Raw genomic sequence first — 121,896 nt, forward strand, 5'->3', positions numbered from 1 at the left:
GAAGAGGATTTATGCACCCTATCCTCTCATTGGAGTGTTAAGGAGAAAATAAAAATTGCAGTGCAAAGCCTTCCTTGACGATATAGTTGCTGAGTGTTCTAGTGAAACCATCCAACTAAGATATTTATATTACAGTTCAAAAGCTCTCTAACATCTTCTCTGTTATGGTCCAACTCTCCCTTACATAGTCATTAAACCCTGCAAATCTGTGGTCCTTAATTGTGCAGCTGTGTGTTGCCAATAAAACCACCTACATTTAAAAAAAAAAAAAAAAAAGCATGTGTGGTGATGGTTTAAGATAAAATGAATTTAATCTCCGAACAAATAACATGGGAGACATTCACTGATTAAATAAATAGGAAAATGAAAAATGTAATCAGTTTCTACTTTACTGTACATTAAATTGTCCCAGTTTCTCCAGTCTGACACAGCATGCAGTGGAATTTAGGTCTAATGATCTGCAGAACAGACTTGAGTGTGATTTCGATATCTTAACAAAATACTGAAGCTTTGTATTAATAATGATGATTTTCAAAAGCTAACACTAGAAGAGACAAGAAAATTTCAGGCACAGCAAATATAGTGAGCCAATTAAGGTGCTCTAGATCAAATACTCTTTTATAGTTTTAATTCTGACAAGTCATGGTTCCTTCCTGAAGTTAGTTATCAGCCTGTACCCTTATTTAGCAGAGATTTAATTGGTAAGGCCAGCCTTGTTCCCAATATAGGTTCTCACTCATAGCCACTTATTAACCTTATTTTTAAAAGTAATATATTAAAATCCCTTTTCGTTTTTATTTGATAAAAAAATTACTGTAGCTGATCACAATTTCAGTGACTCTTGGTGGTACTTTGACAGCCCCCCAGGTATTTTTCCCAAGATCAGACATTCTTTTCTGATGGTTTTCTATCAACCTCCCAGCTGCCAACTTTGCCTTCTAATGGACACCATTTACTCATCATTTCTTTTCAGGTGCTGACCTTTTGTATCAGAGACAGGAAACATTTGTGGTACTAATATTGTTAGCTAATGTACCTCTTTCTGTATTTTAACTAGCTTAAGCTTCTATTATCTTTATTCCTATGTTGATTTTCTATTTTTTTACTATACCTGTCTCTAGCAGCTACTGACTTTAACTCTTAAAGTTTATAACTTCCACTGAAATGAATTTATGTAAATCTATTTGACCTTTAAATGTCTGCGTGGCTCCAGTGATCATTGCCAGTAGACATTAATGCTGAACTGGGGCTGTATACTGTAATTAATCCTACTATACTATTCTTTCATTAGTATTTTTATCCTGTCCTCATTCTTAATAAAAATATATGCAGAGCTAATGCTTGCCTAACTTTTACAAATGACTTTAATTTCTGTGGGTTTAATTTTTAACCTGTCCTAGTCATTTTCTTTTTCTTTTTTTTTTCTTTTTTTTTTTTCTTTTTCCCAAAAACCATGGTTTAAACAGGCCTTGTGAAAGGAATCACATGAGGATAAAATGTAGTAGGTATATATAAAAACAATGTTTACAGTAAGTATGGATAAAGCTTAATTTACTACAAATGGTCAAAACAGGAAGATAAGGCAAAGTGCAACAGACAATGATTAGCACAGTAAGAGGCAAAAAATAAAAATGAGATAAATAGGAAGTAGGGAATAGGCAAGGCATCCAGAATTTTGAGGGCAATCAGACAAATGAGTGTATTGCAAGGATGAAGGCGTTTCTAATCAAGGGATTCAAAGAACATGTAACAGAGCTGATTGAAAGGCTAGCTGGGTGCAGCCATGTCTCTGCGGCACTTAGCTCTTAGGTCAGGGTACAGTCTTGGCTGCATCCCACTCCATACTGGAATGAGTTTTACACTACATCTAGCCAGTGAGGGGGATGTGGTTTCTGGGCAGTGTATATTCATTCATGAATTGGAGCATGCACAGGTGAGTGAGAAAATGGGAAAGATGGAAAAGGAATAGTGTATGTTAAAATGTTATAAAGAAGGATCCCGGGAATCTTTGAATTAATGGAAGGGAAAAATAGCTATAGCCTTCATTAGGTATGTCTGGCAATGAAGAGAGAGCTGAATTGTACAGCATTGCATGGCATGGCATGGTATCCAAAATAGTTGTTTTCAGCAGAAAAGATGCTTGCTCTCTAGTCATTCACATGGCTTCTCTAAAGCCAGCTCTGGTATTTTTGTATTTCCTTGCCAGATTTTAAATCTGATTAAAGGTCCACTCAGAAAAGCATCATGTCCCTAACAGCAGGCAGCTGCTGATGGTTGGGAAAAGCTGCATAGTACAGAGTGTTCTTATGTATTTCTTCCTAGTTCTCAACATGTATCAGGATTTTGTGTATAAATGAAAATAGTTAAAGAATGAAGTCAAACTTAATTTGCTTTAGGTATTGATTTGTTAAAGTGGTTTCTGAGCATCACAAATTGTGTATGTTTCTTAGTGATTTAACAAAGGTTCATGCATAAGAGTAAACCGTTTTAATAAGCAACAGAATATGAGACTGAAGTACTTAGTGACCCTTAGTCACATACGCAAGATAAAAGAACATAGAAAATCATCTCAATGTAAAGGACTGGAGAGCATCCAAAATTACGTTATCAAACCATCAGTTTTCAAACTTCAGGTAATGGAAATTCTGGTTATAAATTTTAAAGGAATACTTCTAATAGTGAAACATTACAGTAATACTTCAGATCTTCAGCAAATATTGCTTTGTTTAAACTTAGGATGACAAGCATTAAGCTTTGAAAAGCACAGTACTGCTTATTTGTGTAATGATTTTGGTATGATTTAGCTATCCCCTTTTGCCAATAAAACTGAGCTTCAGTTCTTTTTCTGCTGAGTGATTTTAATTCTTTTTATAAAGAAGGTGGACCATGTCTATCAAAATTATGTGCTGGAGAAAACTGTATTATTTGGAGTCCCCGCTAATGATCTTTTTATGATCTGCATAACCATAAAAATCCATATGTATGCAGAAGGCAGTGCTTTTTAAAGACACTTAGCAACACAGAATGTGACAATTATGAACTGTTACCAATTGGCCAACTGGTAAGATTGCATGCCAGAATATTTTAAATAGTGTATTTTAATATGATGGTATTATATGGAAATAAAAGATGGTTTAGGGAAAGGAGAGTGTCTTATAATCCAGGAATTTTTGATATTTTTCTTTCAAATAGCAGAAATTTATCTTTTTTTTTTTTTTTTTTTAATATTAAAAGCCATAGGAATGTTGCTGAACAACTTGCTATACTGTCAAATCTTTTTTTTTTTTTTTTTTTCCTAAACTTTGCCTGAATACAGCAATGTCATGTGATCTGTGAAGTCCTGGGAAGCACTTCACTGGTAACCACTAAACTTCTGTAATGGGTAATTGGTAATGTGCCCTTACCCATGGTTATCTTATGTAGCACAAATTCCCTGTTAAAACTACAGATTTTAGCGTACCTTAATTTGATATGGAAATAAAAACTTGGCTTATTAAAGGACCTTTCTAAAATAAAGGCATGAGAATATCTGACTAATTCATGTAAGTGTTTCTTTGGGTTGGACCAGTTATCTTAGAGCTCATTTTTGCAGAAAATTCAATGGCAAATAAAAAGTAAAACAAAAGCTTTCTATCATGGGCATCATCAACAAAGAACAGTATTTTTATTATTTCTTAATTATTCACTTATTTAAGAGATTAATCTATGAACACTTACTTCATGATGATCCCTCCTACCCACTTGCCTTATTTACATTTCTTGCATTTTTGTTTCTTTTCTTTCTTAATGCACACACCACATAAAGAGTCTGAAACCACACAGGACGTGAAGAAGATGCATCTTGCAGATGATTTGGTGCCAGTCAGATTTCCCTGTAAGATACTTAGGCTTTGCCTTTAGAGGCATGCAATTCCATCTGCAGGTTCATGATCACTGAATATGATGACTTTCCAGCCACGGAGATATAAGTGTATTTGAGACCACACACACACACACAAAAAGCTAATCTTTAGAGAAAAAAAAAAAAAAAGACTCACAAAAAGGTAAGCAGAGTTTTGTTCTTGAGAACACAGACCTGGCAGGATTACAGCCAGAGTTATTGTAGTTATGTGATTAATTGGTACTGATCTAATAAAACACTAAGGCTGTGAGACTTTTTTAGTGCTTTTCTAATATGCTTCATAGGTGTGTTTTTTTTGTTGTTTGTTTGTTTTCGGGGGGGGGGGGGGGGGGAAGAAACCCCTGTAGCTATAATATAGCTAATAATATATCAATGGATTAATTTTCAGAGGTGTTAGATGTGCAGAAAAAAACTTCATTGTGTCTGAAATACGTTGCAAACTTGGACTTTATACTTCTTTCCACTATCTTGTATGTAGGAGATAGCACTTGCATGGAAACAACAGCAAAAAGATAGTTAGAAAAGAGAGAAAAAGATGAAGTTCTTCTTTCTCAACCTCTGTTCTCCTAACACAGGGTCACAGAGCTACAATGCAGTGCTGGGAATGGTAGAAAGAGTTTACGCCAACTATACTTGTACTTAGACCACCAGAGATCCCATGGCAAATTACTGTGACCAAAACCACTCCTTCAATAAACACACACTCCTAAGAAACATCAAAAGTCTCTCATTTTCTAGCTGAACTTTAAAAGTACTTTAAGGAAAAAGACTGGACTTGATTTGATGCTAATGTGTTTTTTGAGTAGAACTCTATTCTCATATAAAGGGCAACTCCCCATCCTCATCTTCCCATCCTGTCCTTCCTCACAGGGCTACTGGTTACCCTCTCCCTACCCTGTCATTTTTAGTATAAAGCCCTCTTTAGGAGGTCAGCCATCCTGTTGGAAAAAAATAGTTTTGCCCTGCTCACTGAGGTGGATCCAGTCTCTCACAGGCAGATGCTGACCAGCAAACAAGGTCCCACAGTCACAGAAACCAAAATCCTTTTGCCAACACCAGTTTTGCAGCTAGTTATTGACCTGTCCTGTTAGTGCCCTTCTCCTCACACCCTTTCCCCTCACCACCAGTACTGAGAACAGCACATGAGCCCCCATGCCCTTCAGTACTGTCCCTAGAGCTCTGCAGTCACTGCTGCTGTTGTCCAGGATTCCCCTGGCAGTATCATTTGTGCCCAGGTGGAGTAAGAGCAGGCAGTAGTAGTTGGGTGCTGGACTAGCTCCTATAGTCCCACAGAGTTTAAAATTTCCTTCCTTTCCCGTATGCATACAATTCATACAATGACCTACACTAAATCAATACACTGCACTCCTGAGTGTTTAGCTGTATGAGTCCACACTAACCTCCATCATTCTTGCACCGTAAGATCTAGAAAGCCATCCTCATCCTTGCCCTACTAAGCAAGCTCAGGAAATCCCAGACCCCCAGTCCTCCTCTATGTTCCCATATTTCCTAGGTTTCTCCACTCTTAGCTCTCAGAAAAGCCCTTCCATTCTTTCATCTTGTGTTAGCAATCTTAAGTTCCTGTACTCCCCAGCTGCAAGGACACCCTCCAGAAGAGCTGCTTTTCCTCTGGATCAGTGCCTTGCTCAGGCTGGCATTCCCAAACCTTCCCTGTGAAGAAGCTTTCTTCTGTCCAAGGTTTCAGTGTAGGTATCTCTACACGTCCTGTGACTCCCTTTGGCTTGAGGAGAGTAAGAAAGCAACTGTTGTGCTACCAGCAATTCAGTAAGCCACTGCTTAGACACAGCTAACAGCTTTCATTGCCTGTCTCATTGATAAAGTAAACTTACTTCATATTCTGAAAAGAAGTGAGAGGTTTTAAGGAGAGAGTGGGAAGACAGAGAAAGGAAGAAACTAAAAGAAAAAGAGGAAAGGTTTATGGGATTTCCTTAGGGATTTCATTCTGATTGGACACATTCTTTTGTGTCCACGGGTGTCTCCCCCTATGGGCAAAAACTTCTGAGACTGAAGTTAAGTAAAAGGAGTCAAGTGAAAAGTAGTCCAGACTGATAGCTGTAGTTTTGTGCACTCCTCAACACCAATTTTTCAATTTATCTTCTGTTATAGTCATTGCCTTACACTTTCAGAGATGAAAAGCTTCATGATATTTTTGAGAGACATGAAATGTGCAGGAACATTATGCCCAATCTTTGCCCAAGAACCAAGGAGTAATGTCTCACTGAGACATTAACTCAGTTATCCCAAAGGGGCCCTTTATTGCATCCAGCCTGAATTTCTTTCACCTGGGATTTCTTTCAAGTTACACTGATCAGATCAAGTTAAATAAATAAATAAATAAATAAAAATCAAACAATACCACCACTGATGTTGAGAAAAATTAGTTTTAGTGCTGTTAAAGCACCCCAAAAAGACATGTGCTGCCTTTATAACTTAAAATTAAATGTAAATTTAGATTTTTCTAGGGCTGGCTGTGGGCTAGTTTTAAATAGTTCTTGTCTAAATCTTTCTTCCACTTCTCTGCAGAAGTTGAATTGTGAAGGTGACATGTCACCACAACACAACAGCAGTTACAAGGCTTCTGAGTAAGAAACTCAACCAATACAAAACAGTACCATTAACAGGCATTACAGAAACTAGGCAAGTCTGTACTCTCAGTGCTCTTTCTTAGCCTTTTGCACAATTCCGTCTCTCAGCAATGACTTGGCTGCACATATCCAGGATGTGAGGCACCTGTGATGAGGACACACAGGAGGTGGCTCTTGTCTCTGGAGGTCCCAGCTTTACCAGAGACACCTGTACCACCACCCACATTTCCCTCTTCATCTCCTCTCACCGCCCAGGAGCAGGTTGCCCATCTACTGCCCCCAGTCAGAGGCAGGCATAAGGAACCTGCTTCCAGCCCTCTGAGGCAACCAGAGGAGGGAAATGACAGAGCAGATGAATGAAGCAGGCATCACGCACACCAAGTTGAGGAACAGAGAGTGAACAATGTGTGAGTAGGAGGAAGGAGCAAGAAGGAGGACTACGAACATAAGCATTAGCATTATTTACTTGGCTTACCTGCTGGCAAAAGAGGCAGCAGCACTGAGGATTTGCCTCTCATACTAACCCCAAAAAGACTGTTCAAGTCTATATGCTAGGAAGTATTGACTGTCCATTACATTGGCTTCTAGTAAGTTCCTGCTTACTGCAATAAGAACAAAATTAATTTTTAGGATATTATTTTTCCCCTTTTTTTCATAGTAAGTTTTCAGTATGAAAGGCAAGCTTTTAACTATGCTTTTAAATTATGTATATTTTGAAATTTTTATTATATTATGAATAATGATGCACTTATAGTCCCAAGTTTCTCACAGAGGCATTCATCTGACAAAATGAGGATGTAAAATGGAAATTCTGATTGAATGTAACGTATAGTCTGAAAAATAGTTCTGCTACAGGCATCATTTAAAGTCAATATATTTTTGCATTGCTTCCAGTTGCAGAGGAAACTTACATCTCTCTCTCACTTGCTTCCTAAATCTCTTCTTAGATATAGTATGATGTGTTACAGAGAAAAAATAAGCATTACAGTGTTCAGTTAAATGTGGCAGATAATTGTTAGAAGGTTGCAAGTTTCATTTTCCATCATAAAGTACTAGATTCAAATATACAAACCAGTATTTTCCCCTGACATTAAAAGACTAAGAAGACATACAATTTTAAAGGTATTTTCCACCTTTCTCTGAGGCACTTTTTGGAATAAGATTGCAAAATTGCACATAAGAGACTATTTTTTTTGTAAGTACTCTGCTATGCTAATCTACTTTAGGTGGAAAAGATGGGTGTTATGACTCTAAGAACCTAATTTAGCAATGTCATCTGTCATCAGCTAAATTCGTCTGCAAGGAACTTGTACATAAAAGAAGGTAAAAAAAAAAAAATCCCCAAAACCACTTTTGAAACTTTCATATTGGAAAAGCTGTTAATGATAAAAAGGACTGACATGTAAAAGAAAACTCTCTATAACAAATTACTTCCTATAACAAATCAGGATAGTATTACAGCATTTAATCACATAATTTAAGACTGAATTTTATGTAGGTATTAGTTATGGCAATTAAAGCTTCTCTTCTCTGCTCTAATACCATCTAGTGAAAGAACCCAATGCAAATGTGAAAGACATTCTCACTGGTTTATTGCCATAAAAACCCTGATTTAAAGTACATCTGAGTCTTGCTGTAATGTCTAGACAGGCACTATTATGAAATTTTCTGCCCTCTTTAGGGCTCTATTTTCTGTCTGCATCTTGCTTGGATATGATACATTTCATACTTTCTTTTGCTAAACTTATATTACCCAAAAAAACAGATTGCTGAATAAAAATTCCTTTTCTGTCTCTAATATATTCAATTCTTTACAGGTAACACTTCCAAATATTTAACGACAATAAAAAATAGCAAGTGTTATGAACAAAGTGTTCTCCATATTTTCTTTAAATAGTATTCAACTATTACCCCAATATGGTCTGGTCTTCGTTTCCCTCTCTTCCATTTCACTGTGTCTTTGAAGACAAAAAATAAGGAAAGATAAAAATATTTCTTAAAATACAGTTATAAAACTCTTCTTTTTGACACCCTGATTCATGGATATAGGCTGTATTTGAAAACATTTCTAACTCATTTTTATGTTGAAAACCAGTTAGATTTTAAACTGACTATTCTTTTAATGTCACCATCTGCTTTAGGATTACAGTAAAATTTAATAATGTACTTTACTTTGTATGTCTTCAAAGTACAGTTGTATCTAGTCTTACAAGTTTAAATGTAAATTAGGTGTGTGCATAACACTGAGAATCTAAGCCTTTGAAATTTAATTCACACTTTGCAAACAGTCCAGGCAGTTCTAAGCAGGAAACTCTGCTGTAATTGTAGTTTCACAGAGGAAAAAAAATGGATTTTTGTAACTATTTTATTTAACCACTGTACTTTTATTATTTCTAAAACAAAGTCTCTTTCAGAAATGTTTACAATACTTTGGGCATTTTATTTTTGTTCTGATTTTTTTTTTTGATTGTTCACAGAAATAATCTTTCAGGAAAGCAGTAAAATCCTATGTGGTATATTTCTCTACTGAAAAAAAAAAAAACACATTTTGTTCTTGACACTTTTGAAAAGAAGAGTGCAAGCAGACAAAAAAAATGGAAGTTTCAGAAACAGAAACAAGCCCACGTAAAACTTTAAAATGTAAATAATAATGCAAGCCAAGATACTCTTGCATGTAAAAGCTGTTGAACTTCTGGCATCCAATGAGACAGTCATATAGATAAATCTCCAGAACTGATAGATCAGATTTAAATAAATAAAAAAATAAATAAAGTGACAAGCAGTACTCTTTATTTTTAAGCCCTGATATTCAACCCAAATTCTATTCCCTAAAACTATAAATTTAGGTCATTGTTTTCTAGACTGAATGTGTGTATCAGAGGCCACAATGATTTGAGGTATCACAGGACAGAATTAAATGTGTTCTTCTACAACTAGACCGAGTCAAAGACAAAAGTCTAAAGGCTGAGTGAAATGTCCATTATACCTCAGCCATTTGCTATTAGAGAAAAAGGGAGAGGGAAAACAAACAAACAAATAACATCAAAACAGCAAAGAGCTTCCCACTCTACCCTATCACATTTGACAGGACAGCAGGGCCAGCTTTTTGTGTCTGTATTTCAGATTTTCTTCCCACATTTTCTACGTAAACACCTTTGTGAAGAGTGTGAATAACTGGGTGGAGAAGGGTGAGGATCAGGGGGAGGTATCCAACTCTTTTTGACAGCAGACATTCTGCATGTTTTCACCATCAGGGTACAACCACATACCATTCATCCTTTTAGAGAATATTCAGTGCTTCTAGGGAGGAACACGGCTACCTGCATGAAGTAGGGATACCCTGCAGTGTGCCAAAAGTAGCATACCTGTGCGGTTAAATTTCACTGGAGTTGCCTAGAAAAGACGTGACTGCTGTCATCAGGACAAATAATATACAGCATTCAGTGCAGCTGTTTCTACTGGGACCTCTCTTTCCTTATGCTTATCAGGACATATATGTGATTTATGGGAGAGAGAACAGATTTCCAGGGAGCACAGCCATGGCTTTTTTACTGATAGTAAAAAACTGTTGCTACCAAAAACTTCAATGGAAATGCAGTCTGCTTCTAGGAAACTTATAGTTTCTGTGTAGCAGAGGAAGAGGTGACAATGGCCCATAGGCCTAAAACATTTAAAAAACACAGATCTAGACCAATTCAGTTAAGAAAAAATAAACAAACAGCAGGTAATAATAGAAGATCACATATAACCATGCTTGACCCCTTCAACTTATATCTACGTAAATAGGCTAAATTCTGCTGGAATATGTTGGAGATACAGATACGTGTAAGACTAATGAAAGAAAATACTGCTGTAATACTAGAGGAGACTGATGTAGGTGAAAACCTTCCAGAGAAACATTTTTTCAGACCAGTAATAAGAACTCATTTTAAAATCCTTAAGCCAATTTATTGCCATTATAAACTACTGATTTTTTTATGGAGGTATATAAAATAATTTCTTCTTTGCAACAAATTGAACTAGCTTGTCTACCTTCCACAATATGCAATTATGCTAAAAACAGAGTTTATCTGGCAACCCAAATTTACAAAAGCACTATAAAAGAGCAACACAGATTGTTAAGTCTTATTATACTCATGTTTAAGATAAAATTAAAAAAAAAAAATGCAGAGAATACAAAAAGCTGTGATATTATTAGGAAATATCATATTACACATATAATAAACACACTATTACAGAAAGAATTTAAACTTATATGATGCATTCCTATGTGCATGATTTATAATAAGAAGCATTTGAGAGATTTTGTTGTAGCATTCTTTTTGCCCTTCAAATTACTGCACTTTCTGGAGCACAACAAACTGACAGGAAATCAACAGAGACTGTTGACACTACCAGGATAAAAGGTAATAAACAAACTTTAAAATACAGAAGTATAAAATATTATTTTCTTTATGATAAACATTTTGCACAGGACTATCATGAAAATGACATCATAGAATTATTTTACTTCAGAGTTACAAGATAAAGTAGTCTCTGGCTCTCTAATTGTGTGGGAAAAGCTATTCCCCATCTCTGCTAGTGTTTGTCTCTGTGCACCGCCAAAATACCACTCAAAGACTCTTTTCAGATAGTCCTTTCTCAAACTCCAGAAAGGTTCCTTACCTTCAAACACTAGATGCCATTTTTACATCCAGAAAATCAAAATCACAAAGGCATTTTTGTTGTTATTGTTGTTGTTTTAAGATAATAGTTTGACTGGTTGATTTGAAATGTCTTCTATCTACTGCACTTTGTTACATTTTAAAAAGCATTACATTCTAAAAGGGACCAATCTCCATCTGATTGTGCATAAACATAAAATGCTTCACTTTCTATATTCCTTTCTTTAGAGAAGTTTTATATGTGTCTTTTTTGAAATTGTAGCATCTGTGGTTTCTTTCCAGAGTACATTCACCTGCAATCCTTTGCCACAAGCCACAGTTACTAAATTTGCATATCAGTGGGGGAAGAATCACTAAAAGGGACATATTAATCTCTTTTTTGTTTGGCTTGTTTGAAAAGTTTCTTGACCTATGCAAGGGCAAGCACAGATAGGTATACCTCTGCAATGATGTCCTCAGATAGTATAAATAGCAGTGACTACAATGGAGTTTGGAGACCCATAGAATTTGATAGTGCTATTCAGGGTATATGAGCTTCATATCTCTTTTAGGGGGCAGAGGGCAGTAGCCTTCTAGCCTCCTATCAGAGCAGAGAAGCCTGTAGTGTAGAGTGTCATCTCTGGTTTTGTACCTTCTCAAGACCACGTGAAAGTATTCCTCAAGGACTTCATCAGGGAGTGCAGCTACAGACTGAGAGGGCAGAGGGAAAAGGAAATAGATGTGTTCTGTACTGTGCTTTTGTCTCTATAAGTATCAGGACACATGCACTGCAGTTTTAGTTGGCCTAGCAAAAAGAGAAGAAAAAAAAAAAAAGAATATACAGAGCTGCTAAGTGCCTTGCTCTAAGTTATCATCTCTTTCTGTGATGAAAAGGCCCCTTCCCAGACATCTTTGACACTCACATAATCTTGCAAAGTAATTTCTCTGTTCTTTCAATTCATCTACAAGGCCTATTTTAAGGAATTCAAAAAATTGCCCAATTTTGTTTTTGTCAAAGGTGGAAGTCATGTAAGCTCCATTAATTTTAATGGACAATTTAGCAGTCTCAGAGTCTTTCAATGGCACCTTCTGACGTTCTGTCACCTTTTGGATACAAGATATAAATCTGAAAGTTTTTTATTTCTTTTGCAAGCAAGAAAAGAAATGGGGAATATAACCACATGAAATGGGGAATATAACCCACTTCTTTCGACAGCTGCCTGAATGATCACAGAATGTCACAATTTGTGTTTAATTCTTTCTTTCACTGAAAACAATAAATTAGACAATGATTACTAACAAGCTGGTACACTTAGAAAACTTTTAAATGGCTGTCAAATCAATCCTTATGCAGGTTCAAAGTCATGACAAATTTAAGCAATACATTTCATCAAAGAATTATCTTACATCTTTCTCAATGCAAATTGTTTACAAACTTGGAATCTATTTATGCCTCACTTGAATACTTAACAAAATTAAGCATTTCAATGACTTAGAATATAAAAAGAAATCTGCAAATATTTAATTAAAATAATTGTTATTATTTCAGAACAATGAACACAAACTACTGTAGCTTTGGCTTCTGTTCTGAAAATTCAAAGACTATATTACCTTACTGAAGTAAGTGAATTATCTTCTAATTTTGGAAAAAACTTCAAAAAATACATTTTCCTGGACATACAACACTGGCACCCTTGCTTTTAAAGAGTAGCTTTGCAAATACATACTATGAAAGAAGAGAGTATTTAAGAAGTCATTCCATAGTCTCTACTGATCACGACAATCACCCTTGTTTCTTCTCACACATTGACTGCAGATATGCAGTTTGCCATGAAATATACCACCACATTCCCCTGAGTAAATGTCCCAGCGCTGTACAGCTTACACGGTCCACACATCATTGCCATATCCTTAGAACAGTTTAACGTTAATGACTGATGTTCCCACTGGGCTGGAATGCAGCTGCTTGGACTCAGCACGAAGAAGTACATCTCAAGGGGATTCACAGGGAAGAGAAATTATAATAGATATTGGGGTTGGAGGGGACCCCTTATGGTCTCAATCAGGCAAACTTTATCCAAGTTATAAACCACAGACAAGCTTATGAAGAAAGTTTAGTCACATATTCCCTTCAGCACCCTTAGGATAAACTTGTTCCAAAGCATCTGAAAAGAACATTCACACAAAAAGTACCAGGAATTTTCAAGGGAATGACAAATATATGGTGCACATGCTATGTAAACTAGTTTCACCCTTTCAATGCCAAATTCTCTTTGTGGGTTAAAGCTTGAAAATGTTTTCCCAGTTAACTATCAGTAACAGCCAAACTTGTTAATAGATTATTAGCAAATCATTATTGAAATGATCTGTATTATACATGATCTTATATGACACAGTATAACTGCTTACTGGAAAACCTGAAGTTTTCTGGGATATAAAAAACAAAAAAACAAACAAACAAACAAAAAAAAAAGCCATATACAAAATCTGGTTGTTACCCATGTTAACTATACTTCAGCTGCAGAAATGTAAAAGGCTTCTTTTCTATCCCCACATTTTACCCATTTCTTCTACTTTCTTCTACAGTATGACAAGCTGAAAAGAATCACAGAATCACAGAATCAATCACAGAATCACAGAATCACAGAATCACAGAATCACAGAATCACAGAATGGGTGGGGTCAGAAGGGACCTCTGAAGACCATCTAGTCCAACCCCCTGCCAAGCAGGGTCACCTAGACCACATTGCGCAGGATGGCAGCCAAGCGGGTTTTGAATATCTTCAGAGAAGGAGACTCCAAAAACTCTCTGGGCAACCTGTGCCAGTGCTCCATGGAACTCTCTGAACTCCTTGCTGTAGTTTACTATTCACACACACACACAAACAAAAAAAAACAAGCAAAAAAAAAAAAAAGGAGCCAAAGAAAACAACCCCCTAATTAAAGAATAATTACAGGATTATCCTACTGGATGACATTTACTGAAGGAACTGCACTCTAGACACGCACATTACACAAGCAGCATAAATATCACAGTGGATTCACTCTGTACAAAAGCTGAACATAATTTGGGGTCTCACCTCTCCAGTTTATGAACTTCCACTAGCTTTTTAAGGTACTGATGGCTCTGTGGCCTTGGTTTGTCACCAATGGAGACACACTAGTTTCCTGATCCACAATTTACCTGAATGGAAACAGGATCTAAACTCTTCAGACACTACTACTTCCAAACTCTCCTTTTGCTTCTCCCTTTTTAAACACTTTGCACAAAAGGTTAATATAGGAAAAGCCAAGGAGACAACAATTCTGATTCATAATCATCAAACATTGCGGTGTGACTGTCATTACCAAATAGATGGGTACCCTCTGCTACTCTGACCTACAGAAGTTACCTCTGAGTTGGGAAAGCCAAAACAAGCAAGGCTGCATTGGGCTTACACGTCTTTCAGTGGCAAAATTTTGGTAGCAGGGAGGCTGCTGGGGTGGTCTCTGTGAACAGAGCCCAGCAGCTGTGCCATGTCAGAGCAGAGCCAGCTCCAGCTGGCTCCAAAAGGGGACCTGCTGCTGGTCTGAGCCGAACCAGTAAGTGATGCTGGCTGGGCCTCTGTGACAGCAGACTGAAGAAAGGGAAAAAAAATCTGCTGCGCAACAGCAGCTGGGAGAGGAGTGAGAAGCAGCCCTGCAGCCCCCAGGTGAGTGCAGCAGGAGGGCAGGAGGTGCTCCAGGCAGGCAGCAGCAGTTCCCCTGCGGCCTGTGCAGGGAGAGGCCCCTGGTGCAGCAGGCTGTCCCCCTGCAGCCCATGGGTCCCACATGGAGCAGATCTCCACGCTGCAGCCCCCCCGTGGAGGAGCCCCCGGTGGAGCAGGTGGATGCGGCCTGGAGGAGGCTGCGGCCCATGGAGAGCCCCCGCAGGAGCAGGCCCCGGGCCGGAGCTGCAGCCCGTGGAGAGGAGCCCTCGCAGGACTCGAAGCGTCCAGGACTGACCACAGCCCCCATTCCCCATTCCCCTGCACCGCCTGGGTAGAGAAGGTGGAAGAGGGTGGTTGGGTGAAGTGTTTTTAGTTTGCTTTTAGTCGTCACTACTCTCGTCTGTTATTGATAGGCAATAAATTACATTAATCTCCCCGTGTTGAGTGTGTTTTTCCTATGGCCGTAATCGGCCAGCAGTCTCCCTCTCGGTATCTCACCCTACACGTTTCACTCCCACTATATTTCCACCCCTCTCTGTTCTTTTGACTGGGGGGGCGCGAGCGAGCCATCCCCGTGCCTGGCAGCCCAATCCCCGCCAGGGTCCCCCCCCTGCCGCCGCACCGCCCCGCAGTCACGCCCCCCCCCTCCGCCTCCATGGCAGCGGCAGCCGCCGGGCGCCGACTGCTTCCGCTTCCGTGGGCCGGGCGGCGGCGGGGCCCGGCCGCGCTTGGGCCGCGGGGCCGGAGCAGGAGGAGGAGGAGGAGGAAGAGGAGGAAGGCGGGGGGCAGCAGCATGTGGCCGCCGCCGCCCGCCTGGCTCCTGGCGGGGCTGGTGCTGGCAGCGCGCTGCGGGGAAGCTCTCGGCGGCGCTGCCGGGGCCTCCGCCACCTCCGCCTCCCCGCGGCCCACGGAGGCGGCCGGCGGCGGCGGCGCCACGCGGGGCGGCAGCGGGCGGCTGGCCGAGGTGTCGGCGCCGCCCGAGCAGGGCCAGCCCATGACCCAGCGCGCCCTGTCCGTGCTGGTGCTGGCCAGCGCCGCCCTCATCGTCTACTTCGTCATCCGGACCGTGCGGTAAGGGCGGACGGTGACGGGCTCCGCGGTGGGGACGGGGGCTCTGCGCGCCTTCGTTGTTGATGGTGGGGAGGTAGCGGGGAAATGTTGTGCTCTGCGGGACCCTTGCGGGAGCCCTCCGAGCGGACATGGGTGGCCTGAGTGCTCCGCAGTCTCTGTAGGTCGTGCTTTAGCAGCCTTAACCCTCGTTGTCTTCAGAGCACGGGTTTTGATGGTAATACCTTCTAAAGGAGTCTGCATGGTCTCTAGAACAAGTGAAGATGGACTGGGGTTGGAGTTTTGAGTATGGGAAGGCCAAGGAAGGAAAATAAGTAAAAGCTTGTCAATGCTTAAGGTGCAGGAAGAACATCTCACCTGCTGTCATTATTTTCTGGATAGCTGGCAGTTGTCTGGTATTCTGTATTTGGAATAGGAAAGTTACTATTGTGCATTCGAAACTGGAGCGCTGCCTTCTAGGCACTAATGCGAACAGAAGGGTTAAACCTGGTGTTGTGTTTCTAGAATTCTTCAGCACCTTATGTGAGGTCTAGAACCATTAATACGATGTGTTCTGCTCCACTGGGATTCTGCAGAGAAAACCATCTTCATCTTGATGCTGTGAAGTGTTTATGAACGGGAAGAAGAGGCACTGAGCTTAGTTATTTCACTGATCCTGTGAGGCAGATGAATATTTGTGCTCAAAGTTAAAGCAGTGCTTCATTGTGCTGTGACTAACAAGTTCCCTGTCCTTGGAGGGAACACAAAGTTAGATTCAAGGTGGTGCAAAATAGTTTAAAAAAAAAAAAAAAGGAAAAAACTGGCACTTAACCAGAATAGTGTCTTAATGTGAGAAGTGCTGAGTAAATTTTTGCTTTTTGAGAGCAAAGGAAAAATAATTCCTTCACATTGGTTTTACTAAGCAGAATTCTAACATAAATACGACATATTTTACCATGACACAAGTAATCCCGTTTTACGGCAAAAATAAGGTGGTTTAAATTCAAAGCTTGTACAATATAAGAACTTGGTATTGTTGAAGTGTAAGCCAACCTGGCTCTGCAGGTGCTATAAGTGGGTTTCGTAGGTACGTTGGTGATAAAAGGAAGATGAGGGAAACTGTGGGCCCTCTCTGGAAGGAAATGGGAGATCATGTTTCTGGGATATGAAGAAGGCTGAGATACTCAGTGACATCTTGGCCTCAGCCTTCGCTGACAAAAGCTCCAGCAACATGGCCCAGCCCCCAGAATGCAAAGGCAGGGTCTTGGAGAATGATGAACCGGCTTTTGTAGGAGAAGATCAGGTCTGAGACCATTTAAGGAACCTGAAGGTGCACAAGATCATGGGACAGGATACATCCACAGCTCTTGAGGGAACAGGCGGATGTAGTTGCTGCGCTCCTCTCCATCTGATTTGAGAAGTCGTGGTAGTCTAATGAAGTTCCCACTAACTGGAAAAGGGGAAATAATCATTTTTAAAAAGGGAAAAAAGGAGGATCCCAGGAACTAAGGCCAGTCAGTCTTACCTCTGTGCCTGGCAAGATCACAGAGCAGATCCTCCTGGAAACAATGCGAAGGTACATGGAAAATAAGGAGGTGATTGGTGACAGCCAACATAGCTTCGCTACATGCCTGACAAATCTGGTGGCCTTCTATGATGAGGTTACAGCTTTGGTGGATGCGGAAGTGCAACTGACATCATCTGTGTGAACTTGTGCAAAGCATTTGACCCTGTCCCCCATTATATCCTTGTCTCTAATTTGGAGAGTAATGGGTCTCAGGGATGGACCACTGGGTGGGTAAGGCATTGGCTGGATGGTCACACTCAAGCAGTTGTGGTCAACGGCTCAGTGTCCAGGTGGAGCTCAGTGACAAGTGGTTGTTCCTCAGGGGTCAGTACTGGGAATGGTGCTGTTTAACTCCTTTGTTGGTGACATGGGCAGAGAGATTGAGCAAGTTTGCTGATGACTCCAAGCTGTGTGGTGCAGCTGACACGCTGGAGGGAAGGGATGATATCCAGAGGGACCTGAACAGGCTTGAGAGGTGGGCCTGTGTGAGCATTGGGGTTCAACAAGGCCAAGTACAAGGTCCTGCATCTGGACCGGGGCAATCCAAAGCACTAATACAGGCTGGGCAGAAAATGGGTTGAGAGCAGCCCTGAGGAGGAGGATCTGGGGGTGTTGGTTGATGAGAAGCTCAGTGTGAGCTGGGGTGGTGTGTACTTGCAGCCCAGAAAGCCAACTGTATCCTAGGCTGCATCAAAAGAAGCATTACCAGCAGCTTGAGGAAGGTGGTTCTCCTCCTCTACTCTGCTCTTGTGAGACCCCACCTGGAGTGTTGCATCCAGGTCTGGGGCCCCCAGCAGAAGGAGGATGTGCAGCTGCTAGAGGGAGTCCAGAGGGCCAAAAAGTTGATCAGAGTGCTGGAGCACCTCTCCTGCGAAGACAGGCTCAGGGAGTTGGGGTTGTTCAGCCTGGAGAAGAGAAGGCTGCGTGGAAACCTTATAGGAGACTTCCAGTACCTAAAGGGGGCCTACAGGAAAGCTGGGGAGGGACTGACTCTTTGTCAGGGGGTGCGGTGACAGGACAAGGAGCAATAGTTTAAACTAAAAGAGGGTAGGTTCAGATTAGATATAAGGAAGAAACTCTTTATACTTCCAGTAAGGCACTGGAACAGGTTGCCCAGAGAAGCTGTGGATGCCCCATCCTTGGAGGTGTTCAAGGCCAGGCTGGATGGGGCTTTGGGCAGCCTGGTGCAGTGGGAGGTGTCCCAGCCCATGGGACAGGGTTGGAACCAGGTGATCTTTAAGGTCCCTTCCAACCCAAACGGTTCTATGATATTATGAAATTACACCTTAAGTTCAAATTTGATTTTATTTTTGAGTGAGATTCTTATTCAGACGCTAGATGCACCTCCTTGACTCAGCAGTTGAAATTTTTTTTTTTTACTGTTTCTGGTATTCTTCCATAGAAAGTATGGAAGTGAAGATGGAAACAGGTATACAAACATTGTCACTTTGCATGATAAAGGTTAGCATTATGAAGAAATTATAGAGTGTATTGGTTTGACGTGGCAAGGCTTGGTAGCAGGGGGACTGCAGGGGTGGCCCCTGTGAGGAGAGCCCAGCAGCTGCCCCATGTCAGAGCAGAGCCAGCTCCAGACGGTTCCAAAGGGACCTGCTGCTGGCCAGAGCTGGGCCAGGGAGCGACGCTGGGTGGACCTCTGGTAGAGCAGATTGAAGGAAGGGGGGAAAAAAAACGTGCTGTGCAACAGCAGCTGAGAGGGGAGTGAAAAACTGCCTTGCAGACACACAGATCAGTGCAGGAGGGCACGAGGTGCTCCAGACACCAAAGCAGAAGTTCCCCTGCTTGTGATCAGGACCCCTGTTGGAGCAGTTTGTGAAGGGCTGCATCCCCTGGGATGGACTCCACGCTGGAGCAGGGGAACAGTATGGGGAAGAAGGAACAGCGCAGATAAAAGCTCTGTGATCTGACCACAGCCCCCATTCCCCACCCTGCTGAGGTGCTCAGGGGCAGGGAGAAGGTGGAAGCGTGGGAGTGAAGTTGAGCCTGGGAAGTTGGGGGGAGATGAGGGAGGAAGGTGTTCATAACTTTCAGGTCTCACTGTGCTACTCTGGTATGGATTGGCACTGAATTAATCTTCCCCAAGTTGAGTCTGTTTTGCCCGCAGCAGTAGTTGGTGAGTGATCTCCCAGTCCTTATCTCAACCCAGGAACTTTTTTCATCTAGTTTTCTCGCCCTGCCCTGCTGTGTGGGGCTGAGATAGCAGCGTGGTGTGCGCCGGGCAGCCAGCTGAGGTTGACCCACCACACAGCACTGTGAATGCTTCCACTTTTTGGTGTTACCAAATCAGCCTGCTATCAGGCTGTTTCTTTCAACAGATGTAATTCTCTTTCAAGTTTCTATAGATTTGCTTACAAATTTCACAACTTCATTAGCAGATAATTTTAATTCGTTGTTTAAAGAACCACGTCCACTAGAGTTTCAGTAGAGCTTTTTACAACATCTAGAAAATAAATATGCAGTTGACTTTTTTCTTTTTTTCCTTTTTTTTTTTTTGGTTTTGGGAAACCTTGTTAAACAAACCTCTTCCTGAACGAACACAACGTTGCCCAGCATTGGGGAAATGTGACAGTCTTGCTTAAATTAGCACAGCGCGAGTGCTCACTCAGAACAAAACACCAATTTCTCTGTACTTGTCTTGTTAGGATTAGGGGCAACTAAATAAGTGGTTACCACTTTAGAGGATTAGATCTTAAAAGCCTTTTTTTTTTTTTTTCAATACACTCTTTTGTTTAGTTTAAGTGCAAGCCTAGTTGATTTTGTTTCTAGTGCACAAAAACATTTACCCGCTTGCACCAGTCCATTTTGGGTTTGATAAGCTCCTGACAGCTGCACTTTTAAGGTGCTCCTGGTTGGAAGTGCTTGTCTGAAACATTCAATCTATGCCTGTAGTAAGCAGTTCAGATTAACTTGGAGATAGACTTGTAGCAGCAACCTTAAATCCAAGTGAGAAAAATGCTTGTTTGCTAGTGTTGGTCTGAGAGAAAATGTCTGCAAGTTCTATTTGTGCTCTCAACAATTTTGAGGTTTTACAGACATTTTTATCTTTCTGCTAGCGGAGTAGTTTTGTTACACTCAATTATTTGTCAGAAATTTAGGTATTATAAAAGATAGCTCAGGTATAGAAACTGAATGGTGATGAAGATTCTTTATAAAATAATTCAGTCTGTAGCCACTATGCATTCTTTACCACATCAGAAACCTTTCTTAATGGATGTTGATAATTAATAAATTTTGTACATTCTGATAAAGATACGACTTTTCTGTTTTCAGAGCCATTTGACTTTGTTTCAAGGTGGTTCCCTGAAAATCCATTTTCAAGAAAATCTTGAGAGCTGTTACAACTTTGCTGTTGTGGCTATAACTATTTTTTTTCGGAGTAATATTGTGTAAACTGTATCAAGCTCCCATGGACCTTCTCCGTGACATTGCTGATGATGCAGTTTCTCTGCCAGGAAAACAATGTATCTTGATTTTGTTTCTAGTTTTATGTGTGGGACTTGTTTCAGCCTCCCTGTTATAAAGGTTGAGCTGCCTGCACCTTCCTTTTATAACAGAAGATTTTCAAGGAACGATGTATGTAGCAGCAAGACCATACAGCACATCCATCAAAGCTAGGAGTAAGAAAGCTCGGACAGTATGATGCCTTGTTTAGTCTACCAGCTTTAGTTTTATTGCCTTTTTTGCCTCTTAAATTTGATACGTTACAAAAAATGCCTTCTGTTTGCACTTCACCATGCACAGAAGTGCCAGTGTTGCAATTCATGCATCCTTTGTTTTTCCCCCTTCCTCTTGTTAGTACAGCTCTGTTGTTTTTACATGAAGCCTATTGCAGTCAAAGGTTGTCTTCCTTGTTTATGTAGGAAGAAGTACATGCCATTAGTTCTTCAGTCTTTCTGAGATGATGAGAAAGCAAGTGTAGCAGATGAGATGAAAGGCTTTTTTTCTTTTAGACAACTGTTAGTGTGCTACACAATGCGGCATGTTAAGACAGAATTCCAAAACGTGGTTCAGCATGAATTGTGTTCCATAATTTCAATTTAAAACAATTTTCCAGGAACTTATTTGTAAGCCTTTGGATTTGATCCTTTCATGGATATAAATGTGTATATATATGTGTAATATAAATGTGTAGCTCATGCATGCCCTTCGCAGGAAAAAAAAAAAAAAAGAAAAAAAGCTCAGTTAGGTTCAAGTGATAACTTTATTTTTATTGAGAATACATTTTGTAACTGACCCAGTTCATGGTTCAGGAAGAATCCATTTAGTTTGAAATATTCATTAATGGAGAATGCGAATGGGCTGTATCTTGTCGTTTTCTCATACCATGCGCTATACTTTAGGGTGCGACTTTCCCAACACTGGGTCAACTCTGGGACAGATAGAATTTAGTTCTGTCACAAAGACCATTACCGAACTCCTCAATGATACATATATATATTTCCTGAGCTGTGTTTACCTCAACTTATCCACATTTTTGAAAGTAGTCATTCTTTGGAACTGTTGATCAAAAAATGATGATTTTCACTTTTAAGGAGATATATACTGGCCTGTAAGTAACAGTTGAGGCTTGAGGTGATTGGAGAGCTACAATTCCCTTGTCATGTACTTCACAGAATCCTCTAAAGTATTGTGAAGCTGAAGAGTAGGGAATAGGGGAGATTGGTTTATTGGAGAGCTTACTATCAGTAAAAATCTTCTAGTAGAAAGGCATTTTACATAGAAAGGTTAATTAGCAATTCATACTGTATTGAACTGATCTTGTTTTCAGTGTTTGTGGCTTGTAGGAAGGGTAGTCCCTTGTACCTGCGCAAATTAGGGTAGTGTAAAAAAGAGATTCTTACCCTCCTATGTCCTTTCTCCTTTTTCATGTTTCTTAGATGTGCTTTGAACTTGACCTGTTTTCCTTCTGCGCTCATTTTCTTGTATTTTCTGCCCTTTTTTTTTGACCACCAATATTTCTTATTTATCTCCTCTCTTAACAGTCTATTATTTATACCATCTCTGATGTTATTGTCATACTATTTGCTTGTATTTTATTACAGATTCCTCTATTGCTGTCAGCTGGCTTTGAAAAAGGATTGGAACTGAACAAATAAAAATATGAGTTGTCTTATACACTTTTAATGACATTTTTTGTAACTTCATCTTCTTAGACCATGCGGTCTAATAAAACCTTTTATCAGTTATAACTACAGAGATAAAAATAGTCTGCATTAAGTTGCTGAGAGCAGTAGAGAATGCTACAGACCTTAACGAAATTGGGATTTTGTCCTAGGTTTTCTTCCTAAAAGTCACATGGTAGCCAAGCCTAAGTTAATTTTTCTTGACAGTGCTTTAGTGCCCTAGTAATTATACGTGTATGTCGTATAAGCATCTCCAGTATCGTTTTAGCTTTAGTTTGGTAACTGATCTGTATACAGAGAAAGTTTTCATGTCACTAGTAATTCTGTTGTCAGGTTCTCAACAGCATTCACTTGAATCTAGATTTTTTTTTTTTTATTTTTATTTTTTTTAGTTTAAATATATTACTATTTCTGTTATCTCCACACTCCCTGACAGAGTCTCTCCCCAGCTTTCCCATAGGCCTCCGTTAGGTATCAGAAGGTTGTTAAAAGGTCTCCCCAGAGTCTTGTCTTCTATAGGCTGAACAAGCCCAGCTCTCTCAGCCTGTGTTTGTAGAAGAGGTGCTCCAGACCCTTGACCATCTTTGTGACCCTCCTCTGGACTCACTCCAAAAGGTCCATTTCCTTCTTGTGCTGGGGGCCCCAGAGCTGAACGCAGTGCTCCAGGTGGGGTCTCACAAGAGCAGAGCAGAGGGGGACAATCACCTCCCCAGCCCTGGTGGCCACGCTACTTTTGATGCAGCCCAGGGTACGGTTGGCTTTCTGGGCTGCAGGTGCACATTGACAGCTTATGTTGACCTTCTCATCAGCCAACACCCCCAGGTCCTTCTCCTCAGGGCTGCTCTTCACCCATTCTCCACCCAGCCAGTATTTGTGCTTGGGATTACCCCAACCCAAATGCAGGACCTTGCACTTGTCCTTGTTGAATCCCATGAGTTTGGCACAGGCCCACCCCTCCGAGGTCCCTCTGGATGGCAGAGGGTTTCTACTGTTTGCATGTCCACAAGTGCTTGTCCGAGTGTCAGTTGTGTAGCTTATACTTTAGTAAAAATGAAGCACGATGTGTATGAAGCATATTTTTCATCATAAGGCTTCTGAATTTTCTTCTACTTGGTACTTTCTAGTATACTGCTTTTTTCTATGTTAAGGACTGTTGAAAAAAATGAATTTTATCTTGAGCGGAGAGGTGATATTCGTGTGTCTTTGTGATTAGCTTTAGATTTAAACAATAAGTTGTACTAAAGCATGTCTGGCAAACAGTTGATTCTATTTCAAATCAGGTGGAGGAAATCATCATGATGGTTTTTTTAATGATATCATAAGTTTGCATGCTTCAAAAAAAGTATATATTTTTACCTTTCTCATCTGAACATGTTGGTATTTGCTTCTCAACTCCAAAAGGAGATCTAATTCACTGGGATATAATGTAGACCAAGACTGGATGCTGCTTAATTTGAAAAGGAGGGTTCTTTTCTGTAACATTTAAAAAATAAGTAAGCAAAAAAAAATAAAAAGAATTCTAGAAGCATACCAGAGTTCAGGACAAACTCTGAAGCCATAACTCTCAATATCATATTCATCTATCTAACAAGGTGACTGAAGGGTTGCCTCAGAGGTGATTATATGTTGCATAATAATAGTATAATGTATATAATATTATTTAAGCATAACTTACTATACTCTTTTTGATGATAAGCTTTGAAATATCTCGTAGTTAAATTCCTGAAAGCCATGAATGCCTTTCCTAGGCACTTAGCTTAGGTTTGTAAATTCTACTTCTGGTGTTGCTAAGAGGAAATGTTGTGTCTCTGTGGATTTAGCTGTAAATGTCTACAAAGTATTTGTTTTTAAGACAACTTTACTCAGTTGTACAGCTCTCACATAGCTGCTGTTTGTGAGTATAAAGTAGCTGAAAGTGACTCTGTCAGCATTTTTTAACAGACACCTTTGTATATTGTTAGTTATATTGCTAGTTGTCTTGAGTTCCTGGTCCTCAAAGAGATGGGCAAGGCATATTCAATGCCTATAGTTGTGCAAAGCCAAAAGCGTGCATGAGGCTTACATGGGACGCAGGCCCACACAGAGAACATAAGAAAGTAAGATTCAGACAGTGTTTGTAAGTACTGTCTTAATCTTGAAATACTCTTCACTTTGTGAATCAGTTTTGTGAAATGCAGATGACATTGATTCTACAGGTTCTCTCTAACTTTTAAAAGTGTTTAACACTTTTTGAAGTGTTAAAAAAATAAAGTAAAAATCCTCACAAAATAAAAATAAAATAAAAAATAAAATAAAAATCCTACAACTGTAGATGCGAGGTTGTGTATTGAAGAGGAAATAGCTGAGAAACAGAGGTGTTAGTTTTAAAAATTACGAACTTGACCTGTCCATTTCCTGATTGCAGTAGCAATGACCTTGATGAATAGTGAGTGTCTGCTGAGTATTTTTAGGTTTTCCCTCACCATGAGTTGGTTTGAAAAAGTTAATTCTCTTCTACACATGAGTTTTCATTTATGTCAAGAATTTATTCTATTTCACACTTAAGGTCAAAGGTCTAAATAAGTTCACTTACAATATAAGAGGCAGTGCATTTGTATATATGCAATGTTATTAATGCAAGATGTTTATTACTCATTACTATGAAAAAGAGATCTTTGTTTTTCTTCAGATTCTGTTCTGCACATTATACTGCTATTTATTGTATGGGTGATTGACTCAATTATGAACAGTGAAGCTTTTTATTGTAATTTGTGAAGTCTTCTCTAGGCATCAGGCTTAAAATGATGGAACCCATGGCTTGCGCTGCATCTCTACTATAGTTTTACTGAGTTTATCTCTGATTTGATCTGCTGTTTTATAAAGCAAGTAGCAAATTCATAACGAGGTGATTTTTTTTTTCATTGTAGGATCTGCTAGAAGTGTGCTTGCATATATTTTTATCTGGCTCTTGCATATAGCTACTAAACACTGTTTTGTATTCACTTTTTGTATTAGCTGTTAAGTGCCTTTTTGTATTCTCTGCAGTAATTCTATACTAGCTAAAGGTGACAAATTTTTATTGGCCTCAGTCATTTCTTGTAAATTCTTCACACTTGGAATTGTGTGCAGTCTGAATTTCACTGATCTAAGGGTGTACAGTGTAAATACGGTAATTTCTTAAAATTTATGATCAGTATCAATATAGCTATGTTTTAAGGGATGGTCTTCTTGCATTGTTGGAATTGAAAGTAGTCATAAGTTTATAGAACTTAAATATCATAAAATACATTTCAGGCTCAGAAGACGTAACAGAAAAACCCGAAGATATGGAGTTTTGGATACAAACATAGAGAACATGGAGCTGACTCCCTTAGAGCAAGATGATGATGATGATGATACAACACTATTTGATGCCAATCATCCTCGAAGGTTTGTATATAGGAGCTGTATGTCTATGCAGTGAAGGTACGGATGATAAATAGCTTGACTGAAACAGCTCACTACTTTGTTTCATATGTATGTAGTTGCAGAAAGGGTATCAAGAACATTTAAATTTTAAATGGGCAAGAATTAAGTGGGCAAGAAGATAAACTTAGTACTTCATCTACTCTTGATCTACTCCAGAACACCGTTTGTCTTCAGCATATGAGTTCCAGAGAAATGGAGAGGAAGGTAGGATATTTTGGTTAAAAATAGTGTCATTACTAAAGCTTACCAAGTTTATCTGCTTTACATACTTCAGTTATTCCATTCTTGGATATTTCACTCTTGTCCCTTACAGGATGCATAAGGAGGAAATGGAAGCAAAAACAGTAAGGACAGAAGTATGTTTTACTCTAAGGTGCTTTACAGCTATAGACAGCAGGCCCCAGACTGCACTTGCCATTAACTTCGGTATCTAAGAAACAAATTTTCATTATAGTGTAGTGTCATAGTTGAGGAAGAAGCTGTCCCAATTTCCAAATACTTAATTTCTATTCAGCTGTTCTTCTCAGTACTGCAGCAAATCATTTGCTTTAGATATACCAAGTAATTTTGAAGTATTTGAAAGTAATTTACTGATCAGACCATTTTAAAAATAGTTGTCAAAATGACATAGGGTAGAAACAATTTGAATACGTTAGCAGTATTTCGTTTATCTGATGACATAGCTGTTGTCAGATAAGTCAAGTGTTTATTAGTGTTAACAATTAGCTCCTCACATACTGTGGCATCTTGTTGATGGAAGAACCTCTGGTGCATACATCGTATTTGACTTAAAAGCATCAGTTTCAGATGAAAACCAATACACAAGGCTCGGGATAAGTGGAATATTTGAACAACATGAGAACATATCGTAGCCTGGGGTAAATATATAGTGATATAACTTGTAGCATATGTATATCCTTCTTTCTTTCCTGTGGGTCTGCAAAATGGCATAAAATTTAATGGCGTTGGCTTACAGAAGAGGTGATAATGTCACTCTTGAGCCAAACTGCAAGAAAATGAATTGTATTGCAGCAACTGAGTAATCTAGCCAAACAGCAGATGTTTCTGTTAACATGCTGAGGAAATAAACAGAATAAAAGTAGTAACCACAGAAGTGAATAACGATAGATAATAAAGGAAGAAAATGTTACTGTTTTTTCAGAATAGCTCAGAAAGTAAGTGCTTAAGTGATCAAAGCCATTATGAGAAAACAAATACTTTAAGGTATATATAGTTGATAAAGCAAATTTACCCTGCATATGTATACTGAGAGCTAGCTGTGTTCTTCTGTATAGGGAGAAGCTCTGAAAATTTATTCTAACAAAAGTTGCTGTTATCTTGAAATAATGTTTGCGCATAGGAGAAAGACAGTGCTGGACGATGTGAGTGTGCTCAGCAAAACTCAGTATAGATCAGCTTAATAAAATGCTGCCCATACTTTGCAAAGGGACAGCATTGCTGGGAAGGAAGCTTGAAAACTGAAATAGAGTACTTTTTAAATAATATAAATGTATATAATCTGTATCAATAATTAGGTATACACTTTTTCAGTTAGTTTCTTTTACCTCGTTTCAACTAAATCATATGTATTTGCATGACAGATTGTGGTAGTTTAAAGCTGATGGGCAGCTAAGCTCTACCATACTGCTTTCACTCCTCAAAAGAACAGGGGAAGAAGATAAGAAAAAAGGCTCATGAGAACAAGATCATTGATTACCATCATAAGCAAAACAGACTCAGCATTGGGAGATTAATGTAATTTATTGCTTATTACTAACAGACTAGAGCAGTGAGAACTAAAAGCAAACAAAAAAACACCTACTCCCCAAAGGAAAAAACACCTTCTTTCCAGTATGGGGCCCCTCCCACGGTATGCCATCCTTCCTGAGCTGAGCCTGCGGGGGCTGCCCATAGGCAGCAGCTCTTCAAGAACAGCTCCCACATGGCTCCGTACCACGGGGTCCATCCATCCCCCAGGAGCAAACTGCTCCAGCACGGGTCCCCCACGGGTGGGCGGCAGCTCCCCCCAGACCCCCTGCTCCTGCGAGGGCTCCTGTCCACGGGCTGCAGCTCCGGCCCGGGGCCTGCTCCTGCGGGGGCTCTCCATGGGCCGCAGCCTCCTCCAGGCCACATCCACTTGCTCCACCAGGGGCTCCTCCACGGGGGGGGGCTGCAGCATGGAGATCTGCTCCATGTGGGACCCATGGGCTGCAGGGGGACAGCCTGCTCCACCAGGGGCCTCTCCCTGCACAGGCCACAGGGGAACTGCTGCTGCCTGCCTGGAGCACCTCCTGCCCTCCTGCTGCACTCACCTGGGGGGCTGCAGGGCTGCTTCTAACTCCTCTCCCAGCTGCTGTTGCGCAGCAGATTTTTTTTTCCCTTTCTTCAGTCTGCTGTCACAGAGGCCCAGCCAGTGTCACTTACTGGTTCGGCTCAGACCAGCAGCAGGTCCCTTTTGGAGCCAGCTGGAGCTGGCTCTGATCTAACATGGGACAGCTGCTGGGCTTTGCTCACAGAGGCCACCCATGCAACCCCCTGCTAGCAAAACCCTTGCCACATAAACCCAATGCAGTCACACTGATAGTTTACAATCTTCATGAAATCACTTCATGTATGCGCTACTCGCTGCACTGCAAGTCACAAGGTAAACAATAATTCTATTTATGATAGCATTCCAGTTACGGAATGCTACTTAGAGTTACTGAAATTTGAATAGGAACTCAAGAGCCTTGTAAGTTCACTGGGTCTTAAGTGGTACTTAATCTTACAGGCTGCACATCACATATATATATATATATATTTTTTTTTTTAAATAATAATATATGGAGATCTATAAATATTAAGTATTTGTTTTGCTTCATGTGACAACATATCTATTCACTATTTAACCTGTCTACTTTAAAAATACATCTAACATGGGTGGAAGAGGGTTAATGTGTCGTTGTAGACACACTGTTTTTCCATTTGGGAGTTTTAAATGAATGTTGTTTTATGGCACTTCATAGTAATGTGGTAACTAAATGTTTTATGGACAAATTTAGTAATAAAATACTGTACTTTTTTGTCTTAATATTTGGTCTTTAAAAATGTGGGCTAAAGTTACCCTTGAAACAGGATATTTCACATTAATGCATTGATCTCTTCTGTTGTAGATAAGTATGTGCCTTTCAATGAAAGAACTTAATCTTAGAACCAGAGAATGAGACTGCTTCAAGGGAGGAGTAAGAAGCAAGAGGATATACAAGTTGGGGAGGGGCTAATTAAAACTGTGTATATTTTAGCATTCTTAATTTGTTGCAATAAATACTGTACCAATTTGTTGTACCTTTTTGTATATAGAGAAATGTAAATGCAAAGTCTATGAGATAGGATGCTCTAAAATGAAAACCTGTTTGGAAGGGAGATTACTTTTAAAACAGGGTATTTTTTGTTTGTTGTAAATCTTGTATGCCCTAAGTGTGGTATTAACTTTTTCTACAGTGATCTGGAATGTTAAGTTTTTTTTTTTTTTTCTGATACTAAATTATAAGTAAACTTATCCTCTGTGGACTTCTCAGAATTGTTAGAACTTAATTTTATCTTAGATGTTTTGCCCTTTGCAAATAAAAATTCCAACTACTGCCTTTTGCGTTGAGATTTTTTTAAACTAATGAACATGTTGTATGTAAGTTTTAGTGAACAAATAAAGACTGTTTACAGTGTTCCTAACATTTAGTGTGATACTTCAACACTTTATAGATGTTAAGGATATTGCTTATAGGGTCTTGTTGAGCACAGTAACATAGAACCTTTTTGCTGATAAAACTACTGATTTTGGCTGTTAATTTGCTTGTGAGGGCCATCTTTAGTTGGTGTGAGCAGATGTTGCTCCACTGACTTAAGGGTACTACTTGTATATGCCACGTGGTGTCAGTGTTCAGACCTGTGGTGAAGGAGAGTTCAAGACTTCAGTTAAGGTTGTTTATTTTTGTACTCTTTAAATCTGGGGCAAATACTAAACTTGAACCATAACTCTAAAATGGAAAAGTGACATCAGAAGCAGTTGGTGAAATGCGAACTGTGAAATGTGCAGTAACATTCATATGAATGCAAATGAAACCAGGAGGGTTTTTTTGTTTGTTTTAGCCAGTGCCCCAGAAATTAAAGGAAGAAGTGTATTATAGGTAAAATGTTCAAATTCTATTTTATTAAAATTATGTTAGTGTAAATTCATCACAAATTTTGTGTGTGTTTAGTATCAAGGCATAAACCTTCTAGCAGCATTGGTGCAGCTGGCTATTTTTCCTGGAAGTTCTTGTGTTTTGGAAAAGGGTTAGAGGTAGGGGGTATTTTCCCTGATTCTTCAGTTCCCTCTTTGAACAGAGTAGGAATGCCTTTGATGATATTTCTGTAGTGATAAGGGGTGTCTGCCTTAAAATTTTTTTAAACCATCCACCAGATGATACGTACTGAAACCTGCTTATTTTGCCATAGTGAAAACTTAGATTGGGTCTGAAGTAATGGATGCAAAATCAGCTTCCTAAGGTAAAGTTTGTCTACAGTTTGGTCATATGCTGTACACTGCTTGGAAATATATTGTATTTACAATATTCTAAGTCCTTATTTTACTTCCTCCCCTCTTGTATGCATTTGTTTTTTCTGTCCATAGTTAAAACTGAAATGAGAACAGCACTGATTTTTAGAATGGTTTAGCTGGGGAATCCAGAAAGAAACATTGTGAAAAACAGCTGTTATAAACTGTAGGTCAGAGAACAACAAATAAGATTAATGAATAGAATTATGATAGAATGAAAGCCTGATAGAATGTAAAACATGTTGCTCCCATATGTGAAGGGGACCTTCAATGTTAAAATTCAGTGTAATTTTATACTTTCACTAGATTTTTCTTTTTTTAGTGGTGTTGCACATTAACACTAGCATAGGAGACTGTCTTCCTGACTTCCTAAAATTAATTGTGTAGAAACTTTCTAGGCCTTCAACTGAATACATCCTGAAGAGCTGTTAAGCTTGCTAAGCATAGATAAGTACAAATTTTGGGGGTTTAAACAACCAACAACAAAACAGATTTTTCAAAACAGTGTGGACTTCTTGGATTCATTCCTTCAAAATTATGAGGAAAATTATAAGTGGCTATATAGAAATCATAAAACTAGTAATAAGTTGAGATAATTTTGTGTTCTGGTATTTCAGATACTATGTGGTTCGTGGTGCATAGTTCTCAATCTTTTCCAGGCAGTATCTAATTTCAGGAGCTGAATTGGATCGTCACTGACACGAAATTTCTCCAAAATGCCTGTGTTGCACCTGTCTTGGTCTTAACAATTGGAAATCTGCTCTGAGTTGTGCTCAGCCCGTGTTGATACACACACCATCACCAAAGCTCTTTCTAGTTGTTCATAAAAAAACAACTTATGATAGCTTAACATTCTTTTAAAAATTTGACGTTTTGTAGGGAGGAATATGTCATCACAGAGGCCAGTAACTGATCTGTGTATAAATGGGACTAAAGTTTGTATCAAGTAGATTTATCACTTTACAATTTGTTGTAAAACATGAGATCAAAAAGATGAAGACTGTTAATTATGAAGTTGAATAGCTACACTTCAGCTACTACTATACCTTTTTGAGTCAAGATTTTAATAGCCCAGTAAGGAATGGGAGCTATCTGCTGAAATAAAGCTGTTTAAAGTTATAAGATGATCCAGGTTTAATGAGAAATAAACCTATTTGGGACATATGGGAAATAAACCTATGGGGAAAGGCATAAGATAATGCTGGAGACAGAAATTGAATGTGGAGTAAAGTCTTGGAAGACTCCGGGAAAACAAGGTTGTTTAAAGATGGCCTTTAACAGATTTTTACAGATTTAACAGATTTTACAGATTTAACAGATGTTAACCAATGCGTGTAGAGATCTATGACTGTATTAAATACACTCATATCAGACAAGAATCTTCAAAGCAAATCCGTTTATTTTTGAAGATATTAAGGAATTTGATTGCCTGGTGAAAGCTGGTTTTATTTTTATTTTAATTCAAAACAGAGAATAATATTTAACACTGCACGTGGCTGATTTTTCAATATTCCATACAAACATTAAATATGTAATTGATATTTTTAAGTCAAATGGGTGGTCCTTTTCTTGGTCCATTGGAGCATCTAACCTGCTGAATTCACATGATGAAAGTGGTTTGCAAATTCTTTGTATGTTGCCACTAATCGTTTAAATACATCTACTTCAAAGTGAGACAAAACTCTGTGGTTTATCAAATTTTGCTGTGACACAAATTACTGAAATAAACAGGGCATTGTGTCTGCCTGTGTATTCCCACAGGGAATGGCTTTCCAGTAGCCGGGTATTCTTAGTTTGCTCTTGCAAAGGGGAATACCATTGCTGTAGTAATTCACAGTGTTTCCAGATCTTAGCTGAGCAGAGGCATTAGACGGGTTAAAACCAGTTGACCTCTGTGGGAGTTAAACATATAATTAAGAGCTTTGATAAGCTTCACTATTAATGTGTTAGCAGTTACAAAGTATTACAAGGCAGAGCTGTGAGTAGTGCAGTTATTCAAGAGTTAGAAGGAATGCATCATTTGTAACTAAACTTTCTCCTCTTAGTACGCTGTGTAGCATGCAGGAGTATCTCTTGGAGTTGCTAGAGGGAAGTAGATATATTGTGATGAGACATAAAACAATCATGTCTAGATTGGTCCTTCATATCAAATCTAGATTTGAAAAGATGTTATCATCTATGTAAATCGAGCTTGGTTGCCCAGATGAATTCACCCGTTCCAGTCCAGAAACAGGCAACAAGGGACGAGCACTGCAGCAGGTTGGCCCTGCAGAGTTAGCACAGTTACACTCAAGGTCTGTGGTACCACCTGAAACGTTTACTGTGAGGGCCACAGAATTCAGGAGGTGTGTCAGCTCTAGCAGTGCCTGCCCACAGGCAGGACATCCAGTGACTGGACACAGGGAGCCTGCTCTCAGTCAAAGTATACAGTGAAATGATAGCACTGTCTCAGCATTCACATATACTTAGCTGAAGTGATTCGTGCATACTTACAGTAAACATACTGGCTGTAAACAATACTGATGTGTATCTGTACCAGAACTTCAGCAGCTGTTTCTTGTGATAAGCCTGCACCTGCTTCAAACTGGGAACAACAGCTACAACATCGTCAGCAGCACTGCCTAGCCTTTGTTGCTCTGGTGGCTGAAGTTGTTCTTTAAAGTCATCATAGCCACTGGAAATTCAGTGGGTCCTTATCTTCTACCAGGTGACCATGAACTGGGCCTTCAGGCATCTCCACACACACTGGCACTGCCTTCTATCTGGCAGGACAATGATATGCTTGTAACTTTTTTAAGGAATGGCAAACCCATCCAACTTGTTGGCTTGCAGTAGCACTGCATACTCTGCAATGGTTGACTTCCATTCAACCAACAGCAACCTTTAATACTGCTCTCTTGTTAATTGTGCCTGTGGTGCGTAGGTGCGTGCTTTTTTGTGCAATCTGAGCTTATTCCAGATAACTGATGTCCCTATTCTTGCCTCCTCTCTCTGTAATGCGACTTTGCTCCTATTTTTTCCTCACTTTGCATTTCTGGGTGCAAACCTTGGCACCCACATTCCATCAGTTTTTCCTGTTCCCCTATTTAGACATGAATTATGTCTCCTCTTTGTTATCATTGGTAGTACAGTTCCTCTTCCAAGAACATGAAGGAGTTACCCAGAGAGAAATCTCCCTCTTTTCGTTCAAAGTCACCTTTTACCTGATAGTACCACTTATCATTACATAATGTAACATAATAACGTGAGTCACATACAAGTAACATTTACATGTCACAGAAAGAGTGAAACTTTCAGCATTTTTGAGATAGAAAATCTGCATTTTGCTACATGCAGCTATTTTGTTGCTCTGTCAGCCCTCCCCAAAATGGATAAATTTGCAATAAAAGGTGAATAAATATGTTACCAGTACTATGATAATTTTCTCTGGCTTTTGCTCACCAGAGAATGGAATGCATGCTACCCAAAACTAAACTTGCGTATTTGCTGTGAGGAAAAAAAAAAAAAAAAAGTACTAAATGTTTCAACAGAATTTTGCTCTAAAATTTCATATTCGAGGCAAGTCTCATGCATTGGCATAAGGAGTATTGAGCAGTTACTTTACTATAGAAACCAATAACACTCCTTGTACTCAAAAGCATAGCTGAGGTGACATAACAGTGACAACTGCAACATTACCCAAATAGATATTCTAAATCTACTTAGGAAAAACCCTGAAACTTTCTTGTTCTGGAAGAACTGTGTGGTTAAAATTCTAGATTGTGAATCAGAGAAAAATTAAAGGCCTTTACAACTTGACTATTTAAATCAGAATGTTTCCTGTAACAATTTGAGAAAGAAGACAAAACAACCTAATATGGGAATTTTTAATTTTATTTAAAATTCAGTATGTTAAGAACAATTTTGTTTGGGGATTTAATTATACTATCTAACCATGAAAATGGACGGAAAATTACCTAGTGTTATAAACTGAGGAAGATATTTCAGTTTCATAGGTACTGAAAACAGGTGCATCTCCACTGTGGACAACGTACTTTTCACACTCAAGTTTAAAAGAACAACACATCTTTAAAAAAAACATTTGCCATATATCTTACTTTACCTTTACCTTTCTGAAACTTACATCAAAACAGGTGAATTTAAGGGATTTTCTTAATGACAGCTAGAGCTGTCAAGGTCATCAGTTAAAATCTTAATCACTCTTTGCTGTTTATATCCAAAAGACTATAAACATTTTAGACTATAAGTATCAATACTGCACACTGGAGCTCAGATATTTCTCTATTATGTTAGTAGAGACCATACTGGAACGGTCTCGACCATTGGAATCAGAAGCACCACAGCTACTCAGGCAAATAAGCTCTGCTATCATATCCTCTCTGGGAAAATGAACTAAAATCTCTTAATGCTGTCATGTACCAGCTTGCATTGAACACAGCCACAGAACCTGTGTCCTGCTTGCAGATGCACAGCACATGTAGTTATCCACATCTAATTTAGAACCCTGTTTTCTACATATCTACTTTCTGTTACCAAATGGTTCTAATGCTGCTACAAAATCTAAGGCCTCTTTAACTTTTACTTAAACACCTACAGACTGATTTGTCGAGGTGTTGAAGTGTTCCATGTTTTAAGTATGTAAAGTATATTTAAGTATGTATGAAAAAAGGGCAATTTTCATTCTGAATGAGGAATTATTTTAACCTTAATGTCTCAACAGCTAATTAGCAGGAGGTCTGGGGATGGTGGCTTCCAGAGGACACTGTAAAGCCTAGCCACCCTCTGTGCGTTTGCTCATTGTAGTGTTGTAAGAAGCTTTATAGATCAGAACCAGAATCTTAATTTAGCCAATGAGAAAATAAGAAATAGATAGCGAATGATGAACAGGACAAGTTTTGTGTCAAACAATGTGTTCAGCATCACCTGGAAACTCGGTTTGTTTAGTTCAGTTTAGTTTCCCTTCCTTTTTCCTTTTAACCTTGTAATGAAGTACATAGCTTTTTAATCACCATGCAACCCTAGTTCATTCCACAAGTGTACTTTATCTAGTATGCTGAACGAGGCTTGGTCCTTTGGGAAAAATAGTTTCTGATTATATTAATGAGGACTATTGCAGTGCATGTGCACAAGGGGTCAACTTTCGCCTGCTATGATTAAAGAAAGGTTATTTATCTTTGGAGAACTGGGCTAGTAATCTGTAGAAAAAAAAAAAAAAAGAGGATGAACTTGGGAACAGTTAACTTAAATTCATTACTGATTTGGAATATTTAATTAGAGTTTTTTTTTTTTTTTTTTTTTTTTTTTTTCCTGAGAGAAGGAGGATTTCTTTGAGGGCAGAACATAAAAGGTGATGTGGGAAGAGTAGCCAGTTTTCGTAGTGTGCATTCCCTAGGTTTCAATTTACTTCATTCTCCTAGAGAAACTAACACTGGATTCATATGCTTTGAATAACCTCTTACAAAGCTGTATCTACAAGCTACAGGAATTATCCAGAATTCTGTAGTTATTACTTGACAGTGGGAATTTAGTTCCTGGCAGACCAGTACGTTGAAGGAACCATTTAACTGATAGGAGTAAATTTTTAATTGTCTGAGGCTATGCTTGACACCAGTTTGTAACAAATGCATATCATCTATCTGGCTTGTTGTGGTACAGCTATTTGTTCTGTTTGTTTCCTTCTCTATCACTTTCTCTGTATATTTGTTTTTATTCAATTCCTATGTTATGTTTATGAGAGGAAGCTTAAGATGCCACAAGCCTGCTGGATGAGGGAAAGGCTGTAGATGTAGTCTACCTAGACTTCAACAAGGCCTTTGACACGGTCTCCCATACTACTCTCCTGGAGAAGCTGGCAGCCCATGGCTTGGACAGGTACACTCTTTGCTGGGTTAAAAGCTGGCTGGATGGCTGGACCCAGTCAGTGGTAGCGACTGGAGTGAAATCCATCTGGCGACTGATCAGCAGTGGTGTTCCCCAGGGGTCGGTGTTGCATCCCATCCTCTTTAATATCTTTATTGATAATTTGGATGAGGGAACTGAGTGCACCCTCAGTAAGTTTGCAGACGACACTAAGTTGGGGGGAAGTGTGGATTTGCCAGGGGGTACGAAGGCACTGCAGAGGGACCTGGACAGGATGGGTTGATGGGCAGAGGCCCATGGGATGAGTTTCAACATGGCTAAGTGTCAGGTCCTGCACTTTGGCCACAACAACCCCATGCAACGCCACAGGCTTGGGGCAGAGTGGCTGGAAAGCTGTGCAGAGGAAAAGGATCTGGGGGTGCTGATTGATGCTCACCTGAACATGAGCCAGCAGTGTGCCCAGGTGGCTAAGAAGGCCAACAGCATCCTGGCTTGTATCAGGAATAGTGTAGCCAGCAGGACCAGGGAGGTGATCGTCCCCTTGCACTCTGCTCTGGTGAGGCTGCACCTCGAGTACTGTGTTCTGTTTTGGGCCCCTCACTATAAGAAAGGCATCGAGGCCCTGGGGCATGTCCAGAGCAGGGCTACGAAGCTGGTGAAGGGCCTGGAATACAAGTCCTGTGAGGAGCGGCTGAGGGAACAGGGGTTGTTTAGTCTGGAGAAGAGGAGGCTCAGGGAGACCTTATTGCTCTCTACAACTACCTGAAAGGAAGGTGTGGGGAGCTGGGGTCAGCCTCTTCTCACAGATAACTAGTGATAGGACTAGAGGGAATGGCCTCAAGTTGTGCCAGGGGAGGTTTAGTTTATAAATCAGGAGACATTTCTTCTCAGAAAGAGCAGTCAGGCATTGGGACGGGTTGCCCAGGGAAGTGGTGGAGTGTGACTGTCCTTGGGGTGTTCAAGGAAAGGTAGGACCTGGTGCTTAGGGACAGGGTGTAGTGGGTGACCTTGGTAGTAGGGTGATGGTTGGACCAGATGATCTTGAAGGTCTTTTCCAAGCCTAATGATTCTATGATTTTAAGGTCTTACTTATGGTTCACCATAAATACAGTAACAGACTAAAAGCTTAGAAACTAGGCAGGAGAAAAAGACAAGTGGTAATAGACAAAAGGCAGCAGTGTCTTCATTTTACAAGAAGGTGTGGTGTCAACTACCACCTGTGCCACATAGTTTGCATCAGATTGGGCAAACCATAAACTGATACTCTAGCTGCTTGTAAATTTTCAGCTAAAAAATGAGAGCAGAAACATTCATTTTATGGTTCATATTAAGGAATAATAAACAGTTGTAACATCTTTATTTAAAGGTCAGTTTTAAGCAAGGTATCATTTCTAGGGATGACTTATTAGGGAAAGGTGCATCCCACTTGCCACGTGACATAAATTATATAGTTGGGCTTAATCTTGCTCTAGTAAGGCAGAATCTGTTGAATCTATATAGAGCATAATTATGTGTAGATAAAGAATGAAATATGAGAAAAATAAAGGGCAATTTTCATTCTGAATGAGGAATTATTTTAACCTTAATGCCTCAACTAACAGGTGGTCTTGGAATGGTAGTTTCCAGAGGACTCTGTAAAACCTAGCCACCCTCTGTGCATTCCTTGGTCTGGACAAGTTAAAAGGACTAGCTGGTGACCAGGGAGTGATCTCTTCAGATATCGCTAAGTAGTTATGTGTAGGAGACATAACTACCCATGTTTGGTGAAAAATTAAATAAATAAGATATAATAATAAAATAAATAAAGGAGAACTTAGCTTACCAGATTTCCACTTATATGTCTGAGTGTAATACTGTAATACTGGAGGGATGGGCTGAGAGACACCTCATGAAGTTCAACAAAGGCAAGTGCAGGGTCCTACATCTAGAGAGAAATAACCCCAAACACCAGTACAGGCTGGGGGCTGACCTGCTGGAGAGCAGCTCTGCAGAGAGGGACCTGGGAGTCCTGGTGGACAGCAGGCTGACCACGAGTCACCAAGAAGGCCAATGGTATCCTGGGCTGCATTCGGAAGAGTGTTGTCAGCAGGTCAAGATCCTCTCCCTCTGCTCAGCCCTGAGGCCGCACCTGGAGTATTGTGTCCAGCTCTGGGTTCCCCAGCACAAGAGGGACATGGAACTACTGCAGCAAGTCCAGGGGAGGGCTACAAAGATGATGAGTGGACTGGAGCACCTGCCGTACGAGGACAGGCTGAGAGAGCTAGGCCTGGAAAAGAGAAGACTGAGAGGAGACCTAATCAATGTGTATAAATATCTGAGGGGAGGGTGCTGAGAGGATGGAGCCAGTCTCTTTTCAGTTGTGCCCAGCAACAGGACAAGAGGCAATGGGCACAAACTGAAGCACAGGAATTTCCAGCTGAATATGAGGGGGCATTTCTTTACTGTGAGAGTGACAGAGCACTGGGACAGGTTGCCCAGAAAGTCTGTAGAGTCTTCTTCTCTGGAGATATTCAAAGCCTGCCTGGCTACCATCCTGTATAATGTGCTCTAGCTGATCCTGCTTGGCAGGGGGGTTGGACTAGATGAGGTCCCTTCCAACCCCAGCCATTCTGTGATTCTCTTCTTCTGTGGTTGGTCATACTGTGTTGAACGTGGACAGGTGTGACAGTAGAGGAAGACTGAGTGAGGGTGGCTGGAAATGAAAAGTGTTTGCAGCAAATGAAGGGGCAGCATTAGATCTCCCTCTGCTAAAGGTCCTGAAAGACATTTGGAGGCAAGGGGCAAACAAGCTCCATTGATTTCAGTGCTTGTCTCTTTTAGGCCACAGCTGCATCAGGAAATAGAAGATAGCCAGGGATTAGTTAATGGCTTAACACTCCTGAAAACAGATTGAGTCTCTGAAAAGGAATGTGTCTACTGAGCTCCACCTTGCAAATCAACAGAAGTTTGTGGGAACATTACAATGCATATTTGTTCTTACTTAGTTTGAGTCACTTTAATGTTCAGTGATTTACATTTATTGACTTGGCAACCAAGATTTCTTCATTTGAGTCCTTTCCTCCTCTCCTTCCTTTTGTTTAATTAAACATTGTGTAATTTTCTGTGGAAATAAACACTTCCTTCCCCCTTCTTTACTCTCTCTCTCCACAAACCCTCCTCCTGCCTCTCCTCCCCTTCCCCCACCCCCCACCCCCCCAAGAAAACAAAACAAAACAAATCTTTGATTTCCTGTTGTTAAGATGAGTAATAGCTTAGAAGTTTTAGGGGATGTCCTTGGTCATTCTGTTAGCCATAAAGTGGCAGCAGTAAGCCCCTAAACCCGCATGTTTTAAGGGGGCTCACCAGGCCAGGGAGGGAGGAGTGAGGAGCTCAAGACCCTCTAATGCCCTGCTGAGCCAGACCCAACTGCAGGACTCTCAGTATCTCATTTTTGTTTGCAGTCTCTGTCCTTAAGCTGAACATCAATTCTGATCTCATGTTTGTTAACAAGTGGAGTCTGACAGGTTGCTGCAACTTGACATCAGTGCCCCAAAACAATGATTGTGTTAACTTTTTCTGCAAGCAGAGGGGAATAAGTATTGAAGTGAAAGAAAGTACCTTATTCAAAGTTGTCAAGGAGGAAATCAGGCCACATGCAGCAACTAATTGACTAAGACCAAGAGTTTTCCAAATTCACTCTAGAATTTTCCACAGAACAATGAATGAATTAATACCAGCAACAAAGCTTTCAAATATATTTCAGGTATGAATGAAGACAAGAAAAAATATTTTCATTACATTTAGATCTATTTTATTTATAAAACTAGCTGAAGTTATCTTTCTCTAAGAAAAAAGGTTATTTTTATTTAATAAAATTTATTTAATAAAGCATTAAAATTTAATTGTAATTGAAATTAAAATAATGTATTTTAAATATAGCAATTTTAGAATTATGATAAAAAATCTAGCAGAAATATTGTGTGTGTTGTAAAATATACTGCTAAACTTCAAATGCACATTATAACTGCATTTTGGAGAATTTTGTCATTCATAAGATGTTTTTTAGACCAATAAAGTTTGACTTTACATTTCTCCCCCTGAAAAAAAATACTTTCATAATGTAAAGAAAGCATTTATTCTAAAACACAGCCAATATTTTTTATAAAATGACTCATGTATCAAGTATCAATTAATGGAAAATATTTAATGTGTCTTTGCTCTTTCCTGAAACAAAAGAGGTTTTTCTTCTGATTTAGGCATGCTTTTGGACAACTAAAGGATGACAAACCCCATTCATTGAAAACTTATGTACTGCAAAAAAATTGCATTTTGTTTGCATTTGTTGTGATTGTTCTCTGCTTTTAAAAACCTATCAATAATTACATCCTTAGTTGTGGTGCTTTTTGTTTGTTTGTTTGTTTGTTTTAATGTCTAACTATTAGGAATCCTGGTGAAAACCAATAAGAACTTCTACTTTTCATGTTTAATTTAATGATCCCCTGGATCATTAAATTTAATGTCCTGGAAATGAAATTAATGTCCTGGAAATGTTCAGTTGAATCCTATTTTATGTAGTGTGCCTGCTAGTAGGCATGATTTATAACTGACCTATAAAGAAAAGGCTAACGCGTCTAAATAGAATTGCAAAAAGCCACAACTCTACCATGATGTGCAGAATGTGTAGAACCATATCCTGTATATTACTGTCTCAGATACCTTAATTTAAGGAGACTCAGTTAAAGTCTCCAAGCTCTGGCTTATAAAAGATGTAATTCTCCTAAGAAATCAAGCTGTTCTTGCAGAATATCAATGACTTTTCTTCATTAAGATTGTAAATGGCAGTTTCACAGCTTACAAAGCAAGCATGCTTTCACATAAACTATTTAAACTCTATCATCTTCACTTCTATGGTAAAATAAACTGTGTTGGCACTCATGTTCTGAACTGGTGTTCTCCTCAACATGGAAGAAATAGTTTTAACCTTTGTTCCTTTATGAATAAATCAGCAGTTTAACTCAACAGGTTAAATTGCATGTCTGAGTTAGTAGTATTTCTTTAAAGCAAGCAACCTATACCACGGTAACTGTTGCACCAAGAAGTTGTTAAGCAGACTGTGGGAGAGGTGTATAGCATGCAAAGGTAGAAAATTCTCAGTAATGAGCTTGATTTTAAGGCTTTGATTTGCACTGAAACCTAACATTTTGTGATGCCCTTTCTCCAACTGATAGGTAGGCATGACAGAATCCTGCTATTACAGAGTTACAGGTGACTGCATGGCTCTGGGTCAGTTTAACAGTTCTCTTCGAGGCTGTCAGACCCATCTTCATAATGCAGAAGTAGGTCTTTAGTGTTCCAATATGTTCATATAGACTGCATCTGAAGAATGGGACATCCAACAAGGTGTTTATTTTGCTTCTGAAAGAGATAAAAAGAACCATTTAAAATTCAATAACATTGATGTGTCAGAAACATGACCTTGAAGTTAAATATTTTTCATTGTCTTCTCACTGTCAGCTGCTTTGTAAAACACTTTATTCACATATGTTATAATTCTTTGTTGTGTGATAATGTTTTTAATTTATAAATATCATTATTTTTAAATACTGGAATATTTCATACTGATATATTTTTGGTTCCGCCATGATAGTAAACTGAATTAATGGAAATAAAGTTGCAGGAGCTTTGTCATTCATATAAAAGTAGAGAAAAATGCATTTATACTCAATATGGATGCAAAGAACTGAGTCTTTCTGACATTTTAGAAGATCAAATGAGGAAGGTTAAAATCAAGCTATAAACTGGAATCATGATAGATTAGGTCTGCTGTAACCCCATTATCCCATTATTCTAAATATGTAAAAAAAAAAAAAAAAAAAGGATATACCCTTATCTTTTAAATAATGGACTATTGTTTTTAGTTTCCTGTTTTCTTCTGATCTAAGTGCACTGTTATTTTAGAGAACTTTCTTCACTTTGTGTTTACTCTGATAAGGTCTTTTTTTGATCTTTGAGAACTGTCTATTTCCTCATCAAAGTCTTTCTTTTACAACTGGGAGAACCCAGGTGACCAGTTCCTTTCTTCTGTCAAGATGAATACATTCCATTTCTTCTGCAATTGCTGGTGGTTTGTCCTTGGACTTAATCTTCTGTTATTGCTCTTCTTGTGTGAACTCCTTTTATAAAAGCTGTATCATTACTTTTATAAAATACTGAATGGAATGTACTGGTGCCTTTACAATCCAAGATGATGGTAGGAATTCACTAAGCACTGTAATAATTCATAAATGACATCATAGCTTGAACACATCTAGTGTTGTATATCGCTACTGTATACTAACATTCTTGAATAAAGCATTATAGTAAGTATAGAATCATAGAATCATAGAATATCCCGAGTTGGAAGGGACCCATAAGGATCATCAAGTCCAACTCCTATACATGCTATATGCTATGGCATATATAGCATACAGTATATGCTATAGATGTAATGCCAGAAGTTAGCAGTTATTTTTTGTGGTTAGTTATATTTCAAACTAGAATGTATTTCAAACAGCTGCTAAACACACTATTGTGATATGCAGGTGATAACTATTTGTGTGTTACTCTATAGTCTTCAAATGACAAAACTGTGGTCTGTTTACATCTGAAAAGTTGGAAAGATAAATACAACCAAGCCATGAGAAAAAAAAAAGAAAAAAAAAAAAGTAAGAACTGAAATGTGGTGAAGGGACAAGACAACGAAAATGAAATGTACATAGCAGCAGTACTGATTGCAGCCTAGCATTTGGAATTTGATTACTAGTTTGAACTCAAAACTTATTGAAGCCTAAATGTTTTTAATTGGCACTGACATTCATTGTTAATCTATTTCCAAACTGGGATTTCTGCTTCTCTCTTTATCCCCTTATTTCTCAACATTTAGCTGTTCTTCATCTCCTTCTAGTCCAACTATTACAATACACATTTTGACCTATGGATTCTTGACTGCCTCCCGTCATTCTATAAGCTAACACCTAAATGAGATTTACATGAGTAAACACAAGAAAACTAGGTAGTTTGCAGACTGTAAAGCTAACATGTAATACTCAGTGTTTCACATGAGATACCATATTGTGGCAAGATGTTAAATCTGTAATTTTTTTGAGTTGATAGGCTCAATAGTATAATGAAAACCGTGAACTGAAGTGGTAAATGTTTTTTTAAGGAGAACATTCTTTCTTCCTCTACCCCAAATGGACCACACAAATATGGGTGATCATCTGATTCATGCCTCCTTTGGAACCTCTTAAATTTAGGTCTTTCTTTCCATAGGAAATGGTTGGATTGTTAGAATATGCAGATCCACCTGAATCTAGGTGGAAGATTTGTAAATTATTTCTGGTACATGGAGCATGAGTGGAACTGACACCTTAATTTCCCCTTTTTTGGCTGCAGAGTAAAAGTAGGATAAAATAATGAGAGCAAAAGATAGGAGGTGTTGGCATGGGTAGAAAAAAAGTGAAGTTCTCAGATTCCAGTGCCTCTAAAGGTGGAATTCAGAGAGGAAGAAGGCCGGAGAATTGCAAGAAGGATGGAATATCTAACGAAAGAGAGGAACCTTATAGCAGAAAATAAATAAATAAATAAATGTCAAAGAGAAGACTAAAGGAAAGATGGAAATATCAGCACTGCTAGTTAAATTTTGTTACATTGTCCAAAAGAAAAAACAAAGCAGGTAATAATTCCTGTAGACAATGCAGAGGATACCTTACTTAATATAAGGAGAACAAAAACAAACAAACAACAAACAAACAACAAACAAACAACGAACAAAAAAACCTTTTATTTGTCCCCCACCATACTGGCAAGCTTCAACTCTAATTGAGCTTTGTCCATGCAAATTTTCTCCCTACAATGGCAAATAGTATCCCTGTAGTCTTCACATGTTGCCTGACCTTGCTTCCAGTGGCCATAGACTCTTTTTCCAAACAAGATCCAGAAGAACGCTGCTCAGCAAAGCTGACCTTCTGCCCCACCTGCTTGACTTCTGGTGTTTTGGAATTGCCTGTTCATGTAGTCTTAAGAGGTGGCAGTTAAAAGTGATGAGCACTGATGGACCCCAATGCTTTCAAAAGTAGTTTCCAAGGGGACCTTACTAACCAGTTCTCTGAGGAGCCTGAAGTCTGTTCTCCGTAGATCCAGGGTTGAAATTTTGGTGGTAGTTTTCCTCCTATCACCAATGATTTTAAATCTGAATATTATGTGTTCATTATGGCCAAGATGGCTGTCAATTGCCACTTCTCCCATGAGACCCTATCTGTTCACAAGCAACAGATCTAGGAGGGCACGTTTCCTCGTCGGCTCCTTTTGTACCTGTACCAAGAATTTATCATCAAGGTGTTTTAGGAGTCTCCTGGACCTGTTTGTATTAGCTGTGTGGTATTCCCAGTTTACTTCTGGTAAGTTGAAGTCACCCATGAGGACAAGGGTGGCTGATCTAGAGGCATCTCTTAGCTCCTTAATGAATATTTCATCGGTGTTGTCATCCTGGCTCGCTGACCTATAGTAGATTCCCACAATAAAATCCACTTTATTTGCTTGTGCCTTAATCCTTACCCAGAGATTCTGAACCATGCCATCGCCACCTGCAAGCTCCATACAGCCCAGCCCCTCCATTACATACAGCACTACCACCCTACCTCACCTGCCCTGCCTACCCCTTCTGAAGAGGCTGTAACCATCCACTGTAACACACCAGTCACAGGACACTTCCCACAAAGTTTTACTTAAGCCAATGATATAGCTCTGGGACTGACACAAAGCTTACAGCTCCTCTTGCTTATTCTTTATGCTTCATAAGTTGGTTGTAGAAACATTTCAAATTTGCTTCATCATACCCAGCACCTTGTGGAGCAGACTGAAGTATTTCACTCTCATGCAATCCCTCAGATTTTGGTGTACTATCACTGGTTTTGTCCCTTTCCCCCTTCAAATCTAGTTTCAACCTCTATCAGTCAGCCTTGCTAACTCCTGTGTAAAAATCCTTTTCCTCAAGTGTCCCATCAGGCACCAGCACGTCTACTGTTTTTTAGACCATCCCATAACTGAGAAACCTCAAATTCTGCTAGTGACACCAGCCTTGGAGTCAAGTATTGATCAGCTGGGTTTGCTTGTTCTTTCCAGTGTATTTCCCTGGTACTGGAAGGATAGAGAAAAACACTGCCTGTGCCCCTGATCCTTTAACTAATTGCCCCAAAGCCCTGAAATACCTTTTGATTGCCCTTGGACTTCTCTTTGCTACTTCATCTCTGCCAACATGAAAAAACAATAATGGATGATGATCAGAGGTCTGTATCAGGCAAATGACTTTTCTAGTGATGTCTCTTAAGTGGATCTCAGGGAGGCAGCAGACTTCCTTATGAGCCGGGTCTGCTCAGCATATAGGGCCTTCTGTTCTCCTCAGAAGGGAGCGTGACAATGTCCTCTGTGACAATAGCTTTTTTTTCTTTATGGAGGTTGTTGTGATACAGGGGATAGGCTGACTTGCCTTAGAAGACCCTTCCAACCTAGTCAGACCTTCATCCACATCATTGTTTGCCTGTCTACCAAGTTGCAGAGATTCATACCTGTTGCGTAAAGGCACCTGTGAAGGTGAGGTACACAAGGAGGGGATTTGCCTGCTGCTCTGAGCAGAAAGCTGCTTCTATTCCCCCTTTCCCCCCATCTCTTAGGTCTCCCCCTACTCCCTGGTGGTGAGAGGGTAGGGGATCCTTCATCGTTCTGCAGCTGGCTCACTGATCTCTCCCAGGGATGGTAGTGTATGATTCCACCAGTCAATCTCCTTCTGCAGCTCCCTGATGCTCCTCAGCCTGCCCACCTTCTCCCGCAATGTTCCCTTGGGAGCTCTGTCTGGGTAGCTACGTCACTCCTTTTGGTTGGAGAGGCCACAGGGGACACAGCTTTTGCCCACCCTGGCCACCATTGTCCTGGTCGCTGAGTTCCCCAGGGGCTGTCTTTGTACATGTGGGGGTGGCTATTGGTGCCCTGCCCACACCTCCTTGGCCACTCTCACAAGCGTTGCTGGGTGCTGGTGGCTCCCTCTGCTCCCTGGGGCTACACTGGTGCAGGACCCCTCCCCTGCACACCATGATCACCTGCTGCACTGCAGAATGCACCCTTTTATTTTCTGAAATGAACATTGCTGGCTATGTCGGTGAGATGCAGATTTCCAACTGTTTATGCAGTACATTGCATTTGCAATCTGGTCACCAGGTTTCTCATTTCCAAAAGCCGATATTTGCGATGTCAAAAGCAATGGCAAGGACTCATCAGTGATGCCCACAACAAGCTCTCAGTGTAAGATAAAAGGGCAGGTTTTTGTCAGTTGCTGCACCAGTTCAGCAAAGATAAATTCCATATTTTCCCTGCATTACCTTGTTTATTAATGAATTTTGGAGACTAAAGCTTTGTTTCACTAAGGAATACCTGTTTTAATGAATTTTTCATGATAAGCAAAATCATGTGTCTTTAATTTTTTATTACTTTCCAGTCCTTCTTTTTCATTGTTGATTTGGTAAAGTAGCTGCCCAGATTATAAACTATCCATCCATAGAGTGGCCTTTCTAGCTTCCCTATGGTTTAAGCACTTTTTTATCTGCTCTTTCTTGCTCTTTGTGTGGACTGCCTTAAACAGGATCTCTAGGAAATGAAGTGCTGCATAAGCAATCTTTTTCCATATTCCACAGCTTATCATATATCCCCTTTATGACTTTGTGTTTCTTTCTAGCAGAAAACAGTAATAGATGCTGTAAATCTTCTTTTATAACATCTTCAATTTATTACAGACACCTAATGGAGCTGCATGTCATACTTTGGTTACAGTGACCATTGCTTCAGTATGTGTGTTTAATAACCTGGTATATAGTAGAGTATATATATATATATCTATATATACTCCATATATAGTATATATATATATAACATTGTCCCAAGAGCTTTTGCTCTTCACCACTGTGGTTGGTTACATCAGTAAGGCTGAAGGTGGTTGTGTATCTGCACACATGTTCAAACTTGGGTATGTATGATAAATATTATTGTACTATAAAAATCCTGTCTGTCCCTGCAGTTTTCTGTCTGTATCTGTTGTTAACAATGGAACAAGCTCTTTCTTTGATTGCGTGCTTTGAAGAAAGGCTATTTTATGAGTAATCTGAGGAAAGCAGAACCACAGCGTCCATCAAAATTCCACATTCACAAAACCTGCAATTTAATGACCAAAGAAACCTCATATAAGCAAGTAAATAAGAAGGCATGTAGAAATTCAGTCTTCCATATAATTCATTAATCCAAACACAGCTGTCTCACCTCTTCCCCTTTCTTCTCAGTTGTATTACACACACATGCATACTTACACTCACACACATGCACATTATTGCATTAATTCAGTACCTTTCTATGTAAATATAAAATGGGAGTTAATGCTCCAAAAGCAACATACATATTTCAGTGAGCTGTAGTTTCCATTACATTTGTAATGTTTTCTAATTCTCATAAGGCAAAGAAACTGACACTTCATTTCATATACAGCAGGTCACAAATAGCTGTCCTCTATCCTGCCCAGTGAACTTTTGTCTCTCTATAGTATCATTCAGGATGTTTGTGTCTCCTGTGTTCCAAAGTCAGTAAAGGCTTTGTTTACATGTTTGGTGGTTAAAAATAATAATAAAAAAAAATAAATCTATAAAGGATATCTATAATCTACAAAATTCACACTCTTCTTTCTGTTCCTGTTACAACATTTTACACAGGAAATATTACCTGGGGAGAATAAGAAATATTCAAGAAAATAAAAGGACAAAGCCCTCCATCAATTTTAGCCTTGGAGATAATGGATATTCTTGTCTTCTTTGCAGAATAATTTATTTTGTTTAATTGTTATAAACTTTAAACTTCATTGAACACTTGAAATTAGATTTTGGTTTCTAAGTGTGAACTTCTATTGAATCACATTCAAAATAACATATTTAACAGAAAAATGAAGTACTGTTTGTGACCAAGATTTTTATGGCTTTAGATTTACCTTACCAGAAAATGTGACGACAGATTTTTGAAATAATACAGTATGTAAAATATTTTTTTTCCACAGTCATAGAAATACATTACAAACATTTTGTGCCACTGGATGGACTTTAAAGATTGTTTTTATTCTTGACGGCATGGTGTTCTTAAGTGTTCCTAATTGTGTGTAAATTGCACCTTTTTCAGTCCTCTTTTATTCTAGTAACAATCACTGTAAAGATGAATAATGCCTGTAATCCAATTTCTTGATGAAAAAACTCATTCCCAGTAGAATGAAACATTACAAACTATGCCAAAAAAAAATAAAATCTTTGTTTTTCTTTGCCTCTTAGATTGATTATACTGTATTTCAAACGAAAAGTTATTGCAGGTAAGTTTTTCATTTTAGCCTGGCTCTAAGGAAACAAACTTCAAGACCACATTATTTGCATGAGTATTTTTGCATGAGTACAAGTCTTTCTGCTAGTCTCTCTAATAACAAAAGATGCTGGCCTATTTCACCTGAATATGACAGAGACAAAGACCTGTCAAAGACATTATGTTCATAAACATTAAAAAGGGAAAAATAATAATAAAAAAATTAAGAAGGGATAAGAAGGGAGACCCCAGTGAAGAGGGACATCTACAAATATTCTATTAAACTGAAAAGAATGCATGCAGAACAAGCAAGTTGAAAACCAGACTTTGTACATTTCCACTTAGTACAGAATTACTTTCTTCTTTTGGCAGCAAACCAATATTCCATAGCAGACCATATTCCTATAAAAGTGCCTAAGCTGGCATTTTTTATGAAGCTTCTCATGCATATTGTGAGAAAACCTGGAATCATTAGGTTAGAAAAGACCTCCAAGATCATCTGGTCCAACCATCACCCTACTACCAAGGTCACCCACTACACCCTGTCCCTAAGCACCAGGTCCTACCTTTCCTTGAACACCCCAAGGACAGTCACACTCCACCACTTCCCTGGGCAACCTGTCCCAATGCCTGACTGCTCTTTCTGAGAAGAAATGTCTCCTGATTTATAAACTAAACCTCCCCTGGCACAACTTGAGGCCATTCCCTCTAGTCCTATCACTAGTTATCTGTGAGAAGAGGCTGACCCCAGCTCCCCACACCTTCCTTTCAGGTAGTTGTAGAGAGCAATAAGGTCTCCCTGAGCCTCCTCTTCTCCAGACTAAACAACCCCTGTTCCCTCAGCCGCTCCTCACAGGACTTGTGTTCCAGGCCCTTCACCAGCTTCGTAGCCCTGCTCTGGACATGCCCCAGGGCCTCGATGCCCTTCTTATAGTGAGGGGCCCAAAACAGAACACAGTACTCGAGGTGCAGCCTCACCAGAGCAGAGTGCAAGGGGGATGATCACCTCCCTGGTCCTGCTGGCTACACTATTCCTGATACAAGCCAGGATGCTGTTGGCCTTCTTAGCCACCTGGGCACACTGCTGGCTCATGTTCAGGTGAGCATCAATCAGCACCCCCAGATCCTTTTCCTCTGCACAGCTTTCCAGCCACTCTGCCCCAAGCCTGTGGCGTTGCATGGGGTTGTTGTGGCCAAAGTGCAGGACCTGACACTTAGCCATGTTGAAACTCATCCCATGGGCCTCTGCCCATCAACCCATCCTGTCCAGGTCCCTCTGCAGGGCCTTCCTACCCTCTGGCAGATTGACACTTCCCCCCAACTTGGTGTCATTTGCATACCTACTGAGGGTGCACTCAATTCCCCCATCCAAATCACCAATAAAGATATTATAGACGATGGACCCCAATACCAACCCCTGGGGAACACAACTGGTGACCAGCCACTCTGTTCACCACCACTCTCTGGGCCCAGCCATCTAGCCAGTGTTTAACCCAGCAAAGAGTGTACCTGTCCAAGCCATGGGCTGTCAGCTTCTCCAGGAGAGTAGTATGGGAGACCGTGTCAAAGGCCTTGCTGAAGTCTAGGTAGACTACATCTACAGCCTTTCCCGCATCCATCAGGTGGGTCACCCGGTCACAGAAAGAGATGAGGTTGGTCAGGCAGGACTTGTCTTTCATGAACCCACGCTGACTGGGCTCATCCCCCAGCTGTCCCTCATATGCTGCATGATTGCATTCAAGATGACCTCTTCCATCACCTTTCCTGGCACCGAGGTCAGGCTGACAGGCCTGTAGTTACCTGGGTCCTCCTTACGACCCTTCTTATAGATGGGTGTCACATTACCAAGTCTCCACTCATCTGGAACCACTGTGGATGACCATGACCACTAATAGATGATGGAAAGTGGCCCAGCAATCACATCTGCCCACTCTGCCAACATTATGTTTACCCATGTTGACTTTAGTGGGTACAATAGCCATGCAGACATTTGAAGAAAGTTTTATTCTTGTGAAAGTGTTAGACTAGCTGGTCCCAGTATTTTAGGTTTTGTACATGATGAAAATCATTCCAGTTCCAAAGTTCTATTGAATTATAACTTTGTGTAAATGTACTTTTTTTTTTTTTTAGATCCATGCTTCCAATATAATTAATATTCAGCAAAGAAGGAGCATAAGAAAATGAAACAAATTTTAGACATTTTAAGAATTAATTGCACATTGTTCTCTTCTCTGATCTGAAAGAATATATCTGGCTTTTTGCAAAGGCCCATCTTTAACATGTACTCAGTCATCATTTGTCTGAAAGACTATTATTTAAAGTAAATTTATAAATGTGATAAAAGACTGCTCTCAATAGATGATCTAATAGACAAGATGATCATTTATTTCTTAAGAACTGGCAAACAAAGTTGCCCCATAAAATAGCATATAGTGTAGGTACAGTAATACACAGTTTAGCAGCATTGCATAAGGCTCTAAAAGATTTGTGCAAACTACAACAGAAATGAAGCCCCCCCCAGTATATCAACATTGACAATACCACCTCATTAGGAGACATAAATCTGCTGAATTCTACAGTACTTCCCTGTTACTTTCTTTCCTTAGACTGCTTGCTTCCTGTGCTAACAAAGTAAATTGAACCATGATTCAAACATCAATTCAGAGCAAATTGTAAACTCAGTTGTAGGTGGAGAAAGGAGGAATGCAATGCAATTCTGAACTGTGTTGTTGCACACAGGACCCTTTGTGTGAATAAAGTAGCTTTTCCCACTACAGTGCAATGTGTTTATGTGATTTGTAAGCTTCTACAATGAACTTCTGAAAGAAATCAAAGATCTGTGTTTTTTTTTTTTTTTTTTTAAACTAACTTATTTATAAACCACACTGTATCATTTCTATGGTATTTTCCATTACACTCTATACATTACGTCACCATGAGTTAATACCTTACTTTGCTGTGTTCTACAAATGCACTACAGGATCTAGAAGTATCAATTTCATAGTTTGATAAGGGTCTGAATTATGACCATTAGCTTTCATATTTACAGAAGGCTTTTCTTCTGTGATCCTAAAACAGTTCTAGATGTTACCTCTGCAATACTGTATGGCATTCAACAAGACTCAAAATTTTATGTGTACTAAACATATATATATATATATATATATACAATTTTTTCCCCCCTCCTGAGAAACCAAGACAGGAACTAGAGCAACACATGCAGGGCAAGAGTTATCTCTTTGAGTTGTTCACCTGTGGGGGTAGAATAGAAATAGATACTCCACCACTGAAACCAAAGGAACCAAATCTCAGAGTAACTGACCACGTGTTACTTTCAAGTCCCAACTTCAAAACCTCTTGTTAATTGCAGGAATGGTAGTTTTCAGTCTGACTAGGGTTGGGTGGCACACTGTCCACAAATACACCCATCTAAGAAAAATATATGTGGCAGGTATACGTATAGGTTATTACTAAAAATACGATCATATTTTCAGTGAAGAGAAGGATAAACTCAGTAGCCAAGTAGCCAAAACTGCCTCCTACTTTTCCTTTCCTTTCCTTTTTTTTTTTTTTTCATAAAGAATCATAGAATCACTTAGGTTGGATCTAAGACCATATAATTGAACCTTTAACATGGCACTGGCAAGTTCACCATTAAACCATGTCATTCAGCTCTACAATTACATGTCTTTTAAATACCTCCAGGAATGGTGATTGAACTACTTCCCTGGGTAGCCTGTTCCAACACTTCACAGCCCTTTCAGTGAATATTTTTTTCCTAATATCCCATCCTCCTGTGGTGCAATTTAAAGCTGTTTCCTCCTCTCTTAGCACTTAGTGCCTGGGAGAAGAGACTGATCTCCACCTTGCTGCAGCATCCTTTAAGGTAATTGCCAAGTACAATAAAGTCTCCCCAGAGTTACCTTTTATCCAGGCTGAACAACCCCAGCTCCCTCAGCTACTCCTCATAAGACTTGTTCTTCTAGGCCCTTCACCAGCTTTGTTGCCCTTCTTTGGACACACTCCAGCACCTTGGTGTCCTTCTTGTAATGAGGGGCCCAAAACTGAACACACTATTTGAGGTCCGGCCTCACCAGTCAAGTACAGAGGGATGATCATTCCCCTTGTACTGCTGACCATATTATTTCTGATACAAGCCCAGATGCTACTGAGTGCACTCAGGATGCCACCTGAGCACACTGCTGTCTCATATTCAACCAGCTATGTAACAGTACCCCCAGGTCCCTTACCACCAGGCAGCTTTCCATCTAATCTTCTCCAAGCCTGTTGCTTCAGGTGGGCTGTGGCCCTTCTAATTTGTCCATGCCTCATGACATCCTTATAGTCCTCCTCAGTGGCAAGCCTCTTCTTCCAAAGGTCATAAACCCTCTTTTTCTTCCTGAGTTCTAGCCACAGCTCCCTGCTCAGCCAGACCAGTCTTCTTCCATGCTGGCTCATCTTTCAGCCTGTGGGGATGGCCTGCACCTGTGCCTTTATGACTTCTTTCTTGAAGTGTCCTTCCTGGATTCCTTTGCCCTTCAGAACTGCCTGAGAGCTGTGCCCAGGATGGCCTGAAAGCTTCACATCAACCACAGGTCCTTCTCTGTTAAAAAGCAAAAGGTCCAGTGGGGCACTGTACCTAGCTCACTCACCAGCTGTGTCAGGTAGTTATCTTCCAACACACTCCAGAAAACTCCTAGACTGTTTCCTCTCTGCTTTGTTGTATTTCCAGCAGACATTTTGTAAGTTGAAGTCCCCCACAAGATCAAGGTCTAGAGACTGCAAGACTTCTCTCCGTTGCTTATAGAATATCTCATCTGCCTCAAAGAAAGAAAGAAAAAGCAGTAATGAAGAAAATGGTAGTGGAAAAAAAAAGATCCAGTTAAATGGAAAAAAATCCAGTTATGTGGAGATTCAGAAGACTAATTTCCGTTTGTAAATATAACTAATGAGCACAACCTGGGCTGCTTTCTGGCGCTCTAACTCTGCACAGCCTTCAACGTTAGACCTGAACATTTTTATCTCCAAAATAGGATAGCAAGCTGGCTATTGAAATCAGCTTTGAGACTTTTCTAACTCCCAAACAAAATCTGAGAATTTTGCAGGAGAGATTTTGGTCCCCTTAAATTGCTTGTAATCAGCTTATCACTGTGACAGAGTAGCTGGTTGAGTTTTATACATTTATGACTGCCTGGCACTGCTTAGTTTACAGTATAGAGTAAGTAGTATTGAAAGTCCTCATACCATCTCAGTAAGGCAATGGGAAGAGTGTAGGGACCAACACCTGGTATTTTTTCGACACTTTTTCATTCATTGGCTATCAAAAGCATGCTGATGTGAGCTATCATTGTTACAGAGCACCGGTTTGAGAGGATTTGGCCCTGCTTGAATCAAGTTAATATTTGTCTGTTCCAACACTGCCCTCAAAGCAGACCCTACTGTGAGAAGGAATTAGGATAGAGCTGTCCTGAGGCCCCTTCCAGCCTGAATGATCTGTCCTGTGATGCTATGGCCCCTTGCTTTTAAAGCTCAATATAGCTCATTTTTCCAAGATTTACAGTATAAGACACCATAGCCGCAGGTGTGGAAACGTGCTAAAGCCTCTACAATATTGCTAAAGTCTAAAACATGTCTCTTTTACTTCTTCACTTCCTAATTTCTTTTGCAGCTATTCAGCACATTGGTTCAGCCTCTGCTGATTTATATTATACTGACATGAATATGTTCAATGTATTTTAAAGAACCATAGAATGTCCTGGGTTGGAAGGGATCACCTAGTCCCTAGACACCTTCCATCCCATTAAGATCATCTGATCTTAAAGACCACCTAGTTCCAACCCCACTACCATGGGCAGGGATGCCACCCACTAGATCAGGTTGCCCAGGGCCCCACTCAACCTGGCCTTCAACATTTCCAGAGATGGGATATCCACGATTTCTCTGGGCAACCTGTTCCAGTGTCTCGCCAACCTCTGAGTATAGAAATTCCTCCTAATATCTAATCTAAATCACCCCTCTTTTAGTTTAAAATTGTTTCCCCTTGTCCTTCCTATCATTACCTGACAGAGTAAAAAGTTACTCTCCATCTTTTATATATGCTTCCTTTATGTACTGAAAGGCCACAATGAGGTTTCCCCGAACCCTTCTCTTCAGGCTCATTCCCAGATCCCTCAGAGTGTCTTCACAGGAGAGGTGCTCACACCCTCCGATCATCTTCGCGGCCCTACTCTGGACCTGCTTTAACAGGTAGACATCCTTTTTGTGCTGGGGGCCCCAGACCTGCATGCAGCACCCCAAGTGGGGCCTGATAAGGGCAGAGTAGAAGGGTTGCAGTGTATTGGGTTTACATGACAAGGTTTTGGTAGCGGGAGGCTATAGGGGTGGCTTCTGTGAGAAAAGTCCAGAAGCTTCCCCATGTTAGATAAGGGCCAGTTCCAGCTGGCTCCAAAAGGGGCCTGCTGCTGGCCAGAGCTAAGCCAGTAAGCAATGCTGTTTGTGCCTCTGGGACAGCAGGTTTCAGGAAGGGAAAAAAAAATATGCTGTGCAAGAGTAGCAGGGAGAGAGGAGTGAGAAATGTGAGAGAACAGCCTTGCAGAGCCCAAGGTGAGTGCAGCAGGAGGGCAGGAGGTGCTCCAGGCAGGCAGCAGCAGTTCCCCTGTGGCCTGTGCAGGGAGAGGCCCCTGGTGGAGCAGGCTGTCCCCCTGCAGCCCATGGGTCCCACACGGAGCAGATCTCCACGCTGCAGCCCGTGGAGGAGCCCCCGGTGGAGCAGGTGGATGTGGCCTGGAGGAGGCTGCGGCCCATGGAGAGCCCCCGCAGGAGCAGGCCCCGGGCCGGAGCTGCAGCCCGTGGAGAGGAGCCCACGCAGGAGCAGGGGGTCTGGGGGGAGCTGCCGCCCACCCGTGGGGGACCCGTGCCGGAGCAGTTTGCTGCTGGGGGATGGATGGACCCCGTGGTACGGAGCCATGTGGGAGCAGTTCTTGAAGAGCTGCTGCCTGTGGGCAGCCCCCGCAGGCTCAGTTCGGGAAGGAGGCATCCCGTGGGAGGGACCCCACGTGGAGCAGGGGCAGGGCGTGACTGTGAAGGAGCGGTGGAGATGAAGCATCAAGGACTGATCGCGGCCCCCATTCCCAATTTCACAGTGCCACTCGGGGGGAGGAGGGAGAAAAGTGTAGATGGGGGAAAGATGATTTTTTTGTTTGCTTGTTTTTAGTTTTTCACTGTTGAAGCTGGTTAGTAAGAGGTAATAAATTGCATTAATCTCCCTCTGCTGGCTCTGTTTTGCCCATGACTTTAACTGTTGAGTGATCTCCCTTTGTCTCAAACATTGAACCCTTTTCATTGTGTTTTCTCCCTCATTCCCTTTGAGGAAGGGGAGTGAGAGAATGGTTATGCTGGATCTCAGCTGAGTAAAACCACCAGACAGGCACCTCTCTTGACCTGCTGGTTACTCCTCTGTTGATGCAGCCCAGGATGCAGTTGGCCTTCTGGGCTGCAAGCACATACTGCTGGCTCACGTTGAGCTTTTTTTTTTTTTTTTTTTCCTTAGGAATTGGACTCAATGATTCTTTTGGGTCCCTTCCAACTCAGGATATTCTATGATTCTATGATTTTCATCCACCAGAACCCCGAAGTCCTTCTCTGACAGGCTGCTCTCAGTGAGTTCTTCTCCCAGTCTCTACTCATGTCTGGGGTTTCAGCGACCCACATGCAGCACCTTGCACTTGGACTTGTTGAACCTCCTACAGTTCACATAGGACCACTTCTCAAGTTTGTCCAGGTCCCTCTGAATGTCATCCCTTCCTTTTGTTGTATCAACTGCACAACTCAGCCTGATGTCATCTGCAAACTTGCTGAGGGTGTGCTTGATCCCACTGGTGTCTAAGTCATTGATAAAGGTATTAAACACCACCGGTCCCCATACAAACCCCTGAGGGACACCACTTATCACTGGCCTCCACCCAGACATATAGCCATTGACTGCAACTCCGGATACAACTATCCAGCGAATTTCTTATCCACCATAGTCTACCCTTCAAATCCAATTTAGAGACAAGGATGTTGCATGGATCCATGTCAAAGGCCTCACAGATATCCAGGTAGGTGATGTTGGTTGATATTCCCTTGTCAACTGATGCAGTTAACTCCATCATAGAAGGCCACCAGATTGGTCAGACACAATTTGCCCTTGATGAAGCCATGTTGGCTGTCTTGGATAACCTCCTTGTCCTGCACATGCCTTAACATTGCTCCAGGAGGATCTGTTTCACAATCTTCCAAAGGCACAGAGGTGAGGTTCACCAGTCTGTAGTTCCCCCAGTCTTCCTTTCTACTCTTTTAAAAATGGGAGTGTATTTGTTGGACTTATTTTATTAGTGTTATTAAAGAAACACCACCAACAGTATCAAAATGCTAGGATGAGCTTTAGGACAGATGCTCTTTCTAATGTAATGCAATAAATATGAATAAACTGAAAGGAACATACATGCTTGGTTTTGGTTTTGTTTTTGGTTTCTTGTTGTTCATTTGTTTTCGTGCAAGATACTTTATAAGGTACTGTAAGGTCTTCAAATGTTTTCTCCATGTAATTTACCAGATAACTACTGACAAGTTTATAGTTGTATCTAACTGACAAGTTTATAGTTGTATCTAGTTAGTCATGGACATTTACCAGCCAATGGTTTTCACTTCACTTGCTATGAATATACATCCTTGGTAACTTTTATTTTGATTAACGTAGCACTAGTGATTTTTATTGTTGATAATGTCTGAGTTTTACTGCAGAGAAGTATAAATAAGCTGTAACTTTAAAAGATTTAATTCAACGGCAATACTTTTTTTTTTTAATATATGTGTATATATATATGTGTGGGTATATATATATATATATATATATAACCCAGTATTCACTTATGGATTGATGACAAAAATGCTTAAATATTAATATCCTAAATTCATCATCTGTCCTTAACTCTTTGCCCTAGTTCTGAAACTAGCCAGGATCACCTTCCACTTTCCATTTCTCCTAATTTAAACAGAAATATATATATATATATGTATATTTACTAAAGTTTCTAAATATTTAAATTGTCAAACAAAGTCTACATCACAATTGTCTTGCTTTATATCACAGAAGCCCACTGCACAAGTTGGTCTGCATGGATTAAATGGATGTCTCCTGAACTGGAGTTTACGTAGCAAGTTGAATAACATTATGTTTTATGTTAAGTTTTAGCTTATCCACAGAACAAGTTATTGAAGAAAAGAAAACTGATGTAATATGACTAGACAGTCATTTCTTTATGTAAAAGTATGGTTGAAGTCTGTTCTTCAAAACTGCTATCAAAAAAATATGTGGTATGTTGTGTTTATATTTTCTCTAGGAATTTGAGGGACAGAAGGTTGTTTTGTTTTGTTTTATCTTTGCTGAAGACAATGCAAGGAAATTATGAAAATCTATCCATTTCTGGCAATTGTTCAAACTCCAAAACAATAAGCAGAAAAATCAGCAGTCACAGAAGCAGAATGAGTGGAAGTGTTCAGATTTTTTTTTTTTTGAATAAACGTGAGTTCTTTGATAAATGCCAAATTCAAAAGCAAAACATACTGCCTTGATAAATGTAAGTTATAATACAGGTTGATCTTCCTGCTGACTAGGCTAATAGGTTGCTTCTAGATGGAAAGAAATATGAATGTGAATTAAAAGCCAAAAGAAAGCTAGCACAGGGAATTTAAAAGGAGAGTAGCACAATTAGATCAGTTTTACAATTATGTTTGCATTAAATATTTAATTATTTTTGACAGCATTGATATTTTAGTTTATGAATAATTAAGATAATATTTTCTTATATTTTTGATGATAAAACAAAAAAAAATCTATTTTTAATGCATGTAATAAGTTAGTAAAGGAACGTATAGTGTTTGCTCTTGCAAAGTGTAATCTCTGTAAGTTGTTATTGACATAATCAGTATAATTAAGTAATAGGATGACAGAAAGAGATTGTTTCCTAAGAGAATTAAAAGACTATTTGAATTATTCAGTTTTCTCTACTATGAGCTATATTACACAGAGAAATTGAAGTTTCTAAAATAAGCCATTAAAGTCTGTTGACATCCTCTCCTAGTTATTTGATATACTCAAAGACAGCTCCAAAAAACCTGTCTAGACCCTCCACTACTCTGTATGTACAAGATGTAACTGAGAAATGTCACATGGTCTTTCACAGTCAGTCTTGATCTACGTTTTGTTTACTTTTATGGTTTATGACACCATATCAAGGAGTTTGCAATATTAAGCTGGTCATTTCATTTTAAAGTATTACTGGTTTATAGATGTCTTAGGAGAGCATCATCTACTCACTTAAAAGGAACTTACTGAAAATATGAAAACATTGTGTCATGCATCAGCTTACTGTGATAACACTGTCATATAAAAATTTCATGGTGTATATGAATATCAGTAACACTATGAGTTTCCAGTTTTAAATGCTTTACAGAAGATAAGTTTAGGTTGTAATAATCATCAGTATTTCTGCATCTTTCAGAGTGTAATTTTTGTACTCTTCCATACATATAATGAATGTTTCAGCATGGAATAAATACCTTCATCTTTTTATATCACTGAAAGCTGTGGGAATACTAAGGATATAAAAATCCTTTTAGATCCAAGCCTCAGAAAACAGCTATATCGATGAAACATGGGAAATATATTGAATGTATTCTGTAAACAGGCAAAACAAACAAACAAACAAACAAACAAACAAAACAGGACATAGTAATAATATGCTCTCATTTGAAGAAACCATAACTAGAGATTCAGAGTAATGTTCTTTCATTTTAATTAGGAAATAGTGATCAATGAAAATATTTGGCATAAAGGTATCAGAGGTATCTGTTATATTACAGACTGAGTGAACCATTTAATCCATATCTTGAAAAGTCAATGTAAAATGACAGTCTTCGAACTTAAGCCATCCCAAAGGTGTCATTAAGAGCAAAATGTCCTAGGCTTGCTACTGGCTTCATACAAACAGTCAAACGTACTCTGCATGTGCACAGAAGTGATCTCAGTATATTCATTAAATAACACCATGTGAGAATAGCTACAGTGATAAGGACAGTCATATAATCTTCCAAATACTTGTGTGGTTGTCTGGTTCTGCTGCTTTTTATCCAAGCCTGAGACAGTCCGCAAACTGGAGACCTTGAGCTGTGTAAGACTAGGCATGTGTATGCTGCTCCAAAGCCATCTTTTTGTAAGTATCTTGGCTATTAAAAGGAGCAGTTATTCAGAGAAATAAAACTACTAACAGAGAAATATTAAAGCTAATAGCAAGGAAATGCTGCCAGGTTAATCAAGATTGTTCTGGGCATCTGTCCCTGAACATTACCTTGAAGAGTTACATTGTGAAACACCCAATATTACTTCTGTGAAAATAAAAATAAGCTTAACTTAGGTTCTCATTAAAATCCTTAGCTACTGACTTCTTGAAGCATTTGACTGTGATATTTTCCTAAAATAAAATTGATTCCAATAATAATAATAAAAAATAAATCTCCATTTACCCTGGATATCCCACACGTGAAACTACCAGACTGAAGCCCTGTTTTTTTTTTTTTAATTATTTTTTTAAATTGACCTATGAAAAAGAAAAAAAGAAAAAGTGATACATGAACAAAAAATTGTATTCAAGTTTATCATCTTCCTTATGGATAGAAAAAAAATCTAGCATGGACCAAACCACATCAGTTTTTCAAGAAAGGAATTCATTAAAAAAAAAAAAAAAAGCCTACAAAAACTGAATCATCTCTTTATGAGTTTGCAGTGTCAGATTTTGTATCTTCATAGAAGAAATTCAGTTCTTATGGAATACACAGCCAAAGAGAGTCACAGATAAGATTTCCTAAGGTCATTCAACTTGCTTTCACCTGGCACTTTTTGTACTGTATGGTCTAAATCAAGTTTTGTTCATTGTCTTAATACAGTCACTATTACCACCTTTTAAGATCAGATGCTGTTTAACTTGGCCACACAGTGTCAGAGCACAGCACAAACTCAAGATATTTTGTCTCTCTCTCTCTCTTCCTTCCATATTACTAGTTCACCTCCTCACCAACAGAAAGTGGATATGAACAGTCTGTTATCCACTTTGCTTGCAGGATATTCAAGTCCATGTTTTGTACACAGATTTGTGCAGCTGATACTACAAGAAATCCAATGAATTTAGTTTAAAATTTTACCATTTCCCTGGGATTTGTGAAGGAGCTCAAACTGTACCTGCATCAACAGGCAGATGGCGTAGGATGACAAAATGCAAGATGCACTTTTGTCTAAATTGGGAACTTAAAACTTCCCAGCTGTCTGACATACAGCCAGAAGACTGCAAGTCCTGGGAGACTGTAGCAGAGCTTTAGCTTCTCAGAGCTCCTTTGATTGTTTCCAAAACAAATTTCTTTGGAATCTCCTTCTTGTAAAATTAAAAATAAATAAATAAATAAATAAATAACAGAATATAATATTATTTATTGCTATACTCAGAAAGACATACTTGTTCTCGAGAGCTTCATTATCAAGAAAATACTGTTCAATCATATCTATAAAGTCATAAATGTTATGGAAATGTATAAAAAACAATTGTTCACAACTTACCATAACTCCACTAAATTTAGACATCAGACTTCAAAAGAATTCATTTTGTAGATTAAAAGTAAAATTTATTGATAGGCTTTTTGCCACAGTGTGTTGTGCCTGAAAAAAATATGGATTTAAGCAAATTCAGGTAACAAAAATCCTTCAATACAGGATATCCACAGGTACAGAAGAGCCATGGTGGAATTTTTGACTGAGGAACTCTGAATTGTGCTTTTGGGAGGCAAGAAAAGTATTTCCTGCACTAGTCTTCTTTCCCTACATACACAGTAGCTGCCAGGGTTTGAGTCAGCATACCTGAGCAGAAGCAGCTTTAGTTCTTTATTGTTAAGTCTAGCCCAGAAGGGACAGATTCACTGTGGATGAGAAGATTCACTCGAAACAAGAAATTTGTAACTCAGGTTTTGTTGCAAGAGCATCTACTTTTAATTGTAAAAGCATGAAGAAAACTTAGAATCCAATGAGACATTATTATTGTTCGGCTTTGTAGATTTTTTTTCTTTTTTTTCACAGCTATGACTGTGTTTAAAGCACATACTTAGATGTCTTGTTAAATAACAATAACAGATATAACAAGGAACTCCAGTTTTCATGATCCATAAGGCTTGGTTCAGGTCTAAATCAATTTCTTTAATTCCTAGTAATAAATAAATGAATGAGAAATATATATATATAATATATATTGAAATTTATTATATGAAGAGGAAGAAGAGGAGGAAGAGGAGGAGGACGAGGAGGACGAGGAGGACGAGGAGGAGGATGTAACATGTAACATGCTAAGATCAAAAGCAATAGTATGTAACAGGCTAAGCCTTGGTCAGGGTCCAAAAGAAGAATCATATAATCATAGAATATCCTGAGTTGGAAGGGACCCACAAGGATCATTAAGTCCAGCTCTCAGCTCCACACAGGACTATCCAAAAAACAAATCATATGTCTAAGAGCATTGTTCAAAAACTTCTTGAACTCCAGCAGCTCTGTGTTGTGACTATTGCCCTGGGGAGCCTGTCCTAGTGCCTGACCACCCTATGGTGCAGAACCTTTCCCTAACACCCAGCCTGACCCTCCCCTGTCCCAGCTCCATGCCATTCCCTTGGGTCCTGTCGCTGTCCCCAGAGAGCAGAGCTCAGTGCCTGCCCCTCCGCTCCCCTCGTGAGGGAGCTGCAGGCCGCCATGAGGCCTCCCCTCAGCCTGCTCTGCTCTGGGCTGAACAAACCAAGGGACCTTAGCTGCTCCTCATATGCTTTGCCATCTGGACTTTTGACCATCCTTGTAGCTCTCCTTTGGACACTGTCAAATAGTTTTACGTCCTTCTGCTGTGACACTCAAAACCATAAACAGTACTCAAGCTGAGGCCACACCAGCTCAGAGCAGAGAGGGGCAATCTCTTTCCTTGACCTGCTAGCAATGCTAGAGATGTACCTCTTAGTAATGCAAAGAGGTGTCATTATTATTAGAGAAATACATTAATATGAACAATTATTGAAACTACCCCCCACTCAAAGACAAAACAAAACAAAGCAAAACAATAACAAAGGAAATCTGTTGCCTTCTTTGCATTGAAAGGAAGACATTTTTCAAAAATTATTCTGGCTGTTGTTTTCAATATTTGAGGGCACTTCTAGCACATCTCGTTGATACACCCACAAAGTACAATAGGGCCTTAAATTATACATAGCACTAAGTAAACAATAATCAAATGGAAAATGATACATCAGCAACCAAACTGCCTTAATCATATAGCACCTTCCACAAATGATTCAGTTCATTGCACAAATGGAGTGTAATAAACTTTCTTGTTTTATCTTGCTTGGGGTAATTATAAAGAATGTACAGTCTGAAAACTAATTAAGGTGAAAGTCTAAACAACTGCAAAGGCTAATGAATTTTAAGCAGCATTCACAGATAAGTGGTGGGGGAGTTTTTTTGAGTTTTTTATTTCATACACATGTACAATGAATACACGCTCAAATAATATTTGCTTGGGCCCAAACCAAAAATTGGATCTATTTCCTGTGATATAGAAGCACCCATGAATTGCAACAGTTCACTTATGCTGTTTTTTCTTATCAGTTCTACAGCAAATATCAACAGGAATTATGCTGGCAAGCAACTGTGGGGCTTTTTTATATTACTGCTACTGCAGCTACTGACTACTCTGGCATACTGGAGTCTTAGATCCAGAGTTACTGAGCCCGTGGCCAGGCATAACAGGGTGAAAACTTGTTATCTTGGGCAACTTCCTTTGATAAACCTGAATAGAAGAGCTTGGGCCACTATAGTGAAAGATATTGTCAGGGCAAGGACTGGTATTTTCCAACGACTTGTGTTTTGAACCTTAGTCTATGCAGATTAAATGTTCATCACTCGTGTAGATAACACTACAGCAGCTGCTACTAAAAAAAGCCTAAGAGAGAGAGAAATCAGGGAACTGATCCTTATGACAGATGTGAGAGCAAATGAATATTGCCAGCTGTTTTTGTGCAACATTTTATACACTCAGTGCACACAATTTGGCATATTTCTTTCTCTAAGGACAACAACAACAAAAAATGCATGCATTTTACAGGAATGAAATACTTACTATGAAAATATCTTCTATGCAATTTTTATGTACCAAAATTATTTTTATGTACCAAAATTATGCTACATATGTGAAAGTTAAAAATATTTTAAAATTGAAACTTTTAAAAAATGGTATTTCATTGATGCTCATGATGGAACGAAAATTATTTTTCCTTAACATGCAAACACTTCTTTTGTTTGTTTGTTTGTTTTAATTTCTTCTAATTTTGACTAGGAAAGAGAATATATGTATATATAAGATATATATCTGTTATGTCATGTAAATAAGGAATAGCAGAGGGTTTAGACAAGATTTCAGATCTGCCTTTGAGCAAATCAAGTGACTAAGAGAGAATGACAACAAACTCTTAACAGTTTATTTTAGAAACTTCTCTTTTTTTCTGTGCAATCTAGCTCATAGCAGGAGTGCAATTTTGAAGCAAATCTCCCAACTGTCCCCATTTTCCATGCTGTAGTTCGCATCACTGAATGGCAAGATGAAACTAAGACAGAAGATATACTCTGTGAAAGCACCTAATGGACTCCAACCACTGATGGACATTCAGTCCTTGGCAGACTGGAGCTAGTCAGAGTTAAACCCCTTAAATGCGTGTAGCAAGTACCCTAATATATTAGCATCTTTTTTTTTTCTTTTTTTTTTCTTTCTCTGCAAAAGTACTGTTTGCTAAGGTGAGCATAGCCTTGGAGGACTAAATTTAAAATCTTGCTATAGTAACACACATAGCAAGCTATGGATATGATAAAGTCTTGTAGGAATGTTAAAATGGATTATTAAGCTTTAAGTACTAAGTATTAAGCTTTCCTCATATATGCAGAGATAGCATCAGCCTAATGTTATGGGTTAAGCAGGTCATCTCCTTGAGGGAAAAATATTACAATACTATTAGAATAGCTAAACTACCTCAAGTGGAAGCAGAATATTTAGTCCTTCCTCAAGCAGAAAACAGTGTCCAGGAGGGGTCTTCCTTGCCTTTTTAGGGATGGGAACAAAAAGGTGGATAGCTACAGAGAATGCAATGCAACAGTGGTTTGAAAGCTCTGTTCATTAACTAATTTAACAGAAAGATGAACCATGTAAGAAACCAATTAAGTGGAGCTGATGTGCATAATCCTTACTTGTGCCAACCTTTGTTTTTATACAAAGCTGACAAAGTGCGTCAAATACATTTCCCTCTGCCTGGATACAGAAAAGCAGTTTTTTTCTTTTTTCCTTTTCTTTTTTTTTTGACTACACTTCAAAAAATGGTTTGGGTCTTGTGCTTCCCCAAAAGTTTTGACAGCAATGCTCATTCTTAGAAAGTGTCTGCTTCTCTGAGACCCAACAGGCTTTGGAAATGAAAAGGAAATATGTAAGACAGACACTCAGCTGTCTGAATATTAGAATAGTATTAGAGAGTGAGTGATACATTGCAGGCATGGCAGTTGCAGATACAGATTAAATGGTTTTAAAACACTACTTGTCAACAGGTTTTCAGAAATGCAACCCACTGGAGGTGACTGTCCCTCCACATGATGCATCACAAGGGCTGTGATGTGAGTGTGGAGTCCCTCCACACTGCTCTGACTCACCTCTCTCATCTGGCTGGTTTAGTCAGCTCAGCTGGGCATGGGAAAATGCCAGAAGGCCCATAATGAAAAGTTGAAGGAGCAGGATGAGAGAGGTTCAGATATGGTATTTCAGTTGTTTCCAGTGTCAATGCATAACAGCTGGAGGGAAGTTTCTTAACAACAAAAGAGGACCTAGAAATGTTTTATTCATCCTCATTCTTGCGAGCGGCATTGGTTTGTTTCCTTGCCCTTTTGATGCTCAGTGATGCTAAACCCTTGTTGTATCAGGCACTGAGACTTGGGTAGCTCTTTCCTTACTGAGAAAATGCCTAAATAAAGAGCCAGCAGGTCCCTCTCTCCCTGGTCTGCTCTGTGACCCATATGAAATCAGAACTTGGCATCACTCCAGGCTTGCGAAACTGGTTTTCATACCCATCACACAGTAAGACATGTCATACTGAGGTGAAGAATGCTGATGGTAGAAGGGAGAACAGAAGGGAAGATGTGGACTCAAATTTCCCTATTCAGACGAAGTGGCAAAGGTGAAGCAGTATATCTGTGTACATCAGCCAAGTATTGGTTAAAAAAGTGTGTCTGTTGCTGCCAGATATATTTTCAGAGAAAGGCCAGGCATAAACATCTGACCTCAGAAGGGAGTTCAGGACTTTACATGCCAAATGGCCTTTGAGACAAAAGTATTGTAAGTCTAGAGACAGACAGGAACGCAGTCAGACCTTGGTCCCCAAGGTTTCTTTTGGGTAAAGCACCTCTTATTTCCTGCTGATGGCTGTTAGGGACCATCTTCTAAGGCATATTTATCTTTGCATACTCAGATAAGGCCTATATGCATAATAAAGTGTAATTTCTCCTGGCCACACAGAATTCCAAAATATTTAAGGTATCTGAAATGAACCACTTCAGAAACATAAATGATTGATCTACTAGCTAAATACAGGGAAAAAAAAAAAAAATATATATATGCAATATTAAATATTCCCTTATTTCTGTTTAAATTTGGGCTATGTTGCCTAGCGTGAGTCACTAACCCAGTAAAGCTCTAAGTTTTCCGAAGCCCATTTACCTTCATGTTTAGATGCCCCCAAAACTTTCTAAACAAATGAGCTAGTCCAGTAAGCATCCCTTCCAGAGTCATATTTCCCTGAGTACTATTCACTGCTTTTTGCACATCAGCTTGTTGCACAGCACTGGGAGTCTAATAGAACATAAAGGAAAAGCCATAATGAAATGCAAGACATCATTTAAGCACTCTTCCGGTCTTTTTGTTAGCTGAATGTCTGCTGAGAATTTAGACAGTCTGGCATTTTAATCATTGTTTTTGTGATCAGGATGTACTTCTAACTAATGCAGAAGAGCAGAAATTACTTAATAGATGCCTGTCCACCATTACTTTCAATAAGCAGGTCAAAGTGACCACTTTCTGCTGCTACTAGTCACATTCATGATACTAAGACTGTACATTATTAATTCATACGCTGGTGTAACCTCTAGTCCTTTGTACCAGCTATATTTTAAATGTCTGACTATAATTTTGATAGTCCCTCCTTAATTATTGAGTAACAATAGCATGATTAATTAAATTGTGTGACTATTACCATATATAACATCTTTCGGAAGATATACTGCATTTAAAATGATATTGTATCTTGTCAGCTTTTCATGATCTTGCATAACTGTTCTGTTACAGCTTCTCAATAATAATGCTTAATTATACTAGCTAAATATGTAATTTTAAAAAGCTTCACTTAGAAAAGTGCCATCGCTATCCTAATAAAGGATAAAACTTTTAAAAAGCATTGGGGAAAATATTTCATGTGACCATATAGTATGAAGTCATGGGTGATTTCACAGGAACATGTCATACCCTCTACTGTAGGTAAGTCTAAAAAGCATTAAAGTATCCTACCAACACAATAAAATAAGTGAATGACTTTTTAGTAGAACGGACAACTTGAAAAGAGGTTCTTATTTCTCTGATATTTATACAGCTGATAGCACGTGTTGAAGATCTTGAGGATGCTTTATTAACTGTTCCCTCCCTGACCCATCACAAGAAAACTACACCTTCCTGGGTACTAAGTGCAATGTCCTTCCAGGTGACAATTTCATTAATGGCTTTTTTAGGTACATAACATCTTTTAACAAGACGCTGTTAAATAGTTCCTCAACCGACTGATAAAAAGATTTAGAAAAGCTTTGCTGAATGAGCTGAGGAGAAATGTGAAATGGAAATGAAAACATCTGTCAGGTTTCATCATGTGGCTTTCTTTAAAGCTTCATTCTCCCACAGTGTGAATCCTTAACTAGCTATTTCAATTTCTGAAAGAAACCTGTTTTCTCTCTACATCTTACTGTGGGTATCAATATCAAGACAACTATTTTTTACACAGATCTGGTCATTGGATTATTTTTATTTTTGTAATCAAGGTTTCAAAATCTTTTCCCCATGATTTGTGAAATCCTGTATTCAGAGTGTTTGGATTAAACATGATATGTGTATAGGGTAATGCTCTTGTATTGTAAAGATTTCACAACAACTTTTCTGGAAATTTAATTATCATTAAAATTTTGTGAAAAGGTGTCTAAAACACACCTGGAAGACCAGACTTAAATAGAGGTGCTAAAGCAGTCAGAGGAAAACAAAGAAACAAAGCAAAACAAAAGGCTAAACTAGAAATATGTTTGTTCGATGAAGGGCAAACAATATTATTGTGGATGTTGGATATTACACCTGTATATTGTAGCAAATCAACAACTCCCCCACCATGTTTTTCAAACTGGCACTGCAAAGATGTGCATAACACTCAGAGCCTGTGAACAGAGCAAGAGAGCATAACGTTGTATTCCTGTCTGAGTAACAGCATACGGCCAGATTGCTTTGCTCTGCAGCTTGAATACTCGCTGTCAGGAATAGCAAGAAGTGTGTGTACATGTATACAGAATTACGTTTAGACTACAGGTCTCTGTTATAATAGCATGCAACAGTAAATAGTCTTTTTATTTATTGAATTAATTAATTTTCAGTAATAATAAAAAGATCGCCTGTTTGAAGAGGAACAGTACAGGATGTATACAATACTTAAGTTAATGTCAAGGATTTAGATGGGATTTATTCAGCACTAGCACTGTCTTTAAGAAAATTTCATATATTGCCATTTGCCTTGAATCTTCTTATTTGTGCTGCTGAAAAGCTCTAATACAATCCCTGTTTTTATATGCATGCTCTTTCTTGTAATTGCAAAAGCCAGAAAACTGTACTAAGTAATTATCAGAAAGACAAAAGTGTTTAGATTGCTTTCTGTCTTAAAGCACATTTTGGACTGCAATCCAATCCATTGGTTGTAAAGCATTGTTACTTTTTAATTTCATTTTTAATTTAGAAAACACTTTTTTTGTTGGATTTTGTTTGGTTTTGCTCAATATAAAATTTAACTGAAGAAAAGGCTACTAGACATAGGAAAAATAATTTCTAATCACATTACATTTGAAGTAATTGCGCTTAACCATTGTGTTCAGATTTTATTTTATTTTATTTGTAAAAAAGGAAAAAAAAACTGTACACAACTGATCTATAATATTATTGTGGTAATGGTATGATGTTTTGTAAAGTTCATCTTAACAGTGAAACAGACTCAGTGGAAGAATAGTACTGTAACTAAATAATGGAAGGATGGATCTGAAATCTAGTTTTGAAGGGTGTCATAAATTGTTACATGAGATATGTTTCTGATAAGCATTTGCAGACAGCAATGATAATGCTGGAATTTCCAAGAGAGTGATTGAAAGCAGTTTCAAAGAACACTGCCTGAAAATGTCCCTGCAAAGGCTTTGCTAGTAAGTATGTAAGTGATCACACTGAGCTGGTGACCTGGCACAAGCATTTCTCTAGTTTTAGGTTCCATCCATTTCCCTGGTACTGCTCATGGGTTTAAAAAGAGCCAAAACGGTTGCAGAATCTAGGCCTCTGGACTGGGTGAAGACAAGCTTTGCATATATTTTCATGAAAATGTTTCACTGTAATTTTCCCAAGCTCACCAAAGCTGGGTTGTTGAACTCTCTCTGAGGAAGAATCAGAATTCAGGTAGGCACTTCCGTGGCTCTGCATAACATGAACAAATTCAATGTTTAAAAACTTTTCCCGGTATTTAAAAATCAGTCACCTTTGAATCACATTGACCTTTCTTGTTTATCTACATGTGGACTGAAGTCAAAAGACCATGTTCAGGTGCAGTCTGAACTTTAAAGCTCTGCTTATGGAAATTGTTAGAGGCTCAGCTTTTTATGCAAAATGTCAAGCTGTTAATTTGTTCATTCCAATTCAAAACATGACAGCCTTTTTCTGAAAGGCAATCTACAGCAGACTGTCCTGGAAATAGCTAAAATGTGAATTACAAGCAGCCGGTATTTGACAGTGGGATAGAGGGAGTGTGTGCTATTGTTCTGCTCCACTTTTTAGAAAGACAAACTAGGACCTTCAAGTAGTGTTCTGCTCCTCCAGTTCTTTTGCATGCAAAGTGAGGGTAGATGTTTTGATTAGTATGTAAATATACAGTGTCTTAAGTGTCCTAACTAGATTTTTTTTTTTTTAATCTGGTAGTATTGTGTATCACTGGAGTGCTGTGAAATAGCTTGGCTTCTGTGTGATACTTACCTTGACACTGACTTTGATAATAGCTTGATGAGTCACTGGCTGCTGGATGGGATACAAAACAACAGGCAAGTGGGGCATCAAAGAGAAAAGGAAGATGCCTTCATTAAAGATATCTAAATCTAAACTGAAAATTTAATCTCTGTATATATGATAGTATTAATTATCTTGACTTAAAATTCTAATCATAAGATATTTAAAATACCTCTCCTGCTAACCACTATGTAATCTACAACTTGAAACACATGCAGGAGCCAAGTGCATTTGCTGCCTGATGCACAGAAAAATATGCTTTTGTTTGCAAATACTGATAAAGGCGCTAATGTACGTCTTAAAGAACAGAGATGTAGCCTGAAAATGTATGGTTATGTTATGTTAAAAAGAATTATCACAAAGAAAAATGCATGCTAGGTTTTGTTTTGTTTTTAGATTATTCTTTTTTTCCTGATTTCTTAGCAGGGATTAAACATTGTCCATAAATAAATAAATAAATAAATAAATGCTGACCTGTAGGCTGTACATTAGTCTCTGCAATGCCTTTTACTCATTGTTGCCTGGCATAAGCAGCACCCTAGGCTTCAGCCAAGTGTGACGGGTTACACTGCCTGAAGGGTACAAGTGTGGGACCCCCATAGCACTGCACTGTCTGTGCTGATTTACTGCCTGGTTGGGGGTCTCTGGTGCAGTGCTGTGCCGTACCATAAGGACTTGCCCTGTTCCTGTGCTTGTGTGAGGGAGCCCTGCAGCTGTGCCTGAAGCCAGGTGACAGGCCACCAACGCACGAGGAGCCCTGGCTCTCTTGTGTTCTACTTTTAGCTTTGGCTGAGACATCATAAGAACTCACTCCATCTCATTTCCTTCCGTCCAAATCTTCAAGACTGAACAGGAGCTGAGAACCCATGCTCTGCTGACATGGAGAAGAGCCCAGAGTGAATAGTCACATTGAAATCGTTGGGTTTGGATCAGAACTTAAGGACACGGTTGGAACTTTTTAAATTTGTTGGCAGCCATACGTTCATCCAGAACGGGTGTCGCTGTAATCAAGTCTTGCGATCTCATTCAGTCTCACAGCAAATTGCCACCTCTAAGCTGTAAGAACTGTGCTGGCAAAAATCCTTTTGTGGATATTTACAGGAAAATTTCATCTTTCTCCCCTTAACAGTGAGTCAGGTGGAGAAACACAAAGCCAAGGGCACACATTATAGAAATCCTGGATGATCAGTACACACACATGCAAAACTCTGAAGACAACCTCTTCATTCTCTACTGAATAGACACAGAGCTAGAAATTCTTTACTCAGAGGCTGGTGAGGCACTGGAACAGGTTGCCCAGAGAAGCTGTGGATGCCCCATCCCTGCAAGTGTTCAATGCCAGGCTGGATGGAGCTTTGAGCAATCTGATCTAGTGGGAGGTGTCCCTGTCCTTGGCAGGGGGGTGGAATCAAGTGATCTTTAAGGTCCCTTCCCACCCAAACCGTTCTATGAGTCTATAAGAAATAGCATTTTCTGCTGTTAGGGAATAGAAAGATTTCAGGGAAGGAAAAGATTTTTAATACTAAGCAAAGTTCATCATTATTCAGTCTCACAACCCTCAGAATTGCATAGGATGTGTTATTTCTTCCAATTTCTGCCAGTGGTTAATAATATTAAAAATATATATATATATCTATCTGTAAGTGCTCACAGTAGTGACAATACTTCTTTCCTGTGATTTCTTTTCTCATCAGTGGAATGCAGACATGAAGCTCTGATACCAGTTTTGGATAACAATTTTTTATTTTTATTTTTTAGCAGGCAGCATCTGGCATCTTGGCAGACAACTCAAGCAATTTTGTTGGCAGTTCCAGACTTCTCCCTTGGTGCACCTACTGTTAATGGCCTGTCTGAGATAGCTCATCCTCTTAACCAACATTGTTCGATGATATATACTTTCTATTCAGGGAACTCACTGAGTTTCCATTTGCACATCAACTTTCACAGAACAGTCTGCAATATGGAAAATGTCAGAAACTACAAGAACTTCATAACCAGCTGACCTCAAATAAAGTCACATAATCCCTACGGCTCTATTAGCATGTAATTTTGAACTTTTTTTCTCTCTTATTCTTTTCAATAACCACATGAAAACAAATCATTTCCACACTACAAATAATTTTAATTCTTTATGTCCAATTTTATTTATCAGGTCATACAGAAAAGCAGGTTGTGAACATTTCCATGTCTAATCAAAACAGCAGGCTAATATTTTTACCCACTTCACCTCAGTAAAAACTTTCATTTTGCATTAGAGTTCATCCTATTTAAATCATATTACACCTGTTTATTAATATGTAATACAAAATTTTCTGTACTGTATTAATCAAGAAATAGATATTGGGCCTTATATCTTCTGCTGCTCTGAATAGCTTGATTCCACCATAATTAATGCATAATTTGTCTGGGAAACTGAGAAATATTTGGCTTTACTAACCTTTAGAAGGAAAACCACTTAGAAGTCCTACACAGGCCTGGTATTGTGGTGAATATTTACCAACCACTTGAACATAGAAACAAATGAGTTGAAATAATCTTTTAGCCTCTGCTGCCACTACTTAGATATCAGAAGGGAAGGGAGAGGGAACTTCAAGTTACAGTCAGCTTCCCAGTGGCCCTGTTGTGGAAAATAAAAAAGATATTTCTAACAGCTTGGGTTTGGTGGTAAAAATTAATTCATCTGTAGGGAGATTAAGAAATGGGTAATGAATCAAATATGGATTGACTCTTTCCTGATGAATAGATAAACTTTTGTTTGTTTGTTTGTTTTTTAATAAGAAGTTGCTAGCTTTCTTTTTTAAGTGCTATGAGGGAACCTGTCATAGGCACTTGGGACAGCTGTCAGCAGTAGTGGTGCTCTGGAGACACAGGAAGAGAAAAATACATCTGTGCATGTATGTGTGAAAGATTAAGTGGATGGCAAGCCAACAATATCTAATAAATATCAGAAATATCAAATTGGACAACTCTCATGACTGCATTCTCAGAAAACAACAAACACCAAAACCCAATATTTTCCACAGCAAAAAGAAATCACCACAATTTTCACTGGAATCTGGAATTTGTCAATGTTTTCCAAAATGCTTCCAACTAGTATGACTAATATAGATCATGTATTTACTTGTAGGCACAAAACTACTGTGCAAAACATGGGGTTTTTCCTCTTACATCTTTACTGGTTCCACAAAAGAGAAGTGAGCCATCAGTGAGCATTTTAAGATATGACTTAGTTGCTTCAGTCTTGAGGGAATTTTTGGCTGTGAATCCCCATACTAAATAGGCATCTCTAGCAGCATTTTAATTTGGGAGGGGAGAAGCAGGGAAGATCTCATGAAAGTGTTTAAGTGCTTTGGAAAACACAATAAATAAATATTAGACTGCTCATCCTGTAATTTTCTAACCCACAATTAGATTGAATGTGTACTGCTTAAAATAAATTAAGTAAACTGTCCCATTCTATATTCACCTCTCCCTGTCCCAGATGTTTTTTGAGAAATTATACCTTCTGAGAAGACATCTATTTTCCCTGTGGTTTTCTGCAAGCTAAAGAAATTTCTATACCAGTTTCTATTAAAAACTGTATATCTTTTCTCTTTTAGCTGCAGGAATATCATCAGAACAGTAATTCAGGAGCAGGAGGAGACTGAAACATCCCTTTGAGACTGCATTGCCCCATCTATCATACCATGCTGTGGAGAAATGGATTCTGCATTTTCTTTTATTTATTTATTTTTACTTTTTTTTTTTTTTTTTTCCTTTCTTGGCTTCACATACAGGAAAATGAGGCCCGTAGTTTGCACTTACTACTGGAACCCAGTTAATATGAGCAAGAGCAGGCTGGGGTTACATGACAGCTCAGCAGAAAACCAAACCCCCAGTCCAGTTTTCTGTGTTGTTTCTACCTCTCTGTCAAAGGACGTTATCAATAAAAAAGTCCCTTTACTGTCAGCATAGATGAGGACTTTAACTCTGGTTTCACCTCAGCAATATTACCAGCCCAATCACAAGGAAATGGGATGCTGCTCCTTGGCAGCACATTGTTGTGCAATATCCTTGAGTTGCCTCCCAAGCAGGTGGACAGGATGCAGCTGCCCAAACAGGTTTCATGTCCCACTGGAGAATCCATGGGGCATGCAAGTTATCTGCTTGGCTTGGCCTGCAAGCACAGGCCTCACAGGGCCTGTAATGAGAGGGCCTGTAATGACAGGGCAGGTCTGCCATGATGCATCTTACATGGCCTAAAGATATGTTATATGGCCTAAAATGCCATAAAGTTTAGGCACGACATGTTTTAGGCAACTGGCTGCTGCCAAATATGCCTAGAAGTCACAGTGCGGCATAGTTCAGAGATGTAGGCCTGAACCAGAAAGCAAGACAGCTGTTTTGGCATGCCACTGCACTTCTGGTGCTTTCCAGAGGAAGTGGATTACTTTGCCTGTAGTGATGAGGATGATTTGCTTGTGGTACCATAACTAAACAGACTAGAACTAGCTTGGGAAATGCCACAGGTCTGCATGGGGCAATGCTTCAGGAATGATACCTCCAGAGTTACTGCTCAATGCGTACCCTGTATGGCAAAAGGTGAATTTTTGTCATTACAAAGTACTTTGCTTAACATAGGCTAGGAAGTTATTGCTTAATGACTGCTGTGTAGAAGACTAGCTAGAACAAATCACACACATAAACCACAAGAAACTTATAGACCTACAAGAAAAAAGTTATACAATTGTCCTGGTTTCAGTTAGGACAGAGTTAATTTTCCTCCTAGTAGCTGGTAGGGTGCTATGTTTTGGATTAGGATGAGAAGAGTGCTGAGCGAACAGCTGTGTGGTGTTTAGCTGCCAGCCAGTTTAAACTACCACAACAATGTTCTTTGTGTAGGGAGACACAGCTTCAGAACTTGAACGTTTATGAATTGAGCCAAACTGAGAGGTGCTGAGCAGAAGCATACTGTCCCAAAGCCACTGAGTCCTATATTCAAGGATATGCCATTTGGATTTTTGTTATACCGAATATATTTTGTATGTTTTTTGTTTGTTTGTTTGATGTTTATACATTCTTGGGTAACTAAGAACAGCTCTTTTCATCCTTGAAAACTGAATATTCAGAGTTCAAAGCTCTACATCACCTACCCCAGTTACAATACCTTCAAAATGCCAGTCCAGTAGCTTACCATCTAAGCGATTCCTTAGTCTCTAAGCAAGAGGCCTCTGAACTCTGTTACTGAAAATCAGGCTCCTAAGGACTGCCTAATGCATTTTATATATAGGCAATATGTCTTCAGCAGCAGTTTAAAAAGGAAAAAAAAAAAAAAAAAAAAAGGATGAAGAGCACTTAAGGGTAATGCAGAAATTGAAAGAACCAGTATCAACATTTGTAAACCCCCACATACTAACATAATAAAAGAGAAGCTGGACATTCATAAATACAAAAGCTTTCATCCATAGTAACTACTCAGCAAATGCAGCTTCACGAGCTATAATGGTAACACAAATAAAATGCAGTGAACTGCTATAGTATACTGAAACAAGAAATAGTTCCTCAGTGCAATAAAATGAAAGACGGTGGGTGAAAGATTTCATTGTGGTTATTCCTAGAAGCCTAGAAGAGAAATGCATTTTTTAAAGCAGAGTGGTGACACCCAGACTGACAAGTGAGAGCTGGAGCTCCAGCTATCAACCAACAGGGCTCTGGAGTACGCAAGATGAAAACTCCTTCCAAAATATGAAGGAGCTCAGCCTGAAGCACAGTGTTTTGCCAAGAAAAAGCGGGCCACCAAACCACTGGGTTTTCCCCTGATTTGTAAATGTCAGCCAGCAGCCAGCCAGTGTCCCATCACAGCCTACCATGCTGCTCTCTAAAAACTTACAGAGGTTTGGAGTCTCCCTTTCTTCCTTTTTTTTTTTTTTTTTTTTTTTCTTTTTCATCACACGACCAAACATCAGACGAGGACTCACCTCACATTTTTCATTTCCCATGCTTCCTACCTCTCTTTATCTTTTCCCAAAAGAGAGAAAAAGCTCCAGCTTCTCCAAAAGACAGACACGCCCAGGCCAGTGTTCCCTGACTTTCAATCCTAGCCCAGAAGAGCAATAGGATTTTTATGCTGTCAGTTTAGATGTGCTCAGGCCTCCGCCAAGGAGAGGCTGTGGGTACTGGCAGCTCCTCTCCATAGAAGCCTGGCTCTGCCTGCTCTTACCCCCACTCAGCTTTATGCAGCAACCTGGAGCCCAATGCTGCTGTGCCACTGCCCACCCTGGTACCACTTCTGCTGTTAGAGCCATAGTAGTCACAGGCATTTTTCTAACCAGGCAACTCAGACTGGTCAGTTAGTCTCCACTGAACCTGCTACAATTTAATTACATATTTACAGTTTATTTCTTTCTTTTTCTCAACCCAAGAAATTTTTAACCATGTAACGCACTACTACAAAATTTTTGGCTTTAATATTTTGCCTAAAATATTCCTATCCTATTCTCTGATTCTTTGTAGCTATATACAATATATATGAATTCATATCCAATAAGTATGAACTTTAAGTATAAAATATATGTAAAAAAAAGAAAAAGTATTTTAAATAGAGGGAATGTACAGAATAATTCTTCAGCATATGACTCATTTTTAAATCTGGGAGTTCCAGTATTTTTAGCAGATATATCTGGACTTCTTTTTCTTTGCCCTAATTATACTTTTGGAAATATGCTTAATAATTCCTCTCTCTCCTTTTGTGCTTTAGTAGGAATGCTATTCTAGTGGCTCATTTTTATGTCTAAGGTAGTTTCATATTTGTGGCAGAGACAGACAGTTTAATACAAAGTGGTAACTCTACATCAAAACAGCCTGTGCATTCCCTGTCACAAAGAAACGCCAGCTCTGAGACCCTTTAGAGCAAATCTCTTCTGCCTGCATTGATCAAAACAAGGTCTTGATAGAATAAAAGTCTTCATGTATGGTGTTTATTGTATCCAAAATTGTATCTTAAATGCATGACTGTCTCATAAACCTTTCTTACTCAGGCCTCTGTCACTATTTGTCAACCTCACATATGTTACACCTGATTTACCATCTAAAGAATTATCCTAAGTCCTCGTGGACCATGGCACCAGTCTCTGGCAACTCCACCTATTTTCATCTGTGTTATTGATCAAGAGTGTAGTATCAGGGATCATTCCTGATCCCTTTGTATCAGGAAGCCAAGTGATTATACCATCAGATAATAATGATTATCAGCTGGAGGAGCTGCCAAGGTTTTGTGTTTAGACCAGATTTAGCAGCACCACATATATTGGTCACAGGCCTGGATCATTTGTTGGCTCATGAAAACACAAGCATTCTTATCAGGATCACACAGGGGTTTTGGCTTACCGACCACCAGCTGACAAATGTGGAGGATCACTTCAAGGCCAAAATCAATATTACCATGGAGATCACATCAGCCTGTTGCAGTCTGGGTAAGGATGTTGCAGAGCCAAACTACAAAAGGTCTCTGTAATGTGTCATACCATGCTTTCCCAGTTCTCACACTCTGTGTAAGCATCCTGTTTTCACCACTGTCATCCTGAGAATATAGCTGGAGAACATTGGATCAAATACATCCCACACAGTTGTTCTTACATTTGTGCACATTGGATCACCCCCACCCCCACCCTGAAAATAAAATAAAATAATCTTTGCTTGTCATTCAATTATTTGCCTCAAAACCATTCAAAACAAACTCAGCCTGCCTCCTTTCATTCTTCTCCCTCTTAGCCTCCAAGAAAAAGAAAAAAAAAAAACAAACAAACTAAAACTGTATTTTTGTCTCTGCCCTGTTTTTTGAACCCTGAAAATTCTTTGCTTTTCCCTATGCCAAACTAGAGAAAAAATGTTTTGTTTTGTTTTGTATTCCCTGCCTTCCAGTCTGAAAGACAGCAAATTTTACATCATCTAGTGGTCTCCTTTCCCAATCACCCTGCACAGCTTCCTACTTTTCTATGAACCATTCCTCGATGTCTTACTACTTAACTTTATGCTCATTTATCCACTTACCCTTTCCCTAAAACAGGCATGCATGTATGGGCCCAATATTGAATGAACATTCGATATAACACTCGATATAACATTCGAATCATTCGAATGAACATATCGAATAACATTCTCACACCTACCCCCACCTTGGGGCCTGAATAGTCCCAAGCTATTCTTTTCTTGCCTAGCCATGCTGCTATGTCTTAGGGTAGGTTAATAACACAAATAAAGTTGGAAAGGAAAACAAAAACAAAACACACACACAAAAAAAGAAGAGTGCAGTTTAAGTCAAAGTATACCTTTATTGAATAAAGATTGCTAAACGAGAAAATTGAAGGAAGAAAATGAAACCTTTCTGCCCAATAGCCAGAAAGGGTCAGTGAGCATATATCACAGCAATCATAGCAGCAAAAATTCTGGATAAATAATCCAAATTAATAAGAAATAGAGGCTACTAAGAGAAGTAGAACCAACTATGAAATGACTGGTATCAGAAAATTGTGGAACAGGAAACACAAACCTCTGTGTGGTTCTGTAAAATGTAAGAAAAATGAGGATGTTTTGCAACATAGCCCGGGAAATTGATCTACTGTGTCTAAAGTAAATCCTCTCCCACCAGACAGAGGGCCTGTGCCTGAAGGCTGCCAGGGTAGCTCTTGCCGAAGTCGGGGAATCAGGAGAAATACCAGGAGTTTGGCAAGGTTGTAATGACACTTTGCAGTTCAGCATTGAGATTTCTGACTTCTCCTGGGCCTCTTTTGCTGGGAATCCCTGTGGTAGTTTCACCTGGTGGCTAGAGTCCTCTATAGTGCCTGTCAGCAAATACTTCTTAGTTGCTTTTTACCATTGTCAAATGATCATTTGAAACATCTGTGGCAAAGAGAGAAAGCACTTCATTACTAATGGCTGGAAACAAACAATATACTGCACTGCTGCCCAAATCAGTCTTTCTGATGACCATTTACATATCAACACCATCTGAGAATATGTCTGAAGCCTGGATCCTAGAACTGGGCAGGTCCTTTTCATACGTATTTATTTATTTATTTATTTATTTTATTGGGGGGGGGGGGGGGGGGGGGGGGTGGCCTTTTGATCAGAGGCATCTGTGTACCTGAGACTGCAGTTCCTCTGGGAATTTAGCTATAAACAAGGGTTCAGAAAAATCTGCCAGAGAATGGTAAATGATTGATAAGTGATATGGTTGAGAATAGCATTATAAAAAGTATTTCAAACTGCTGTGAACTGTCTAGCTCTCAAATACATTGTGACCTGAAGAAAAGGGGGGGGGGGAATAAAAAAAGCAAACAAACAAACAACAACAAAACAACAACCTACTGTTAAAACAGCACAATGGGAGATAGAATAATATATATATATATAATATATATAATTTATATATATATATACAAAGATCTACCTCTAAACTCATGATCAGCATAGATATAAAATATTATTTAGACACAGAGAGGAACAGACGGGAGAGCCTTGCCAAACCTCAGACTATCCCTGCCTGACTTATTGGAGTGAGACACTTCTGGCTCCTGATGCTAGAACTTGTTTAATCTTACAAGTCCTGGGTACGTTCTGCTCTGCTGTGGTATCCATGGAGAAATCACCACCAAAGTCCTGAACTGAGAGAGAAGAAACAGGTAAATATCCACAGCGTGCTTGGCCAGTGGCTTCAGGCCTCACTGCCCTGTGGGGAGAGTTAAAGAAGGCTTCCTAGAGTTGCATGTAAAACTAGAACAGCCTGTTTTATACTAGTAGCCTGACTTTCAATAAAACTATAGGATATGGAACCCAGAAGTACTTTTGTTTTGTTTAGGGGCAGATCATGGACCACAGTATTGGGACTGCACCTCAGCCCTTTATGGGAGGAAGATGTGTCTGCGAATACAGCTTATGGCTGCATACTGCTCGGACATAAGATAGGCAGACCCACTGAATCACAGAATCACAGAATTGTAGGGGTCGGAAGGGACCTCCAGAGATCATCGGGTCCAAACCCCCTGTCAAAGCAAGTTCTCTAGAGCAGGTTGCCCGGGTAAGTGTCCAGACGGGCCTTGAATATCTCCAGAGAAGGAAACTCAACAACCTCCCTGGGCAAGTACACTGAAATACACCTACATTTTTGAAACACAAGAATTTTACTAAAATATCTCATTTAGACATTTAAGTAGTGAGCAAAACAACAGGAAAAAGCAGCACATGCCATAGGTAATGGCAATTCATTTTCTCTTAATGGAAAATACAGCTTTCACTGACGTGGTGTGTCCTGATCCTGTCAGAAAAACAAGCGTCCTTGCTCTTTAGTGAAGTTCAATAAGTGAAGGAATCATGCTCTCTCATTTCTACAAAGGGCATTTGTAAATAATTGTGGTGGAATGATGTGTGTCAACACAAAAGCTAGAAAGTTAGGAAATACAACAGGCTGATGCTAAAACAAGATGGAATGTGTAAAATTGGCATTGTCAGGGTACATATTCCTGAAGCACTGCACGAAAATTTGAAGTGAGAGGAAAACATTTAGAGAAATATGTGAGATTTTAAAGAAAATTTGTTCTCAGATGCAATGTCTATGCACCCGTGGATTTCATTAGCCTTTTTTTTTTTTTTTTTTTGTATGTAGAACTCTTTCTGATAGGAGGATTTGGAAATGAGTTACAACTTTCAGCATGATGCCTCTATAAATTATATTAAAAATGGTCTTTTTCTTTGCAATAAAATATTTCAGTACTTAAGAACAGGAAGCCAAGAATCTGCATTAATTTTAACATTTGTAATTCAGCAGACTGTACACATGTCAAGTAAATAATACAGAAACTGGCTACAGCCCTAATAGAAAAGGCACATAGCACACAGATACTGAATGTGAAGTGTAGTTGATAAAGTTTAAGTCTGCTGTTCAATAGCAATACACAACATGAATGCAAGAGAAACAATGTGCCTGTGTACATACAAGTAGAAATGCTTGTATGTGGCTGATGGCATAAGGAAATTGATGACAAATGGGGAAATTCTGGATTCCTTTCTCATCTGGCATAAATCATGATGCAGCAAACACTGTCAATCTGGTCCATGAATTTAAGGAAGATTCCTTTCATGTGTGCGTGTGTGTGTGAAATTGTTAATTTTTGCAGAGATAAAAATGCAGAATATGCAACAAAGAAAATACCCACATAGAAATATAATAACCATAATATCGTGTTGTATTAAGCATCATATTGTAGTTACACTTTTTACTAAAATGTAATCAACTTGACATTTATCCAGCATTGTTTTAACAGAGTGGTTTATGGATCAGATGCATTTAAGCCTCGTGGAGAAATTGACTTTTTTTTGTTATTGCTAATTATTACTTCCATTTTTGCAGGATTGACTGTTTGTGATATTTTTTCCTCAGTAACATGTCACTGCTGATTATTTTCTTTGACTAATTGATCAAATACAATTGATATTCATGAAAAGAAAAAAAAAAAGAAAGTACTGTAAGATAAGGAAGACAAATAATATTTTCAATAGCATCTTAATCCAAATTTTCAAAAGGTTTCAAAAACCATTACTCCGAAGGTGATTAGGTGCATAAACTACTTGCAAAAGGCAGCACTAATTTTCAGAAATATGTAAGAATCTGAATGCAGAAGGAGAAAAAATGGCTTTAGGGGCAGAGGGAACATATGCTGATGAGAAATTAGGAGCAGACCACATATTCAGAATCATATCAGTCATTGCTTACCACCTGAACCGACATTATATATCTAAGGTCTGGCTTGTAATTCGTAAGTATTACTCCTGGTCCTGAATAAAACGCTAATCTAGGAGAAACTGACCTTTCTATTTCTTCGCTTGTGAAGTCTGGATGATGCCTCTCATAGGCACAAAGGGCCACAGAGCACAGGTGTGATGCTGCCATGTCTAGACTATCCTAATTTTGCACCCAGGGAAGCCTGGGGTTTGTGCCATTCTGAAGTCAGGCCGTGCTGACCTGTCCACAACATGGGCTCACAAAGATTTGTAAAGCAGCTGAACTAAAGGGAGTATGACCTCTGAGATCATACTGATCTGTGACAATATATTTTGAAGAGTTTTCATGCTATCTGAAGCTAATGAGTCATGAAGACTTTGTAAGGAATCATCGTACAAGGGTACTTTGCATTATTGGAATACTAAGCAATATTTTGCTTATGTTCCTCTAAACAAAATTAGTCATATATATTAGTCTTCCTGACCCTTGAAAGTAATTACTAGCATAAAGACATTGTATAAAAATATTTGATAAATTGTTTCATTGTTCTCATTTGTTCTGAGGTTAGCATTTTTGTTAGTCCTTTACTGTGTTTAAATTTCCAGATAATAGAAGGAGATACTTCCGTAATTAGTGGTAAAAGGATTGGTTTTATCTACTGTAAGTCTCCCTGAGTACAGAAATTTTCGAAAAACAGATTTTCAGACTTTATCTTCCTCTCAAACACTGCCTTTTCTGTGTGCAAACAGCTCTTCTTTTTTTATAACAGCAACCACAAAAATTGATGGAATCGACTTACAATTTTAGACAACCCCATTATCCCCCTAGAGACTCTTCCCTGAAAAGTCCACTTTTGCAATGACCATACACAAGTGTTTTCAGTAGTAGTAAGGCATGTGTTAAAGCAAATGCTAATATAAGAAACCTCTATTCATTTTCCCTCAGAGGAGTTTTATACTGTGTCTCACCAAGTAGAAAGTTAGCAAAATCTTCTGTCATAGTAGGTTTGTCGAAGACTTGTATGCCTGACATGGACTGATATGCCAAGGAAATAAAATCTTCTGGCTTCAGTGGCAGTATAAACAGTAAACTACAAAAGCCAATTCTTCATTTTAGAGCCAATCCTCAGTAAGAGGTAGATACCTCACCTTCAGACAGCACGATCCTACCGAAAGAGAGTGCACAATACTTCCTAAGCAAAAGTGTTTTCCAGGTGTGTTTAAAAAGAAATATTACTGCTAGTCTTGCAGTGAGTTATCTGTAAGTCATCTTATCGATTGTTACCTTATAAAGCAGAATAGATATAGAAAAATAAAATCAATACAAAAATACTGGGAATACAGTTAGCCTAAGGAGGAATATCAGCTTGCCAAAGCCATGTCTGACAGGTATCAAACTTCTGTCATTATAAAGGAAAGAACAGTGGTCTGGTAAGACTAACTCTGACATAACTTGGGAACCATTTACCCCACCTGGAGCACTGTGTTCAGCTCTGGGATCCCCAGCACAAGAAGGACATGGATGTATTAGAGCAGTCCCAGAGGAACTGGGAAAGATGATCACAAAGATGATCAGAGGGCTGGAACACCTCTCCTATGGAGACAGGCTCAGGGAGTTGGAGCTGTACAGCCTGGAGAAGAGAAGGCTCCAGAGAGACCTTATAGTGGCCATCCAGTACCTAAAGGAAGCCTACGGGAAAGCTGGGGAGGGACTCTTTGTCAGGGGGTGTAGTGATAGGACAAGGGGAAATAGCTTTAAAGAAAACAAAACAAAACAACAATAACAACAACAACAAAAATAGATTTGATTATATATCAGGAAGAAGTTCTTTACTATGGTAGGTGGTGAGGCCCTGGAACAGGTTGCCCAGAGAAGCTGTGGATACCCCATCCCTGGAGGTGTTCAAGGCCAGGCTGGATGGGGCTTTGATCAGCTTGGTCTAGTGGGAACTGTCCCTGCCCATGGCATGGAGTTTGAACAAGATGATCTTTAAAGGTCTTTTCCAACCCAAACTATTCTATGATTCTATGATGCTGTGATTCTATGATTCTACATTTCTATGATTTAAGAAACACTGAAAAATAACCAGAGCCTGATGTATGTCAGCCTTAAAGTCATGGCACTGAAAGCCAGGACAAAACATCAGTTGTCTCTGTATTGCGTCTGATTCAACTATACAAACCAATGTTTGTATACAAACCAATAATTTGCTTTTCTTGGTGCACGTTTCCCCCTAAATGATGGCACCTTTTGATCAGAAAACAGCAAAAGAGGGAGAATCTGTCATGTTAATATTGCAGTGATTTCTTAGTTCTCTTCCATTCTGTATCCATTTTTTTTTTTTAAAGCTACATGTCAGAACCAAACAGTCTCATCAATTCATCCTCAAGACTCATTTCTTTCTTGTTTTTACTTTCATGTTATTTTGCTAGAGGAACACTCTAATCGTTTATTGTGTGGTCTAGGTATTAAAGTATAACTCAAAAACCAATCCATAAGGTACACTTTTTGGAACATTTGCTATATTGTTTTTACTATATTGGTTTTGTAGCTTTTACTCAGCATGTTACATGGTCATATAACTTACCACATCTAAATATATCTGCTTCATTACCTTTCTCAGGTAAATGTGTTATTTATCAAAGAATAAAATTAGACATGTTTGAGAAGATCTATTTTCCATATAGGATTATCAACTGAATTGATTTTTTATCCTTCAAACTGTTTACCAAATCATTCTGGCAACAGTTTTTTTCACTATTTATGTAGATCTTCCTTTGTTGCGTTTCCTTTTTTTTTTTTTTTTTTCAAAGTCAGCATAGCTTTAGCAGTCTTTTTTTTAAAGTTTTTATATTACTGTTTTTTTTTTTTTGAACTCTCAGGTGTCAGTTACTGCAGCCCCATAATGTAAAAATATTTTTCTTGATGGACGTTAGGTAGCACCCTCCCCTAATAATTACTAAAATTCATATCACTCTGAGATACAATCAAATCATCCTCATTCATAAATATTTATTAGGTGGATCCCTATTTTTAAAAAGCCTTATCAAGCTTCCCATTCCAGTGTAATAAATATCAAATTTCTTCTTGAATATTGTAAACTCCCTAACTAGCTATGGAGTGTTAAATTAAATCTTTACCTCCCTTACCAGCTTTCTTTACTGCTGAACTTCTCATCTGTACCAGTAGCCATTTGGCAACTGATTTCCTATTTGTTATATATACACTATTCATAATGCATTAAATTACGGCATGTTATACAATACTGCTTTTAAATATCTAATTCACTTCACAACCTCAGCAGAGGTGGCTTATCATCAAAGTTTCCCGATTCTGTGTGAGAGGAGGTGGACTTCAACATACCTCGCAGGTGTTTTCAGCAAGCACTTTTCCTTTACATTGTTCTCTTAAGAATGTGGGGAAGAAAACGATGAATTTTGAGTACACTTTAGTTTTGGAGAAGACAATATGATCTGATGGAGTGATCAAACAGCTAAAATGCAAGAGTCATTGAAACAGCTGTAGTGTCTAAAGCCTCCCCAGGAATACACATGGCTGTCTGATCTCCTCTTTTTATGCATAGGCTGATAGCATGAAGCTGTTCTAAGTACTTGTTCTGGCTGAGAGAAAGACTACAGTCGGGCATTACACAGTATTTAAGTGTTTAAACAGTAATTTAAAGACAAGGAGAAAATGAAATTACTAACCAAATTGATCTCTGTACTTCAGCTGATGGAGTTAACAGGAGATTAAGCAAATGATGTTATGGGTCAGTGAAATTAAAATGAAAGTGAGTAATGTAGAAGGTCTACATTCTCTAAAACAGAGATTTTCCAGACTAAACTGAAGTCTTTGAATAGCAAATGTCAAAATGAATGAAACAAAGATTGAAAGTAGATGGATTAGAAAAATAAAGTAGGAGAAACAATCTGTCATCTTGACTTGCCTGAAAGGGAGAAAAAAAACAAGAATGGAAAAATTAGGAAATACCTCTTTAAAGAAATGTTTATAGAAAATTATATGGATGCATCCTTTGTCATGCAAAGGACAGAGAGCAGAGCACCTGGTGGCCTCCACAAAGCAATGATAATAAAGTTCCTTAATTATAGTAATACAGATAAGCTGTTACAGCTGGCTAGACTGAATAAAAGTCTGATTTATAATTCAGATAAGTATTGCTATTCCTTGATTGCAGTATGAAAATACAAAGGAAGCAGAATCCATAGAAACTGAGAGGAAGCTTTGGGGTTATGAAATGGAGTGCTTGCTTTATCCTGCTAAAGTTGAAATTGGTGTGGGTGAAACCAGACTCTTTCTTCTGTAGTACAGAATGATTATCAGCCTTGATTTACACAAGAGAGTAAAAAATGAGATTGCTATAAAACAGAAGTGATATCCTGAATGTCTCAACACACATTTAATAGTCCTCAGTGAGTGAAGCATCCTTAAGGACCATTCTCAGTATTACCTCTGGCTTTTAACCCATGACAACTTTATAGGTAACACTCAAAGCAGGACAGAGCAGTAACTATTCCCCAGGTGTCCTGTCCTAGTGTTTTAAAATCATGATTCTTCTTTCTTGAATCCCCCTTCCTTTTTGGGGTGGCAGGGAAGGGTACATATGTGGCATGTATTTCAGTGGGCTCCCTGACTCCTACAGAATGTGTGCACACATAACAGCTCAAACATATATGCCTGCAGACAATCACTACAAACAGACACACAAAGACTCTCAAGCTCATTCTCTAGCATTAGTTTGGGTGCTGCAGGCTCAGATTCCTGCAGTCTCAGGCACCCACCGTTCTGCACAGAGCAGAAGATCAAACTGTAAGAGCACCGTTTGAAAAAGGGGGTTTTATCCATAGGCAGTCATTGGTTCATTTTTAAAAAGCAAATAATTTATTTGCCCATGCCCAACTGTGTGAGATGGACACCTAATACTGGACACAGTTTCACAGTTTCTGTCACTGAGCCCATCTCACAGAGGAACTTTCCACAGTGCTTTTATTAGACTACTAAGAAGGAGAGAGCACATTCACTTCATTATTTCTTTTTAAACATATTAAGGATTTTGCTGCTCAGTATGCTATCTTCTGTGAATGCCTTTGGAGTGTCTAAATCTGCTCAAATTGCAGTAGAGAATTTAGTCACTTTAACTCAGCATTGTGAATTTTACTTCTAAGGAAGAAATCTAACTTGTAGATGTGGTAGTAGACGCAGCACAACATGTAATTTCCTCCTGGCATTTGATCCAAGAGCTTTGCAAAGACATAGAGTAGGAATGTTCAAGCAATCTTAAGAGTCTCTTAGCTCAGCCTCTTGTATGTTCACTAGCTGTCAATTATGACTTTTCAATAGTGTTACCCCTTTAAGGTATGGGCACCTCGGTTTGTGAATGTATTTATGATTCTTTCTATCCAAGAATGATGCAAACTGAATAAAATATTTTGGCCTTTAAAATAGCTATGGAGTAAATACTTTATAAATATTCTGTATTGCAGTTTCTCTTGAGGAATTTCCTGGTAGGGGGTTAATGGAAATAATGTCATTCACTGTGGTAACTATGGCAGTTTCTGTGCAGATAAGGCAGCTGGAAATGTGATCAGATTCTCCCAGGCTAGTTCTTCACAGAGTTGTCTCATAGTCACTTATCACGAGCTCTGTTGTGGTGTGGAACCAGGTATTACAACTGTGTTCCCAAACTTTACACCTTATCATATGTTAAGACTCTCCAGGTGGCAGGTAATATAACAGTAATAATAACCCCTTCCTCTGCTTTCTATGTTCACAATAAATTGCTGACACGTCTTCCTGATAACCTAATAAAAATAGAAGAGATCAATTATATACAACACATGGTTAAAATGTTGAGTCCATGCTGAAGTAGTGGAGGAATGGAATTGTTGCAGCCCAAAGACTGGTGTAGAATTTACAAGCACTATCACTAACCGCTCATGAACATTTTTTATTTTTTTAAGAAAAAAGCAAATGAAAAAGAAAAAAGTGAAAGTGCCAATAACAATCCTCCTATATTCCTGTCACATGCTGAATTTTACTCAAACCTCCCCTCTCCAAATAGATGAGCAGACTGAAAGGATCAAAGAGCTGGACATTCTTTGGAAGTAAATGTAGCAGCTTGTATTTCTTAATGGATAAGATCATGAAGGAAGAGGAATCACCTTACTTATGAACATTTGCCACATCTAGGTGTACAAACAGGACTAAAATGGCTGTGTAGACATAAACATTGCAGTAAGAATAGAATGATCCAGAAGACAAAACACTTGGGTTCTTCCATTTTGTGGGAAAGCAGCTCAAATGCCTAAAGAAAACCTTGGACAACACAGTCTACCAGAAGAGAATGTACATATTCCAGATTGGCAAGTGCAATACACCCTAGACAGAGAGTAAAATGAAGAGCATATTAGCAACCGTGAAATCACTTTTGGAAAAGAAACCACTAAGACAGTGAATTCTTTATAGAACAGTACAAGTTTAATGGAAATTCTAGAATGTGTGAATCAGATTACCACATGTGCACACTAACATATAATTCTGCAACATTTGCACAAAATGTACATATTTTTGTAAGTATAATTCCAATAATCTAGTCTCTGAATCATTTTTTCAGTGTCAGACACACCAAATGCTCTTGCACTACTTTGACAGTTTACCAGATACAAATAAGGGTATAAAGCTCAACAGACTCTCTGATTTTGGTAACATCCAACCATATAGATCACAAACCTGAAAGCACAGAAGTGTGACAGGCAGAATTCACTGGGAAACACAAAAAAGTGGCACAGATCTCTGAGTCATTTCTGCTTCTTCTCTAGCCTGTTTATTATGCTGATCCTAAAACATATGAGGTATACTACAGAGACATCGCTTGTTCACGTCAGATCATGGTTTACGTGTTTCCTTCTAATTACACAGAACACTAAAACAAAGGCTGATGTCTCAGTTATTGCACCTTAACACACTGAATTTTCAGCAGACTGCATACTGCTGCTTTTATGTTCCAACTACAGCTATCATATAAGGATCTTGACAGTCTACTGAGATAGGAGTTTGAGCATTAATAATTTCAATAACATGGAAGAAAAAGTTAAACATACATTATCATGATCTGCTGCTAGAAGACACTCAGAAAATGCATTAGACACACATCAGCTATTTTAATTACCATTTTTAAAGCTCCACTAGTTCTTTTATCCTTTGTGCTTAATAAGCTCTTATAGCAGCTTTATATTATCTTCAAATTAATTTTTTTTCTACTCTATTTTTTTCTGTAGAAACTAAGAAGCAAGTCAAATATTGTTTCCAATATACAAACATTAAAAAAATAATAATAATCTTAGTTTCTCCTTACCATAATATTGTCTGAATGAACATGAAGAACATCTTCTACAGGGACGATATTTCTCATATATCTGTCTTCAGAATACAAATAAATATGGATTGATATTCTACTTTCCTAAGGACTTCAGAGAGCTTACGAGCTAATTAATGTCTTGAGAAGAGGTTGATCCTGCAATGCAAAGTCCTAATATTCAAATCTGAAATGATGTGAAACCTTCTTTGACACAGGCAGAAATGTGTTGTGGCTGACATATACATGTATTCATCCCTTTAGTTGGTAAAATTCTTCACAGTGATTGTACTTCATGTGTTTTTCTAGTACCTTCTCAACAACAAAGGCCATGATTTGTAGTAGAGGATTTCTCTCAGGTTTGTTGCCCTTCAATGGAAAGGTATATTCTAAGAATTTCAGAACATTAAAAAGATCTGTGAGAAGTCTAGGGAAGAATATGCATTTTGTAGAAGACATCTTTCAGGGTTAGATAATTAGAAACTGTTGGTTTCTGCAGCTTCTGCTGTTACACTGCATGACAAGTCACAAGAAAAGGAAGGAAGAAACTAAAAGAGGTTTCTCACAAACAATTACATACCATGCTATGAGTGATCATTTATTCTGATTTCTGCATTCTACTTTTTATTATTATTATTATTATTATTATTATTATTATTATTAGGTAAAAAAAAAAAAAGAAATTAAGCAGGAGATTCAAAACAGAAAATGACATACCATTTTGGAAACAATGGTATTTTCAACTTTAGCAAAGTACTTGATCTTCTTATTTAAGTTGTTGGTTTTACTGACAAGACATAATTATTGGTGCTGCTTGCATTGCTTTTAGAGAAAAAAGAAGGAAAAAAAGGGGGGGGGGGGCTTTGCAGACAGACATATTAATCACAACAAAGATCTAACCAAATGAAAAGTTAGCACACAAGTTCCTTGACTTTGACAGTCTGCTACATTTTGATTTTAAGAAATCAAAACGGAAAAGATAATGTACAGAATTAATTCCTGGTAGTTATGGCTGTTATTTCAATTATATGAATATTCATTTTCCAGAGAACTGGATTTTAAAAGCTTTCATCTGAGAGAAAGATAGTAAAAAAGATTTAATGACTCCAAATTATTACCGTTCATTTTAAGGGCCTTTTAAAGCAAGGGGCCTCCCTTTGCTGCTGCTCCTCAGGATTATGTTCATAAAGCTCTGTGTTTCTGACTGCAATTATATCAGCTAGTGGTAATCAAGGAAGACTAAAATACTCATAGGCCACATTTCTTCTGCTTGCATCTAGGAAAAGGCATAATAAAGTCTAAAAGGACTCCTTGGAGGGATAGTTACATGTTTTATTCTGACCATCTTCAAAAACAGACTGTTTAAATATGATGGTTTTTCACTTTTGCCGCTGTAGCCAAGGATATATAATTTGTGTATACAAAATCTATCTTAGCAATGAGTCCAACATACTTTGTTAAATGTTGTACCATACATTTCTGGAACATGATGTTGTTTTTGAGGCAGACCATGAAATAATTCTGAACATCAGACTCAGGGATAGGTTCTTCACTGAGACATCCTTTGAACTAGGAAAATGAAAGTCATGCACACAGTGAAAATAGAAAGATGGACAGTGAAGTCAGTGGGGCTTTCTAGGGAGACCATTCAATACTCTTTTCACCCACAAATCGATTCAGTTCTAAACCTGCACTGGTCAATCCTTAGTCTCCTCTTCTCTAAGCTAAACAAATCAAGTATCAGCTACTCCTTCCAAGTGAGGCCCTCTAGACCTTTCAACATCTTTGTTGCTCTCCTCTGACACATTCTAGTATTTTTATATCCTTCTCATACTGTTTATCCCAAAACTGCACACAGTAGTTGAGGTGAGATCACACCAATGCTGAGTATTGAGGGACACTCGCTTCCCTTGATGGGTTAGCTGTACTAAGCTTGATGCACCCCACAATATGGTTGGCCCTTTTGGCCACCAGGACACATCATTGACTCATAAGTATTTATCACCAGCCAAAACCCCCAGATCCCTCACTGCACTCCAGCCACTTGTCCCCCAGCCTACATATCCTGGATAGCAATGTCCCGGCTGCAGAATCTAGCATTTGTTCTTGTTAAATTACACACAGTTTTTTATTGTCCAGTGCTCCAATTTACCAAGATCTTTCTGAGACCTTGTGGAAGTTGGCTACTGGTGACCAAGGGAGTCTTGGTCAGCCCTGACAACACAGGTGTGTGTTTGTTTGTATGTATATGTGTGAGAAGGTCTGTGGCAGCCAGAAGAGTGGGGCTGTGGCCTCAGGGGCTCGTATATCCAGGTGCCAGCAGCTACAGAAACTGGAATTCAGGGGCAGCTACTGGGCAGTGCAAGTGTCTGAGCCCAGCTGTTGGAGAGACCCACACTGTAAAGACATGTATACATGTGCTCTCTACGCATATGTCTGCTGGGAATGCACCTTCAGCCCCACAACTGATCATACCTGGGCTATGGAGCTGCAGTAGCTTCAACTGTCTAGGGCTGTCAAATCTAGCATGATATATTTTTCTCCTGATAATACTGACTACAGTGATAAATGTGAAATTGAATCTATACATGTGAGGCTTACTTTCCTGGGCATGGAACAGAGTATCTTGAAGACAACTTACAGAAGAGCTGAGATTTGGGACTGTGAGCACAGGAATTGTTTCTGCTTTTACTTATGCTAAAGAAAAACAAGATGTGCAACTTGGGGGGAAGGGAGGAGGGGAGAGAGAGAGAGAGAGAGAGAGAGAGAGAGAGAGAGAGCGTGAGAGAGAGAGGGAGGGAGGGAGGGAGGGAGGGAGGGAGCTGCACAGAGAAACCTAACTTGTCAACAAGCATTTACATGCTGAAAGGTCAAATGTTCAAAAAAAAAAAAAAAAAAGGTTAAAAAAAGTATAACAGAATTTAAAATATTTGACAAATCTAAAGTACTATGGAGGATAACCTAAATGTACAATTGGCTTTAAAATGAGGAAGAGAGGACAGGACTGTACTAGTCTTGTGAGCTACTCTGGGCATGTGTTTTAAACAACTGCTCCTATTATAATCCATCTTTTCTATTCTTCATCTAGGGAAAACAAGTGTCTCTTTGCAGAGTTAACCAAGATAGTTAACTGGTTGCCCCTCTCATCCACGTACCTTATGGTAAACTGTACTGTGGCAGCAGTATGGATTGAACAGCACATTTTGCAAAGAAAATGCAAGACAAAGCCATCAATTTCTAATGGCTTACTTACATTTCAGCTGTCTTTCCAGAAGAGGCAGTTGTTCTCCCACAGTCTACCAGCATGAGATCAGAACAGCTCACCTTTACTGAAGCATAAACTAGCAAGGAATATAACCCAGAAGATTACATATAACAAGAGGAAATTACACCTGAGTTCATCTAGCAGATCATTGCTGCTGGAAAGGGTGTTAGATTGGTTCATTCCACGTTGTGCAATTTTACCCTTGATGGAATACATGTGCAGCAGCAATAAAATTCACTAGGTATTGTCAGTTAAATCTTTGCATCCAAATTTATAACAGAAATGTGAGTTACATTGAATGCTGTCTCTTATAATCTATACTTTGGATTTGTTTAACTTTGTTCCAATACTTAAAAGAGGCTGGATCTGTCAGATTCATCAATTTTCAGACAAAGGAAAGACTGATGCATTTTTTGTTTGTTTTTTGCTTTGTTATCTTTGTTGTTTGCTTGTTTTCCCCATATGTTAAGACTTTATCCATTTTCCTTTCAGATGGAAAAATAGTTTGTTAACTTGATCTTCAGGCAGTACCTTTATGGGTTGCAGACCAAGCTCTGGAGTTTCCATCATTTTGCTTGTTTTGCTCATTACTAAGGATTACATAAGGATACATAAAAAGGAACAACAAAACGCTCAAAGCATTTAGCATGATTGCCTAGTACTATTTTATTTTATGCACTACAAAGCTCTTCATATTAGGCAGGTTTATTATGGCTTTTGCAAGCTCGGTCAGCTGCAATACTGTTTCGGAATTGATCTTTATGGTAATATAAATGTTAACTAATAAAGTAATGGTGATGTTCTTGGGGCATGTTCTCCTTCCCTAGTTATCTTTTTTCATTAAGATCAATATGACAGAAAATAGATTGCTTTTCCACTTCCACAGGCACATCTGGCAAGCTTTTAACTATGTAGTTATTACATCATAGTGTTTAGGAAGATACCAAAAATAACAGTAATGCCTAAAACACCAATCACTTTCATCTTCCCCTGTCCATTTGTGATTTATTGCATTCACAGCAATAAAGGTCCAGAGGAAGATGACCAAAATTCTTTGTTCTTTGTGTTTCATGTCGGTAAGAGCCCCTGAAGGTACCAGCAGGAAAAACAAGACAGGAGGACTTGGAAGGAATTTAGGCTACATAAAGTTGAGCCAACTTTTTTTGACTTTGTGCCTATAATTTTTTTAAATCTTTGGTTGGCATTCTTGTGGACTCTGGGGGTTTGTTCCACTTTGGATCTTTGATAATGTGTGTCCTTCGCTTCACATTTTTCATCTTGCAAATCAGGCACAGCAGCTCTGTAGCTTCCAGAGGTGTTATTAACTTCTGCTATCTAGCTGTCATGCACTACATGACCCAAATAATTCTCAGCACGTTCCTCTCTCCTTCTCAGTTTCTGCTGTAGATACTGTCTCCAAACAATCCTAGTTCTCTTTGCCTGGTGTCTTGTTGCACTCACACTACAGCAGAACACATCAGCCTATGTATGTACTACTTTCTTCAAAAGCCAGTGTCTCGTTTAAACATTGTCTTAAGCTTTAAGATCCTAAAGGATTCAACCCAGAACCCTCATTCAGAGAGTGGAGGATAAGCAACATCATTTCATTTATCTAAAATTAGATTTCACTTACTTTTTTTTTTTTTTAAATTGACAACAGCATGCACTAAAACCACATTTACTGAAGTCTGTTGTTGCAGTAAGGACCACTATCCTTTGTGGACCTCACTTTTTTTTTTTTTTTTTTTGTGGTCCACTTCGTGGACTCATCTTTCAGAGGCTACAAACCCTGGTATTGCTAACAGCTAAGGATCAGTACCTTAAAGATCAAAAGAAAGAACTCTTTAGTTTTGGAGCCAAAGACTTTAATTTCACTGTTATGTGAGCTGTCAAACAGTACACATGGAATGGGATAGATGATAACTTTTGATTCTTCTTCTTATAAACATCTTACATGACAAGCAAATGAAGCTGGAAGATATTTAAAACCTCAGATAAAAACATAAAGTACATGTTATTTATAACTTCACTGAATCACTGAATGGTTGGAAGGGACCTCTGGAGGTCATCTAGTCCAATCCTGCTGGTAAGGACACACAGAGCAGGTTGCCCAGGACTACATCCAGACAGCTTTTGAGTATCTCCAAGGAAGGAGATTGCACAGCCTCTCTGGACAACCTGTGTCTGAGCTCCATCACCTGCACAGTAAAGAAGTGTTTCCTCACCTTTGGACAGAATTTCTTGTGTGACAGTTTCTGCCTATTACCTCTTGCCCTGTCCTTGAGCACCACTGAAAAAATCCCAGCTCCTTCCCTTTGCACCCTCCTTTCCAGTATTTACATACATCAATGAGATCCCCCCTGATCCTCCTCTAGGTGGCATAGTCCCAAATCTCTCAGCTTCTCCTCACATGAAAAGTGCTCCAGTTCCTTGATCATCTTTGTGGCCCTACCTTGGACCTTTTCCACCTAAACTAATTTGGTTTAGATGCAAAGTAATGAAGAAATTAACCTAAAAATATTAGAGTATTTAGTACCTAGAAATTCTAGAATATTTGGTGAAAATACTAGTAAATTGAGAAAGACAACAGTGTGAATTTGGAAGCCAACTCAAGTGTCTTACAAATGGAATAAATCATAGTTGTAAATCTTTGTTGTAGTTCAGTGAAAATGGACTGTGTATTCAACTTGAAATCCTAATGAATACACAACTATAACTGAAATTGAACAATGCTGAAATCAAATTAGTGTATCAATGAATTAATAATGACTGAGAATTAAATCAACAAATCCAATTAATAGAAATCCTCAAGCATGATGTTATCCAACTTAGTGTAAGCCCTCTGAAACAGCAACCCCAGATAATCTGAATAACAGCGCTACTCTTCAACACTTTCGGGCTGCAACTGCACAATTTTAGGTTACTATTTTCCAAGCAACATGTGCAGCAAACTCTTATTCTGCCAAAATAATTTATTGGGATACAGAACAGCTTGCAACTACTACTCTCACTTTCTTATGTTGTACTAGTTTTATGTAGATCCTCCAGACTCATGGTGAACAACTACTTAGTAATTTCTAGAAATATATCCATGGACACACTAATATTTTAATTCAATTTCACTCATACTATAAAATTATGGACTGTAGTAATAAGTAAACAAAAAGTTACTTAGAATAAAGAAAGAATCATTCTTTACTTTGCTTATCATTATAGCATATATTTACAAACAAGCATAGAACATGCATGTAGAAGCCTTTCCAGAACCAGTATGATGTTCAAAGCAGATCAAAAAATATACAGTCAATGAAAGTCTCCCCTAAGCAACACTCATTCTGCAACAAGCAAGAATCAAAGCTGCCATTTCAGGTGCCACAGTTTTCAGTTAGTACCTCCAAAGTTATCCTTTGGACCCTTAGCTCTTGAGTTGATACATTAAGAAGAGTTTCTCACTTTTTACTGCCTTTTAGACTGATAGGATAGCAAAGGTTTGAACCTTCCAGAATTATGAGTATGCTGAAGGAAAACATATCTTTTTGATATTTTTGAATACTGAACTTCACAGCTGAGACATTAGGCATTTCTCCAGAATTATTCTAAACCAAATAGACATTCAATTGTTTGCTGTGATAGTTGTAATAGGATAATAGTTTGATGTCAGACAATATAGGTACGTCCCAAAGCTAACTTTCTATCAGTCAAAACTGTTTTTCAAAGATGTGAAAAAAAATCTGAAAGGAGATGTCCTCACAGGCACAGTGTTAATGTCATCACCCCTCTCCAAGTGATATCTGCACGATCCCTGATGCTTAACCTGCTTAATTTCCCCTCTCATTCTTTTTATGCTTAGTTACCAAGTAAGTAATACTCTTGTTTTTCCATTTTTTTTTTCCCCCTCAAACTCCCCTATTTTCATTTACATTTCCATTACCTAAAGAAATGTAAAAGTTATCATGACCCCCCCGGTCACCTGAAGGAACTATAAGTAATTCTATTAACTTGGTCAGTGAGTGCAAAGACATCCTTGACAACCCATCTCTCACTTGTATTAATACAGGTTTCTTAGGTATCAGTTACTGCATAACTTAAGGTAAAGTTTGCATGTTTTCATTTTACACACATAAAACTCCACTCAGCTAAGCCAACACATCTACAGTAGCTCAGGTTATAAAATAAGATTCAAAGTATTTTCTATAAAGGGCATGTATTTGATTTTGCAGCAGTGAAAATATATGTGAAAACAATAATGGAGATTATTTGTAGGATATTTTTCTTTAATGTTAATTGTTATAGTGCTTCTATACCACTTTTCCTACAAATAACAGTTTTTTATAGTTTTAATCAGTATTTTACAGTGTGATCTATGTCTGCCAAGACTAGATCATAAACTGTAAAAAATTCTCCTTATTCTTGTCATTCTTTAGGAAGTACAGAACTTAAAGTCTTAATTACTTCATAAGGTGAAACAGATTTTTTCTTTGCTGGAGCTACAGCTACTGATCAATTTATTTATTTATTTATTTATCTATTTATTTATTTATTTTACTCTGAAAGATAGACTGTGCAAAAATATCATTTTATCTCCTCTTCAAAGTACATCCCACTACCCTTTATTTTCACCTTCTAAGTTTAGGGACCAACAGTAAGCACTATGGAAAAAAAAATCAAAAACCTATGGGAATTTTGTTTAAAATATGCTGAAGACATTTCCATTAACCAAAGATTTTTGTTTGTTTGTTTGTTTGTCAGTTGGTTGGTAGTTTTTTTGATGAAGTTTAAATTTAAGACCACTTTTAGCAGGAAGCCAAACTGACAGAACCTTTGGGCATCTTTGCATATGATGATATGAATGCTGCAGAAGTTCTGCTGTGGTTACAGCATGGTCCCACAAGCTCAAATAAGAACAATTTTCATAAACTCAATATTAAAAAGAAAAAAAAGAGCAATGATCTCACCCTAAGTGTTTTCACTATCAGATGAAATTTCCAAATGCACACTCTTGTATTGCAGAAAACACTCTTCCCTCACCCTGGTGTTTCCACATCATTCGGATAAGCACTGGTCCAGGAAGTGAAAGAATGAGTGAGACTTTCATTTCTCCAATCTAACAGTGTGGAAAGTTTTTGCAGTCTGATCTGAAAGCATTGATTTTAGAAATGCCTACTTTTCATCATATCCTTGCTTTCTGTTGAAAGCATAGGGCAGAACCAAAATGGGGTGAAGCATGCCAGTGGGAGAGCACACACGAAGGCATTAACATAATCTGGAGTAAATCATCCCTTTTCCAGTAAAGCTTACAGATCTCTGCGAACATACCCAGGTTGAAGGACTGCTCTGTGTTGATTAAAATGCCAGGGAGAAGTGGACACTTAACTAAGATGGGACATACTTGTCAAAATTAGAGTAATTGGCCCAGTAATGATTACCAATGGTGTAGACAATGCACAGCTAATTAAATATTTGCTCTTTAACAGCCAGTATCATAGAGGGCTTCCTTTTTCATCTCAGTCCACACACCATGGGCTTTTACAGCCTTCAAAAAGAAAGGTAGATAAAAATTCCAGGGCAAAAAAATGGGAATAATTAAAAGATAATATGTAACACATACAGAACAAAGTAATAACATGGCACTACTTTTCGAGGAACTGAAAATCTTGCAGAAAATATCATATGTAATTTGGCTAGGCTATATACATATATATATATATTTATTATAAACAAATTTTGCTTCAAAAATTCACTGTTATCTCTATATATCTATGTACATCTATTTATGTTCTAAACCTGTGAGAAAAAAGGTGCAAATGCGCATTCACAATTAGTAAGACAAGAAACTAACTCCATGTCCATTGGGAATTAGGAAAATGAAGAACTTCTGGGCTCAGAATAGAAACTGATTTAGAAGACTTCTGTGTTGTAGAGAACCTGATGTGAAACAGACTGACTTCAGCAGTAAGACAACAGTTCCCTAATATCTCAGTTTCCTGAAGTTAAAGAACACAAAATATCTTCTTAGCTTTCCTGGGTGTGTTGTCAGGGAGTCCTGAGATTCCCTAATGGCTAGGTATGAGAAAAAGTAGGCACCAGACCTCAGAAACCCAGCCACAGAATCATGAATAAAAGAAGGCATGGGAACAGGCTCCCCAGGGAACTGGTCACAGCACTGAGCCTGCTGGAGTTCAAGAAACATTTGGACAATGCTGTCAGACATGTGGTCTGATTTTTGAGTGGTCCTCTGTGGAGCCAAGAGTTTGACTCATCGATCCTTGTGGGTCCCTTCCAACTTGGGGTATTCCATGAGTCTGTGATTCTATGATCAAAGCACACAGACTCCATCATCATTTGTCATGGTAAGGCTAGAGAAATAAAATTTTGCACTTTCTAGGGCCTAGATATCTTCCAGTTCCCCAGAACTCCCCCTTTTTTTTTCCTTGGGATAGCACTTTTTTAGAGGCCTGTCAAGATCTTATCCTGTTCCAGCTTAGCTCTGTATATATACCCTCCATTCTCCGGAGTAAAGCTCTGGGGCAACCACGTCAGGGAGACTGTAGAGTAACATGCTCCCTGTTCATACAGCCATTAACCTTTATCAAATCCAATTTAAAAGTGTGGTTTTTGTTGTTGTTGTTGTTGTTTTTCTCCCAGGTATGGTGCGTTTTTAAGTATATAGGAATGGAACAGTTTCACTTTAGAAGTTGCCATCTGTGCTTTCAGGTACAAGTCTCTGTTACAGTACTAAATTCATGCATTTAGAAACAAAAGCTGAGCTGACAAAATATAAACAGGAAAGCCTGTCATTGCCAAGTCTCTCATGTTTTCTTAGTCTATGTACCACTTTACAGTGATCAACCAGGATGATCTTAAAAATACATAAATATATAAAATATATAAATATATATATTTGTGTGTGTATATACATATGTGTATATAAGTGTGTATCTGTATATATATTTAAAAAAAATTAGGGTGAGAGAAATTGTTGTAAAATCCCCATCTCTGGAGGTTTTCAGAACTTGACTGGACAAGGTGCTAGATAAACTCGTCTAGGCTCCCTTTTCCCATGAAAAGTTGAACCTGATGATCTTTCAAGGTCCTTTCTAACCTGGGCTATTCTATGACTTTACGATTCTATTGGCTTTGGAGACTTCAGAGAAAGTCTCTAGCATCATGAGGGTGAGCATATTTCCTTTTTTGTTTGTTTGTTTTTTTGTTTGTTTGTTTTCCCCTTCATCTGTTTTGGTTTATGCACACACAAAATTCACAGTAAGTCTGAAGGGAAGGGAAGAATATATTCCCACTTCTTCACTCTGTCGCTCCATGATATAGTCCTTTTTTTTTTTTTTTTTTACCTTCCCTCTGATTCTTAAAAACTCAATTTATTCTGACATAATCAGCTATGATAAGTCAGTCAATAAACATGTCTGCCTCAGGGGAAGATTTCTGGAGTATCTAGAAACACTTTACCAGTCCCCACACAAACCATGGTATGAGCCTGGGATTAGACAGAGGTCAGTTTAAGCCTTTCCTTAGATGTGTGATGTAGCTGATGTGTTCCTGGTTGCATATGTAAAGTGCCCAACAACACCCCAATTATACACCATAATTCTAGATTTTATCATCATGAAGTGGATGAACATCCAGTAGCTATTGAGGTGTCCACTCTGGTGCACCTAGCCATGTTTGCTACTTGCTTTACTCTCAACAGTGGGGAATGAGTTAGATGACATGGATAATTTGTACTAAAAGGAGAGTGTTTCTAAGGCCCCTTTCCATTTCCACTATGAGTGGCCTAATAGCCAGTCAGCTAATGCTTTGACTGATAGCCTCTTTGCCTCTGGTTCATCTAGTCATGGGATGTTCTTCCCAAACAGCTTGTACCTTTTAGTCATTCTTCACCTTTATCCTTAGATCTCGATGCTCATTTTGGCTCCTCTACAGAAATTAAAAGATCCCAAATTAAACCTGCACAAACCAGTTGAAATCAAATAATCAGCAGAAGCAAACATAAAGATTAGCTGATTCTCCCACAAACCAACCTCAGCTAAGTACTGAGCTGAGAAAGAAATATACTTGGTTGCAAGGCTGAACCAGTTAGAAACAAGTAAAGGAGCTAATGTTATCTTTCCATTTCAGACACTGGTTTAATATATCATCATCTGCTATAAATGACTATTTGAGACTCACATTTTTATGTTATTCTTACTTTTCTATCATTATAGCTGATGATTAAAATTAGGCTGAAGAATGCTTTAGTCTGTTTTATGCACTCTTTAGTAAAGAAAGAAAAAGACAGAACCTGAACAGTTTCATTTCCCCCTCTAACCTGTAACTTCAGGAAGATTTGTTTAATGAAATTTTCAAAAATAAAAAATAAAATAGGGTAATGGGGTGTGGTGGTTTTACCCAGCAGGGCAGCCAAGCTCCACCACAACCACACTCTCACTCCCCCTCCTCAAAGAGAAAAGGGGGAGCAAATACGATGAAAAGGGCTCAAGGGTTGAGATAAAGACAGGGAGATCACTCAACAATTATCGTCACAGGCAAAACAGACTAAGCATAGGAATATTAATGTAATTTATTACCTCATACTAACAACCTAGAGAAGTGAGAAACAAAGGAAAGAAACCAAAAATGCCTTTCCCCCATCCACTCTCTTTCACCAAGCCATACAGGGAAACAGAGAATGGGTGTTGCGGTCTGCGCATCTCTAGCGCTTCTCCTCCACCACTCCTTCTCAGTCACTCTCTGCCCCTGCTCCCCGTGGGGTCCCTCCCACGGGATGCCTCCTTCCCGAACTGAGCCTGTGGGGGCTGCCCACAGGCAGCAGCTCTTCAAGAACTGCTCCCACACGGCTCCGTACCACGGGGTCCATCCATCCCCCAGGAGCAAACTGCTCCAGCACGGGTCCCCCACGGGTGGGCGGCAGCTCCCCCCAGACCCCCTGCTCCTGCGTGGGCTCCTCTCCACGGGCTGCAGCTCCGGCCCGGGGCCTGCTCCTGCGGGGGCTCTCCATGGGCCGCAGCCTCCTCCAGGCCACATCCACCTGCTCCACCGGGGGCTCCTCCACGGGCTGCAGCGTGGAGATCTGCTCCGTGTGGGACCCATGGGCTGCAGGGGGACAGCCTGCTGCACCAGGGGCCTCTCCCTGCACAGGCCACAGGGGAACTGCTGCTGCCTGCCTGGAGCACCTCCTGCCCTCCTGCTGCACACCTGGGTAGCTGCAGGGCTTCTTCTCATTCCTCTCTCTCCCAGCTGCTATTGCTGTTGCTGAGCTCCTTTTTTTTCTTTTCTTTCCTTTTTTTTTTTTTTTTTTTCCCTTTCTTAAATCTGCTCTCACAGAGGCACAAACAACATCAAGTATTGGCTCAGCTCTGGCCAGAGGCAGGTCCCTTTGGAGCTGGCTGAAACTGCCCCTTATCTAACATGGGGCAGCTTCTAGACTCTTCTCACAGGGGCCAGCCCTGCGGTCTCCACTACCAAAACCTTGTCACATAAATCCAATACATGGAGACAGAAGACAAAAAATAAAAGAGTGAGATTGGTAAGCTAAAGGAGTACAACAATTCTAAATAAACAATTAGGAGATCAAAAATGAAAGACAATCATAGACTCTGCCTGCAAGACATCACCTACATGTTTAACTAAACAGGAGTTAATTATAGCTTCTTTAAATGTGTCATCAGTTAAACAAATAGCATGTAGATAAGAAAACAATTTCTACATATCTTGGCAAAATGCAATTTCTTAATTTATGGCACCTTTTGGATGACGATAAAAGTAAGACTGTAAGAGCTGTCATACATAGAAAAAATTGGATTTTTTTTTTTTGAGCTCACACTGTCATTTAAATACAGTCTTGTTTGAAATTATCCCAAAGAAAGAGATTAACTTGATCTAACAAGGAGTAAGGCTAAGTCCAAACTGTTTACTTTATGAGTACTGTTTACCTTAAACTCAGAGGGGAAAAAAAACAGCTTTATTAGTTGAATTTTCCATTTTGTTATTTTCACATGAGCTTATTTAAGATGCTTTCCATTGATAAGAGTTTGATGTGAAGACATGGGAAATGCAAGTGTCATTACCAAAATAAAAGAGACTTTGACAAGTATTATAAGTAAATATTAAGGTTTTGTACTTAATCTCATGTATATATATTCAGAAGCTTCTTATCAAATAAGATTTAATCAATGTCATAAGCTCAGGGACACAGCAAGGAGACCCAAGAGAGGGCTTTCTACATTCTTAATTGACTGAACTTCAAGAAGCAGAAATCAAATCATCAGAAGTCAAGGACCGAACATCCAAATTAGCTGCTATTCATATAGCCCAGTTTCAGCTGAGACGCTCAGCTGCAAAGCAGTGTATTTGTCTGTAATTTTGAACTTTTTGTAGGCAAGTAAAAGGCAGTACTGAACACTGGAGCAGAGACCAGAGTATCATATGTTTAAAAATTGCAATGCATTCCTTTTATCCCAGGACTTTTGTTCTGATTGTTTTACCATGTCTAAGTCTCTATGTTTCCTATGCTTATGACTTCCCTAACAAAATCCACTACTAATGTTTTCAAAAGGCTGGGAAGGATTAAAACAAAAGTAGGTTTTCTTACTGTAACTTGCTGGGGCAGCAGGGTTGATACTGAATCTTTGTGTTCAAGAATTTAGAATTGTGGGGCATCCAGAGAAGATCTGTTTCCAAGAAAGACTGAAAGGGAGGGCAGGGGTGGAGGGTAAGAGACAGGGAAGAGGAGAGAGAATGAGAGGGACAGAAAGAGGGGAAAGCGAGAGAGGGAGAGGAGTAAGAAACTGAGTGAGAGGGCATGAAAGAGAGAAGGGGGTGTGGGGGGGGGAGGCAGAGAATGAGAAAACAGAGGGGGTACAGGTGAGAGTGTGTGAGAGAAAGTGAGGAGAGAACTTTATCTTGGTATAACCAAGAATTATTTCAGACATCTAACCAGCAACTTTCTAATGAGAAGTAAACAAATCTTCACAACAAACATTTTTCTGCCATCATTTTTCCTATTTTGTTAAATTAATTTTCATCTTCATTTTTCTGAAACTCTTTTAAACCAGAAGTTTTCCCCTTTTTGCTGCCCATGCCAACTGGCCATATCCACAATCCACTGACTGCCAGGTCCTTTCAAGGGAACTGGTCTGCCCTGTCAGAGGCAACTACATTTGGACTACAGTGCTGCAAATCTGTGACATCAAAATACTTCCAAAATGCCTTTCTACCAGTAAGCAGGTCAGTGAGTCCAAGTGCAACAAACATGGAGCTTAATCTCTTTGCTGTGAAATGGTGAGTGGCTATTCAGGTTCCATCCCTTCAGGCACTGTGATGTACTTAGCAGAAAAGCTGTATTTCTGTCAAACTGTGTTTAAGGGTCATTCTATATTAAGTTGGTATGAGAATCATTAGCAGTTTTAGAATTTGGAGTACAGAAGTAACAAGCAAAAAAATAAAATAAAATCCCCACAAACAGCCCACCCTCTATTTGTCACCTCCTGAAGATTCAGTCTGCAAGAGGCAGTTCATTGTGTGTACTGTGTGCACTATATAAAATCTATTACAGCCACTGATTATAATGAAGACAGTGTTTTAATAGGGTGGCATCATCTGCAGCACTTCAGCTGGGCTATGGCTGCTTTCTTTAAAAGAGTTTGATTTGTCTAATCACAGCCATTTTTCTGGGATGCTAACCACAGACTTCAAGCAGAACACATTCATCCCTCATGGTGTCTTGCAGCATACAACGTGCAATAACATAAATGGGGGCCTGAAAAATGGGATCAACATAGAACCAAAAGCCTCTGCTAGAACAACTGGACAGCCTGAAGGTGAGTCACAGAGATGTGAAGGGTTATTGAGAACTTCCCTATGAGCCATCTTAACTCTGAGCAACTGGTCGTAAATTAAATGCCCATTCAATACTTTTCATTAATGTGATTGCATACTGTTTTCCACAGAATTTCTTTGAAGAACTACAGCTTAAAATATATGCTAAGCTGCAAACAAAAAGACATACAAAACACCTTGAAAATGATAAAGAGATGGTATTATGTTTTGATCCATTCCTGTATCAGAATGTAGTACAGAATGAAATGCTCTCATTCCATTGGACAGTTTCTCCACCAATATTCAGTCATCACTGGTGTTCGGGCTATTCCAGGCTACTCCCAAGTACTACTGTGCTACTGCTCCCTGTGTCTGTCCAGCACAGTAGCCTCTGAAATGAACAGGATGCAAGAGACATATGTTGGTCTGGCAGTAAAGCTCTTTTTGCTGGCTGTAGCTTAACAGCAAAACCAGATTTAACTTCCTCTTCTCTGTGTTACTGGCAAGGGAAAGGAAAAGGGTGCGGTGGTATGATAGGGGCTGTGACTGCATCCTATCACTTAGATCTTGCATCATGCTTACCAGAGTAACTTAAAACACAAGATAACAGCATATTAACCTTTCATATTTTTTTCCCTGTATATTATTTCAGTTAAATTCTCAATCAGGAGGAATGTAGATTTTTTAAAACCCATTGCTAAGAATTAACAGTTGTCACTCTAGCAATAAGAAGCATCAAAGAGTTATGTATTCCTTTGATTCTTACTAGAAGTTATGGTTATTTTTAAAACTATACGAATGGCTGTGGTATACAAACCAATTACACACACATCTGCCTAACAATGGGTTAGCATGAGGGTATTTGATGCCAGCAATGTTTAGTCCTGTAGTCCTCATCCAGGCTCTTTTCAGAAGATACTAGCTCTCTCAAATAAGATTAACAGTGCCAAGCTGTGTACGACAGAGTTACACAGATGTCCTTTGCTAACTGCACACGGCTATCTGTTTTTGAAACACAAGGAAAAACAAGGAAAATTAACAAGGAAGCACAAGGAAAAAAGGAAAATTAACAAGCTAAAACAAGGTGACTTTATCATAACTTGTAAATGAGAATTGCCCACAGAACCTCTACTGTAGCCAACTCACCATTAGCCACAAACACTGCCAAATACCTTACGATGTCCAGGAGATCAGTAATGCAAAGTAATTCGTGTTCTGCATAGAGGCATCAGGGACTTTGTCAGTCTTTGTAGACAGCTCTACTAAAAAGGAAGATATACCTCTCTACCATGTTTTACTGATACCAGAAAAACTTTTGCAGGTATGGGGTTTTCCATGGTGCTTCCCATGCTGTTTTCTGCAGGCAGAATGACCACAGATCATAGGATTTCTTCCTTTTAACAGTTAAGTGATTGACAGGTCTCCCAAGGACACTTCAGCTCAACTCAGCTGAGCTCCAAGAATACTTTGATATTGCTGAGGGGCACCTCCATGGATCAGGGAACACAAAGATGGACAGTCTGACTTTGCAGTTTGTTTATCAGTCACACTTAAAATGCCAGAGTTGCAGCGATCCCATTTAATTACATATATTTGAAAGTTATTGCCCTCTGAAAATTTGCATAAACATTCCATGCATATTTTATAGAAAAACTGACAAAACACATTTACAGAAAAATGGTATTAAGCAGCTGAATAGTTTTGGGGAAAGAATATATGCAGGCCAATTATGATCACATTCATTTAGTGATATAATATAATGAGTTAGGAAAATGACAGTATGAATGTTATCTGCTTTCCAAGGACAAAGCTCATGGAACACAAACATGAAATATCATTTTTAGATGAGAAGCTTGTGGAACACAAACATGAAATATCATTTTTAGATGAGAAACCCATTAAGAACCATTTCTCTTTTTTTAAGATAATCAGAATAAAAGAAGTAGTTACAGTCTTCTCGATGATAAATGTTAAGAATATATGTGACAAATAAAGACTTTATTTTTGTCTTTGGCATTTAGGGCTTGCACTGATCCTTGAATATCAAACATACACCTTCCCTCACCCGCCCATTTCACCTTACTCACTCCTATATAAAGTGAGGTTTCACAATCACATTTTTAATAAGACACACAGACACATACATACAGACCTTTGTTATTAAGTACTGAGTTGTAGTTTGTTGTTTTGTTTTTAAGTACTCAGAGGAATGAAAAGCTAGTATTTTACAGTCTTTTAAAACCAAGCTTTATTTTAAATAACACTTCAGTAAGCAGCTCCCTTTCCAATAGACTTGAAACTTTTAAATATATTAGCTAATTGCTTTTTACACAACTTGTATTAAGAGTTGTCTTAAAATATTGAATGAAAAAAAAAACATATACAATATTTATTAAATAGGTTTTACCTAAAATATGCTTAAATAGACAGAATGTATGCTTACAGTCCTGAAGAAAGGTAGCTGCACTGCCCCAGGAATGACCTAGTAATACAGGAGGAAGTATTCTATGCAACTGCATGAAAATATTTTACTGTAAAAATTACAACCATGTACACTTCTCAGCAAGCTGATATGTGTCTCTGTTGGGAAAACTTCTATTATGTCCCTCACAGAAAGTAGGCAGGAATGTCCAAAAGCAAAACTCCCACAGAGATGAAGGTCGTCTAGAAGAGTGATGTTTATAGCACCCACATAAGCGTGTTTATAACCATCCAGTTTTCCCTGTCATGACATCTTATACTTTCTAGTAAATAAATGTCACCATGTAAAATCCAGCTGATTAATCAAGATTTTTTTTTTCCCTTGTTACTCTGTCACTGATATTTGAAACTGTAATTAACTAATACAACAGAAAACATAAATGAGAGGGATGATCCGAACTGAGTTTGCAGTTCTAAACCTACATGAAGATAATTCATTTTCTTACATCAGATAAATAAAGTGTATGTAAGCAATGGTAACTGATAACTTCAGTAAAGGAAAAATCATTTCTTGTTTCTTTCCCTTCCTCTGTCATTGTTAAGACTAATTCCACCATCCCTGAGGTACACAGTTTCCAAATACCAATTACCTTTATTGAAAAAAATATTTTTTGCATACAAGCAGTACAGAATATATGTCTGTACATATATTTCTGGATTTTCCCAGAGTAACGTAAGTCCCTTTCAGTAATGGGATCCTACTCAACATGGTAATTTCATCATTTATAAATAAATTAATATATAGACTCTTCTGAAATCCTTTTAGTCATTTCCAGTCCCTTTGAACCAAACTTTTGTCAGCTTTCTTCTGTGAAACATCATCATGATAGAAGATATTTTTTGCCAATATTTTAAGCTAAACAGAAGGAGCCTCCAGAAAAATAAATAAATAAATAAAATAAAATTAATCAGAATGTCTTACCAATGAAATTCTGAAAAGCATACCCTTTGAAACTGTTTCATCTTGAATATTAAGCTTGTGTGGCTGATCATTTGAGAATACTTTATGTTGAATATTTGGAGTATATAACTTCCATATCTGCTTCACCATCAAAATGTTTTCTAATACTAATTTAGCACAAACTTTCACTTTATTCTATATGACCAAAGTGGAATATACTTTGTTAAGGTCTATGTGATTCTTCTAAACCTCATAGAAGTCTTGCTATGATTGATGTATTTTTCTGGGGAAAATGAATGTGACCATTCACTGTTCTAGACAAGTATACATGTGAAGTGATAACACCTGAAAGAAAAGAAAGGATTGAAAATATATAAAACAAGGGACTGATGTGTCTGCAAATTTACACCTGAATGAAGATAAATAGGCTTTACATTATGGACATTTATTCTCAGTAAGTGATAATAAAACGTTGCTGTTTTTATCTGCTATCTGGCCATGTTCAAAAGAGAATTTGTTTTAAAAGCATGAGGCACCCCTCAAAAACCAGGACTGGACCGTAAGTCTGGAGAATGCTAGAAAGGTTGCACTAATTCCTTACTTTATACAATTAAGAGAGAAATGAGCCTGCTAGCATTTCTTCTTTCACATATATTTGCCAAGTAAACGGGTGGCTTAATATATTGCTTTTTCACTCAGCAAATCTTTTAGGTAGGTTTACATTATTTTGACATTAAAGAGCCTGAAAATTGAAATCATCTTTGACCAGCTAATCGTTGCCTAATATCTGGGAGCTTGAACAAGATTGATTAAGATTTTATTGACTTTTCAGCATCAAATATTACATTTCAAGAGATGCTCTGTCATTTCTCTGGCAATATGATAAATTTCATAGTGATACTTTGCAAAATATAGCTTACAGTAATGGCTTGTGCTCTCTAGTAAATTTAGTTTACACCTACGTATATATACTTATATATATATATATATATATATACCCATGTAAGCTCACAAAAAGCAGAACATTGCTTGAAGACTTTGGCCTTTCACTTTAAAAGAAAGGGCAAGGACTTGGCCAGAGAAAAATAATTGAATTGCTTACCCTTATCTTTTTTATAGCTCAGTGCCGGTTGAGACACTGGAAGAGGAAAAAAACAAAACAAGAGAAAACAAAACAAAAAAAACACCTTTGTATTCATACATATACATATGCTAATTAAGCAGAAATTGAATAAGTATGCTTCCTCAGCACTCTGTAATGATGCCCAAACTGTTTTTTTTTTTTTGTGTGTGTGTGTGTGTGTGTGTGTCAGAACAGTATATGGACTACAAAGTTGTGATATCCCTAGTTAAGAAATGCTGTATCTGTTCATTTCTGGTTCTATTTTCTCTTTTACTTTTGTATCTTCAGCCGGCTTTTAGCTTCAATAGTCATCTTAGAGTGGTTGTTCAATCAAAAATGGCATATTTTATGATTACAAGTGTCTGACAAAGTCAAGAGCATTTATTCTGTGCTCTCTTAACCAAAGACTAATGCAACATGAAAAAAGGTATTACATGTAAAAAATAATCAGCAATGTTATGATAACTTTAGTCCAGAAATTTTTCCTGAAGCAGATTTATTACAAATCTGCCACGAAATTAAAATGCTGTACTTCCTTTCCCTCCCTACCCCAGCCTGATTTCAACAAATAAAGAATTGAGAGGCATTCAGGTTGTTTTTCTAGTTCTAAGATGAAATCTCTGGATAAAAAAAAAAAAAAAAAAAGAGGAAGAGAAACCACTCCAGAAACCACTCCATAAGTCAGAAGTGTTTGGTCAGTGGTACTTGAAAGATGGGATTTCACAGGCTGCTGTTACGCTCATGCCCATGTGCATAAACAAACAGCCCAGTAAAACCTATTGACATTGCTAGTAATATGCCATGAGCTTTGCAACTAGTCTTCAAGGCCGCAGGACTGAGGTTTGTCACTAGCTTGCTCTGATCTTTTCTGCCTTCTGCTTTGCATTGCCTGGTTTTGTGGCAACAGCAATTTCTAACTGACCAAATGTCTATGGCTAATTTGTTGTAACACGTATGTATCTCCCTACGGCACAGTAGTGTTTTTTCTATAGATAGCAACCAGCAGTCACCAGATATAGCATGAGATAGTATTCTGATTTTGTGCTGAGAAGGTCAGGCCTGGAACAACACCAAAAGCCCCACAGGCAGGAGGCACAAAATGTGGCATAGGACAGTGGGGTGGGTGATGGGGCACAGACTGGGCCCTGGAGAACCACTGTCTACAAACCACTCATGAGTAATTAGGTCAAAAAGGCAGACCTGGAGCTGGGAAAAAAAATAATCTGATTTTAGGTGTAACAAAAAACAACAAACAAACAAACAAAAAAAGCGCCCAACATACATAGGCATCTAAAATATGCATATAGGAAATTTGGATATAAACAGTAGCTGCAGACTAGTGAAGAATAGCACAATGTAAAGGTACATTGGTAAATATAAAAATGGCCCCAAGTGGATCGTAGGGTGAGAAATAAGAAGCCACCAACATGAACACTGCACTTACCATGGCAAACTACTCCAGGAGCTCACAACACCCCTTAATGTACCACGAACCATGAGAATGACTATGTTCACCTAAGGACCTGGAGGAGAAGAGGGAGCAGAGAAAAAGCAGAAACTAAGTGACTGTATTATAACACAAACTGTGTTGTTACTATTACTGAGATTTTTTTCCCTGTAGTCTAACTGTATTATTGTTCCTTCTCTGTAGTAGTGAGATCTAGCGTAGTAATGATTTTTAAATAAGACTGTTTAGATTTCATTGATGCTGAAGAACCTTTTTGATGAGCTCTGCTCTCTGGGGACAGCGAAAGGACCCGAGGGAACGGCATGGAGCTGGGACAGGGGAGGCTCAGGCTGGGTGTTAGGGAAAGGTTCTGCACCCAGAGAGTGGTCAGGCACAGGGACAGGCTGCCCACGGCAGTGGTCACGGCACTGAGCCTGCCGGAGTTCAAGAAGCATTTGGACAACACTCTCAGACACAGAGTCTGATTTTTGGGTGGTCCGGTGGACCACCCAAGTTGGACTCAATGATCCTTGTGGGTCTTCCAACTCAGGATATTCTATGGTTCTATGACCTGTTCTAGGATCACAAGATTACTTCCAGCACTGAAATAGGCCAGCCTTTTTTTTTTTTCCTCCTTACCTACTGTGGGAGTAAAACAGACAAGAGCAGAACAGAGAGCTCATCAACCAGTCATCAAAATGTAATTTACTATTTTTTTTGTATTGAGTTGGAAGTGGCCTGGCTGGTAAATTCAACAGGTTAAGGTGGACTGAAATATGTTTTAATAGTTATTGCTTGGAGACGCTCCTTCTTTTTACTGTTCTCTCAAAATTTCTAGCCCATCGTTTCAGGCTTCTGGTTTGGTTTTAAATGCTTGTAGCCTATCTTTGGCATCAAAGAAAATATTTTTGTCATTTAACTTATCAGATTCAGTATTTCAAGATCTTTAGGATCAGTTACAAAAGTACCTAGAGAAGGAAGACTGATTTTCACTCACATTTATAGCCCCTCACACTGCTATAGACATCCAAACTACCCTCAAGAAAAAAAAATCATTAATCTTTCCACCTCAAAGCTTCTGGCAGTGCAGCAGTGATGTAAAATTGCTACAGAATCACTTCCTGTACTTCAAGTCTGTGTATGAAACTGTTCCATAAGCAGTGAACTGTTTCCCAAAGTATACAGTAGTTGAAGGGCTTCTGGTTACTGGAGTTTTCTGAATCGTTTCTATACAAGGCTTAATAGCTCTTTATTACTTAAAATTCATATTCCAGAAAAGACCACAATAAAGGGAGAAGTCACCAGTTTGCTACCTAAGCCTTTTGCCAGAAGTTGACAAAGACAATGGTGCATAAATTCCTTACATTTCAGTTTTGCTTACACCCTTGTTCAGAGTCCTGAGAAAATGAACAAAAGTTCCAGGCGGTGAACGAGGTAATTTTTGCCTTCTAATAAACATAAATCATTGGGCTTAATGCAAGACAAAAGCCACCTCAGGGTAGATAAAGGGGCTAACAGGAATTTTCAAAATAACGCGGTTCCATGAACCTAAAGTAAACCAATATCTACTTTAGAGCCCTCTTCCTCAGTGAGGCAGCAGCTGCCTCTGCTGCACACACTTACCAGGAACCCTTTCTTATCCCACCTGAATTGACAGGCAAAGGTGATTGAACTGCCATGACTCTTGCATGGTCTGCAGGCACTGCCACACAGGCCCTTCCTGCTACACCAAGGGGGTGTGCAGCACTGAGGGGTTACCTGGTTCTTCTCGATGCACAAGGCTCCTAAAGTGCGTTCCAGCTTTATAGCTTCTCTTTCCCTGGTTTGTAGCTTCTCATGTTCATGTTGTTCCAAACAGAACATTTTTCCACTTTAAAATAAAGGACTCGTTTCTGTAAAACAGAGTAGGATTTTTTTTTATTTTTTTATTTTTAAAAGGAAAAATCTAAAAGCCTTGTTTCAGACTTGAACCTGTTAGACCCTGTGTTAGTCCTTTTCTTTCTACTAGATTCAACAGGGTACTTCTTCCAGAATGGTTTTTTTCTTACCGGCCACCACACCTATCTCTAGAGTATGTCAGAGTCTTTAACCACCCTCCCTGCTACAATGGTATTGCTTCTTTCCTGCTTTTGAATTTGTCTGGCTTCAGTTCTAGCCATTCATTCCTTTCAAAGCCTTTTTTACTTTTTATACTTTTTGCTCCTGGTACTTTCCCTATGTAACTGTGTATAGAAAATGTTATCTCCTGGATTGTTTCTGCATCCTACCGGCTATTCACAGTGGTATTTAAAAACAAACGAACAAAAAACAACAACAACAAAATACCAAACCAACCCACAAATATTCCTCTGCTTATTGTGTGTTTATCACACATAGCATACTAAAACCATCTAGCTACCAGCTATCTCTAATTCTTGGCTTGCTGCAGGATATATTTTAAGGTAAGAGGAAAGCCTGATGGCCATCACCTGTGATGCATACTTGCCTGCTCCAGAACTTGCTCATTAGCCTAAAAGATAGTGTTTTGTGGTTGTTGTTGTTTATTTGTTTGTTTGTTTTAAGAAAGGAATGACTGGCATGTGGTAATCTGTGAACAGAATCATGGTTGCCCTTTGTCCACACTAGGTACTGCATAGAAAACAGTGTTTTTTCATGTTCTTTCATTTCAATACATTTGCGTAGCATCACAATAACTAGTGTGTTAAAGGACCAGTAAACTGAAGGTATGAACAGGAATGTTTATGAAGCTTCTGCGCTGATGAACCTCATTCAAGCAGCTTATGATTCAAGCAGGCTGAGCTCATCAGCTCAAATTCAAATCAGTGAATCAATGACGTAGAAGCTGCAGTCAAAGCCAAATTTAACTAAATTAATTTAACTAAATTTAACTGATTATCAGCCTATGGATGCCTCATGTATTCACCCAAATGAGAATGTATTGGTCTGTTATCCTCAAAGTCATCATCTGTAACTAACAGTTCTTAAGAGGCTAAGCATACTCTTCCTCCTCAATATTTATTGTTGAGAAATTTGTGCAGCCAAGAACACAAGGACCCATTCTCATTAATAACATAAACAGCTTTGTTGTGACACTATTCCAAAAACAAATTCACGCAGAAAACATTTGTCGGAAGCACTTAAAAGAGCCACTCCCCCATCATTCTCTCTGTCCCCCCAGCAAAACCCTCAAACAAAAACTGACCATGATGAGCAGCCCTAACCCTGCCCCTTGCCTCACAGCTGCCAAGAGGCTCATGCAGCCAGGCTGCCCCAGCTGCTGGAAGGGCACATTTGCCCAGCTGATCACACTCTACTTATACCACTACAGCTACAGGGTCACTCCATTAACATCAGCTTTCTAAACACACACTGTCTCCCATGATTTTTGTAGTCCTCATAGTCTGCCAGTTACCTCACTACTACTGATGGCTCTTTTAGACCAAGTTTCCTTTCATTTGCTTATTTCTGCCTGTGTTTTCAATCTTTATTCCAGAATGCCCTTCCTAAAGTGACAATATTTCTGTTCTTCAATAAAACTAATTTATACACATATTAGCTACTTCGGACACATGTCAAAATATCAATACTCAGTTACCATGCTCTTGCTGCATCCGCTTCCCACCCACACTGTACCCTAACTGCAACAAAATGGCCACAACAGTGACTGTGCTCTAATTTCACTGCGTATGGACTATAAATCTCCGCTGGCTGGAAATATTTCAATTTATCCTACAAACCAGCAGAGAGAAGCTGTAAACATAGTTAGCCAAAATCAAATCTAAAAACAAAGTATATGTTTTCCAAATTTCTACATTACATGTTTGGGGGTTTGTGTGCGTGTGGAAGCAAGCTCTGACAACTCATTTGATTAAGTACTGAGGAAAACATACTTTCATCAGACACAATGCACTTTCAAACAGCTAAAACCTAAACCAATTCTATGTCCATATTTGTATGTTTTACTCCAGTATTAGCCAGCACAGTGACACAGGTGAACCTGAGGACTTCACCTAAGTCAAGCAACAGAAGTGTAACAGACTTCTTTCTTATGTGGGCATAAAAAATAGTACAACAGCAATCCTGCCTGCAGCATTATCAGAAAGTAAGTTGGCCTTATACGTAGGCTGATAATCAAAAATAACCTAATGATTTACAATGCATTCTGCATTCCAAAGCAACAGTTTTTGCCTTTTGCAATTTAGAAATTTGCTTAAAATTCATATTGATCATCTTTACTGCTTCAAACGCATTTAACTAATTTAGACAGTCAACAAAATGTCTACACTTTGTAAATTAAATAAATATGTATCTGCGTGTTTTATATATTCTACTCCATAAAATATTTACTAGCTTGTCAAGGTAACTCAAGAAGTATTGCCTTACATTAGAATCTCTACACTTCTCTTCATCAGCTAAACAAAATAGCACTACCGTCGACCGGAGATATTTCAGAGCAATAATTCTGCCATATGGTGTTCTGCCAGAGGGTATTGTCATCTCCTGTGAAGTCCAAAGACTGTTATAAATAACACAAGGGTCATTTCCCATAGAACTTCTATTTCTTTCTCAGTAGCTGCATGTCTAACCTTTCTTTCCATGATTTTGACCTGGAAGTTGGAACTGTCTGTATGGGAGCTAACAGGGCATTACTCACTGTTACTGACAGCTTCCGCTCAGGTTACACAATTTTATTGTTGCTGAGCTCTCCCCACTAGCTGGAGCTGATAACCTACACAGGTAACCTGGTGAGGATAGAGTGACTGTCCTGTGACAGAAGATTGGCTGCATACAGGTTATCCTGGTCTGCAAGGTTTTTGCTAACTTTCCTCTCCATGATGATTGGTATTTATAGGATATAGATCTTACATGTTCTATTAAAAATTTCAAGTAAGAAAGGAAGCAAGAACACACTGAAGAGGAAAATACCTTCATTAAAACAAACAAACAAAAATCACCCACACAATGAAGTCAGAGAACCATCCTTGAATTTTCCTTCATAAATTTTAATTCACTAGAAGTATTCCTATATCAGATTAGATCCTCTGCTTACTGTCTAGGCCCCACTTAGATGTGCACAATATAAAAACAGAAGGACATTTGTCTTAACTCTGCTACTTCTTTTCTATGCTTCGGTTAACTTTCATTAAGGCAGCAACTGAACTTAAACTGGAATTTAATAACACTTTGCTAGTATACTAGTAAAAAAAAAAAAAAGGCCAAGTAATTGCTAAGAAATAGAATAGAATAGAATAGAATAGAATAGAATAGAATAGAATAGAATAGAATAGAATAGAATAGAATAGAATAGAACAGAACAGAACAGAACAGGATATTCTCTTTTAGAACTGTTTCTATGCCAAGTGATTGCAAACATATATTCTAGTGTTATGTGCTATACTACAAATAAACAGGATACAGACAAGAACAACCTTTCCAACTTTTAGAGAACCACTTGTTTTCCAACCACAAAGTTCTCTTTTTCTTACTACTGGTTTCAACAGGAAATTGGAGCAAATCCAAAATCATCGTCTTCTTTCAGCAAACATTTTTGTCTGCAAGCCATCTTCCAGATTTATTCCTTTGTTTAGCTCTATAAACAAAGATCAGAAGACAGCCATATGTTTTCAATAGATCTCTTATTAATTGAAGCCCTGTTTAAAATATTGGAATTAACCAATACATAAGTGTGTCTGGAGTCCATTGCTTTGATATAGTTATCTAAAGATGAGCTCATTGTGGTTACATGACTATAATCTAGTCTAGGGATTCACAGGAGTCTTGGAATTTTCTTATCAGGATTTTCACATCATCTTTCCAAACTTCTTCATGTGCTCAGAATAAGAAGCTACTAAAAATGACAGTTAGAGAGTATGGACTGGATTTCTACTCACCTGCCTTTGTTTCTCAACTGATACTCACCAGTGAGGAGGTTTGAAACACTGGGAGTACTAGTACAGACTGTGAACAAGGATTTACTTTTATTGACAAAATAAATGCTTAGCTTCTCTTCAGGCACCTGATTTCCAACTAGTCACATATCTCTGTCCTTACCTACAGCTCACTTCAACCTGTTTTGCTAAGTCACTAAGGACTATATGACACCATTGCTTGTCTGTCAGTTCATCTTAATAACTTGTCAAGAGAGTTCAGCACAGGGCCATTAAAATGGTTAAGGGACTAGAGCATCCTCTCACATGAGGAAAAGACTGTTCAGCCTGGAGAAGAGAAGGCTTAGGGGGGTCTCATCAATGTGTACAAATACCTGATGGGTGGCAATGAAGAAGAGGGAGCCAGACGCTCCTCAGTAGAGTACACTGACTGGACAAGAGACAACAAGCACAAATTAAAAACAGGAAATTCCATATGAACACAGGAAAAGGAAAACACGGAAAACACTTTTTTTTTTTTTTTTTTTTTTTTTTTTTTTACTGTGAGGCTGGTGAAACAAGGGAAGTGTCTGCTGAGAGGTTGTGGAGACTTCATCGTGAGGGGTTTTCAAAACCCAACTGGACAGCGTCCTGGGCAACCTGCTCTAGCTGATCCAGCTTGAACAGCAGAGTTTGGCGTAGATGATCTCAGGAGGCTCCTACCAACTGCAGTAATTCTGTGATTCTGTAATAAACTCTTCACCAAATTCAGCCACATTTTCTGGAATACTAGCTGTCATTAAGTTCCTAAAACTTTTTGAAAATAAGTTACAAGACAGAGGGATAGTGAACACGTCTTATGCTACTGCAGGGGAGAGAAGCTACATTCTATACTTCCTCAGCAGCAACAGCCAGATCCCTAATTAGGGTACAGGTTTATTAGGATGCTTTTATCAGCCCTTGCATAGCTGCAAAGTGGAATTATAGACACGTTTATTTGCCTGACTAGTGAGCTTCTCCTGTCTTCAAAAAAACAATCCTCTGTCCTGTATTGCAGCAGTGGGTATTGGAGGGATGTGGGATTGTTGCAGGGGGAAGCAGCTCAGTGAGAGGACTCTGGAAGACAGTGGAAGCAGAAAGGTGAAAGGTGTACAAGCAGTGATACTGCTGGCATATGAGGAGCTGAGGTTACCTCAGGACACTACTTCATGTAAAATCAAGCTTTAGACATTCTAACAACTCATAGGGTGAATTGTCTGATGAACAGAGTTAGAACTATTACAGCACTGAATGCTGTTTATATATTACAGAGCACTTTTCTATGCCCTGTAGAAGCAGAGTAGAGAGCATTACCTTGATGCAGTGCCCAGGCTACTCCATTCTTCTTCTATAAGAAGCAATTCATCCACATGGAGTACCATACTACAGAGGCTATTCTTCTTCCAGGCTGATGCATCACTACATAATGCTGCCTCATTCTTCAAATATTCTCTCTTTGCACATAGATTTAGGAGTCAGCTTGCATTTGCCAAGGATTCAGCAGGAGCATGGACAGAAAACTTGGAGAGCAAATGGACTATCCCAGAGAGGAAAGAGTCAATCCTGTGTATTCATTAGGAGTGCAGTAGAACACCTGAAGGCATCTGCTCTTATTTTGTTATTGTTTTTGTTGTTGTTGTTGTTGTTGTTGCTATTATAATGACATTAACCTTCAGTTTCACTGTTGCTTTCCTTTATCAGAGGATTATACAGGAAAATAATGTGGGAACTAACTGCTCAGTCACTGTTGTTGAAGTTATTGGACCCAAGGCTGTTTTTTATTTTTTTTTTTGTTTGTTAGCCCAGCAAAGCACTGGATGGAGATAAGGTTTTGTATGCTCCAGAACAGATGCTGAGTCATGAACCTAAGTCTGAGAAAGCTGATAGCAAGGCAGGCAGGTTAGTTGAATTTAATAGCAGCTGTCAGTCTCTGAAAGCAACAGAAGCCTCTGAGAATAATGTTTACTCAGACAAGATGGAAGTCTGAGTAGCATTACGTGGACAGCACACCTAGTACGTGCATATTCTTTTGTTTGTTTGTTTAGGTACTATTTGAGAATAGGCGTGTACCAGTAAACAAAGACTGTATCTACCTACTTGCAACCATCCACGAAAATAACCCACTCCAGCCTTTCTGATTAATTGAAACATTTTGTGAGTTTAAAGCTAAGACACTCTCCATCATATTTGAAAAATCATGACAGTCAGATGAAGTCCCCAGTGACTGGAAAAACTGAAACATCACTTCCATTTTTAAAAAGGGTGGAAAGGAAGATTTGGGGAACTACAGACTGCTGAGCTTCACCTCTGTGCCTGGAAAGATCATGGAACAGATCCTCCTGGAGCAATGTTAAGGCACATGCAGGACAAGGAGGCGATCTGAGACAGCCAGCATGGCTTCACCAAGGGTAAATCATGCCTGACTAATTTGGTGGCTTTCTATGGTGCTGCATCAGTCAACAAGGGAAGACCGACTGATGTCATCTACCTGGACTTCTGTAAGGCCTTGGACACAGTTCCATATGACATCATAATCTCTAAATCAGGAAGATATGGATTTGAAGGGTGGACCATCTGGTGGACAAGGAATTGGCTCGATGGCCACACCCAGAGAGTAGTGGTCAATGGTTCTATCTCCACGTGGAGGCCGGTGAAGAGTGGTGTCCCTCAGGGGTCTGTCTTGGGACGGGTGCTTTTCAATATCTTCATCAATGCCATAGGCGATGTGATTGAGTGCACCCTCAGCAAGTTTGCAGATGACACCAAGCTGAGTGGTGCAGTTAATACCAAAGAAGGGATGCCATCCAAAGGGACTTGGACAGGCTGGAGAAGTGGGCCCATGTGAACCTAATGAGGTTCAACAAGTCCAAATGTAAGGTGCTGCATCTGGATCCAGGCGATCCCAGCCAGAAGTAGACTGGGAGAAGAACACATTGAGAGCAGCCCTGCAGAGAAGGACATGGGAGTTCTGGTGGGTGAAAGGCTCGACATGAGCCAGCAGTGTGCGCTTGCAGCCCAGAAGGCCAACTGTGTCCTGGGCGGCGTCAAAAGAGGTGTGACCAGCAGGAGGAGGGAGGTGATTGTCCCCTTCTACTCTACCCTCGTGAGGCCCCCCATGTTTGGGGCTCCCAGCACAAGAAAGATGTGGATCTGTTAGAATGAGTCCAGAGGAGAGCTACAAAGATGATGAGAGGGCTGGAGCACCTCTCCTATGAAAAAAGGCTGGGATAGCTGGCACTGTTCAGCCTGGAGAAGAGAAGGCTCCGGGGAGACCTCACTGTGGCCTTCCAATACTTAAAGGGGTCTTATAGAAAAGATGGAGAAGGACTCTTTACATGGGTAGATAATGATAGGACGAGGCAGAATGGTCTTAAACTAAGAGAGGATAGATTTAGACTAGACATTAGGAGGAAACTCTTCGCTGTAAGGGTAGTGAGGCACTGGAACAGGTTTGCAAGAGAAGTTGTGGATGCCCCATCCCTGGAGGTGTTCAAGATCAGGTTGGATGGGGCCTTGGCCAACCTGATCTAGTGGGAGGCATCCTTGCCCATGGCAGGGGGGTAGAGTTAGATGATCTTTAAGGTCCCTTCTAACCTGAGCCATTCTATGATTTTATGATTAATTTCTTTTTGTTGTGATTTCAGAAACTGACTGATTAATAACTTGAGGCAAGAAAGTCAACTAAAAAAAGCACAAAAGCATGCATTTGTTAGAGATATCAATTAATATTAAGCATGATGATGATTACATGGAAGTATTAATTCAATGTACAGAGCATATTTTCAGCCATTTGAGGTTGTGGCTGATTCTCAATGTCCAATCTGACTCTAGAGCCAATTACTTTCTCATCTTTACATTGGTCTGGAGCGTAACTCCTGGATAGCATCCCAGTGTGCTAGCAGGATTTCTTTTAGCAGGAGGATTTCTGGGAATGCCTTTGAGTCCCCTTTACTAGGGGACTGTGTTTCAAGGCAGGAATTGAATTTTACTTCAATATACTTATAATTGTTCTCTGTAGGTTAGTTGCACGTTGACATAATAGTAACACTCAGATAGTCTTGAGTCACAGAAAATTGAAAAAGACCTTAATAATAATCACCTAAAAATGGTCTAGTTGTAAAGAGAAATATAGCAGTCCCATTTAAATTATTCTGGAATAACTTTAAGGATTGTTTCATGAAACACAATAGTAATAATCAATCCAGAGATACACAATCAAAAATACTGTTGCTTAGGCATTTTTCTGTGGATCAGACAAAGAGCTGAGAGCAAAGAGATTATTTTTTTCTTGTTTTATTTTTATTTTTTAAATAATATTTGGAAATGCCTATACATGCACTTTTGGCATTTGGAGCACTTTACCATTCCTGACTGGAAGTAACTTCTTTTGTAATGTTTGCCTGAGCTTTATGGGACTTGTACTTTGGATGAATGTCCACATTTTCCACTCTGGGATAGAAATTCAACCTTCACACTGCCTCTCAGAATGGAGAAGAGTCCTAAGATGCCCCCTGGCTCTTCAGCAGAGATCAAGAGATGCTCATCTGTAGAGGAGAAAGATGAGACAAAAATTCTCATCTAACTCTAGGCATAAGCTTTAATAGCAGCAGAATCTTTGAGGTACATGTAATATCTGATGTGTTTATTTATATGTATATGCATATGTATTTTTTATTTTTATTTATATATATATAGCACCTCTCACCATATTGATAAACACTCTTTGTAACTACCCTGATGGCAGGGGTAAGAACAGGAGCTGGCCTGTTAATACTTCAGCACTTCTATTTCCAATCAATTAAAAAAAAAAAAAAAAAAAAGCCACAGGACTTCGCTGCCAGCCTGGCTGGCTGGCTGGTGTTTAATAGTGTTACTCCATCAGGGCTGGAGGGAGACCTATTGTGAATGGCAACAGTTTGCACCGTGACTTCTCCAGCTGTGCTGCAGAACACAGCAGGCATCACAGACACGTAGTGGGCTGTGAAGGCCCAGACCTGTTACCAGCCAAAATGTCTCAGTAGCAGGGAGAATCTATTAGGAGAGACCAAGCTAACTTTGCGCACAAAGCACTCGCTCTCTGTGCTTAAGGGTCTGTCAGTGAACCTTCTGGATTCTTCCTATGTTTCAGTAGATCACCAGACAGAAATAAATGTCAGTTATAAACATGTCATGTCAGTTTTGGTGTGTGTGTGTGTGTTTACAATGGATAAAGGGAAGAGAGAATGGAAGAAGACATCATACATTTCCAGTTCTGCAGACAACAGTTTTGACCACATGCAGTAAGTCACTGGACCTTTTCAGTAATCTTATCTACCTTATGTCTCATCTTCTATGTGTATAGACCTGTTTTTCCTCACTCTTTTAAAAGACTAAATACTATTTTATTTTAAACACACTCTACACTAAATAGAATGCGCTCCACTGTTTCCACTCACCTATAGCAATTTAAAATGAGTAAAATAGGTG

The 121,896-nt window shown here is 39.0% G+C and overlaps 1 protein-coding gene and 3 long non-coding RNA genes across 8 annotated transcripts; 2 read left to right on the forward strand and 2 right to left on the reverse strand.

Moving 5' to 3' along the window:
- Nucleotides 1-15,479: 15,479 nt before the first annotated feature.
- FAM174A (family with sequence similarity 174 member A) lies at nucleotides 15,480-29,664 on the forward strand. 4 transcript variants are annotated; one of them, XR_014577044.1, is made up of 5 exons: nucleotides 15,480-15,910; nucleotides 25,868-26,002; nucleotides 26,198-26,245; nucleotides 26,355-26,397; nucleotides 29,194-29,664. XR_014577044.1 is itself a non-coding variant. In XM_083818769.1 (4 exons), exons 1-3 carry the CDS (start codon nucleotides 15,495-15,497, stop codon nucleotides 26,220-26,222), a joined length of 576 nt encoding a protein of 191 aa, XP_083674895.1. In that variant the 5' UTR covers nucleotides 15,480-15,494; the 3' UTR covers nucleotides 26,223-26,245; nucleotides 29,194-29,664. The 4 variants fall into 4 exon arrangements, 3 of the variants coding, with proteins under 3 accessions (XP_083674895.1, XP_083674896.1, XP_083674894.1); XM_083818769.1 differs by lacking the exon at nucleotides 26,355-26,397; XM_083818770.1 differs by lacking the exons at nucleotides 26,198-26,245; nucleotides 26,355-26,397.
- A 7,250-nt stretch (nucleotides 29,665-36,914) lies between these two features.
- Nucleotides 36,915-97,839, reverse strand: LOC310890144. The gene is made up of 3 exons (XR_014577063.1): nucleotides 97,696-97,839; nucleotides 53,519-53,683; nucleotides 36,915-41,867 (listed from the first exon to the last, which is right to left on the reverse strand). It is a non-coding gene; the product is annotated as an uncharacterized lncRNA (long non-coding RNA).
- LOC310890145 lies at nucleotides 79,236-81,264 on the forward strand. Its single transcript, XR_014577064.1, has 3 exons — nucleotides 79,236-79,373; nucleotides 79,817-80,007; nucleotides 80,184-81,264. It is a non-coding gene; the product is annotated as an uncharacterized lncRNA (long non-coding RNA).
- Nucleotides 97,840-108,856: 11,017 nt separating the features above from the next.
- LOC310889074 lies at nucleotides 108,857-112,923 on the reverse strand. Of its 2 annotated transcripts, none has more exons than XR_014576359.1 (4): nucleotides 112,859-112,923; nucleotides 112,283-112,416; nucleotides 110,522-110,600; nucleotides 108,857-110,283 (listed from the first exon to the last, which is right to left on the reverse strand). It is a non-coding gene; the product is annotated as an uncharacterized lncRNA (long non-coding RNA). The 2 variants fall into 2 exon arrangements; XR_014576360.1 differs by lacking the exon at nucleotides 112,859-112,923 and adding an exon at nucleotides 112,496-112,850.
- Nucleotides 112,924-121,896: the final 8,973 nt, after the last annotated feature.

Source organism: Anser anser, assembly GCF_964211835.1.
Source record: "Anser anser genome assembly, chromosome: Z".
Taxonomy (NCBI): domain Eukaryota; kingdom Metazoa; phylum Chordata; class Aves; order Anseriformes; family Anatidae; genus Anser; species Anser anser.

Bases quoted from the DNA above. Each gene is read 5' to 3' on its own strand.
- FAM174A (XM_083818768.1), top strand. From the start codon at position 15,495: ATGGCAGCGGCAGCCGCCGGGCGCCGACTGCTTCCGCTTCCGTGGGCC. The intron at 15,911-25,867 runs GTAAGGGCGGAC...AATACATTTCAG, and splicing joins TTCGTCATCCGGACCGTGCG to GCTCAGAAGACGTAACAGAA. The intron at 26,003-26,097 runs GTTTGTATATAG...ATATGTATGTAG, and splicing joins GATGCCAATCATCCTCGAAG to TTGCAGAAAGGGTATCAAGA.